We start from the raw sequence: 144179 nt of genomic DNA on the forward strand, positions 1-144179 counted from the left end.
TTGCCCTAGTCGCACACAAAAATATAAATTTTACATAACTGTCAGTTGTAAAAAGAAGATTGAGGTTATATAGAAACATTGCAAAAAATGCAAAATTATATTTTGATTAAATTAATGTTATGTTATCTTATTATAATAGAACTGCTTGTTTTTGAGAAAGTCTGAAGTGCCTATAGATAGTGCAATGTTGATTCGGAGAAAAAAGACGTTAATTCATAACAGAAACTAAATTAATCTGAACCAAATCATTGTAAACAAAATTCTGGTCTCATTATGGATGGGCTGCAGTGGAGCTTGCAATAATTGGTTTCACACTGATTGTGTAAAAATATCATTTGCTTCTTAAAAAGCTAAAACGGTATTGTGATAATTCTATAGAAAAGGTGAGAGTATGAGTTGAAGTCATTTAGGTTCGGATGTGTGGAAGATACTGGGAATAAGATAAGAAGCTGGTCAAAATAGTAAAGCAGAATACATAGCGTGGAAGGAGTTAGTATGGTTATTGTTAATGAAAAGTATAAGCATTTATCAGTTATTCTGCAGGTGGATTCTCCCAGGCATAAACTGTTGCTAGAAAAGGGGTAAGATCAGATGAGGATGCTGGAGCTAAACTGGTCTGTTACTTACAAGATTAGTTTTTGTGATAATTTGCAAAATGTGTTTAGGTGCCTCTTTTAATACTAGTGACATAACCAGTGTTTAAACATGGATTAAAAAATAGTGTGTGTACTTTTATGTATGTAAGTTATACTTACAGTAGACGCCCTCTTAACCGACCTCCCTTTAACCGACCGACCCTACACCTTTTTGGATGATACTATTTTTAGATTAGAGGTCGTTCAAGTTTCATAATTTGTCTTGTGAGTGATATTGTTAATTACATATGTATATACACATCGACATTCGTTTCACTTTATATTTTGACTTAATTTGTTTGAAAATGAATCGTGACCCATGGGAAAAGTTATAGTGGACGGACTATATGTACATACTACTTTTTTGTTTATAGATCATAAAATATATATATATTTTTAATAGAGTTACATATGTAATGTCTTTCTGAGGGTGGTTTTAAAGATTTTCGGTTTAACCAACTTCTTGATTATCCGACCTATGGGCAGCTCCCGTCATGGTCGGTTAAGAGAGGGTCTACTGTATATATGATTTCAACTATTTCAAGGAAATAAATAGATTCAAAACAAACAGTTTATTTGTAATTTATTTAAATATTAAATTAAATTTTAATACTTACTACTTTCCAAAAGATTTCATTAAAAGAATAGCACAAATTAAAAAATTATAAAACATATATTTACTAAAAACACCAGTATATTTTGTTCACACTTTATTTCCACCGATACGTAACTTGAAAGATTTAGCAACTAACTTTATATTGTCTGTGTGCACAATAGTGCATACTGTTAGTTTTATAAAAAACTCACAACATTTTTCCCAATCGCACCTAATAACTTCAAAAATAGAATCAAGCTAGAAACATAAACCATAAACGAACTTATAGGTGTTTAATTCAAAATGACAAAAAACATATAAACGTTTTTTGGACAGAAAAGTAATAGACCACTTGTGCGTTTAGATTTGTCAATTTTAATCAAAAGCTAAGTAATGACTGCTAGGTCTGTATGAATTTTTAAGTCTGTATTACTCATTATTCATCACGAATAGCTGGTAATGTATCCACTGGAAATGTATCAGAAATTTCAACACCTCTTCTTGGTTAATGTGGAAGAGACAGATAAAATTAATGGAACATTGCTGGAATAAAACTTATGTTAAGCGATAGTCCATATTCTCCACTTACTGTGGTCACTTTATTAAGTAAGCAGTATCTGTAGGTTTTCATGTGATTCAGCTAAAAGAACTGTATCATCAGCGTATCTCAGGTTATTTATGATCATGCCATTAATTCTAATGCCTATGTTTATTTCATCCATTGTCTCACTTAATATGTCTTCTGAGTACCTATATATTAAATAATATTGGTGAAAGTATACACCCTTGTCGAACACCTTTTTTTTCATTTCTATTTCTTCTGATGTTATGTCTTCTATTCTCACTACCGCTTTTTGGCCATAGTATAAGTATATAGCGAGCCTATAAGGGTCCGTTTTTCCTTTAGAAATATGGAAACCTAAAAACTGTTAATTGTAATAAAATGAATTATTCTATACCTATACAATATTGTGACAATCAATTGATATCGGCCCTGGACAGATAACGAAGTACAGGCATATTTGTGCTCTTCACAATTTGTTAGTTCTTGAGTGGTGAATCAATATCTATGAAAGATTTTTTAATTTTTGCATACTGGTAAACAAAAGTATGTTACATCTCCTACTGTAAGTAAAACTGTAAACAATTTAAAATGATTGATTTAACATGCAGTGTTACCACTTTAAATTCTTAACCTGTCCAAATCAACCGGAAACAAAAAGCTGACAAGTTTCTTTGCTAGTGACATGTGAGCGATTTTACTAATTTGATTTTTAGGCATTAATATTTATTTTGAATTGACTTTATTTATTTTTAAATAAGAACACTTATATTAATTTAAATACACAGACTTACTTCATATTATTTATTTACCACACTAACTTACAAGAACAATAAACACTTAATAGTATTTAATTTATTAGGAAATACTACACATTATCAAATCTAACTTATATTGTACTTTACAAAATTTATCTAATCAAAAATACCTCCAAATCGTACGCTCTAATACAGTATCTCGTCGTGGCTTTATTAGACTTCTCACTCATTCACAATCGTTGCCTTAAATACTATTTACAGTTTTTCTAGAACAAAAAGAATGATAGCGTCATTTATCTGTTAAAAGAGTCTCCCTTTGATTCTAGAATGAAAATAATATTTACATAAAATAAAGTAACATTTACATGTATCCAGAAACTGGTGCCAGTCTCACTGGAATGCCAGTGGCATGAAAAATAGACCACCTTTCTATTCAAGGCAGCACTGGCAGACAGCTCTGGACTGGCGCAAAAAAGTGTTTACACTTGAACAAAACCCTATACAAGATGACTCTGCCAGATCCTTGGTAGAGGAAGAAATTAGAATAATCACAAGAAACTTCCTTGATGGACAACGGATCATCCAAGTAACGAATCAAGACTGCTAAATACCTCTCCTGGATTTGAAAGGTGACTGAAGAAACCATGGCCAACAGACTTAATAAATTAACTATTTATGTGAACTAATATAAAATATATTATACAGGAGAGTTGCCACATGGCAGCTTCTCCCTCATGTGTTCAACATTCACACCATTTACTTATAGCTTCAAGATCAGATGGTAAATTAAATTGTGTATTAAATAAAAAAAAATGTCAAAATATTTTTTATACCTAAAGGTGGAGCAGGTGGAGAATTTCCTGAATTTCAGTTATACAATTTTGATCGCTTATGGAAGATGTTTGTTGTCCTTTATAATATACTTTCTTATTTTGTACACCAATCCTTTTTCTCGGCGATTCCAAATTCAATTCTTGTTCTGCATTACTTCCAATTATTGCAGGAAGTATTTGTATTGTACGATGACCTGATACTTAAGATATAGGAAAAGTCAAACAATGAGGAATGCACATAACTTTCCCCTTGTTGCCATATTCTAAATCTGAAAAAATATATAGAGAATAGTCAGATTTTTTTGATATGCCATTCCTCTTACAGCAAGCATTTCATTGGCTAGAATTAGTGACGAGTATAATATATGATGTCATGGTAACTGACGTCTGTCATAATATTGGAGGTTACATTTATAATGTCAAATTATTGTTTTCAATTTATATTTTATTTATTTAGTTTATATTTTAACAACAGTTTATTTTTTAAATAACTTTACTTTCCCTTCCGTATCCTTGATTGGTCGTTTAGGTTCGTAATGGTTTTCTTGTATGGTAGGTTTAGTTAGGCATTAGCTTTGTTCCAGCAGAATGTTGAACTGATGTTGAACTGATTCAGGATCGTATTGAGCGTGCGCTTTGCATAAAACGCGTACGGTTTTATGTAAAGCGCACGCTCAGTACGATTCTGAATCAGTTCAAAATTCTGCTGGAACAAAGCTATTAATTTTAAGAAATGTTGCTGGCTAAATGGGCACAGCTTCCAAAGGCCACAAAAGAAGAAGAAAAAATAAACAAACAAAAATCTTACATAACCTTCTATCTAAGCCTTCTATACTATAGGAAAACATGACTGACACTGGGTGCGTTCGGATGACCACAGCGGCTGGACAGCTGAGCCAGCAGTAGCTGTCAGACGTCACCGCTGGAAGTCAGCCTCTGAGAGATTTACTAAGCTTTCCCTATCACAGCTGGATACAACCACTCAGCCGATTTCTGCTGACAGTCAGCCGCTATGGTCGTCCAAACGCACCCACTTATACGCTCTGAGCTTCGCTGGTGTCGCTCCTAGTGGATTACTAATTCAACTTTCACCAGTAATTTTTAAATTTATTATTTAATTGTTATCGCTTAATATTTAAAACGCAAAAAGGTAATTAAATTGTAATCGATTTTTTAAAAATTTTGCTAACTGTTTTAACGTTCTCTTAATGAAATATTAATTTCTTACTTCAGATACATTCACAATTATCGTGTAGATGGCGCTTAGATGATTTATATCTAATTATAATTAGATATTACAAAATATTAAAAAACCTTAATTCAGTATTTAAACCATAAGTATACTTAAGATAAAAATATATACCACAGCTTTGACCAACTAATATTTTTTCTAATTAATGTTTTTAATTTCAATTTTAAATTATTCACTTTGACATTTATGTCAAATTTCCAGTAAAGGTTTACAGACTTGTCACTACTGGCTCTCGCGATTTTTTAATTATCCCCTCTACCTACGAGCTCAGCGTATATTACAGATACAGTTGGAAAAATGAAAGAATACCCATGAACGATCACATCAATCACTTAATTTATGTTTGTTGTCTTTTTCTATAAATAATAAACGTTTGTTATAGAAAAAGATAGGAAACACAAAATAAGTGATCAATGTGATAGTTCATGGGTATTCTTTATTTTTCCCACTGTAGTTATCTTTGTTTCACATTCTTAAAGACAAAGAGAAACAGTGTCACCTGTAGTTGCTGTGGTAAATACATACCGTCGAAAAAATGAAAGAATACCCATGAACGATCACATCAATCACATATTATTCATCTATCTCTCTCATTTATTATTTATGAAAAAAAAACAGCAAATACAAAATATGTGATTGATGTGATCGTTCATGGGTATTCTTTCATTTTTTCGACTGTATATGTTTTTATTTGGCAACAGCGCTTGTTTCCAAACTTAACGGTAGTGAAAAACTAATAAATGAGGAAAAATTTGTTGAATTTGCTTGCCGTCAAGTTTGTACGAGTACCAGTGGGTTATATTTCATTAAATATAATATGAAGTGCATGCCTAATTGTTTAACTTTTATTTTTATCATACTTTAACAATGAATTGGGTGGCTCTCTGATCCAATATAAGTACTGTTATTATTTCCACTAAAAATGGTTACAGGAACAATTTTTGAAATTTTTTGACTTGATTGATATGACACATTTTTAAAATTCTGATCAGTCTGACGTAGAGGACATTTTGTTTGAATAATAGGTTTGTTCTAGCAAACAGTCGAACTAGTCAGCAAACAGTTGGTCAGTGAGAGAACATAATACAGTTACGAGTGCTATCCCCTCTACTCGCGCTGGTCCACTATTCGCTAATGGTTTCAGACCGTTTGAAACTCGTGCTAGAACAAACCGATTGTCTGTAAGAAACAAATCACAATAACTGAATAAAACAGATTTTCCCACCTACCTCTATCCAAAGTATACATTTCCTGGCCTCATTGTAGAGAGCATAGTCATATTTTTTTCTCCCTAGGGAAACAAAGTACTTTTAATCCCTAGGGAGTAAAAGTAAAAGTGATGTTGACGTCATACTATGTCATAGCATAGATGAAATAACTTATTGACACCCTATACTATTACTCTATTTTCTATTAGGTAAGTATCCATACATTTTAAATTTTATTTATAGATGTTGCAAAATGGTAAAAACAGTAAATTGTTATTTTGATTTAAAAATTTTTCATTAATAATTTGATAGTTATACTGTACCTACTTGTTAGTGTTAGTTCTCTAATAAATTTTGTTAGTTCTATTGTTGATTGAATACACAAATTCCTGTATTCAATTATGATTCATGTATTCAATCAACAGTTATAAAATATTTTAAAAATGAAAAAAAGACTTATTTGAGGGAGGTGGAAAAATGTATAACATGGGAGAAGTGCCTTTTCCTCCCTTGAATGAGTACTGTAGTAAACTAGTAAACTTTATTCTTGGGAGGAAAAGGTGCACTTCGCTCTCTTGTTATACAAATATCTATAGGTGTTAAATTGGTGAATAAACAAAAAACCAATATAAATAATTAAATACTTTCGCTTTCTTCTCTAAATATTGTTGGTACAGCAATGCATTTTAATTTTCTGCTGCCATCTTGTCTAACTTTTTTCCACATGTCAGAAGTAGTGTTCCTAAACATTCAAAAATTGAATACAATATTTTTTAATGATATAAATATTATAAAGAGAATGCATCAAATGCAAATACTCAATTAATTTTACTTGAAGAACTTACTTCACAAACAACAGCATATTTGTTTGGATCTTGTTTTAACCCTATATTTTTAATCCACACTTTCCGTCGTTCAGATTCTTTTGGGAAAGAATTCATTTTCACATTATTTTTCCCCAATCGACTTCGCAACCTTTTACCTTACAGGAAGGCATTAATAGTAATTTAAAATTTCTCGATCTATCTAGTTAAGTGAGGTTAAACCAGAGTAAACGAAAAATAAACAACTGATCATCTGTTTACCCCTTCCATATTAATCCGGAAATCTGAGCAAAAGATGGCGGAGCCAATCAGCTTTTAGCGTATACGATGGCAACACTCTTCCAAGACGCACACTGGAATTGACATGAAATTTGGCATACACATAAATAATAACATGTCAAAGAAGAGAAGTGAATTTTGCCGATTTGTGCTTTTGCCCTGGAGATGAGTTTCACCCCTACTCGGGTGTGAAAAAATAAGTTCAAAATAAGTCCGGAAATGGGTAAACTGACGAATTCTAAGCAACTTTTGTTCTATAGCATTTTTTCACGAAGTTAATACTTATGTAGTGTTATTATTTTAGTTGTTCATCATCATCAGTAGCTCGACAATCATTTTTGGTCCTGGCTTGTTCTAGGATTTTCCGCCATTCTGTTTTGTTCCTTGCTTTGTTTTTTCAGTTGGTAATCTTAAGTGTTTACAGATCTTGTTCCACTTGTTCCAGGTATCTAAGTTTGGGTCTTCCCTTTGACCTTCTCTCTACTGGTGTCTGCCTCATTATATGTTTTGGTGTTTCAGTCTTCAACATCCGTTCAACATGGCCCATCCAGTCCAGACGTCTGATCTTTATGGATGTTATGACTGTTAAAGTTGGTACATTTAAATACAAGCGGTACGATATTAGTAATTTATTAATTTTCTTCTGTCACCTTGGTAACACTGTTTTGACACATGATCCAATATGTCTGACTTGACTGATCTTTTTAATGTAATAATGGTTGTCATTTTTTGTTAAGCTTTGTTTAATTTAATGTATAATAAATATCTTTCATACTAATAAAGTTGTACGCTAAAATATACTGTGTATAAGAAGAATATTTGGAATCCTCTGATTTAACATGGTAGAAGAGTGTAGGTTGTAAAGTGATAAACCTAATTTTTGTCATTCAGTTCCTACAAGCACACAGATATTTTTTATTAACTTGTTTTTGTTAATCAATATGACAACTCCAAGTAATTCAAATAATTCCACAACAATGGTAACTTCAGTTTCTTCAAACGTACCAAACATTGATAAACTTGAAGGACAGGTAAACTATGGTAGCTGGAAATTTGCCATGAGAATGAGTTTAATCTTGGAAGATATTTATGGGTATGCTGATGGTTCATTACCAATTGTATCAGATATTGACAAAGCAAGAGATCAAAGAGCATTAGCAAAAATATGTCTTTGCATCCAACCAAGTTGTTATGTTCATGTTCACAATGCTAAATGTAGCAAAGAAGCATGGGATAATCTTAAAAAAGCCTTTGAAGGTAATAGTATGGCGACGAAATATGAACTCACACGAAAATTCTTCAATATGCGCCAAAATTCATGTTCCTCAATGGAAGAATATTTAAACAATATTTTAGTAACAGTACAAAAGTTGGCAGACATAGGTGAGGCCATAGAAGATAAATGGATATCTTTTGTTATGAGGAACGGAGTGTCTGAGGAGTTCGAAAGTTTTATTGCTGCACTAAATCAGCAATTAAGTGACAAATCAACATCTGAAGATGTGAAAAATGCTTTACTTGGTGAAAGTGAGAGACGAAGAGTTAAGGAAGAATTACCACAAACGACAGCTCTTCTATTGCAAAATAAAACTTTTAAGAAGAAATATAATAAGCATAAAGTAACCAAGAAATTTGCATGTTATGAGTGTGGTGACCCTAATCATAAAAAATCTGATTGCCCAAAATTGTGTCAAGGTTCTACTTCAAATTTTTACCAAAAGAAGAAGGAAGAAAATAAAGACAGTTCAAACAAAAGTGTAAAGAATACTACTCTTTTAACTAGAGCAATGATGACATCAGTTTCCCCTTCATCTTGGATAATTGACAGTGGTGCTACTTCCCATATGGCCTGTGATGAGACTGTTTTCCATAATTTGAATTCCAGTACAACTACTTCTATTTGTGTTGCTGATAATTCTGAAGTCAAGTCAAAAGGTATTGGTGAGGCTGTCATTCAGTTTGAACAAGGTAACAATTTAATTAAAACCGCTACTAATGTTTTATATGTACCTAACTTGTCAGCTAACTTGTTGTCTGTTGGAAGAATGACAGAAAAAGGTTATGCTGTTGTTTTTGATAAAGATGCATGCACAGTATATGCTAGTTCTGATTTTTCAGTTAGGGGTGAAGTAGAATTTTCATGTAATAAAAAAGACGGTTTGTATGGTATTCATAATTTGAAACAAGAATCAATGATGGTAGTAAAAGAGGGATTTTTATCAGACCAAGAATTATGGCATAAAAGACTTGGTCACTTGAATCGTAAAGGGTTAAGATTGCTAAAAAATACAGCAGGTGGGATTAATTTTGTTGACGAACCAAACCAGGTATGTGTTACTTGTCTTGAAGGCAAGCAAACTGTGAAACCTTTTCCGAAAAGGGGTAAACGGGCAAAGGATCTTTTAGGTATCGTTCACAGTGACCTGCAAGGACCTTTTGAAGTGTTATCATGGGGAGGTGCTGCATATTGTCTTATATTTGTTGATGATTATTCTAGGAAGGTTTTTGGGTACATGCTAAAATATAAGAGTGAAGTTTTTTCAACATTTCGCTTATTTAAAAGTATGGTGGAAAATCAAACCGGGAAAACTATAAAATGTCTTAGGACAGATGGTGGTGGTGAGTATACTTCTAGGGAAATGGAAAATTTTCTTAAGGAAAATGGCATTATTCACCAGTTAACAGTATCCTATACACCTCAACAAAATGGGGTGGCAGAAAGGACTAATAGAACTATAACTGAAAAGACACGTTGTCTATTATTTGATTCTAATTTAGATAAGCGCTTTTGGGCGGAAGCTATGAATACAGCGATTTATCTCAAAAATCATTCACCAACAGCAGCTTTGCAGGGAGGTATTCCTGAAGAAGTATGGCGGAAAGAAAAAATAGATCTGTCGCATTTACGTATTTTTGGTTGCAAAGCACAGATACATGTTCCTGATGTAAAAAGACATAAACTTGATAAAAAATCCTCTACAATGATTTTTGTAGGCTATAGTGAAGAAACAAAAGGGTATAGGTTTGTATCTGAAAGCAATCCAAAACATGTAACTATTGCACGCAATGTAGTATTTCTTGAAAATGAAATTAAAAGTAACTTTTCTCCAAAATTATTAAATATTGATAGTAAAAATATTAATATTCATGAAAGTTGTAAAGATAATCCACATCGATCTGAAACTTTGGACCATTCAGATGGCCAAGGTTGTATATTATCTGAAATAAGTGGTCAAAAAGAGGAAAACGAAATATTTCCTGATTATACGAATGGTGATGTTAGTGAGGGTGAAGATTTAATCTCAGTCCATGATGTCAGTGAGGGTGAAGATTCAGTCACAGTCCATGATGTCAGTGAGGGTGAACAGATAGCTCCCACATTTGGTGGTCGGTATCCTAATAGGATTAGAACAGCTAGAAGGGATGAAGATTTTGAGTATTCATTTCTTTCTGTTGGGCCTAATGACCCAAAGACCTATGCTGAAATCTGTGAAAGGTCAGATAAATCCTTATGGGAAAATGCTATGGCTGAGGAAATAGAATCTTTAAGTGAAAATAATACATGGGAACTTGTCGATAGACCAATAAATAGAAACGTTGTCAAGTGCAAGTGGGTATATAAATTGAAAAATGCAATAGATGGGTCTAAACGTTATAAGGCAAGGCTTGTAGCCAAAGGTTTTTCACAAATCCCTGGAAAAGACTATGATCAAACATTCGCACCAGTAGTGAGATTGTCCTCATTAAGAATGTTGTTTGCGTTGAGTGCGATAAATGATTACGAAATAGATCATGTAGATATAACTACTGCATTTTTGAATGGGGAATTAACAGAAACTATTTACATGGAGCAACCCGAAGGGTTCATAAAGGAAAATGAAAAAGTATGCAAATTGAAGAGGGCGTTGTATGGTCTTAAGCAATCTGCTAAGTCATGGAATGACAAAATTCATACATTTTTATTAGAAATAGGATTTGTAAGATCAAAAATGGATCCTTGTGTATATATAAAAGAGGATAATGGTATTTTCATAGTTATAGGTTTGCATGTTGATGATTTTTACATTTTTTCAAACTCTAAACATGAAATTAAAATTCTAAAAGGGAAATTATCAAGCTCTTTTAAAATTAAAGATTTAGGGGCAGTTAAGGAATGTCTTGGAATGAAAATTACTAGGGATAGAAAAAATAATTTTTTAAAAATGGATCAAGAGAACTATGCTTTAGACATAATAAAAAGATTTGGATTGGAGAATTGTAACTCAGTTTCAACTCCATTAGAATCAGGTATTAAACTTCAAAAACCTGAAAATAATGAAATGAACCCAGATTATCAAAAGCTCATAGGAGCATTAATGTATTTGGCAGTTGGGACTAGACCTGATATATGTTTCGCTGTTAGTTATCTCAGCCAATTTAACAATTCGAATAGCAAGGAGCATTTCAGTGCAGCTAAACGGGTTGTTAGGTACCTTAAAGGTACAGCCAGTTTAGGTATCACATATTCAAAGAAAGACAAAAATTTGGTTGGTTATGCCGATGCAGATTATGGTAGTTGTGTTGTAGATAGGCGATCATTTACTGGTTATGTTTTCATGCTAGGTGGAGGAGCCATTAGTTGGAAAGCTAGAAAGCAAACATCTGTAACAATAGCAGATAGTACTACGTTTGCAGAGTATGTGGCAATAAGCGAATGTGGAAAGGAATGCATGTTTCTTAAACAGCTGATGAAAGAACTGAAGTCACCTACAGGAACTGTCACTATTTATAATGACAATAGTAGTGCAAATCAACTTTGCAACAGTCATACGTCACATGCCAGGAGTAAACACATAGATGTTAAATATCACCAGATAAAGGAGTGGGTTAAAAGGGGTGAGATCGAAGTTAGTTACTTACCAGGTGAAGAAATGATAGCTGATTTCTTGACTAAAGTGCTGTCAAAGAAGAAACATTGGGCATGCGCAGTAGGATTGGGTTTAAAAAATTAATGAATTAAGTGAGGGTGTTAAAGTTGGTACATTTAAATACAAGCGGTACAATATTAGTAATTTATTAATTTTCTTCTGTCACCTTGGTAACACTGTTTTGACACATGATCCAATATGTCTGACTTGACTGATCTTTTTAATGTAATAATGGTTGTCATTTTTTGTTAAGCTTTGTTTAATTTAATGTATAATAAATATCTTTCATACTAATAAAGTTGTACGCTAAAATATACTGTGTATAAGAAGAATATTTGGAATCCTCTGATTTAACAATGACGTCGGGTTCGTTGTATGCTGCGTATTAAGGCCTATTGAGCTTAATACATAAATAAATAAAATTCCAATTATGAAAAAAAATTTAAACCAATTTCACACTTTAAGATTTTTCTTCGCTGTGGAATTTCAGATGTTCTCAGAGTACCTGCTTGAGAAAACTGCTTAAAACAAATTTCGCACCTGAAGGGTTTTTCTCCAGTGTGTGTTCTGTTATGTAGCTTCAAACAAGTTGCCGTAGTAAACTGCTTCAAATAAATTTCGCATCTGTAAGGTTTTTCTCCAGTGTACATTTTCAAATGTCTTTTCAAGTTACCTGCTTCTGGAAATTGCTTTAAACAATATTCACACTTGCATCGTTTCTCTCCAGTGTGAATTTTTATATGTTCATTTAAATAACATTGTGCACTTATAAGGTTTTTCCTTGGTGTGAACTCACATGTGTTTGGTTAAAGATAATTTACGAACAAACAAATTTCAAACTTATAAGGGTTTTTTTCTCCAGTTTGAACTCTTATGTGTTCGTTTACCACGTTGACGGATAGTGCGTCAAATGTATAAGCAAGTGTTTGACACTATATTATGTATTTCACAAAGTAGAATAGGGAAAATGCAACGTGTATAGACGTTGTCACATTATATCAACCGAAATTAGACGTCTATAGACGTTCTGTTCGTCAACGTGTTAAAGAAACTTTGCGAATGAACTGCTTGAAACAGATGTCACACTTGTTTTTCTTCAGTGTGAACATTTGTATGTCCTTTCAAAGACCAGTTCTGTCAGTTAAATTAGAAAACTTGCATCCTACTTGAAAATGTTTTGGTTTATTACATCATTTGCATATTTTACCATAAGTTGGGCAACTTCTTGGACTATGTCGTCTCCCACATTTTAAACAATTGTAATCTTGATTGTTAGAGCTATTATCATTATCTTCACCTACATTCCTTATAGTACCATTTGTAAAGCTATTATTTCCTCTGCTTCTTAAACTGTTAACTTCCATTTCTTTTCTAAGGTCTTTCAATTGAAACTTACTTGCTTCCGTTGTTCTACAGTGAGTCTCGGCTTGACTCAACGTCAAATTTGGAACTCTTAATATTCTTCTTGTATTGTTTGGTCTCTAATGCTACTAACTATTTTATCACGAACCAGTGAATCTTCTAGTATTCTAAAATTGCACAGGTTTGCTAACATTTTAATGTCTGTCAGGAACCTATCCAATTGTTCTTCTTCACCTTGACTTCTGTTGAAGAACTTATATCTATCATATGTTTCGTTTTTAAGTGGCTTGCAATACACCCCAAACGCATGTATTACTATATCATAGTTTTATTCCTCGTCACCAGCAAACTTTAACGTACTTAAATCTTTTGAGCGTCATCTTTATTACACAGGCCAGTTGACGTTAGATAAATAGAGAAACTATTCATAACTTCTCATAATTTTGACTGATATGCTGATCGAACACAATGCTTTTTGGTGCCTTGTTAGACTCCATTGTATAGGTACCTTACAACTGAATTCTTATTTAGGGTTCTTATAGATCTGACACCAGGTATTATTATGTTTATTATGGACATGTAAAGACACACACATTAGCTTTTATATTTTATTAAGTATCTTTACAAGTTCATCTTATAATCTCCATCTATATCAAGCGGTCTAACTGTGTATACTTTTACATGCATTTCATCTGGGACGGAACTGACGTCACATACTGTTTACAATTTCTGACGTGAAGTTGGTGTTGACAGGTGTTTATGTGTTTAATAAATAATAAATATTTTATTTGGTGACATATTTTAATGTAAAACACATTGTAAAACACGTAACATGATGTATTAAGCAAGTATTAAATCAATAATTTAATGTGTTCCTGTTTTTAAATCAAAAAATTATTCCGAAAACCAAGACTCGGCCATTGTTATGTCAAGTTAGCGGCTTCTTTGGACGCAACAATTTTGCTCATAGGTTCTATCCTGTGTATTTTTATATCAATGATCTCTACTTAGTGACATTAGAAGTGTTACACCCAAAAGGAATTATTTCTGGAACTTAATTTTTTGGCAGCAGGTTACATTTTCATTAAGAATGTAACGATAACATCGGCAAGAATTCTTATTGACATATAATCAAAAAGAAAATGAATAATGTGTTTTGCGACCCCCTAGCTGAATACATTCCTGTACACGTTTAGGAATTCACAAAATGAGATGATCGATGTCTGCTTGTGGCACATCGTTCCAAGCAACTTGAATATCATGGATTAACTGTGCCAGAGTCTGTGGAGGATGGCGCAAAGTGGACAGTCTCCTCCCCATCATATCCCACACATGTTCGATAGGATTTAAACCCAGTCATCGGGGTAGCCACGGCAAAAAATTAACGCCAGCTTCTTGGAGAAACATAGTTCGACGAGCAATATAGAGACGCGCCTTGTCTTCCTGAAAAAGGTCGTTTCAATGGCCGTCTAGATAAGGCAGTTAAGTGGTTTGTAAGATGTCATCAACATAACGCGCATCTGTCATACCACCTCGAATAAACAAAAGTGATGATCAGCTACCATAGGCAATAACCCCCCAAACCATTACTGCAACTGTCCTGTGTAGATGCCTCTCAACAGCAAACCCGATATCTCGTCGCTCTCCACGGCGGAGTCTTATCATCTTACGACCATCATGCATACCTACACAAAATCGCGATTCATTGCTGAATACTATATTATGCCATTCTGCCACCCAATTATACTGCCGTTCGCTGCACCAATTCAAACGTTGATCACAGTGATCCGCAGTCAAAGGAAGTACTCGTCGTGGGCGGAATAAAACCAGTCCAAAGGCTCGAATGCTTCGGTATAGAGTACGTATAGTAGCGAAACGGTCTCGCAGAGCCAGGAGTCTAAAGCGAATATCTTGACGCCTTGTGGTAGGCCTCGGTTGACCGGTTGGTCTTCTTCGTGTTGCCTACCTTCGTTTGTCTACACACAACATACTCGCATAACTGTCATTGCCGTACAATTAACACGACGGCCAATTTCGCGATACGACAAGCCCCTATCTCTATAGGCAATAATTCTAGCCCTATAAAAATCGTTAAAATGGTGGTAATTTTGGTTTCTTCAAACTCGAGGCATATTCTTGCATTGAATACAATTAGACTGAGGAATAATAACTAAAAATTTCGGTACCAACCGGTCCTCATAAATTGATCTTTTCACAAAAAAATTTAAAGATAAAACTTTATTTTTATAAAAACTATAAAAGATAAAACATTAATATTGTTATCAGAACATGCTTTAAATATAGCCATTGTGCTGCCAAAAAATTAAGTTCAAGAAATGATTCCTTCTGGTTGTACCACTTCTAATGTCACTGAGTATTAGTGAGTATATATTTTAACCTAACCTAGTCAACTTGTTGACATCTAGGACATCCCTGCCTTCACACCTGGTGCCGCCAACCAACCTAAACTATACAGGGTGAGGCAGATAAAAGTCCTATTAGAAATATCTCGAGAACTAAAGGAAACAGAATCATGAAAATTGGAATAAAGGGGCTTTGAAGAGTGATCTCTTTAATGAAAATATTTTCATCGATTTGCTACTTCCGGTTATACCGGAAGTGGCTTATAACTTCGTTTTTTTAAATGGAACATCCTGTATATTTTTACATTTTTGAATTGTTCTGGATGTCTTCTTTCTTAAAATATGAGGTTTTGTTATGTTATACAGGGTATTTTAAGAGATAACTACGTTTTTTTCTCTTAATTTACTAGCAACATCCACACCCTGTAGAATTATAGTAGTTTGACATCAAAAACTCTATTTATGTTCAAATGATTTTTAATATAGTCTACTATGGTTAAAAATTGTTAGTATAGATAATGTTGAATTGTACTATACAGGGTTGGTCGAAACTCGGAAAGAGTATTTTCTGAGTTTTCTTAAATGGAACACCCTATATTTTATTATTGTAATGAAATGATATTTTATGCTACTTTTTTATTTCTTAAGCATTCCCTATACCTAACTGCTTTAATTTGTGAGTTATTGGTGATTCAAGCCAAACATTAATTTCAACAAAAAATACGTGAAATTTTATTAGGTTGGCCGTGAAAATATTCAATCACAAATAATTTTTCGGAAATAAATACATATTAATCTAGACTGATCTTTAAAATTGCCAATAATGGTTGAGCTATCAGAATACCTACGTAGTTAACATTCTTGACGCGATTAACAATTAAGCACAAATTAAAGCATTTAGGTATAGGGAATGCTTAAGAAATAAAAAAGTACCATAAACTGTCTTTTCATTGCAATACTAAAATACAGGGTGTTCCATTTAAGAAAATTCAGAAAATCCTCATTCCGAGTTTCGACCAACCCTGTATACTAAAATTTAACATTTAGCTATACTAATAATTTTTAATAATAGTAGACTATATTAAAAATCATTTTAACATAAATAAAGTGTTTAATATCCAACTACTACAATTCTACAGGGTGTGAAAGTTGCTACGAAATTAATAAAAAAACGTAATTAGCTTTTAAACTACCCTGTATAACATTACAAAACCGCATATTTGAAGAAAGAACACATCGAGTAGAATCTAAAAATGTAAAAATATACAGGGTGTCCCATTTAAAAAAACGAAATTTTAAGCAACTTCCGGTATAACCGGAAGTGGCAAATTGATGAAAATATTTTCATTAAATAGATCACCCTTCAAAACCCCTTCATTCCAATTTTCATGATTCTGTTGCCTTTAGTTCTCTAAATATTTCTAATAGGCCAGTTATCTGCCTCACCCTATATATGAATATTGAGTCAAATTATGGTACACTGTGGACGTTCACACTATGTGTTCTCAGATTACCAGCTTGAGAAAATTGCTTAAAACAAATTTCGCACTTAAAGGGCAGTATGTCAGTATGTGATCTGTTATGTAGCTTTAGCCAAGTTGCTGTAGTGAACTGCTTAGAACAAACTTCGCACTTATAAGGCTTTTCTCCATTGTGTATTCTCAAATGTCTTTTCAAGTTATCTGCTTCTGGAAATTGCTTTAAACAATATTCACACTTGTAACGTTTTTCCCCAATGTGTATTCTTATATGTTCATTTAAATAACATTTGCGAGCAAATTGTTTAAAACAAGTTGCGCACTTGTAAGGTTTTTCCTTGGAGTGAACTCGCATGTGTTCGGTTAAACGTAATTTACGAACGAACTGCTTCAGACAAATTTCACACTTATAAGGTGTTTCTTCAGTGTGAACTCTTATCTGTTCGTTTAAAGAATCTTTGCGCATGAACTGCTTGAACTTGAAACAGATGTCACACTTATGTCTATCTTCAGTGTGAACTTTTGTATGTCCTTTCAAAAAACTGTCCTTATTAAATTGTTTTAAACAAATTTCTCATGTGTAACTTTTCTCCAGATATTACCATTATCTGCACCTACATTTCTTATAGTACCATTTGTAAAGCTATTATTTCCTCTGCTTCTTAAACTGTTAACTTTTATTTCTTTTCTAAGGTCTTTCAATTGAAACTTACTTGCTTCCGTTGTTCTACAGCGAGTCTCGGCTTGACTCAACGTCAAATTTGGAACTTAATAATCTTCTTGCATTGTTTGGTCTCTAATGCTACTAACTATTTTATCACGAATTAGTGAATCTTCTAGTATTCCAAAATTGTACAGGTTTGCTAACATTTTAATATCTCTCATGAACCTATCAAAGTCTTCATCTTCACCTTGATTCTGTTGAAGAACTTATATCTCTCATATGTTTCGTTCCGAAGTGGCTTGCAATACTCCTCAAACGCCTGTATTACTTTATCATAGTTTTTTCCCTCGTCACCAACAAATTTTAATGTTCTGAAAGTGTCTTGAGCGTCTTCACCAGCTAAATTTAAGAATATTGCAATTTTGGTTTCGTCATCTTTATTACACAGGCCAGTTGCCGTTAGACAAATAGAGAAACTATTCATAAGCTTCTCATAATTTTTGACTGGTATGCTGATCGAACACAATGCTTTTTAGTGCTTTGGCAGACTCCGTTTTATAGGGTTCCTTACAACTGGATTCTTATTTACGGTTCTTATAGACCTGACACCATGTATTATTATGTTTATTATGGACATGTAAAGACACGCACATTAGCTTTTATATTTTATTAAGTATCTTTACAATCAGCCGAACACAGTTTGGTTTTCGAAATGCAGTGGGTACAAGAGAGGCTCTATTTAGTATACAAGTGCTATTTCAACGATGTAGAGACGTGAATTGCGATATTTATGCATGTTTCATTGATTACCATAAAGCGTTCGATACAGTAAAGCACGACAAGCTGATGGAGATATTAACCAATATTGGAATAAACACCTGTGATTTAAGGATTATCAGCAATCTGTACTGGAATCAAACATCATCTATCCGGACAGAGGCAGGAGAATCCGACGATATCAAAATCAAACGTGGGGTCCGTCAGGGATGTATACTATCCCCACTGCTGTTTAACATCTACTCTGAGGAAATCTTTCAAGAAGCATTGGATGATGTTGAAGCCGGAATTAGAATTAACGGAGAATGTATCAATAACATAAGATACGCAGACGACACTGTGGTATTCGCTGACAGTTCTGAAGCCCTACAGGAGTTAATGAGCAGAATCGCAGAAGTCAGTCAGAGATACGGACTTTCACTAAACACTAAGAAAACCAAATGTATGATGATCTCTAAGAATGAACAGCAATTTGGACGAATCAGTGTGAATGGTCAACAAATAGAAAGAGTAAAAACATACACCTACCTTGGTACGAACGTCAATGAAAATTGGGACCATTCTATAGAAATCAAATGTAGGATAGAGAAAGCAAGATCTGCATTTCAAAAAATGGCAAAGTTGTTCAAATGTCATGATTTGTCGATACCCATAAAAGTCAGATTACTACGATGTTATATATTTCCTATACTGTTGTACGGAGTTGAGTCGTGGACTCTCACAGACGCCACCTGCAAGAAAATTGAGGCTTTTGAGATGTGGCTTTATCGTCGAATCCTGAAGATATCTTATACCGACCACATTACTAATGAGGGTGTTTTGCTGAGAATGAAAAAAGAAAAAGAGCTGTTAATCAAAATAAAAACAGCCAAAATCGAATACCTCGGTCACATCATGAGGAACAGTGAGAGATATGGACTGCTGCAACTGGTCTTGCAGGGAAAAGTAGAGGGAAAGCGAGGACCAGGAAGGCGAAGGATTTCCTGGCTGAAAAATCTACGAACGTGGTTCAACACAACCACTACAAATCTTTTCAGAGCAGCAGTGTGCAAAGTGCAGATTGCCATGATGGTCGCCAACATCCGAAACGGATAGGCACTACAAGAAGAAGATCTTTACAACGTGTTCATCTTGTAACCTCTATCTATATTCTAAGCTAACCTAGTCAACCTGTTGACAGCTGATCTATGACATCCCTGCCTTCACACCTAGTGCTGCCAACCAACCTAAGCTATATCATACAAACAATATCGTATTAAGTATTTAATCTTTTTTTAAAAGGATTTTTATAATTATCTGAATATTGAGTTAAATTATGGCACACTGTGGACGTTCACACTATGTGTTCTCAGATTACCTGCTTGAGAAAATTGCTTAAAACAAATTTCGCACCTGAAGGGTTTTTGTCCAGTGTGTGATCTGTTATGTAGCTTCAAACAAGTTGCTGTAGTAAACCGCTTCAAACAAACTTCGCGTTTATAAGGCTTTTCTCCAGTGTCTTTTCAAGTTACTTGCTTCTGGAAATTGCTGTAAACAATATTCACACTTGTTACGTTTTTCTTCAGTGCCAATTCTTATATCTTCATTTAAATAACATTGGCAAGCGAATTGTTTAAAACAAGTTGCGCACATGTAAGGTTTTTCCTTGGTGTGAACTCACATGTGTACCGTTAAAGATAATTTACGAACGAACTGCTTGAAACAAATTTTACACTTATAAGGTTTTTGTCCATTGTGAATTCTTTAGTATTCGTTAAAAGAATCTTTGCGAGTGAACTGCTTGAAACAAAAATGTCACACTTATGTTTTTCTTCAGTGTGAACTTTTGTATGCCCCTTCAAAGAACTGTCCTTATTAAATTGTTTAAAACAAATTTCGCATGTGTAAGGCTTTTCTCCAGTGTGAACTCTCAAATGTGTTTTCAATATACAGTGGAACCTCGATAACTCGGATTAATCGGGACCACGACCGATCCGGGTTATCGAAAATCCGAGATAGCCGGAGAATATGGTAAAAATTAATAAAATACGGTATACTTACAGATAAACTCCGTTAGAATTGAAATAACATGAAATATTTTTATAAATATGCACAGTACATATTACCTACTCATTACAATTCTAAAAAAAACACCAAACCCAAACAATACAAGACACACAATACTAAAGACCATTGTTTATAAAAGAATTTTTTAAATAGTCTTTCCTAAACAATGCTGACAGTTTGAAATAAAAATGAATAGATACTACAGACAGCTGGCTGTTGTTTCTGCGGCGTGTACTATGAGTAATTTTTAATCTCGTGTTCAAATTACACACATAAGTACACGACACAGAGAGTCTAGACACATTATCTCTCAAATATAATATTACATACACTTTTATTGTTGAAAGGATTGTCTGATAATTAACTATTTTGATTGGAAATAAGCCACAATTAAATTGAAAAATACAAAATATTGAAAATCAAAATGTTTATCTGATGAAAATCGGTCCGGGTTAGCCGGACTTCCGGGTTATCGGGGGCCGACTTATCGGGGTTCCACTGTACTTGCTTTTGTTATGATTTTTATTCGACTTTTCTGTTGTATTATTTATGTTTTAGGGCACTAATTTTTATTTAAATAAAGGATGATTTACTTTATATTATTGTATTCACAACACTTAACATTTAACAACAATATCTAATTTATTTTAAACAAGCTTATTTAATTTATTTAAAATTTACAAATATGATTTTTCTACTCATTAAAATGTTTTTTTATTTATTTAAAAATAAAAAAATATATATACCCATAATAATTACAACAATTTTACATTTCAAAACCGGCCGCGACGTTACAATTCACGCGTCGATAAAATATTAACTAAATACGTCCCCACGCAAAACGTGAATTTATATCCATTATTGTCTCAGCCTCCTTGATAATTTCCGTATACCGGCGAAGCTTAGAGACGGTGATCTCACGCCTTGTTGATTGACTGCTTGGCGGGTCAGGGCTGGACTCAGTTCGAAATGCGGAACACTTTACTAAACCGTTTTTCTCCAGTGTGCAGTCTCGAATGTGTTTTCAATCTAAACACTTCTCTAAACAGTTTAAAACAAGTTTCATAGTTTACACAGTTATTCTACAGCGTGTATCTTCAAATGTTGATTCAAATTACCTGCTTGAGAAAACTGATTCTGGAATTACCTGTATTAAGTATTTAATCTTTTTTAAAAGGATTTTTAGAATTATCTGAATATTGAGTTAAATTATGGTACACTGTGGACGTTCACACTATGTGTTCTCAGATTACCTGCTTGAGAAAATTGCTTAAAACAAATTTCGCACTTAAAGGGTTTTTCTCCAGTGTGTGATCTGTTATGTAGCTTCAAACAAGTTGCTGTAGTAAACTGCTTAGAACAAACTTCACACTGGTAAGGCTTTTCTCCAGTGTGTATTCTCAAATGTCTTTTCAAGTTACCCGCTTCTAGAAATTGCTTTAAACAATATTCACACTGGTAACGTTTTTCTCCAGTGTGTATTCTTATATGTTCATTTAAATAACACTTGCGAGCAAATTGTTTAAAACAAATTGTGCACTTATAAGGTTTTTCCTTGGAGTGAACTCGCATGTGTTCGGTTAAAGATAATTTACGAACAAACTGCTTCAGACAAATTTCACACTTATAAGGTGTTTCTCCAGTGTGAACTCTTATGTGTTCGATTAAAGAATCTTTGCGGATGAACTGCTTGAAGCAGATGCCACACGTATGTCTTTCTTCGGTGTGAACTTTTGTATGTGCCTTCAAAGAACTGTCCTGATTAAATTGTTTTAAACAAATTTCGCATGTGTAAGGCTTTTCTCCAGTGTGCACTCTCAAATGTATTTTCAAATGATATGCTCGATAAAACTGCTTAAAACACGTTTCACACTTGTATGGTTTTTCCCCAGTGTGAATTTTCATGTGTTTATTTAATGAACTTTTATGGGCGAGTTGCTTACGACATATTTTACATTTTACTTTTTTTTCTTTAAAACGCAGACCCATACTCTGGATTTTCTCTTGTGGAAGTCCTAAAATAAAAACCAAAATATAAATTTTTAATTTTATAAGCAAATACACTACTCCAAGAAATTAACGCACCACCTTAAAAAGGGGCCATTTTTGATGTACAGACAGGTAAATTATCATTGTATACCGGGTGTACCAATCAAACTGTGTTTGTTTTCTCAAAGTTCACCACACCCTGAGGAATATTCTAGCATATACAAAATACTGAAATTAAAACCCAACTATAGCCTCAAGTATGACAACTATGAATCAACATGAGAATCTGAAAGTAGACAACCATACCTACGAATATGCCTCCACTTTTCCCTAGCTAGGCTCAATAATAAATGACAACAACGACTATTAGTCAAGAAATAGAAGCACGGATTCTTAGCGGTAGCATTGAATATAAATATTCCTCTAGATAGCTCACCTCTTGGTAACCGAAAGACGTATCAACAACTAGATGGCGCTACTCGAAAACCGTATCGAGATTTCTCATTCCCTCTCTGACTTGCGAGGAGGTAGGAGTAGTGTCAGGGCCGAACTTACCCTATTATCTGTGACAAGTGTTGTGACAAGTTATAGCAAAATTAAAAAAAAGACTCACATTTTAGATAAAATGGCCTCTGTAACGCATAAGTGTGTTTACGCGGGATGTTTTGAAAGAAACGATGGAACAAATAATAATATATCTTTCTTTAAATTTCCCCTGAAAGACGTATAGTCCATTCTTTCACGGTTTTTGGTCTAAATTTTAAAGAGCCGCTTGGATTGACATGGAATTTGGCATACGTATAGCTTACATGTCAAAGAGAAAAAGTGATATTGTGCCGTTGTGTGCTTTTTCCCTGGGGGTGACTTTCACCCCCTCTTTTGGGTGAAAAAATATATGTCTAAAATAAGTCCGGAAATGGGTAGACTAATTTTAAGTATTTTTTGTTCTATAGAGCTTTATTATTCTATTAGTTCTATTAGAGAATTATGACAGGTGATAAATAGCAGTCTGATTTTTGCATGAGAGTTTAATCTCTGTTCGGAGAGTTTAAGTCTGTTCTGTCGGACAAAATAAATGTGCCGTTTTCGTGGTCTGACCGTTCCAACTTTTTAAGCTGTTCCACAATTAAAACTGCCCCTGTTCCAGTGTTCCCATATATCAAAGTTTGTCCGACTAGACACCCTTAAGCTATTAACAAATTTTCAGCTTGCTATTAATCAAATTTTTTCTCATACGCGGGATCCAGGCCTATAAGTATTTTGTCGAAAAAAACGTTCTTAGCAAAAATATAGCCTATAAAAAAGTAAAAAAAAATGTTGTACGCGTTAGGTCTCTGGATCTCGTAGAACCAGAGTTATAGCCAATGAAAAATAGATTTATATTCACCAAATTTCAAATAGAATATTTCGACGAGAAATATCCAAAAAATTAAGCACTTTTTGGGGAAAACCCATTTTAACTTTTTTAAAGTGTTTAAAAAAAGCTTTATTTTTGTTTTTACAAAAAGTTTCTAACATTAAATTTAAGCAAGTTACGATCAAAATAAAGTTGGTCCCTTGTGTTTTTGCAAAAAAAATCGGGAGGACCACCCCCTAATTAGCAACTTAAATGAAATTAATCGTCACCGCTCCAAAAATTATTTTACTTATGTTGTGTTTATATGATCTGTAAAGTAAAATTTTTAAAAATTTAAATTTTGAAAAATACGCTTTTTTTCAAAATAACTTAAAAATTGTTAGAGATACCAAAAATCTCGAAAAACAAAAATAGTCAGATTTGCTTTTCTGAATATCATGTATTTTTTTGTTTTTCTGTTAGACACAAATTGATTAAGATTTGGTGTTTCTAAATTTGCATACATTCGTGATCAGTGACTCGTTCAACCCCTACAGCCCTTTCAATAATAAGGACTTTGAACCGATGAAACTTACAGATCATATAAACAATATATACAGAAGTCAAGAAACTTGTGAAGTCGTAACGATTAAGTTCATTTAAGATGCTAATTAGGGGGTGATTTTCTCGATTTTTTTACCAAAACCAAAAGGGACTAACTTTATTTTGAGCGTAACTTGTTTAATTTTGATGCTAGAATTTTTTTTTATAAAACAAAAATGAAGATTTTTAAACACTTTAAATAAGTTGTAATGAGTTTTCCCCGAAATGTGCTTCATTTTTGATTATTTCACGTTAAAATATTCCATTTGGAATTTGACGCATATGAACCTATTTTTCATTAGCTATAACTCTGCTTCTACTAGGTGTAGAGACGTGATATATACACCATTTTTTAAAATTTTTTACAGGCTATATTTTTGCTAAGAATGTTTTTTCGACAAAATACTTACTATTTGAGTTATTTGCGAAAACCGTCTAAAAGCGTGGTTATTTTGTTGAAAAAATGAACACAGTCACTGCCAAATAACTCGAAAAGTATTGACTTAGTGAAAAAACTCTATAGAACAAAAGGTACTTAAAATTAGCCAGTTTATCCATTTCCTGACTTTCTTTGGACGAATATTTTTTCACCCATAAGAGGGGGTGAAAACCACCCCCAGGGCAAAAGCACATATCGGCACAATATCACTTTTTTCTTTGATTTGTTAGCTATGTGTATGCCAAATTTCATGTCAATCCAAGCGGTTCTTTAAAATTTAGAGGTTTTGCAATATTTTACTGTTAAAGAATGGACTAGTAGACCGCACAAAAATTTGGCAAAAAAACTGCGGAAATATTGATATTATATTGATGGATATCAGTGACCTGAAACAGAGGGTAATTTGCCAGGATCATTATGCAGTGGAACAGATTTACCAAAGTGGCCAAACAAAGTTATTAAGGAAAAATGCTGTTCCTCTAAAATTTGCACAGTTAGCAACTGATTTAGATGAGTACTCATCTTTGGAAATATTTTTATGTTTGCCTAATGCGCCTTGTCAATGAGAATAATACTATTAAAATATATTTTATATAAAATCAGTTGATATTGAGTGATTTATATATTTTTTATACAATTAAATCAAAAGAGATTTTTTTTAAATATGAATGCGTTGTTAGTATCACTCCAAAAATAACGGAGATGCTTGTTTTGTTTTAATTAAAATTATTACACATACATTTCAATGATTACCTATTTTAGGTGATACCCCACCAGTATTATGCTCTACATACGTTTATTGCGGTACGAAACGTAAAAAATCTACAAGTGGCGATTGTATGGTTAGGTCAACTCCATCGCCTAAGAGATCAAGTAGTAGTCTCAGTGATATTTCCAGTTTTGATATTAATTTGCCCACAAAACTTGAAACTGAATTGACGGAGAAGGTGAAAAAATTGGAGTATCAAGTAAATGCTTTAAAGAAGAAGTGCCGTCAGAAGAACAGTCAGCGTTGTAGGAGAACAACAAAAAACAGAAAATCGGCAACCAAATTTAGGTGCTTTAGGAAGAACAGAACAAACAAAAATTGCCAACACAGGTCTGATTTTCATGATGCGCAGCTTGCTACATAAGGCTACGCGGCTTGCTACGGGTGGTCCAATACATAGCGACAACTTTAAAAACATTGTAGTCAGCGGCGGCCGGCCAGGTGAAGTAGGTGAAGGTGATCTTCACCAAAAAATATAATCAAATTAAGACAAAAAAAAAAATAAAAAAATATAAGTAGCATTATTATATCTAAATACTGAAATTAATTATAAAACTATTTTTTTTAATTAATCCAAAAATTAAAAAAGAATTTTAATATGTAATCCAAAAATTAAAAAAGAATTTCAATATGTAATACAAAAAATAAAACTGTAGGTCCTTGACGGTCAGATACTGACCTGTGTCATTTGACTTCTATGACTCGAGCAGATGAAATTTCGGTTTAGATGAAGACGCAGATGAAATTTTAGTTCCCGGCTGCACAAGCGTCAACGGTTGTCATGGCAACGTGACGTCATCATATCGGCACTGGTAGTACCAAAATTAGCAAGTGCAGATGAATTTAAAAATAAGTCCACCGTATTCACCTAGTAAAATTTTAGTTGGATGGGTGCTATGATGGGCAGTATTCGTTTTTTTTTTCGGAAGATGGAAGACCGCAAATCAGTTCAGCTGGCTAAAGGCTTTTTATGAGATTTAAATGATTTTGAGTTTACATTTTTAGCAGTTTTTATCGACATTTTTCATATTATAACAGATATTTTATATGACGTTCTTAAAAAAAAAGTCCCTAGATATTCATTTTTGTTTAAACTAGATATAAAGGACTCGTCAATTAATACGTGATAAAAGAAGCGAATAATTTTTTAATTCTGTTTTTGACAAAGCAAGCACAATGACCGTTATTAATACTTTGAAAAGATCTATAGGTGTGATGATGGTATGAGCACGAATGCAAATTCTACCCAATTTTTCTATTTAATATATTATATATTTTAATGGAAATGGATGTACATTTCCAGGATTGTGATGAATTAAAATTCTTTGTGAATTGTGATTGTGATGAATAAGCTTAGCAGATACAACAAAGTTTAGGTTATACAGTTTGATCTCTGAAAGAGAGCTCTGCCTTTTTATGCTGACGGAAATTTAAAAAATGGTAATTTGCAAGAAATGGTTATAAAATTACAACCAATTAAAGACATTGTTACAGAAGCCTATAATTTGTTTTGTTTAAAAATTCTGACAATTCCATCGAATACCGTATCTGTAGAAAGAGAAGTTTTTCGTGCTTAAAAAGGCTAAAAACTTTTAGTTTGACTGTTATCGCACTCATAGAGAACTATTATATAAACTTTGCACAAGCATCCTTTCTACGAAGATATCATTGATAGATTTGCTTCCATAAATGATCAAAGACTCGACTTGATTTATAAAAATTAATTAAGTCAGTTTTATTAATCTATCTAATACATACTGCTTTTTTGTTTAAGTATTTCTCCATCCTCGTCTCTAATATAAGTGCCATAAAAAATTTTCAAGTTGTTAGGGCCCTAAACTCTAAACATTTTTTAAAGCATTTTTAATGAGATTTGCGCGCATCATAGGTATAAGTATACCGAAATTTCTTTTGAGTCCGGCAGACTTTCCTCATCTTCACCACTTTTTTAGGCCACGAGCCGCCGCTGATTGTAGTTGAAGTTGTTTCAAAATTACAAAATATTGGGTATATACCAAAAGTGTTGTGTGATCAAGCATCTAATAATAGAGCTTTATTTAAGCTGTTAGGCGCATGTAAGGATCAGCCTGCAATAGAAATAGGAAATCAGAGGATTTTCACTGTGTTCGATACACCCCACTTATTAAAAAGTCTAAGAAATAATTTTCTTAACAAAAAGTTGACGTTTTTTGCCGATTCTAAACAAATATCGTGGCAAGATATTGAATACACATACAACATCGATAGAACCAGTGTGAGAGCACGATGCATGGTGAAAATGACAAACGTTCATATAAACCCTAATAATTTTCAAAAAATGCGTGTAAAATTAGCAGCACAAATTTTTTCCAACTCAATTGCCTCAGCAATATCAACAGCAATGTCTGTAGGGCAGTTACACACCAAAACGGCTTCTCTTACTGCCGAATTTTTGAAAATTATAAATAATATTTTTGATGGTCTTAACAGCAAATATTGCAGTGATAGTAATCCAAACACAAAGCCAATGTCAACTTTAAGCAAGTCAACTGAAAACTTAAAAGCAGGTTTAGAATATTTTAAAAAAATTAAAGTTTTTGAAAATAAAAAGAGAGAAATAATATTCACTGTCTACACGGCTTTCAGTGGACCATTTTGTCAGTTTTATGTTTGTGGGAGGAACTTCAAAAATAATATAATGTGTCATATCTTTTAACATCTTTTCTGAACCAAAATCCTCTAGAAAATTTTTTCTCTATTGTGCGCAATAGAGTTAGTCTAGTGCGTTCATAAAAAAACATGTGTTTTTACTTAATAACAGGCGGTAGCTGGTTTGTCTTTAAATTCATGCGTGGAAGAGAATGATGCTAGATCAAAAGTATGTGTTTTATCTCGTCAGGTATTAATGACGCACGGGTAAATAATCGTGGACTCAACTGAATGTTAAACTACACTATTAGCTTTAGTTTATATATACAGTAGATATTAACAAGTATTTTATAATATCAGGAAAACAATATCAGTATGTCTTAAAAACTTGGAATCATATGGAAACTTTTTTATTCAGTTTAGGGAAAAATTTATTATTGATAAAAACTTGCACGTCCTAAAACTCAAAATGAAAGAATCAGATGTCACATATTATGAGTCGTATACCAAGTTTGTTAAAAAATATTAATTCTTCTCAAGAGTTATATACCTTAATTTTTAAAGTACTTTCATATAAACATGAATGTGGTTTTTAATTATTGTTCTCGACTTTTAATAATAAAATGTTTCGATATTGTCAATAATGAAAGTACTTCTTGAGAACAAGAAATAATAAATATCTTTTTTTCCTAAAATTTTAATTTTACTATCTTAGTTTGAAAAGAATTAACATTCAAATATACTTATTTACTTTGTTTTGAAATATGATCTAATTAGTGATGTTTTAAACTTTCTAATCCTGTCCGTTTATCAGCTTTTACCTATTGTTCCTAGGCAGATGGCTCTCAACTATTTATATGTTGGAAATTCCCTGTCATTTTGTTTGTTTTGCAATATTTTACCTGGGGTGAATGGGTATATCAACTTCAAATAGTTTATTTCGCATTAGTTCTGAAAATATCATTCTTTTACAAATTGCAAAAAATAATTTACATGTGAATTATCACTGCTAATTTTATTATGTATTTTCTATTTTGTTTTTTTTGTAGTGTATTAATAATTAAATAATTTTTAAAAAACCTCTTCACTATTTTTATTAATCAATTTTTAGCGTTTTATCTGAAGTAAAATCGGAATTCCAAAATACAGATTACAATCGCGTTAAAATTATTTGGCAAAATGCTGAATACTACCCTTATATCGTTATCTATTACGCCAGCCAAGCGACTCAAATTTATTTTTCAATCTTGGCAAAAATTTCAATAAATGTCGCCACCGTCCAGCCAGTTAGTACCTACTTAGACTTGAGGGGCAAAGAGGTGTAAGTGGGCGGAGTTTAACACTGAATTCGATTTTTCCTAAAGGTGAGGTATCTATGTAGTTATTAATCAATGGCGGTAGTAAGTGCTTTTATGCATATAAAGATTTTAAACCGGTGGTCACATAATATGGATGTGAAACGTGGACCCTCTGAACCACTGATGAAAATCAACTGAGAATATTTGAGCGCAAACTACTAATAGTATGAGATCCGAATATAGGTCGAATATTTCTAGCATGGGTTGCCTACCAAAATCGTGTCATAGCTATCCTTAGTGGAGGCCGTAGGGTTGAAATCAATAAGTATTTCAATCACATTTTTTCTTGAAAACTATGGTAGAAAACGGTGGCAAATTTTTAAAGACACCTCAAAAAACAATAGATTTTGCGGTGGACATATCAGAACTCATCATTGGATCATGGTAAACAAAACATTCAAAAAGATTTTACTAGCTTATGAGTTTCTCTAGGTAACGCTGTCGAGTTTTTTAGTTTTGTCGATTTTTGACTTTTTGGAATCACTCAGAAATCAAAACAACGATCTTTTTTGCAAAAAGGGTGAAAATCAAACTATTTATTATTGTTAAACAAAAATAAGCATAAAACAAAAAACATCTCGACAGCGTTACCTAAAGGAACATCTACAGGAAATATATACAAAATTCCAGGTCGGTTGGTCAAATAGTTTTTGAGTTATAATGTCTACAGCCTTTGAAAAAGCAGTTTTGAGAAACACGCGTTTAAAGTATTGTCAACTTTTATTTTCAATTTCTTTTTTGTCTGTCAAATCGTAAAGTGATGCACACCGGAATATGTTCTTGAATCGCGGAGTAATTTACAAAAGAAAATGAGAACAGCTGTTGACCGTTTCTCACTACGCACAAGCGCGAACTTTCTGCAAAGCGAGTCAAAGGTAGGGAGATAGTGTTGAATATCCCTACCTTCTACTCGCTTTGCGGCAGGTTCGCGCCAGCACGCTTGAACGTAGTGAACATCGGTCAACATCTGTTCTTATTTACTTTTGTAAATTACTCCGCGATTCAGCAAGATATTCCGGTGTGCATCATTTTTTACGATTTGACAGACAAAAAAGAAATTGAAAATAAAAGTTGACAATACTTTAAACGCTTTTTCCTCAAAACTGCCTTTTTCAAAAGCTGTAGACATTGTAACTCAAAAACTACTTGACCGACCCACCTGGAATTTGGTATGTTTTCTTTAGACATTCCTTGAAGTTACGCTGTCAAGATGTTTTTGTTTTATGCTTATTTTTGTTTAACAATAATAAATAGGTTGATTTTCACCTTTTTTGCAAAAAATTCGTTGTTTTGATTTCTGTGATATCAAAAAGTCAAAAATCGATAAAACTATAATAACTCGACAGCGTTACCTTGAGAAACTTATAAGCTAGTAAAATCTTTTTGAATTTTTTGTTTACCATGATCCGATGATAAGTTCTGATGAGACCACCGTAAAATCCATTGTATTTTGAGGTGTCTTTAAAAATTTGCCACCGTTGGTTTTTCAATATTTTTCCTTGAATATAATCTATGAATTGTACTGAATATGCCTATTTGATTTAAAAATAAAGTAATTCTACCATAATTTAAAAAAATGGGATTGAAATATTGATTTCAACTTCTATGGACTGCCCAAGGATAGCTATGACACGATTTTGATAGGCAACCCATGCTAGAAATAATATTTGTCTATGTATGAAATTTCATCAAAAAATTTTTCATCCGGCATGCAGATGGGTACAGACCGACCTATATGTTAAGTACATTCGCTGTGCCAATTATTATACAAGTGCGTTTTACTGAAGATTGCCGAACGAAGTGACTCAATTCATTCGCCAGGGTTACTGGGTGACACAAAGACTAAACTGGCTTGGTCACCTAGAAAGAATGCCAGATAGTTGAGCTGTAAAAGTAATCCAGAGATGGAAGCCCCAAGGAAATAGAACAATAGGAAGGCCCCGTAAAAGAAGGGAATCTTAAAACCATGAACATAATTTTTCATCCGGCATGCAGATGGGTACAGACCGACCTATATGTTAAGTACATTGACTTTGAAATTTATTAGACTCTGCCAATTATTGTACAAGTGTGTTTTACTGAAGATTGCCGAACGAAGTGACTCAATTCATTCGCCAGGGTTACTGGGTGAAACAAAGACTAAACTGGCTTGGTCACCTAGAAAGAATGCCAGATAGTCGAGCTGTAATAGTAATCCAGAGATGGAAGCCCCAAGGAAATAGAACAATAGGAAGGCCCCGTAAAAGAAGGGGAATCTTAAAACCATGAACATCAGGCAGTGGCGAAGAAAAGTATCCGACTGGGCTGAATGGAAGAACATTGTTAAGCAGGCCAAGACTCGCAAAGGTTTGTAGCGCCATTAGAAGAAGAAGATAGCCTCGTTTTCTTAACATTCTGTTTTTTGATTCATTCGCTTATGTTTAAAAATAAAAAAAGTTAGGTACTTTAACAACTAGCCATGTTCATCTTCAATACAGAGTGTTTCTAAATACGTGCGATATACTTTAAGGGGTAATTCTCCCTGAACAAATGACAGTTTGCTATATAAACATAATGTCGACAAATGCTTCGTTTACGAGATACGGGATTTTGAAATTTTTCTTACAAACTGACGATTTATTCATTGCTCTGAAACCGGTCGAGAAATGCAAATGAAATTTGGTAGGTTTTAAGAAGTAGTTATTGCGCATTTTTTTTTTCATAAAATTAAGAATTTTATATTCTCCATTTTTCATCGCATTTGCATATTACCCGTATGCACGCCAATGGTGATTATAAAATTCCTAACTGTACGTCAAAAAATGCGCAATAACTACCTCCTAAAACCCACCAAATACCATTTACATATCTCAACCGGTTTTAGAGCAATTAATAAATCGTCCGTTTGTAAGAAAAATTTCAATACCCCGTATCTCGAATATGAAGCACTTGCGGACATACATTTATGCAAACTGTCATTTCTTTTTCATGCAGAATTACCCCTTAAAATTCATCGCACACCCTGTATTGATGAAAAATATGGTTAGTTGTTAAAGTATCTAACCGTGTTATTATCCAACATAAACAATTGAATCAAAAAACAGAATGTTAAGAAAACCTGAGGCTATGGTTGGGTTTAAATTTCAGTATTTCATAAATGCTAAAATATTCTACAGGGTGTGGTGCACTCCATACATATACAATGACAAGTTACCTGTCTAGCAATAATATTATTACAGCGACATTGTTAAAGAATAGGGCTTTTCATCGATTGTCATTTGTTTCGAGCTTCTATTATATTTTGTATAATCTGTGTATCATATTAATATACACGGATTATAAGTAGAGACTGGAAAATATGCACTAAAAAATGTCTAAAATATGCATGCAATATGCATTTTAAAACAAGCTGAATATGCACAATTAACATGCAAATATGCATTTATATATGCACTTATTTTTATATGAATAATTTTATGGTTTACGTTAAATACATAAATAAATAAAAAATAATAAAAATAAATAAATAGGTTTGAATTTAAACCAAATTGTATTATTATTTCTTAATATATTTTTTTAACTTCAGGTTTTGTGACAAATAAAACGGCAAAATATTTTATTTTGACCACAAGATAAATAAGAGTACAATAAAATAAATGTACATATTTTTATTGTTACAATATTGATTCATATTTTCTAAACTAATATTATAAAAAGAGTACAATAAAACAAATTTACATATTTTTATTGTTACAATAAATAATCATATATTGATTCATATTTTCTAAACTAATATTATGTCTTCTATCTGTTAATATTTGTTTATAGGCAGAAAAAGATCTCTCAACGTCACAAGATGTAATTGGGGCATATTTAAACTTTGCTATTAGAGACGGATCCATATTAATATTTTCATCGAAGTTTCCAAAATTGATTATATTATTTATTGAACGCAATAAAGTGAAACCCTCATTTTTGTTTAAAACGTCATCAAGTTTATCTTTAATTTTTACTCCAATTTCCCCATTCAGATTTGTTATTTTCTGTTTAACCGAATCAACAATAGACATACTATTGTGAAGACATAAATTTTGAGCCTCTAATTTTGTAATTGAACTTTCAATGATATCGAAATTCGATTTTATATACAACAATTGATTTTTAATAGACTTTTCTTTAAAAATATTTTGACAGTTATCAATAGCGGTACAAGTCGGATCAAAACTTGAAATAACGCTTTTGATGTCGTCGTAGTGTTCAGATAAAAATATAGCACTTTTAAGCCAAGTTCCCCATCTGGTTAATACTGGTTCTGGTGGTAAAGGAATATCGGGAAGCATCTCCCTATATACCTGTACACGTAGTGGTGCTTTCAGAAATACTTTTTTTACATTATTTATTAAGGTGTTTACATTGGGAAATTCAATTCTAACTTTCTCTGCAACTCTGTTTAGGCCGTGCGCCAAACATGTACAGTGAATTAAATTAGGGAAAAAGATTTTAAGATTGGATGCAGCTTTCATCATATATGAGGCGGCATCACTAAGCATTAATAATATTTTTTCAAATGGTACTTGATCAGGTAAAAAAAAATTTGTTAGGGATTCGTTAACAAATCTAGCTATTGTAGCATAGTTTGTTTTTTCCAAACATTTTACACTAATTAAGTATGAGTTTTTAAAATCGCCAGAGTCGTTAAGAACTCCAACAATTAGATTCGCAATTTGTCGACCCTTTGTATCCGTTGTTTCGTCGACGGAAATCCAAAGATAATCGGCTTTTAACTGATTTTTAATACTCGTCATCACATCTTTGTAACATGCACTGACATATTTTTTCCGAAGAGTTGAAGAACTTGGTATTTGAGCTGGTTTATCTTTAATCTTGCAATAAGTTTTTAAAAAGTTTTGACACGATTTATGTTCTAACTTGTGCAGAGGGATATTGCAGTTCAAAAAAAAATGGCATAAATCCTTTGCAAAGGTTTCTTGCCCAACTGACGTATTCTGAATCTGCAAACTGTTCTGTAGAATCTGCTGGCGAGGTTTATTATCATTTTTTGATAGCTTAGTTTGGTGAAGTGAAGTTTTTATGTGTTGAACTACTTGGAATTTCTTTTGACATGGAATCTGGAATATAATGATAATGATGTTTTAGATGTTTTCGTAAATAGATACCTACATTAAAATGATCAAACTTTTTAAACCTCCCCCAATTTTTTTTTATTTCTCAAAGTGAAATTGAAATCGTCAAACAATAAAGTACAGTCAGTGTACCGTAGTATACAGGGTGGGCCACTCTCAACACCTCGCTCTGTATAAGCCAAACCGTTGCGAACTTTAAAAAACAGTTTTTGAAGAAATGGGACGGTTTGTCATTTTAGAATAGACAGACACATAGATGTGCAAAGAAGTTTGATAAGTTTAAAAATCTATTGAAGTGGAGAACTTACCTTTTTATCACAAATGGTGCAAAACATACTTTCACTGTCGATAACTTTTAGATGATTGTTACTTCCAATCCAACTTCTGAGAAGACTTGATTTTTCCCTTGCTACTTTAGGCATTTTCACAATAATAATAAAATGATTTTTTTACACAGTATAGTCAATAACTTGCAATCACAAAAGTTGAATAATCGGCGATTGATTTAAGACTAACCATTCATAAAATAAAATAATCTATCCTACCCTTAAAACAGTGTTGCCAACTCGACCAATATAGTATTTGCCAAACCTCACAAGAATGATGGAATGATCAGTTCAACAGTAGGTATTCCATTATCAACTAATAAAAAATCCCTATAGCAAGCATAACCCAGTACAGATAAATTATTTGTTTTAAAAAATGCTGAAACATGATCCTGTAGTTAATAGTAATCTCATGGTCCACAGACATAAGTACTAATATAAACATTATTGAAGGCGAAGGGATTTGCTGATGTAGGTGTGTATGTGTGAATGGTTAAACATTTTTTGTTAGGAATCAGATTTGACTCACTGATATCAGTTTCAAGTTCCTGTGAGAGAGTTCCTAAGTTGTTTTAGTAATTGTAAGGCCAACATAAAAATTTGTTCTGAATTAGAAGATTTTCGATTTTTACTAAATAATTTTTATATTATTTAATATGCTAGAAAATATGCTATATGCTAAACAAGAAATAAATAAGCTAAACAACACAAAAATATGCCAAATCTAGCATAAAATAAGCTAAATTGGCAACGCTGCCTTAAAATTTCGTTTTGGTTGGTTTTCCCAGAATAATTCATAGTTGGCCGACACCAGCAGAAAGTACAGGTAATATTTGTAATGTTATTCAAAATATAATCGGTATTTACTTAGGTAATTTGTAAATTCTGAGAAGTCTATAAATCTTAAATATCCGGATAATGATACCTGCAGCTATAAATAACGCCCATTATGTTTATGGGTACAACAACAAAGGAGCTTAACAGCAAAATATTTACTTTCACATTTTATTTTAATGGATGTTGATGTTACTAATATATACCTTATTTTTAAATGGGGTAGAGTAAATTCCCATCAAAATATGCATTTATATGCTCTTAAATCTCCAAATATGCAAGGCATATGCATTTATGAAAAACATGAGAAGTATGCAGCATATATATGCATATGCATTTTGCATATAATCCAGTCTTTAATTATAAGACATGTGACAGAAGCTCGAAACAAATGACTGTGAATGAAAAGCCATATAAAGCTATAACATATTAAAAAATCACTTAAATCAGACAGGTGTAGAAAATTGAGACATTAAAAATAACCCATTTTTAAGGTGGTGCGCTAATTTCTTGGATTAGTGTATATTAGACATTGAATGTCTAATATAAACAGTAATTAAGCAACTTTCAATAAATATTTTTTTTAGTCAATAGGTTTTAATTTTATAAGCAAATATACTAAGGTTGTTCAATTGAAACGTATCTTTGATTCAGAAAAATTATCGGTAAGCATATATCTACAAATAATTAGATACTACTATATTTTAGGCATATTATATTCCATTGTTCCACCACCATATTCACACCATGTTTAAAGAATTTTTGTAGCTGTAGGTCGAAGAATTCTTTAAAGGCATTTCTTCGTCGATTTAAAAACGGTTAACTTTTAACGCCATTTTCAGTGGCCTAAAGATGTGAAAATCGTAGAGTGATGAATCGGAACTCTAGCGTGGTGACTCTAATATCCTCTATTTCTTTCGTTGTAGATATTTTCACTTCATAAAATTTTCATATTTTTCACTTTTCATTTTCACATTGAAAATTCATAAAGCGAATATTCCACTTAGACCCATTTGTAGTACCATCAATTCTCCTTGTAGTGAACTATCAAAATTTTTATTAAATATTATAAAACCATTTGCAAATAATAATGACACATTTATAAAAAATACACAACATTTTTTAAGCAAATTATCAAATATTGAATTTAATTCAAATAATATTTTAGTAAGTTTTGACATAAACAGTTTATTTAAAAATGTGCCATTAGATAAAACTTTAAACATAATCAAAACGAAATTAGAGAATGATAATATATTGACAACTAGGACAAGACTAAATGTATCAGCTGTAATGGAGTTATTGACATTATGTAGTAATAATACCTATTTTCAACTAAATAATGAATTCTATAAACAAAATTTTGGTCTAGCAATGGGCTCTTCTTTATCTCCATTATTGGCTAATATATTTATGGAGGATTTAGAAACTAATATAATTTCTAAACAAAATTTAAAACCCACAGTATGGTGGAGATATGTAGATGATGTGTTTTCAATACTGCCTCATAGATCAGAATTGTTGAATATGTACATTCATAAATATTATAAACGATCAAGAAGAGACAATAAAATTTACAATGGAAAAGGAATATAATAACACTCTACCTTTCCTCGATGTTTTAGTCTCAAAGAAGGATACTGGATATGAAACTCAAGTGTATAGAAAACCAACACACACCAACATATATCTCAATTACAAACCAAATTACAACATCAACGTTAAAAAGGGAATCATTAAATCATTATATGATAGAGCCAAATTACTTGTTCTAACAAAAATTCATTTTTAGAAGAAACATTTGTTAACATCTGTTTTGTTAAAAAATTATTATCCTTTATCGTTTATAAATAAGGAATTGCCAAGATTGGATCGAATGGAACAGAACAACGTAGAACGGGATCCTATAACATCCACAAGAAATAATACGAGGAAAATATCAATACCATATATAAAAGGACTATCCGAGAAACTTAAAACAATAGGAAATAACTTCAACATTCAAAACAACAAACACATTGAGATCTATTCTATCTAAAACTAAACCTAACAATGAACAAAAAATAACAAAGAATTGTATTTATAAAATACCTTGTGAATGCGAACAATTTTATTTAGGTGAAACATCAAGACCATTAGACGTTAGAATAAGTGAACATCAATCTTTAAAAATATTAAAAATAGACAATTTGATAGATCTCAAATATGTCAACATGCATGGGATAATGAACATAGAGTTCAGTGGAGAGATTCAAGTATAGTCCTAAAAGAAACAGATAGCAAAAAGAGAAAAATCAAAGAAGCGGCACTAATTATGCTAAATGAAAACAATTGTGTCGCAAATTCCTCGGTAGAATGCAGTAGGATGTGGTTACCCATACTAAAAGAGGAAGTCAATAGAAAGAAAATACCACGATTAGTAAGTCATTAACATATCGAGTTAGTACATATTTTATATTTTAGTATTATTTATATAATATCTATAAATTATTAATATTATTTATAATTTAAAATAGCATATATACATTAAAGTCAGAATTCGGTATTAGTTTTGAGGGTAAACTAAATATAAGCCCAAATACTTACGATGTCGGGATAGTATCACGAGGTTTTTTTCCTGTTTTTCCCTCGTGATTTACTATGGAATCTCTATCGCGAGAATTTTACTGCCATCGTTGCATTTGGTTGTCTTTTTAAAGACAGATCACATTCTATGATTTTTTGTGGCGGATATTCTTGAGTTGGGGTTGATTTCATGTAATCGAATGAACAATTGGCGCGTTCACCAGATGCAAACGTTGGCAATCAGTTTGCGCTTTATGGTTCTGAACGACTTGCTAACGTCAAACATGTTTGGAAAGCGGTCGCCATTTTTGCAAACATAAGATATTTAAGTTGAACTTTGCAAACGTGTTGAAATATGGCGGGAATTTAAATTGTATATATTGTAAAATATATTGATAAGGGTTTTATATATAAAATAAAGGCTACTGAAGACATTCTGCTACGTTATTATCTATTAAATAAATTTTCTTTTTTCCTTTAATAAAAAAATAAATTCAAAAACGTATTTATTGAGAAAATTTATTTTAGGTTACGTTCAAACCAAGCAAGCAAAATGTCAAATTTTAACCTAAACAACCAACCGTTTAGTTCGCTGTCAACAAGTTTAGAATCAAAGCGCAAACATTTGTGAATGTGTTTGCATCTGGTGAACGCAGTCAATCTTTTAGTAAAGTCGTCCCAGGAACGCAACTCATCAATATTGGCAATATCATTTTAAAGTCTTCTACTTTAAAATGTATAATACATGCCTGAATTGCCGATATAAATGAGTCAGATTAAATAAATTATTAGAAGAATTTTTTACTAAGCAACAACATTTTTGTTTATTTATTGTATTTTGCCAACGACACCCGACTTGGGCATCGAAACTTTAATAAATTCATTTTTTTGGTAAAATTGTGGCTTATTTCCCATCGAAAATACTTAATTATGAAAAATGCCACAAGGAAATAGCTTCAGAACATTTTCACTTCTTCGGCGACATAAAGCAAAGCATTGTCGTGCAGACGAATGACACGCTTTTCTGGACATTTTGGTCAAACTGCTTGATAAATCTTGTTTTAAGAAAGTTGAAATTGGTATGGGCCCACGCTGATTATATTTGGACGGACGCACTATACTTAGTAATAGTCAAATAGGAACTGATCAGTGTGACGTGTGCAAACACAACTAACATTTCAGAACGTTAGTTGAGTGATTACAATTGTTTCCAAGGCTAACCCGACCAATGATGTTTCAATTTAAAAAGTTTATTTTAGACATTGCATATCTAATATAAACAGTAATTAAGCAACTTTTAATATAATTCCGTCAATAGGATTGTCTAAACTTAATGTATTGTTACGCTAGCTCCCTGCCTATCGAACATTAGCGGATCGTTCAATGATCTACCACTTTTTAGAAGATGCGAGTAAAAGCAGGTGTTCACCGACGTTGCTGGACCTATCGGGTCTCGTCGCTGGACCCCACTTTTACCATTTATTCCTAAAAAGCTAATTTTTCGTGAGTAGCTTCATTTTGACGAGACACCCAGCTTTTATCCTTACAACAATTTTTGTTTGTGATAGCTAACAACGGTGAAATATGTTGATTTGACAATTCTCAAAAATTTATTACTAACTGGGTTTTTTGGTAATTCTCAAGATAATTATCTCAATTAGCCGAAAAAATATTTATCCTACAAAATGCAAGGTTTACCAAAGAGTCCCCCATTCCAACATGTATTAATAATTTGGCCATGAAAAATAATTACTCACCATCTGATTTAAAATCAATTTACAATAAATCAAGTACGCATGCGGACAGCGTTTTTTTTTACAGTGTGTTAGCAACTAATATAGACGAATAGGCCTTTTCATCACATTTTTGTGCGCTTGTTGGGTGAGGTTAGTACAGGGTGTAACGAAAATACAGGTCCTAAATTAAATCACATATTCTGGGACCAAAAATAGTTCGATTGAACCTAACTTACCTTAGTACTAATATGCACATAAAAAAAGTTACAGCCCTTTGAAGTTATAAAATGAAAATCGATTTTTTCGAATACTTATATCGAAAACTATTAGATTTTTTATTGAAAATGGACATGTGGCATTCTTATGGCAGGAACATCTTAAAAAAGAATTATAGTGAAATTTGTGCACCCTATAAAAATGTTATAGGGGTTTTGTTCCCTTAAACCCCCCCAAACTTTTTTGTACGTTCCAATTAAATTATTATTGTGGTACCATTAGTTAAACTAAATATTTTTAAAACTTTTTTGCCTCCTAGTATTTTTTCGATAAGGCAGTTTTTATCGAGTCACCGCTTCTTTTTTAATATGTTTACATAACATTTTTATGGGGGTTTTGTTCCCTTAAACCACCCAAATGTTTGTGTATGTTCCAATTAAACTATTACTGCGGTACCATTAGTTAAACACAGTGTTTTTAAAACTTTTTTGCCTCTTTGTATTTTTTCGTTAAGGCACCTTTTATCGAGATGTGGTTTCTTTTTTAATATGGTTCAAAACATACCTAAAAATGTAAATCATAAATAAATTTTCTTATTATTACCAAGTCTCCAAGATCGTACTTAGCCATATACAAATATGTGGTGGATTTGACAAATATTCAAAATATCTCAATAAAAGCTGACTTTTCGAAAAAGTACGAGTAAGAGGCAAAAAAGTTTTTGAAATATTGTGTTTAACTAATGTTACTACAATAATAATTAAATTGGAACGTACACAAAAGTTTGGGGGGGTTTAAAGGAACAAAACCCCCATAAAATTTTTATAGGGTGTATAAATTTCAGTATAATTTTTTCTTAAGTTGCTACTATCATAAGAATGCCATATGTCTATTTTCAATAAAAGATCTCTAATAGTTTTCGATATATTGTAAAAAATCGATTTTCATTTTGTAACTTCAAAGGGCTGTAACTTTTTTTATGTGCACATTTGTACTGAGGTAAATTAGGTTCAATCGAATTATTTTTGGTCCCAGAATATGTGTTTAAATTTATGACCTGTATTTTTGTTACACCCTGTATAAATAAAAATAAAGCAATTATGATAAAAAACACTAGTATAGTTATTGAAAAAATGAAATACGAAAATAAAAAAAGTGCCTCAATTGGCAAATGTATTTTTTAAATCGATTATTATTATGATATAAATATGTACGAAAAAGAACAACGAAGCAGTGTCGTTATGGAGTATGTGAGAATGATACATGCTATAGTAGTTCCATTTTATCTTTTCCCATGTGGCACGATTCATTTTCAAACAAATTAAATCAAAACATAAAGTGAAACGTACGCCAATGTGTGTAGTATACAGTATACAAAATGTATATACACATCAACGTTCGTTTCATTTTATGTTTCGAGTTAATTTGTTTGAAAATGAATCGTGACGCATGGGAAAAGTTGACTAACAATATAAGTGACACTACACTAACTCAAACTGACAGAGGAGAGGCAAACATAAATGTTATTCTATCAGTTCTTTGTGTTTTAGTTGCGTTTCTTTGTAATTTTGTTTTGCACAAGGATTAATTTAACACTTTTACTTTAAGAATCGATAATATGCTTCATTTCTATTGTGTTTTGAGGTGTGGAATGCGAAGTAATCGTGATAAAGTTCAGTTTTATCGTTTACCATCAGTACTACATTGTAAGCATAAAACCAACTGAACTAAATAAGTTATGATCTGAGAGACAAAGACAATGGTTAAATATATTAAATAAAGCTATGAAATGTCCTATAAAAATGCTAAATAACTAACTACTGTAGCTACTAGAAACATCTGTATTGTCTACCAACAACTTTCGAAAATATTTACTCATCATAATTTATTCACTGCTTAAAACTAAATAAAGTCGTCCAAGTACTTCTACAACTAAAAACTACACAAAATCAACAACAATATATTCGCAAAATATAACTAAAAAACTATTAAAGGGATAAAAATTTTTAAGAAACACAATGTCAAAAAAATAAACAAATAAAATATGTTCGTTCGCTGACCGTCACGGACTTCTAGTCATCCACGTGTCGACTAGTCCCTGACTGTCAGCGGTGACATAAACGTCAAAGTCTTGAAATGCCCTATTATTTATAAAGAGTAACCGTTTACTACTACGTCTATATTCGTTGGTACATAATAGGTATTCCACGTTGGTGCCGACAATAAAATTTCAATAAATACGTTAGTAGTTATTCTGCACCATTCGTGGTACAAATTGGGTAAAAAAACCGGTTATTCAGATTCCGGTCAAGGCCGGGCAAGTTTAAGGTCACAGAAAGGTTACCTGTGTACAAATCAGGGTACAAAGGTTATTCTGGTTCCAGTACAGTTCAGACAAGTTTAAGATAACGGGAAAGTTACCTGAAGGTCGAGTTCAAGGTAACCTTAAAGATACTTTACAGATGTAATTAGACTAATGCCAGTCAAGGTCGGACAAGTTCAAGATCATGGGAAAGTTACGATAAGGTCACTTGAACATCACCTGAAGGTTGAGTTCAAGGTAATCTCAAATTTACTGTACAGTTATTCCGGTTAGACCATTCATTCCAGGTACACACGTGCGTTAACACGCTTGGTACCCATCTTGAACAAACACCATTTGGCTGGTACTACGTACTTAATGGTTCAGTTAGTAACGCAGACACTCGAATATCGTGTTGAAACCCTTGATGAAACCCTGATGAAACTAAACAAGTTAATTTAATACCAGGTATTCTAATCTGTGACGATCCTATGTCACCTTATATAATCTGAAAATATATAAATATACCTCAATCATTTTTCAATTTAGTTCCTTCTGCATTATTTTAAATAACGAAAATTTTAATTATAATATCTGTTTTATCTCGAAATCAATACATATTCATATCGAGATCAAAAATTGCAATCATATTTTAACTTTTTTCAAATTTTGTATTAAGATATCACCTTGTATAATCTGAGAATATACAAATTATACCTCAAACATTTTTCACTTTAATTCCAATTTTTTTTAAATAACGTGATTATAACTGCCAAATAGCACCGCTACTGATAAGCCGCTCGTAAGCTAATTAATACCTGTTTCTTTAACAACATTGCATTCTAATTAAGTCTACAACGTTGCATAATTATTTCTTCCTAATTAATAAAAAAAGGTAAAACATAAAAATAAATTTATTTAAAATTGTATATTTTCATCATATCATTATAAATTACAGTAAATTGAAAGTTTAAGTTTTCTTTTCTGTAGCTGTTTGGCCTCCAGCTCGAGTTCCTTTTGTATTTTATTAATTTCTTTTTCTCTGGCCTCAATTTTTTTTATCGTCTTCCACTGCAGCTATCTTGTCATATAGTAATGACCAGGATTGATGGATGGAATACATTTGGTTGTCTCTTTCGGTCATCTGCTGATTATACACTACTAATGGCTGCATTGTTGATGCCGTTGTTGCACTGGTTGAGTTAGAGGAGGAGGAGGAGGAAGTTGACGGCATATCAAATGGTCCTAAGATTTTCCGTATTAAATCTTGTGAATACATACCGGTCAAATCGATCTAAAATAATAAGTAGGTACATAAGAATATTAGAATTTCTAAATATTAAGATAAGACAGGATGTAAAAAAATTCCTAAACAGACTTAAATTAAATAAATCAAAACGGGAACTGGTGTATCTTTTCAAAGACTGATAGTGTGTAAATAAATTTATTAAAATCAGCTAAGTAGTACTTTCAGAATTTTTAATGCCATCATCAAAGCTATCGTCTTATAATTGTAACTACCTCAAATGAAGAGAAAACTTTGAACAAACACATTCTAATATTAAAAATTAACCCAGGGATCTAACCACTGGTCAGGGTAAAACCCTTAAATGTATAAAATAATCACATTTAATTTGTTTTAAAAAATGGCTACCATTTTTTACAATCAACAGCTGTTACTGACAATATGCAAAGACGACATTTTTTAAAACACATTAAATGTGATTATTTTATACATTTCAGGGTTTTTACCCTGACCAGTGGTTAGATCCCTGGGTTAATTTTTAATATTAGAATGTGTTTGTTCAAAGTTTTCTCTTCATTTAAGGTAGTTATAATTATAAGACGATAGCTCTGATGATGACATTAAAAATGCTGAAAGTACTTAGCCGATGTTAATAAATTTATTTAAACACTATCAGTCTTTGAAAACATACACCAGTTCCCGTTTTGATTTATATAGAAGTGTGTACAAGTCAAACAGTCTGTTTCTATTTATTTAAATTAAATAGTTAGAGAACAAAGAAAAACAAATACAATAAAATGAAAAAACAAAATATTACTATATGCTGAAACTTGTGGCATGTTTAATTTAGTATTATGTTTATATGGGATTGAGTCACAATTATTATAGTGGTATACTGAATTCGCTCTGCTGAGATTCACTTTGACCCATGCGGAATAGAAAACACACAACACAGAAATTCCTACCTCAAAAAGAATTATTAGAAATAGTGGGAGTGTATACTAATCTCATAAAATTTTGTGAAGTTTATTTTTACAAAATATTTTTATTTTGTACAATAAATAATTTTCTCATATTTGTTATCAATACATTATAATGTATGGTGTAAATAACTAATTATTGGTAGGCGTAAGGTTTATGTTATTTATATCTGTTTACTATTAATAATATTGGCTAATAGAAGATATGTTTGGTTTTGTAGTAATTTCCAGGCACATCTAGCAACTGAATTTCCCAAAAAATAAATTACTAACGTCACTAGACAGTTGTGTCTCAGAAAAGCGAATCGACTTATAAGTATCAAAACGTAATGTGAATGGAAACATCCAAACCAAACAAAATACAACAATAAAACAGAATGTTCTCAAAATAATTTAATAAAGTACCCCGAAAATTAGAAAAAACAATAAATCTTACACACTTTATAAATAATAAATTCTTACAGAACCCTTTGACGGCTTCCTTAGAAGCTGTTCTAGTTCCGACACTGCGTTTTCAATTTTGGACTTTTTAACTTCTACATTTCAATGCATTTTATTCTTAGGCATCTTATTTGCAGACTTTATTCACAGACTGATATTGGTAGGGGAACCCAAGCGGGCCTTTTTGCAGTTACTCGGGCGCGTCAGATTATCACACGGAGAGAAAACTTGTACTCTGTAAATGTACTCTTATCATATATTGGATCTCAATAGAGGGTAGTTCGTGAAGGGGGCCCAAAAAATCTATCCTTAGATAAACTCAAAATCGTCAGATTAAGATAATGTAAGTTAAGTACATGCATAACAGTGTACAGTGGGTGATCATATTATTAGAGCCACCTCAGAAAATTTTACTTTTGTTTAATAATGGTATGTACGTTTTTTCTTTATACGGTCCACGTTGCTTTTGAAACTTTAGAAATGGATGCTATGTTTCTGTTGGAGTGATTAGTATTGAATATTAAAGTTTTTATTTCTGCTATTTTCCTTAGTGAGATGTCTTTGGATTTCCCATGATGTTCTGTGGTACAACTACTGTAACGAACGCGCAATTTTTACTAAATTCACAAAATAGTCCTGTCGCCAGTGGAGGGTACAACGGCCTCCTTAATTCAAATGGACTTACCCAAGTGTTTTTTATGTATTTTGACCCGTAGAATACGAACTTTTTGGATAACAGTTGATCCGGATGTCGATAAGACTGTTATAAACAAAGAACTTGAGGAATCACATAACAGCGATTTTTTGCAAAACGAAACATTTTTTTGGTCATTCTAAGCAAAAAATTTTCTTACAAGTTTTTTCGCATGTTTTTGTATTTTTTGGGTCATTCTAAGCAAAAAATGTTTTTAAAAGTTTTTTCGTAGGATGCATAGTTTTCGACATAAACGCGGTTAAACTTTCAAAAAATCGAAAAATTGCAATTTTTGAACCCGAATAACTTTTGACTGAAAAATAAAATAGCAATTCTGCTTACCGCATTTGAAAGTTCAAGTCAAATTCTATCGGCTTTGATTATTTTCATTGCTAAAAATTATTTTTTTTATTATTAAACAAAGCTATAAACACATAGTGATTGAATGTTTTCAATGCATTTCTCATTAGAAGTAGGCGCGCATCAGGACAATTTCTACGTAGATTACGTACATTAAAACGCATGCATTGGGCACGGGAAATACTATTTATAGTATTACTATATAGCTACTATACTATATAGCTACTGTTTATAGCTTTGTTTAACAATAAAAAAATTAATTTTTAGCAATGCAAATAATCAAAACCAATAGAATTTGACTTGAACTTTCAACTGCAGTAAGCAGAATTACTATTTTATTTTTTAATCAAAAGTTATTCGGAATCAAAAATTGCACTTTTTCTTTTTTTTTGAAAGTTTAACCGCGTTTATCTCGAAAACTATGCATCCCACGAAAAAACTTGTAGGAACATTTATTGCTGAGAATCACCCAAAAAATACAAAAAATGTTGTATTTTGCGAAAAATCACTGTTATTTAATTCCTCAAGTTCTTTGTTTATAACAATCTTATCGACATCCGGATCAAGTGTTACCCAAAAAATTCCTGTTCTATGGGTCAAAATACATAAAAAAAACTTGGGTAAGTCCATCTGAATTAAAGAGGCCGTTGTACCCCCCCCCCTGGCGACAGGACTAAAACATAGTATAGGACTGTCAGAATATCACTAGGGAGCAATGGAAACTCACAAAGTTTATTATAACTCTAAACACCAAGAATACAAAATAATAGGCACACGAGTTGCAAGCTAGGCTGGGCAGCACTGACAAGCAATGGCATCTGAGTCACGCATTGCGACACATGCATGTTGCCACTATTGTCAGACTATTTATTGCACTTTCATAAAGTGTAACAAGACAGCAAAATGGAAACAAATTAATTAATATATGATACAGCTCAATTATTCAATTATACAAGGTGAGTCATGAGGAACTGTACATACTCGTACCTCTTATAGACCCAAACGAACTAATTTTTTAAAGCCGGACCTGATTTTTTTCTAGTTTGAATAAATCAGTTGATTAGGTGGTAATAGTGTAACGATTGACCAAAATAAGAGACACATCGATCTGACCGTTCAAAAATTATGACGAATACAAATTTCTGTCAAAATGCGAAACTCGCCCTGTATATTAAAAAACAATGGGAGCAGACACTTTTTAATGGTCATTTGTTATTCCCCATAGGAGCCTCTATACAAGGTAGGAGTATGTACAGTTCCTCATGTACCCTTCCTCTAAACTAAAACATTGAAATTTATTAGGTGGCTCTAATAATATGATCACCCACTGTATATTTCAAAAATGTAACGGTTTGAGCTGGGCGTAAGGAAAATGGTTAGTCACAAAGTTTCACAAGAAATAAGCGAATATTTCGAGAAATAAACGTCAGATCGAAAAACTAAAAAGTATGTGTTCAATATTTTTCAAAAATCTATCGAATGATACTAAACACGACCCCCACGGAGAGGGGTAGGGGGTAAATTTAATATTTTAAATAGGAACCCCGCGATATTTCGCGAAATGAACATCAGATCGAAAAACTGCAAAACACACGTATTTAACATTTTTAAAAAATCTATCGAATGACATCAAACACGACCCCCCACGGAGTTGGGGTGGGGGGACTTTAAAATCTTAAATAGGAGCCCCCACTTTTTATTGCAGATTTGGATTCCTTATGTAAAAATCGTCGATCAGATAGCTCAGTGCGACTAGCGGCTGACCCGCACTTCACTTCGCCGTGAGGTACGAGAGTTCAAGCCCAGCCCAGGTCATCGGAAAACAAAAAGGCTAACGCGTCAGTATAAAATTCTAAATATGAATCTGGCGCTTAGACCTGAATATGCGGGCATCTGATCGACCTATGAGGGAGCAGTACGGCAAAGGATAAGGGCTTGCGGCTCGGTGAAACTCCCCCGTAGATCCCTACCGAAGGGCGTTGACGCCTAAGAACGGTGTATATACCTACATGTAAAAATAGGAAACTTTTATTCGAGACATTTTTTCGAATTATGGATAGGGGGCGCTATAATCGGAAAAAACGATTGTTGGAAATGGAAAATTAAATTTAAAAATGGGAAGTCCCAACTTAAATGGACAATTTTACTTAACTTTTTTGGTTTTAGGACCTAATCTTCACAACCAAATAGCTTGAATAACTGCAAATTTAGCATAGTTTCCTTCCCCTACTATAGTATAAAAGTACATTTCGACCGTTATACCAAACTACAACTAGTTTTTTAAAATAAAAATATATCTGGAATGTTACTTCCTAATCTACCTTAAGATGGTATGACAGACGTATGCATAATCACCGTGAACTGCATCAATGACCTGTAACAAAGACCAGTACCTTGATCGGAAAATGGTATATTAAACGTTACAAATTATAGTCCAAGAAATGAAGCTTAAAATAGGACAAAACCTCGCAATTTTTACAGAATGGACCGATTTGCATGAAAATTTGGAAATAAGTTCACCTTACCCTCTACTTTAAAATCTATATTGTACAGACTTGCGTTTTTTTTTTTTTAGGGGTGAAAGCTACTCCTTATTGCCAAGATCTATAAAAAAAAAGCTTAAAAGGAGTGAAATTTATTCAGATCCATTAAATAAATTATTATTTAATACTCTAACTATAATTATTGACTATTTAAACCCTTTAAAAACCCATTTTTACGGGTAAAAACTACCCCTACTTTCTCAAACGTGCTCAAAAAACTGAAGGAGGATAAAATTTTTATCAAATGATTTAGAGGTAAGAATGGTTTGATATTCTTAGTATTTCTCGCCTTCGGCTCGTGAAATTAAAACTGTCAAAGTGTCACTCGGGAAAAATTCAATAATTTTAGAGCTCTTGTGCAATTACTACTGATAATTTTTTTTGTATGTATTCTACTATGTATTCAGTGATTGTAATAATTTATATGTACAACAAAAACTAATACTCAATCGAGAAAAGAGGGAAAGTGTTAAGGGATTTTTTAATAATATATTGTTACTATGGAACGCTTAAAATTTTGAACATCTTTAACAACAAAATACTTGGATTAATTATTTATATGGGAAATAAAGCCACAATTAAAATGAGAAAATAATTTTATTAACGTTTCAACGCCCAAATCGGGTGCCGTTGTATAATAGAAAGAAAATACCAAGATTAGTAAGTCAATAATATCGAGCTAGTACATATTTTATATTTTAGTATTACTTATATATCTAGTATTATTAATATTATTTATAATTTAAACATGTTACAAGTCAGAATTTGGTATTATTTTTTGAGAGTAAATTAAATGTAAGACCAAATACTTACGATGTCGGGATAGTATCACAGGGTTTTTCCTGGTTTTCCCTTGTGATTTACTATGAAGTCTCTAACGCGAGAATTTTACTGTCGTTGCATTTGGTTGTCTTTTTAAAGACAGATCACATGCTATAATTTTTTTGTGACGGATATTCTTGAGTTGGGGTTGATTTCATGTAATCGAATGAACTATCTTTCAGTAAGTCGTCCCAGGAACGCAACTCATAAATATTGGCAATATCATTTTAAAGTCTTCTACTTTAAAATATAATATATGTCTGAATTGCCAATATAAATGAGTCAGATTAAATAAATTATTAGAAGAATTTTTACTTAGCAACAATATTTTTGTTTATTTTAGTAATATTTTGTATTTTGACAACGGCACCCGATTTGGGCGTCGAAACGTTAATAAAACTATTTTTTCATTTTAGTTGTGGCTTATTTCCCACATAAATAATTAATCATAAAAATGCCACAAGGAAATAGCTTCAGAACAACATTAAAATACTTGGATCACAGAATATATTATCCTGATGTATTCTCAGCTTGGATCTTCCACAAATAATACACAATAAATAACTTTTTATTAAGTTCACGTCTTAAATCAATTATTTATCAAATGCACTATGTATATATCAATATTATTTAATCAACAACTCAAAATATTCCCGATGCCATGTCAAAAATTTAAAATTGTCACTGATTGTCAATGTCTGACTGACAATATTCTATTCGACTGAGTGCGTTGTAAGACAAAGATAGATTTGGAAAATATTACCACGGACATGGTGTCCATTTTTTTCGAATCCTGAAAAAACTAATATACAGGGTGAGGCAGATAAAGGGCCTATTAGAAATATCTCGAGAACTAAAGGTAAGAGAATCATGAAAATTGGAATACGGGGGTTTTGAGGTATCAATGAACTATTTAATGAAAATATGTTGACCTCTTTGCTACTTCCGGTTATATCGGAAGTTGGTAACTTGTTTTTTTTTAAACGGAACACCCTGTATATTGTTACATTTTTGGATTCTGCTCGATGTCTTCTTTCTTAAAATATGAGGTTTTGTAATATTATACAGGGTAGTTTAAAAGATAATTACGGTTTTTTTTTATAAATTTTGTAGCAAACTTCACACCCTGTAGAATTGTACTGATTTGATATCAAAAACTCCATTTATGTTCAAATGAGTTTTAATATACATAGTCTATTAATATTAAAAATTAATAATATAGCGAAATGTTTAATTTTAGTGTACAGGGTTGGTCGAAACTCGGTATTTTCTAAGTTTTCTTAAATGGAACACCCTGTATTTTTGTACTGTAATGAAATGATATTTTATACTAGTTTTTTATTTCTTAAGCATTCCCTATACCTAACTGCTTTAATTTGTAAGTTATTCGTAGTTCTTTAAGCCAAACATTAATCGCAACAAAAATTACGTGAAATTTTATTAGGTTTGCCATGAAAATATTCAATCATAAATAATTTTTCGAAAATAAACACATATTAATCTCGACTGACCCTTTATTTATTAATACTGGTTGATATATCAAAATACTTACGTAGTTAAGATTGTTGGTGTGTTTAATATTCATAAAAAACATACAATATTCTATCTAGTTGGCTATGACAGCCAATTTATCCTCAGCAATTCCATGATAGATGACAACCAAAAAGAGAAACTTTTCAAAATTTACTAGAGCGGTTTCAACGAACTGGACATTTAGTTTACGAGAAATCTGATCGAACAAAAACTATTGTAAATATTTTATGCTCCAACAATAACAACGTAGGCATTTTCGTATATTTTCCATTATTAACGATTAATGTAAACTTACGTGCATAGAAATCGGCCCACCTAAAAATTTGGTCATTTTTGAAGTCTCGTATTTCCTAAACCTGTTGGCCGATTTAAGTGATTTTTTCAATATGTTATAGCCTTATTCTTCAACAATATCGCTGTAATATTATTGCTACACAGGTAAGTGTTATTTTATACCGGGTGTAACAATGATAGTGTGTTTTTTCCTCAAAGTTCGGAACACCCTGTGGAATATTCTAGCGTATATAAAATATTGAAATTAAAATTCAACTGTAGCCTTAGGCTTTCTTAACATTTTGCTTTTTGATTCATTCGCTTATGTTGGATAATAAAAAAGTTAGATATTTTAACAACTAGCAAGGTTCTTTATCAATACAGGGTGTTTCTAAATAAGTGCGACAAACTTTAAGGGAAAATTCTGCATGAAAAATAATGACCGTTTCATCTATAAACATATGTCCGCCACCACATCAACGACCACATCAAAGGTCATCGACGGGAGATTGTTTTTTGATAACTGGTCCTCATAAGGCACTCAACTCTCACTTATGGCTCCACGTGCCACATCCCGGGCAACTGCATTGGTCTGCAGGTTAAACTAAGTGAGGGTAGCCAGACATCGTGATAGGTTGGACAGTGGCAGCTGGCTGTTACAAAACTGACCATGCGGCGAGAATGATAGCCAAAGAAACGGCACATATACAGCGGTGCAGAAGGCAAAGGGAAACCACTGCCAATTTTCCCAAGAGAATTTCTTCCCATAACGATGACAATTTCAGTAAGTGAAGATGGAATGTGTAGCGACCCGACTCACGCTCGGCGCCATCTCGGTTCCGGGTCGGATGGTGTGAAATTTGCTACCGGCTGCCAAGGTGTGAGGGACCAGGCATCTGGCAGAAATTGTGCGACTGAATCCAAATTTTCATTTAATTTAAGAAAATGTCAGCGAATTGGTACATGGAACGTCCAGGGACTGATCCAAAACCCTGGAAAGTTACGCATAATTGAAAAAGAAATGGCAGACCACAATCTTTCGGTACTGGGACTCTCAGAAACTCAATGGAGAGGAAAAGGCCCAGACAACAAAAGTACAAATGGAGTCGCAATAATTGTACCCTCTACACTCAACGACTGCGTAATTGGATATAATACTATTGATGACAGGATAATATCCCTTAAAATGAGAATATCCACCAATACCCTGCACCTTGTCCAGGTATACGCTCCTACAACAGCTGCACAAGAAGAAGACATCAACAGGTTCTATGGTTGTCTAGAAGAAACTGTTCGCGCTATTCCGAATCGTGAACTCGTCATAATTTTAGGAGATTTTAACGCCAAAGTGGGGTCATCTAATGAAAATATTGAAGGAGTGCTGGGCAAAAATGGACTGGGACAGAGAAATGAGAATGGCGACCGTCTAGTGGAGTTCTGTGTAGAACAACATCTTACAATTACAAACACATTATATCAACATCATCCACGGAGATTATACACATGGCGCAGCCCAGATGGACGAACAAGGAATCAAATAGACTACATCCTAATAAGATCAAGATGGAAGTCGTCGTCCATCAACTGTAAAACATATCCTGGCGCAGACTGTGGAAGCGATCATCAACTCCTGGTATTGAACGGTCGACTTCGTTTTAAAGTCCCCAGAGAAGAAGACCCCAGAGAAAAGTAATGTGTCTCTAAATCCATCAAAAATCAATGACTTCCAACAAAACCTAGAAGAAGCTCTTTCTTTAGACCAAGTAGATAGTGACCCTGAGAACACTTGGATATATCTCAAAGATAAGGTAATCGAGGCTGCAAAAGACTGTGAGGCAGCGATTTCCACTGGCCGTAAGCCATGGATATCCGATAATACGTGGACTGTGATTCAACGCAAAAAAAGAACATAAAACTAGATAAGGAACAAACGATGAATACAAACCGTTATCGAGAGAAATCAGAAAACAGTGCCGCAAAGATAAAGCTGATTACATCTCTCAAATATGCAGAGATAGAGGAACATGCCTGTCGAAATGAACCGAGGGACTTATTCCAGAAGATAAAACTCCTTACCAGAGAATTTAAACCTCAAACGTGGTCTGTAATAGATAAGGAAGGTAATTTAAAGACCGATACTGATGAAATATTGGAAACATGGCGAAACTACTGTGGCGAGCTATATAAAAATAACGAGGTATCAGCAGAAAATCAGTGGCCTTCTGACTACCCTAGAGAACCTACTGTCTTACTCGCTGAAGTCAAAGATGCAATTAAATCACTAAAGAGAAATAAATCCCCAGGCATTGATTCAATACCATGTGAAATACTACAGCATGTAACTAGGTGACAAAGGATTACATATCATCCATTCCATCTGTGTCGCTGTTTGGAATTCAGGAAAATGGCCATCTGATTGGTGTACCTCAATTTATATCCCACTACACAAAAAAGGAACTACTACCAGATGTGAAAACTACCGCACACTGTCACTAATAACACATGCTAGTAAAATCTTGTTGCATATCATCAAAAATAGATTAAAAACCTATCTACATTACCAAATACCTCAGGAACAAGCGGAGTTTGTAAAGGGTAAAGGTACAAGTGAAAGGTACAAGGGAACAAATCCTGAACCTGAGACAACTCATTGAAAAGTCTAGAGAATTTCAAGTACCTATGATTATATGCTTCGTTGACTACCCAAAGGCATTTGATTGTCTGTGGTCAATTTTAATAGAAATGGGCGCACCAATGCACCTGGTGACACTTATTAAAAATCTGTGCCAGTCTAATATAGCGACAGTACGACTAGATCAGAAGTTCTCAAACCAATTCAAGACCGAGAGAGGTGTTAGACAAGGATGCGTGTTGTCACCTGACTTATTTAACATTTATGGTGAACATGTCATGAGGATGGTTTTAGAAGGATGGGCCGGTGGAGTAACAGTACCTGGTAGGAAAATCTCCAATTGAAGATTTGCTGATGACACTACACTTATAGCAGCAAATAAGCAAGAAATATTTTATCTTCTGCGAAGAGTTGAGTACGAAAGCAATAAAGCTGGTCTGAAAATCAATAAAGCTAAGACAAAAATAATGGTGGTCGACAGATTCGACACTATTCAATTGACTAACAAGTTACAGGAATACGAGATGGTAAACACTTTTGTCTATCTCGGGTCTACTATAACTAACGATGTAACTGTGAAGCAGAAGTTCGGAGACGTATTGGTATGGCAAAAAATGCGATGAGTCGCCTAACTAAAGTTTGGAAAGACAGATCTATCTCTCAAAATATGAAGATGAGACTGGTGAATGCCCTTGTATTCTCAATATTTCTATACGGAGCAGAGACTTGAACTCTTCGCTCATGCGAGCGCCAAAAAATTTATGCTTTTGAGATGTAGTGCTGGAGAAGAATGCTGTGCATACCTTGGACAGCTCATAGGACAAACGTTTCCATTCTAAACCAACTCAATATTAAAAAAAGGTTGTTCATAATATGTCTGCAACGAATTCTGCAATTCTTTTGTCACGTGGTTCGCAGAGGTGACGACAGTTTGGAGATTAATTGTTTCTGGAAACGTTCCGGGGAGAAAATCAAGAGGACGATCACCAACTAGATGGTCCGACCAAATAAAGAATTCAGCTGGAAACTCATTCTGCGAAGCTCTTACAGCAGCTGAAGATAGAGACCAATGGAGAAACATTGTTAGGAATATTGGAAGAAGAAATCACGATCCTCAGTAATGGGGAAACGACAAGAGAGAGAGATAACCTATTTAAAAATGAAGTTAGAACCTTCTTATTACACGGAGTGTTGACTTCTGGAGCTTAAATTAAACTGAAAATTTCAAAGCCATTGGTCAAATAGTTTAAAAGTTATTTAATTTGTTTATCCCAAATTGATTATTTTTGCAACAATATAAGTCAGAAAATGATAAAGTTACAGTAATACTACGGATATATTATGAAAGAAGAAGATTTATACTATTAATTTTATTAAAAAAAATTACAAAAAATAATTGTAAATATTCCAAAATAATTATTTTGCAAAAACATGTTGATTTTTTGCTTATAAACAATTGGCAACTTTTTAACCATTACCTGCAGAAAAATTATTTTTTCCACCTACCTCTACTGAAAGTATACTTTTCCGGACCTGATTGTAGGGAGCAAAGTTGTACTTTTCCTCCCTAGGGAGGAAAATATTTTTCTTCCCTAGGGAGGAAAGTAAAAGTGACGTCATGGTATTTCATTCATGAAATGTAACTTATTGACGCCCTGTACAATATCTATTTTCTATTACGTAAGTTTCTATACATTTTAACGTTTATTTATAAAACACTCTGTATTTTGCAGAATGGTAAAAAACAGTAAATTGTTATTTTGATTTAACAAAATTTACATTATTAACTTGACTTATATTTGACAGTTGACAGTTATATTGTACGTACTTGTTAGTTTTAGTTCTAATAAATTTTGTTGGTTAGTTACATAAATAAATTAAGTAAAAATGAAAAAATGACTTGTTATTTGAGGAAGGTGGAAAAACCATATGTATAACATGGGAGTAAAGTGCCTTTTCCTCCCTTGAATGATTACTGCCCTCCGCTACGCGTCGGGCAGTAAACTTCATTCTCGGGAGGAAAAGTAGCACTTTCCTCCCTTGTTATACAAATAGCTATTACATATGTAGAAAGAATGATTTTTTTTATAAATTTAAAAAGAGGACAATTAGGGACGAAGTTGGTCCCTCTTTTTATTTTTTAATTCATAGTAGCTTTCTTTATATCAACTAAGAAATCAAATTATATTACATTTGAAAGAACATTCTTCAAAGTTTTAATGTGCCAAATATAATAAGATCTCCTTTTAAGGGAATCGCCCACAAAACTTCAAAATGTGGTCCTAAAAATCGGCCAGCCTTGAAACTTGAGAGAGCGATGGGCTTTTTTCAATTTTTTTAAAAATATTTGAGGCAACTTTTATTGTGTAAAACATACATATTTATATTTAATATATAATAATCCTATTCAATTATTTCTAAAACTAGCATTGGTCTATAATATTCCTTTGAAAATAAGAAATCTCACAGGTTTTATTTCCTGATACATAAACATATCCTACATAAAACAAATAAAATACTTTATTGAAATACAAAAATATGGACTTTGTGCAAAATTTACCAAAATATTCAGTGTATTAATTTAATTACACTTATTACAAGCACGGGCGCCCATATAACAATTTTTGCAGACGTGAAGATGTTGCACATTATATTTTGTATACTTTGAATAACCATATATGATTTAAAGCACCTGAAAAGTCAGGGGGGCCACGGCCCCCCCCCCTGCCCATGGGTGTGGGCGCCCATGATTACAAGTAATTACAAGTATTAATTAGCTTATGCGTGGCTTGTCCGTAGCGGCGCTATCTGGCAGTTATAATCACGTTATTTAAAAAAATTCAGAAGGAATTTGAAGTTTGAGATATAATTAAATAATTAACTCCTTCAATGCACACGACGACAGTGAATCGTCATGAGGGTTTCATCAAGGGTGATGACGACACACGAGTGTCGGTGGTAGTACTGCGTTACTAAATGAACCATTAAGTACATGGTACCAGCCAAGTAGTGTTTGTTCAAGATGGGTACCGAACGTGTTAAACGCACATGTGTAACTGGAATAAATAGTCTAACCGCAATAACTGTAAAATAACTTTGAAGTTACCTTGCACTCAACGTTCAGGTGACCTTATCGTGACGTTCAGTGACCTTATGGTAACCTTCAGGTAAATTTCCCATGAACTTGAACTTGTCCAACCTTGACTGGAACCAAAATAACCTGTCTTTCCCACCCTATTTTGCACCAGCTTTGGTACAGAGCATGTACTTCTATGTTAATGATGACAATGTCATTATCAACTAATGTTTATATCCCCTGCAGGTTTGATACCAGTGAGAATTTTACTACACATAATTTGCCGCGTAAAGAAAGAAAAATTAGGGATAGTCGTAAAACACTTGCGCTTACCCTCTTAAATCTCCACACAATGCCGAGACGTCTTCTCTAAACATATCTTGATTTCTTCTGCGTAATTCCTCATAAACCGATTTTATCATTTGTTTTTCTCTCACAGATGATCACCTTCTTTTATTCTGTTTATCAACAAATGTACTGCACATTGGTTTTGATATCATATTACCCATTTGTTGTCTCATGAAATAATACCAACCACCTAATTTGAATGGGTATAACCATATACATGATGGCTTTGTTCGTGGAGACAGCCCATGACTGTTTTCTGACTCTTTCGCATGCGCAGTTCCGTTTTCAAGCGCTTAAAAACTCAGTCAGAAACCAGTCATGGACTATTCACGAACAAAGCTAATAAGAACAGACAAGGCATACTGAGCAAAATAGCGTAACGCGCGGGCAGTCGATCGGTGTATCTCTTTTAACGAAGCGATTCGGCATATGTAACAAACAAAGACGGCTAGGCCACTCAAAGTGAATATTGGCCAATGAAATCCTTGATATCGGCGTTACACCTCGATGCACAGAGCGGCCCATACCTTACCTAGTATATTATTATTATTATGTCTATGGTTATAACACTAGGTCTGTTCGCACAGGCATCAGCAACTGCATGAAGCGTTTCATAATAAACGTTCGCACGACAACAAGAAACTGTCAGTGATTTCCGGAAATGGATAAACTGACTATTATTAAGCAACTTTTGCTCTATAGAGTTTTTTCATTAAAATACTTTTCGAGTTATTTTCGAGCGAATGTGTTCATTTTTCAGCAAAATAACCACGTTTTTAGACGGTTTTCTTTAAAAAAAAAAACTCAAAAATAAGTATTTTGTCGGAAAAAAACATTCTAAACAACAATATAGCCCGTAAAAAAGTGAAAAATGGTGTATATATTAGGTCTCTACACCTAAAAGAAGCAGAGTTATAGCTAATGAAAAATAGGTTCATATTCGTCAAATTCCAAATCGAATATTTTAACGAGCACTAATAAAAAAATAAAGCACTTTTTGGGGAAAACTCATTACAGCTTTTTAAAGTGTTAAAACAAAGCTTTATTTTTGTTTTATAAAAAAAATCTAGCATCAAAAGTAAACAAGTAACGCTTAAAATAAAGTTAAGTCCCCCTTTTTTTTGGTAAAGAAATCGGGAAAATCACCCCATAATCAGCATCTTAAATTAACTTAATCGCTACCACTTCACAAGTTGGTTTACTCGTGTATGTATTGTTTATATGATCTGTAAGTTTCTTCGGTTCAAAGTCCTTATTTTTAAAAGAGCTGTAGTTGAAAGGGCTTCAGGGAGTCACTAATCACGAGTGTATGAACGTTTTGGACAGCCATATCTTAACCAATTTTTGGCTTACAGAAAAACAAAAAAAATACAAAATATTCAGAAAAGCAAATGTGACTTTTTTTACTATTTGAATTTTTTTTTATTATTTGGTATTTCGAATAATTTTTAAGTTATTTTGAAGAAAAGCATTTTTTTCAAAATAAAAAATTTTACTTTAAAACCAAATATTTTCAAAAATAAGCCCTTTGAATCGATAAAACTTACAGATCATATAAACGCAACATAAGTAAAGCAACTTGTGAAACGGTAACTTATAATTTCGTTTTAGTTGCTAATTAGGGAGTGATTTTCCCGATTTTTTTTTGCCAAAAGAAAAGGGACCAACTTTAGTTTGAACGTAATTTTTAATGCTAGAAACTTTTTTTATAAAAACAGAAATAGAGCTTTTTTTAAGCACTTTAAAAAAGTTATAACGAGTTTGCTCCAAAAAGGGCTTAATTTTCTGGATATTTCAAGTTGAAATATTCTATTTCAAATTTGGCGAATATGAACCAATTTTTCATTAGCTATAGCTCTGCTTCTACTAGGTCTAGAGACATCATGTATACACTATTTTTTTCTCTTTTTTACAGGCTATATTTTGTTTAAGAATGTTTTTTTTTTTCGACAAAATACTCTGAGTTATTTGCGAAAAACCGTGGTTATTTTGTTGAAAATGAACATATTCACTCGCAAATAACTCGAAAAATATTGACTTAATGAAAAAACTCTATAGAACAAAACTTGCTTAAAATTAGTCAGTTTATCAATTTCCTAACTTATTTTGGATATATTTTTTCACCACCGAGAAGGGGTGAAACTTACCCCCAGGGTAAAAGCACACATCGGCACAATATCACTTTATTTCTTTGACATGTTAACTATGCGTATGCCAAATTTCATGTCAATCCAAGTGGTTCTTTAAAATTTACAGCAAAAACCGTGAAACAATGTACTAAAATTATCTGTTCGTAGAGCAAAAATTTGAAGTTGGCAACAATCATAAGAATTTGCAGATTTTCTGCTTATTTTGAATCAGAGACTTGTGCAGTTCGAATTGGTTGAATCAAATCCTAACCCTAACTATATTTTGTAGTTAAAGGTTATAATATTGTTGTTGGACTTTTTAACATGAATAAATAAACAGTACAATATGAAATAAGTACATGCCTATTTAAAAGGTATAATTTGTACATTTTTATTATTATTTTTATATTGAAATAATAAAACCACGTTCGTACACATGTCCGTCATTTTTGGTATTTTTTGTTTTTAAGAGCGCAAGAGCAAATATTTTACGGCTATCCCCACTTTTTCTTTCTTTACACGGCAAATTACGTGTATATAGTAAAATGCTGACTGGTATGGATACGTACATAAACATCACTTGACAATGACATTGTCACCATTAACTTAGAGATGACTTTTGAATGTTCTTGGATAACTGTTACTTGTATAAACGCTTAAATATTTAATTCAGTTAATTAATATAATTTTCAGTGATTATAATAATTTATTTACTACCTATGCAATAGAAACTAATACTTAATCGAGAAAAGAAGAAAAGTGAAAGGGATTTTTTTAGTAATAATATATTGTTACTATGGAATGCTTAGATAAATTTTGAACATCTTTCACAACAAAATACTTGGATCACAGAATATATCCTGGTGTATTATCTGCTTGGAATCTTCCATAAATAATAAACAACAAATAACTTCTTATTAATTTCATGTCTTAAATTAATTATTTATCAAATACACGATCAATATTATTTAATAAACAACTCAAAATATTCCTGAAGCCTTGTCAAGTATCTAAAATTGTCACCGTCTTGTCAGCACATTCTGTTCAACTTAGCGCGTTGTATGACAAAGATAGCAAATGTTAGATTTGGAAAATATTACCACAGACATATTTGAATCCTGAAAAAAGTAATAAATATTTTTGAAAAATTTAAATGCAGAATGACAGACTAAATTATTACCGAGGGCCGTAAGTCCCTTAGAATAACTAAAAAGTTTCTTTTTATTTATTTGAATAGATATTTGAAATTAATAATCACACTAAATTTTCTCCTAGTTTTTCACCACTAACTTATTAAAATAAACATTATAGAAGTTTTCAAGGACTTTCAGCCCTCACTAATACCGTAAGTAATGTTTTTCTGAAGCTATTTCCTTGTGTCATTTTTATAATGAACTATTTTAAATGGGAAATAAGCCACAATTTTACCAAAAAAATGAATTTATTAACGTTTCGACGCCCAAGTCGGGTGTCGTTGTCAAAATACAAAATAATACTAAATAAACAAAAATGTTGTTGCTTAGTAAAAAATTCTTCTAATAATTTATTTAATCTGACTCATTTATATCGGCAATTCAGGCATGTATTATACATTTTAAAGTAGAAGACTTCAAAAAGGTTTTGACTTTTTCAAAAATGATATTGCCAATATTGATGAGTTGCGTTCCTGGGACGACTTTACTAAAATATTTCATGTAATCGAATGAACTATCTTTTAGTACAGTCGTCCCAGGAACGCAACTCATCAATATTAGCAATATCATTTTAAAGTCTTCTACTTTAAAATGTATAATACATGCCTGAATTGCCGATATAAATGAGTCAGATTAAATAAATTATTAGAAGAATTTTTTACTAAGCAACAACATTTTTGTTTATTTAGTATTATTTTGTATTTTGACAATGACACCCGACTTGGGCGTCGAAACGTTAATAAATTCATTTTTTTGGTAAAATTGTGGCTTATTTCCCATTTAAAATAGTTCACCGTAAGTATTCTTTCATTCTGCATTTAAATTTTTCAAAAATACTTATTAGTTTTCTCATGATTCCAAAAAAAAAGAATCCCATTTAAATAGCATTATAGCAGAAAGTTTGCGCCTATCCCCTTAACAAATTTCTTCTGGATTATTCAAACAAGCTTTAAAACTAACAAGCCTGTAAATGTGAGTTAAAAGTAAGATGTATTTTTTAGGTATTCGAGCAGAAAGAACTTGGTTCTTTAAGTGATGAAGAATTGGAAATACCTAATATTGAATCTTTGTATTAAGGAAATGGGCACATATTTTCAGCTGCAATGGTATTTAAATGGGGGATTCATTTTTTTCGAATCCTGAGAAAACTAATACGTATTTTTGAAAAATTTAAACGCAGAATGAAAGATTACGTTCTTACCGAGGGCCGAAAGTCCCGGAAAGCTTCTATAATGTTTATTTAAATAAGTTACAGGGGTGAAAAACTAAGAGAAAATGTAGTGTGATTTTTAATTTCAAATATATCATTCAAAATAAACTTTTTATTCATTCTAAGGGACTTTTGGCCCTCGGTAATAAAGTATTCTTTTATTCTGCGTTTAAATTTTTCAAAAATACTGATTAGTTTTCTCAGGATTCGAAAAAAATGATACATTTAAAATACATTAAAAATTTTGACAGGTGTCAAAATGTTCGTTTCCTCTTAAGCACAAAAATGAAAACTATTTAACCTCAATTAAACATTTGAAATATTGAATTATTAGTTTATTAACAAGAAAATAAAAAAAGGCATTTTTAGCATCTTCATTCTCAGAATAAATTCCCTTCAATCTACCACTGGTAATCGTGGTCTGTACGAAAAATTATAAACTGTTGGACATCGTCCATTTTTTTAAAATATATAAGTAACAAATACTTTGTATTTTGTTTAATAATATTCTTATATTGACAATCGACATTTGTCGAATAGTGTTATGCTTCTGACAATTTTGATAGAAACTGACAGACCAAATTATCTGTTCGCAGATCATCAAAATTTGCAACTAGTTTCTTACAGTATCCAATCACACCTGCGCAGTGAAGAATTGTCTACTGGTTTAGGGTGACCAAACGTCCCGTAACAACGGGATTGTCCCATTTTTTAACGATTTGTCCTGGTATCCTGAAAAAGTCTCTCGGGCACCTAAATGTTCCGTATTTGCGTTGGGTTGATTTTATGTATCTGACTATATTTTCTCTCTTTAATTCTTCTTCAATGTAGGCATTCGTTTTCATTCTTATTTCTCCCTCTCTCGTTACATTGTGACCCAGTATTGTTCTCATTATTTTTCTTTCAAATTTCAGAAGGCTATCTTCCTCTTTCTTGTTAATCGTCGTTGTTTCCATACCATATGTAACAACAGGTCTTATATAGGTTCATATTATCCTTAGAGTCTTAATTCTCAGCAGATTTATATTCATTCCATATGTTTTACTGTCTTTCAGAATTCTTTCCTCTGCTCTCTCTTTTCCGGTTTTCCCTATTGTTAATCTCAAGTAGCTAGAGGTGGATACAGTTTCAAATTTATGGTTCTGTGTTATTACATATTTCTGAGTTGTTATGTCATCCTTCCCCATCGTCATGTGTTTGTTTTGTGATGATTTATCTCTAGCCCTATTCTCTTCGCTTCCTTATCTAATTTTCCAAGTGCTTTTATAAGTGTCATCTTCGTCTTCGCTATGATGACTAGACATCTACATATCTACTAGTTAAAGTTGATCTCTAATAATGTTTTTGTTTGCAAAGTTTGTCCTTCTTATGATTACATTCAATATCAGATTAGAAGTGGTTTCATTAAAGCTGATGCTTTCTCTGGTGTTCTTTAGGCTCACTGTTAGCATAATATGTCTTAATTTTTCTGGGATTCCAACATTCTCTAGCTCTTCCATCATTTTCGTCTGATTGATTGTATCAAATGTTAGGTGCAGTTCTCTGTTGTATTCTCTTGATTTTTGAATTATTTGCTACACTGTATGTATAGAATTAATTGTCGATCTTCCCGCTCTGATCCCGTTATGGTATTCTCCTAATATTCATTCAGCGCATGATATGTCTCATGTATAGTACGTTTGCTAGATTGTTATATGTGGCGTTTAATAAAGTTTCTCCCGATCTCCTTTTTTAATACAGGTACTATAATATACTACATTCGCTCTCGCGAGATTTTTTTTGACACTGACGTTAGTAATTTCTTTTTTGAAAAATTCAGTTGTCAGAAGTGACTGGAAATTACTACAAAACCAACGCACCTGCTCATATCCAATATTATTAATAGTAAACAGACATAAAAATAACATAAACCTTACGCCAATCAATATTCATTTATTTAAACCATTATAATGTATTGATAGCAAATAAGAAAATTATTTATTGTACAAAATAAAAATATTTTGTAGAAATAAACTTCACAAAATTTTATGAGATTAGTAGACACTCCCACTATTTCTAATAATTCTTCTTTTTTTAATGAAAGATTAAGTTGATTTGAGTTGATTTTAGCAGTTAATAGTGTGAGGTAGGAATTTTTGTGTTGTAGGTTTCCTATTCCGAATGTCTCAAAAAAAATCTCGCGAGAGCGAATGTAGTATACCTGTGTTCCAATCGTCTGGTAGTCTGTTCGTAGTAGCTGGTATAATATGTTTTTATGTAATTCTCTTCCTCCATATTTTATTAATTCCACTGCTATCTCATCTTCGGCTGCTGCTTTTCCGTTTCCTAGGTTTTTAATATAATATATTTCTGTACTTCTTTTTCTGTGAAAATTTCTACTTCGTCATTGTCTTATACAACCTTACTTCTTCATCGTAGTGTGTTTTCTTCATAGTGAATAGCACTTTTTCGTAATATTCTTCCCATATTCTGCTGATCTGTTTGTCTTCAAATACGGTTTCTCCTTTTTGGTTTTCTAGTCCTCTTGTTTTATGGCTAGGCATATTTTTTTTGCTCTCTCTTTTTTGTAAAATTGTTTTAGTTTACTGTTTTCTCTGACTTTTTCAATATGCTCCAGCAAAACCAGTCATTTTTCTTCTTTTTATTTGTTGAGTCGGCTTTGTTTCTCGCTGTTTTGTATTCTTCCCTGTTTTGTTCTGACGGGTTGTTGATACCTATCATACTGGCAGAGTGTTTTAGTGTTCTGTCTGTTTTGCAGTTTTTGATCATACGTAAACTGCATATTCAAAGGTAAATTGAAAAAGATTTATAGGTCCCAAATTAGCTAAAAGACCAGTTTCAATTGCCCCTACCTGTTTGGGTATCGCCCCAAACCCTCATTGGCATATGAAAAATATATAAAGAATAGTAGGACAATGTAACTTGTCTTTCAGAAACAATACAAAAAAAATTTCGGTGTCCATACCCCCCAGAGAAAAATTGTAGGTGCGCTAGTGCTCCTTGAATGTGTCCCGTTTCTTCAAGTTAATGATTTGGTCACCCTATACTGGTTGGAAATTTGTCTGTACGAACAAAGCTACTATTTGGTGGCAAGTTTTCACAATATTGCTGTATTGCAATAAGAATATTACTTTCAAAAAAGATGTGTCTGCCTGCCCCTTTCTTGGCATTCAGATATACCTCAACGGCACTGATGAATTTGTGTGCTAATAAATAGATAAGTATATATAGCCCCTTACCATAGAAGCCCCTTACCATTTATGAACTACAAAATGTCTGTCCTGACAATCCTATTGAATTTTAAGAGTAGTTTAAGGGTTAAACTATCAATACGTAGATATCAAATAAGTGTAAAAAAATTATAATCAAAAATTATTTTACAAAATTACTGTTATTTTTAATGTATAAACAATTAGAATAGCTTTTAAGCTATTAAGCAGAGATGAAATATTTTTTAATATTTAAAACCTGACAGCGTTACACAAAGTTATTAAGAAGGATTAGGTAAAAAGTAGCAAACATGCAATTTGTTGAAACAGTTAAAAAAAATATATTTTTACCAAAAAAAAACAATTTTTTATTATATTATATGGTCAGTCAGGGTAATTGGAAACACATTTATTTAAAAATATACTGTTTTATATTATAATAAAATAAAAGCTTCTGGCTATTATACAATAAGTCTAGAGTAGAATGCCTTAAAAATGAGTAAGAAAAGTCAGAAAAAAAAATAAGATATTCAAAGTTTCCATTTACCCCAGAAATTTTAAGAAAAAAACTACAAAATGGGGTAAAAGTAAACAACAATTTCAGGCTTTTAAACATGTAATATTATCGTCTTCAATTTTGGCTGACCATGTAGTAGACACACTAGTTTCATCTTATCAGTTGGTATGTTTCTACCCTTTATGCAGTTGTAAATAACACAATGTGGAATACTGTAGTAAGCAGCAGCCTCCCTAAATGTTATTTTTTTATTTTAACGTCTGACACCTCATTTTTAAATCATTCAAAGAGTATTTCATTGGTTCTCTCTTCCATAACTTCTTCCTCAATATTTTAAAAATGGCAAGGCCTGTAACCTTAACATAAAAAATTGATTTCCATTTACCTCACATTGTTTCCATTTATCCCTAACAGGTGTTTTCATTTACCTCATGCTCAATATTTAAGGAGGTAATGTGAACACTTACTGTACTTACTTCTTGTAGTAAATAACATTCAAATTAACATTGTAGGCAATAAATTCTTCTAGCAGCTATAACTTATATAATCACTATACATACCTAGTACAGAGAGATAAAATTTGTAAAATATTAGCACTGTTCTAAATTGATTTATGTGTTCAAAAACAATCAAATTTAAGTTGCACAGAATGGACTTCACTTGGCTTGTAAACAAATAAATAACATACCACAGAATAAGCAAAGATGGAATTGTAATTCTGTGTATGTGATATTCTTGCAATATTTCATTTCTAGCGGTAGGGAGTACTGTTTCCAATTACCCTTAAGGCTCATTCAAATGGATCGGCTTTAGTTGATCAATTTTAGTAGATCAACTAAAATCGGTCAAGTTTTTGTTCACACATTTCAAACAAAATTGAAGCAATTAGTTTTAATAAAATGGTGCCAAGTGTAGTTATACGCAAAAGTATAAATATAATAATTACTACTTTACTGATTCAGCACGTCACAAAAAAAATTATGTCAAGACTGAATAAAGAACATAAGATCGTTTCTGGATATGAAACTGGATTAAAAGGAGGAATGAATGTTGTGTTCCAGAAACTCTGTTAACCCTGGAAGCTCACACTTGGGTGTGAGATACCCATCGCAACACTTAACTGCATGTAGCTTGCGCAGCTGCATTTCAATGGTAATGCTGCTTTATGTAAATTCAGTCTCTAGTCTGCCAAGGACGGGTGTGTAGTTGCGGTCTCATTTGAGCAATATTTCCAATCACGAGAATTTATTGAATACAGGCTAGGGTATGTAGCACCCATGTGTGAGGTTTGCGATCAAGTGTGCGTTCAAGTTAATGACCTAACAACACAACATCCCACAAATTTACTAAAGAAAACTAGGTGTTATTTCTGCAAAGGCAAAGATGGAAAAGCTAAGCGTGCATGCTCGGCTTGCTATAAAACATAATGCATGGAGCATAGAGCCACACTGTCTTATGAGTGTAGGTACTAAAATGAGTGAAACTGAAATACCTGGCTAAGAATGAATATGAGTTCTATAATCAAAAGGTGTTATATTTTAGTTAGAAAGACCATTTTGTTGTTAAATTAAATTAAAATATTTTGAAATATGTTTCCGGTTTTTTAGAAAATGTTTTTTAATTATTTTTAGGTATTTTTAATATTTTGTTCTTTTGTGTTACTACAATTAAGAGAGAGAAAATAAATTTATTGATTTAATTATTCGTATGTATTCAATAGTGATTAGAGAGTCTCTGGAAATCATAAAATATTTACTTTTTTTTATTTCTTCACAAAAATCATTGGGTATCTGACACCCATGTGTGAGGTTTATGTAAAAAAAAATAGGTGTGATCTTCCAGGGTTAAGAGAACTTGCTATGGAGGATACATAAGGATCTAAACATCTGAACATAACACTCTCTGACCACTTTAAATTCATTTCGTTAATTTAAACGATAACAATTTACGCAGACAAGAGTGATTCAAGTCGACCAACAAATGTTCATATGCTTCAAATATTCAATTCTTCTGAAAAATGTCAAGTTGAACAATAAAGTTTGAGGGATTAAAATTGAAACATATGTTCTCACAGCTATTATCATTCGATTTTAGTTGATCCTCTAAAGTTGATCAACTAAAATCGAACCGTGAGAATGCGCCTTTACTGACCCTAATTAATTGTCTACTGTATAATAAAACTTCTTCATCTTTAAAATATACCAATTATTTTTTAAATTATTATAACATAATTTGTCGTCATGCTATTTTACTTACTTTCTTCATTTGTTGTTTGATTTTCTTCAAATGGTGTAAATTTATGTTCATCTTGTTCTACTTCAGTTTTTAGGAACACCACATTTTTTGAGTCTAAATAATCAAAATTGTCGTATTCACTTTCAGTCTTAGGTTCTTCCTTAATTTCCATTTTGAAGACATCCAAAGGACCGTCATAGTTTTCATTATCTGTTTTTATTTTACTACAAGTATTCTCAATCCCACCAGCTTCTTGTTTTGTTTCCATTTTATTATTAAAATGTGGGACAAAAATCGATAACTGAAACTGATAACCGTTCCGATGAAGATAGCTACAAACGATGACCACAGAAGGAATAAACAAAGACAGTTTGCCGTGCCGCTCAAACGTCAAAGTCTTGGACTGCCCTATAAATTGGCGGGAAACATGTGACGTATAACCATAACAACGTGACCACAACAATGAACTGTCAAACACCGATGGAATGGGCAAGAAGTGAATTTAATGACGCCAGGATGAGATAGCGCTAGTCAGGGAAGGAGGGAAGATAATGGCCATCTTTCCTAAACAAAAAATTTATTGTGGTAGTCAGCGTTGCCAGCTTGGGGTATTTTTCCATAATTTTGGAGTAATTTGAAAGCGTCTAGAGGAATTTTTCTAAGCAGAAATGGTTGTGGAGGGACAATTATGAGATATTTTAAGGGGTCATAGTAAATTAAATTTGCGTATATACGTAGAACTGTATAATTATACTCTCATATAATCGAAGACGATAGGACCTATGAATTATTTCCAAGGCCCTCTGTTGATAAATAGTATAATTTTGGTTTACTGTTCTCTACATTTGACTACTAATTTATTAAAATGCGTCAAAAATTTAAATTTAAGGGGTTTGAGCTTCAATTAGGCAATCCAAACCACGTGATTTTTAATGACAGGACGTATGGCAGGCAATTCAGCGTTGCCAGAGTTGTTAAAATTGTACCAATTTGATACAATTAACAACCAAACTTTTGATACTAAAGTCTCCTAAAGTAAAAACCTAAAATTTTGTGACATAAGAAATTTGCTTCAAATAATATTAAACGACGTTTTTTAAGTTTTTGTACAAAATGTGTTGGTTTAGTACTTTGTGTCACTATTCCAGTCATTCCGGTGCATTTACAAAAATTTCTCAGGCAACACTGCACACAAGCGATTTTATTGGATACTTTATTTAAATTAAAATTTCAAATTTAAGATACAATGTGGTATTACTAAGTACCTAAAATAATAAAATATATATTACCCCGATGATTTTACCTAAAATCTATTTTAGGGATACTCAATATTATTTTTTATTAAACTTATAAAACATAAAATTTGTTAACCTAGCTTTCTTCAATCTTCCAAATTACTTAGTTAAAACTTTTTAACTACTTATTAAAGTTTATTGACGTAAGCAATATTTGTTACTATGTCACAGAAGTATTTAGCAATACTTACATGGACATAAAATACGAAAATTACTTTAAAATACTAAAATAACACTATACTATCATATGCCTTCAATGTATTGCATGCCAATCGCCAGACATATTGGAATAGTTTGACAGATCGTTGGATTCCCTAATTTGAGGGAATTTCAGTTTCTAAGTGGGGGATTTATAAAACCACATCTGGCAACTCTGGTCATTATGATAATATCCAACCAATGAAGAAGTCAAATTTTCCCTGACAAGCTCTGTCTCTCTCTAGGACCTCTCACTTGTATGTTGGCCGCAATGTCGCTTCACTGTTTAAATGGGATGGGGCCATTCCATCCGTTTTTCATTGGACCACAACCACCATAACGACATAACACATAACCAGTGTTGCCAATGTCCGGATAATTATCCGATTTTCGGATAATCTCATGGACCATCGGATAATTTTCGGATTGAACAATTTTTTGGATAATTTCGGATAATTCAAGGTATTATTCGTTATGCTTTTTATTTCAATAAATATATTTCTATTAACCAAAGAACATACAAGTTTTCTTGCCATTGCCATTATTTGTCATCTACACAGTGATATGGGAGAGAGGGGATATGACATACGGTTAAGTAGATGGGCATCGGCTCGATTCCACTGACAAAAACGCACTATCCAATATGGCGGGACAACTCTTTTGTAGTATATTCTGTTCCATATAGAATATATAATTATAAAGTTATATTGTATTAATATATGAATAATTAATAATTTTAATAGTTAATTAATAACATAATATTCCATAATAAAAGATAAAAACCTGCCCGTCGCCATATTGGATACGACATTGTGTCAAGTCAGGGTCATCTACCAATGTACACATGTCAAATGTCAATGTCAATTACGCCATTTAATTAGATTCGGATAATTTCGGATATTTGGCTCACAACATTCGGATAATTTTTATTTTTGCATTGGCAACACTGCACATAACGTATAACGTCCATAACCAATATTTGAGGCTTTTCGCTTTTATGAGAATAATTGAGAATTGAATATTGAATTGAGATTGATGATTGAGACTATTGAGAGCGTGACCAGAGCAGAAGCAGAGAGAGAGCATAGATAAAGAATGTGATAGTGATAGGATGTATGATGTCTCCCATACATATCATATCACTGGAATAAACCTAACCCATTTGAAGAAAACAAATAAATTGAAAAAGGTTAGTAGTTAGTATTATAACAATAATTTAATTGCTATATGTTAAGGGAATATAAAACACAATTACAAATTAAGTAAGTACTTAGTTAAATGATACTTTACTTTGATAACAAAAGAAATATGAACCACAGGAAAAGACATATCTAATTTACAGTCATTATTCTCTTTGCCTTTATCCTTATGTGGGGCCCTACTTATCCTCGAATTAGGTACAGTTTTCTGTAAACTATCTTGGGTCATATCAATCTCCTATACTGTCATGTCCTGACTAAGCGATTCTCCAGATCTCCTTTGGTCTTCCTCTCCTACTTCTGCCAGGAACCCGCAGATCAGTAAATTCTTTGTATCTAATGCTTAACTCCTTGACATTAAACATGACCAAACCATCTTAACCTGCACTCTCTAAATTTGGCTTTAATTGGTGCCACCCCTAGACTTTCCCTAATATACTTACTCTTAATATCACTCCAAGCATTCTCATTTCCTCCACCTGCATTTGTTTCCCTCTTTCTTTTTAACTGCCCAGCATTAAATTCTGTACATCATAGCTGGTCATATCATAGCTGTTTAATATAATTTTCCCTTCAGCTTCATTTGAATTTTTCTGTCACACAACACACCACTGGCTTCTTTCCACTCCAGCCATCAACCTTAATTCTAATTCTACTGCATGCATCTTCATCTATAGCGCTTTTCATTGATTGTTATCTTTTTTGAGCTTCTGTCATTTTCTGTATAATTGTATAAGGGAGCGTTCAAGTATTACGTAACGCAATTTTTGAAGATTTTTGACACCCCTCCCCCATGTAACGCACCGTAACGTTTTTCTGTACCCCCTCCCCCTACCTAAACGTTACGTAACACCCAAGTGGCCATTTGAACCTAAATGGAAAACAAAGTTGCGAAAAGTACCGGAAACTCGGTAAAAGAACTTTGTTATTATTTTAATCGCATTTGAGGTAATAATAAAAACTTACAATCATCATCATAGGCATCAACATAGGCCTCCTCCCCTCGTTTCCAACCACGTCTATCCTGCACCGCTCTCATCCAGTTTTTATTTAGCTTTCTTAAGTTGTCAGTCCATCTTGTAGGCAGTCAACCGACGTTTCTCTTGTCTTCTCTTGACCTCCATTCCAATAACTTTTTTGTCCATCGCCCATCTGTCATTCTGGCTATGTGTCCTGCCCATCTCCACTTCAACCTGGCTAGCCTTTCGATGACGTCAGTTACCTTTGTTCTTCTCCTGATTTCTTCGTTTTTGATTTTGTCTTGCAGTTATTCCTAACATTGACCGCTCCATTCTTCTCTGCGTTACTCTTAGTTTGGTAGCCGAGGCTTTAGTTAAGGTAAGTGTTTCTGATCGGTACGTCAAGACTGGGAGGACGCACTGATCCAATACCTTTCTCTTTAGGCATCTGGGCAAATCACTTTTAAAAGTTTCTCTCAGTTTTCCAAATGCTGCCCACCCAAGAACGATTCTTCTATTCAGTTCATGTGTCTGGTTATCCCTGCCAATCATAATTTCATGTCCCATGACATGAAATATGTTCAAAACTTACAATAATAAACTTTTATTATTAATTTTACATTTACATTTACATTTTCCCTACTTGGCACCATCCTTACATACATTTTTGGCTTCATTCTTTATTGTTCTTCTCATGCATTCTTCTATTTTATCTTTTTTAATAAAAGCTTAAAACAAAATAACATATTTATTATTTCAACATTTTATTTTGCTTTCATTCCCGTTATATAAGCTTGAATACTTAGATTTGAGTACTCGTCGAAGAAAATATACATTCAATTACCCATAACTCACTTTGAAATAACATTAGTTTAGTTCTTTAAGTAGGGTGTGTATTAAATTTTTTATTATCTTTAATTTTGGAAATAATAGCTTTTTTAGAAAAGCATATAGTTTTTGAGTAATATGTGAAAAACAGCTTTAAAACATGCATTTTTTTAAGAAAAAATAAAATCTGTGATATTTAATAACTCAAAAAGTATTGATTTATGTTAATAACTTTATATAACAAATTTTGCCTAGAAGTTGCCCCTCTATCGATTTCTGGTATTATTTTTAATAAAAAAAATTTCACCCCCGAGAAGGGGTGGCAACCACCCCCAGGGTAAAAGCGCAAGTTGGCATCATGTCACCTTTGTTCCTTGAAGTATCTTCTAACTACTCACAAATTTTCATGAAAATCGATGAAGGTTCAACGAAATCGGAGGTGAAAACCTTCAGTGACTCCACTAATAGTTTACCGTTAGTGAATGGACTAAATGTATTATTTAACATTTGATAATAATTTAATGTATAAATATTAAAAATAAATATATTAATAATAAATATTAATATTAATTGTAGGTGTATGTTTTTTTTTTAATTTTATGGAAAAATTGAAAACAATTTCATAATATATTATTGTTTTCTGGGGCTCGTATTGAATGCGTTGAGATAGGTACACATTAAAAGACAGAGAAAAACTCAGAGTTCTAAAACATATTTATATAATTTAGATTGACTACACTTAGCAGTTTTGCATTTCATTAACCTTTAAGAGCGTAGGCGCAAATATTTTACGGCTATCTATTCTTTTTCTTTCTTTAAACGGCAAATTACGTGTAGTAAAATTCTCACTGGTATGGAAGCAGCAGGAGATATAAACATTCGTTGACAATTACATTGTCATCATTAACATAGAGATGGCTACTTCGATCAGTTTTTGAACCTTTTTGGATAACCGTTACTTGTATAATCGCTTAAATTATTAATTGATTTAATCAATAGGATTATTATGTCACTAACTATGGATTCAGTGATTACAATCATTTATATTGGTTCTGTGCGTGGCCATGGTGGGGATACACGAAACTATGCCAGCATCCGTAGCGGTGAAATATGACATTTTTGGCGAATTTTTGAAATGTCAGTGTCATTTTGTTGCTTCACTCATCCTGTCGGTGATTTTTAGTCCACGACAACGTATGCGCACTTTAATTCCATATTATACTTATTTAATATAAAATATCACTAATTTGGTAAATATGCCCGTACATTAATAAATAATTATTAATAATAATAATTAATAGTAAATAATATACCTTGTATATTTATCTATCAACGGTACTATTTATATTATTTTAAAGTGCGCATACTCCACTTATCGTGGACTAGTCTCTGACTGTCTCCGCGAACACACTTATTGTTTGTATAACAAATTTTATCAAAAATGGTAAATGAATATTACATATTAACGTCAAATATGTCATGTGTATCATATGTTTAACATCAAATTGTGGTCGCCAAAAACGCCAGACTACACTAGGTGTCACACCAGGCATGCACGGAGCGAATACTATACAATAAAAACTAATAATGAAGAAAAGAGAAAAGTGATAAAGTGATTTTAATAATGTACTTTTACTATGATAACTCTTAGATAAATTTTGAACTTCTTTAATAACAAAATACTTCGGATCATACACTCGGGTGCAAAAAATCGATCCACTGAAAATTTGGTCATTTTTGATGTCTCCAATTTCCTAAACCTGTTATCCGATTTAAGTGATTTTTTTACCATGTTTTAGTCTTATTCATTAATAATATCGCTGTGATAATATTGTTGCTAGACAGGTATACTGTCATTGTATACCGGGTATACGAATCAAACTGTTTTTTTCTCAAAATTCGCATCACCCTGTGGACTATTCTAGCGTTTATAAAATACTGAAATTAAAAACCAACTCTAGCCTCAGGTTTTCTTAACATTCTGTTTTTAGAATCATTCGCTTATGTTGGATAATAAAAAGTTGGTACTTTAACAACTAGTCATGCTCATCATCTGTACAGGGTGTTTCTAAATAAGTGCGGCAAACTTTAAGGGGTAATTTTACATGAGAAAATAATGACAGTTTGCTTTATAATCATATGTCCGCAAACGCTTCGTTTCCGAGATACGGGATATTCAATTTTTTTACAAACTGACGATTTATATATTGCTTTAAAACCAGTTGAGATATGCAAATCAAATTTGGTGGGTTTTAAAACGTAGTTATTGCACATTTTTTGGCATACAATTAAGAATTTAATATTCAACATTAACGCGCAAACGGGTATTATGACCGATCATATTACCCATATTCAACATATCGTATCTCGGAAACGAAGCGTTTGAGGACATATGATTATAAAGCAAACTGTCATTATTTTCTCATGGAAAATTACCCCTTAAAGTTTGTCGCACTTATTTAGATGATGCTGTTCTGATGACGAACATGGCCAGTTGTTAAAGTACCTAAATTTTTTATTATCCAACATAAGCGAATAAATCTAAAAACAGAATGTTAAGAAAACCTGAGGCTATAGTTGGGTTTTAATTTCAGTATTTTATAAATGCTAGAATAGCCATATGGTGGCTCCTGTCTTCTGAGCCACCCTGGATACTTAGGGGTGGTTACCCCGACTATGAGGGTTGATGTAGTAAATATCGTTCGTTGTTAATACATTTATTTACACGTTAAATATATCACCGAAAGTAACTGGTGGTATAGTATTTACTTGAAATCGATGTTACCCCCTGGAATCTCAACTGCTAATTGATTTATCTGTTCTCGTAAAAATATAATTAAAGTCGATTATTGTTTATTTACTGTTTTGGTAAGCCAAGGTGAACGTGATTCAAAAGTGCTGACTGTTAATAAACACCCACTGAATATTATTGCAACTCGACCTTGTATCAAATACTAGCATGCATCGATGCAAAAACTAGGTTAATCGCATTTATTAAAAACAAACATTACCACGGGCATTTAATTATTAAAAGGTTTATTTTTAATATGATGTTTACTGAGATGCTGTGTATCCCAATTCAGCCACAGGGTGATGCGAACTTTGAGAAAAAAACACAGTTTGATTCGTACACTCGGTATACAATGACAGTTTACCTGTCTAGCAACAATATTATTACAGCGATATTGTTAATGAATAAGACTATAATAGACTAATAGCCGCTATAGGTTAAATTTGTTAATCATTTTAGGCACGATGGGACCCTATAACTTAAATAGTAGAACCTAAAAGAAAAGGTTTGAACATTGTGCCGTCACTTTTCAGTGGCACATGCGTCGACAGTAGCGCATCAAACTTTCCACTTATGGACGGGATACATAAATTAAAAAATACCCTCCCTTACTACCAGAATTCAATTTTTTTCATTTATTTAAGTTCTATGTGATTAAGACATAAGATTCATCGTAATTTTAACCTACCACCTCCTTCCCCCTGCCCCCACCATCAAAAAATTTATTTTTCGATTTTATTTTTTTTGGTGGGATGCAATCAATTTTAAAATTTCAAAAAGTTCACACGCATAGTTAGGCTTTTATAAAACACGTCTATTTTTTATAGACCTGTAGGTTGAGTGTACATAACCTCAAAAATTTTTTTTTATTTTTTTTGGAAAAAAGTATATAATATAACTTTTTTGGGGATAGCTGCAGATCTAATTTTTTCGTAATCTTGTGTGTTTTATCAAACACTATATTTCTAATTTTTTTCAGATTTTTCTGTAACGTTGGTCACCTTCAAAAATCCAAAAAACTGTTTTTTAAGGGGGTTTTTGGGGGGTTTGAACGTGTTTCTCCCATTTTTAAATATTCTAAAGGACTCAGTTATTTTAAGTTACATATAACCTATAAAATCGAAATTGATTTGTTATATTATGAAGTCTATAAAATAGGGAAAATCCCCAAAACCCTCCCAAAAACTACGGAAAAGGAAGAAAAATTTTCTAATAGTACCATTAATTACTTGCTGCGTTTTACGACGTACAATATATACATTTTTCCTATAAATACTAATTAAATACAAAAAAAAAATAAAAGTGAAAATGTTCGTTATCTACACTGTTCCCGTTTCACTTGTCACTCACGGTGTTCTCGGATTGTAAGCATATAATCTATTCTTATGTATTTCCTTGATTTTATTGTTTTCCGATCTGATCTTACAATTAACATTATTTACCTCTGTTATTGTGAAAGGGCCTACATAAAGACTATCAAACTTACCATTCTCTTCCCTTTTTACCAGGACTAGGTCTCCTATTTTAAAGTGTTGTGGTGTTGCTTTGAGCTTATTCTTTTCTTGTCGCTCTTTTTTGTGCTTTAGTAAGAAGGTTCTAGCTCTCTCGTGTGCGCTTTGTAGTTTGTAACGTAACTCATTGTAGTAAGCATCTATATTGTAACATGGTTGAATCTCCTGTGTAAGGTCTTCTGGTAGGTTAACCTTCCTGCCATATAACAGTTCAAACAGTGTGTAACCATGATACGCGTTAGGGGTTGTATTGTAGCAGTATGTGAACATCCTGCAACACACATCCCAATTTTCTCTGTCTTCATCTATGAATGCTCTTACGTACTCGTTTAATGTTCTGTGTAGTTTTTCGCAACTTCCAATGGACTGTGGATGGTATGCCGTTGAGAAGTTGTGCTCTATTTTTAGTAGCTTTGTTAGTTCCTGCATTACTTCATTTTTATATTCTGTGCCTTGGTCTGTTCTTATTTGCTTCATGAGTCCGTATGTTGGTATGAAATGATCAAAAATTCCTCGGGCTATTGTATCTGCTTCTTTATTGCACACGGGTATGCTGACCGCGTATTTAGTAAGTTCACATAACATTGTTATACAGTATCTATTACCTTCGTTACTTTTAGTGAATGGACCTATCGTATCTATGTATACTATGTCCCATGGTTTGGAAGAAGTGTCCGATATCACGAATTCTTCGACATGTGTTCTTTTCGGTTTGTTAATTTGACATTTATGACATTGTTTAACGTATTTTCTTACGTCTTTTTCCAAATTTTTCCATCTAAATCTTGCTTTTAGCTTCTTTATTAGTCTGTTATTTCCTACGTGTCCTCCAAACATCGGATGATTGTGATATTCTTCTATTAGCCTGTGTTTTTCTTTGTCTTCTTCTATTGTTTCTGGTACTTCACATATGTATATTTCAACATTCTTTAATATTTTGTTTCCTTGTTTAATAAATTCCTCAATTGTGCACACTTTAAAAATAATATCGTTTACGTATATTTTTACTTTACGTACTGCATTCTCTACCGCCAGCTTATCAAGCTGTGCCAACGTTTGGTTTAAATCGAAATGATTGAATCCTGTGGCTATGCTCTTGCTGCACTTTATTTTGTTTTTGACCCTAATGCTCAGCCTTGGTGAGATTAGTTCTGCTCCAAAAGACAAAATTGGTAGTCTATGCGCCTCTAAATTGTTTAGTACCTTTCTTACTGTTTGTTTGTGGGCTTCTGGCTGTAGTGCGAGTTCACTTTCTGCCTTCGTTTGCCTTGCTTCCTTCTTTTTTTCTCTTGCTTGAGCTCGTGTTATAGCTAATATATGGGTATTGTCTATGTATAGGTTCTTTAGTTGATGTAATGTTATTCTTGAAAGACTATCTGCATAGTTATTTTTCCCTGTTATGTATTCTATTTCGAAATCGTATTCCTCTAAATCTAATCTGATTCTTGTAAGTTTCGAAGTTGGTTCTTTCATTGCAAATAAATGTGTTAGTGGTTTATGATCCGTTTTGACTAAAAATGTTGGTGCTCCATATAAATAACATTTGAAATGATTAATTCCCCAATGAATCGCTAGTAATTCCTTAACGATTATAGGTTTATTACATTCTCCTTTATTGAAACTTCTTGATGCGTATGCTATTGGTAGGTCTATTCCGTTATAATCTTGACTTAAAATTGCTGAACAACTCTCGTTGGATGCGTCTGTTGTTAGGATGAATTGTTTATTGAAATCTGGATATTTTAGGATCGGTGGCTTCATCAGAGATGATTTAAGCTTATTGAATGCCTTTTCACATTCTTCTGACCAAAAAGTTCTACTCCTTTTCTTGATAATCTGTTGAGTGGTCTGCATATTTCAGCAAAATTTTGAATAAAACGTCTATAATAGTTACAAAATGCTACGAATCTTTTTGTTTCTTCCGCTGTCTTAGGTGTCGGATATTGTTCAATCGTTGCATATTTCGCTTTGTCTGGTGATACTCCTTCCTGAGAAAGATCATGTCCTAAATTATGTTACTTCTCTTCTAAAAAATTGACATTTTCCTGGGTTAAGTTTCAAATTGAATTTTCGACATGTCTCGAATGTCTTTTTAAGGTTGTCTAGGTGATGTTTTTCGGATATTCCTATCACTACTATATCGTCCATGTAAAGAAATGCTTTGTCCGGTGTTAATCCCGAAAATGCTATTGACATCATCCTTGAAAAACTATTTGGGCTTACATTTAATCCAAAAGGTAATCTGGTAAATTGAAATGCTCCATTTTCTGTGCTAAACGATGTGTATTTTCTCGATGATTTTTCTAATGGTATCTGATGAAAACCTGACATTAAGTCTATAACTGAAAACCATTTTGCTCTTCCTAGTTGATCTAATATCGCGTCTGTTCTTGGTAAAGGAAATTTGTCTGTGACTATTTTCTTGTTCAGTTGTCTAAAATCTATGCATAATCTCCATGCTTTATTTCCATCTATCGCCTTTTTCGGTACCAGTACTACTGGGCTGTTGTATTCTGATGTAGACGGTTCTATTATCCCTTGGTCTCTCAGCTTTTGTACTTGCCGGTTTAATTCCTCTGTTTGTGCATGAGGTGTCCTATAGTTTTTAATGTATACCGGAGTTTGGTCTTTAACTCTCAGTTTCTGCTCGTAGAAGTTGTTACATGTTATCATGTCATGCCTTAGGGCGAATATGTCTGAATAATCTTCACATAAAGATACTAACTTATCGCGTATGTATTCTGGAATGTCTAACTTCAATGATTCCCGTAATTCCTTTTTCCTATCCTTGCTGTCGTTGATCAGTCTATATATGTTGAATAATTTAATGTCTAATGTTTTGATTTCGTTTGTCTCTACTTTTACTGTTTCGTAGGTTGTGTTAAAAATTTTGATGTACGGATTATTACTTGAAATAATTGCTCTCGCTATGAATATTCCTGGTTGTATTTCTTGTTGTTCCACTATCCTGTCGTTCTTCAGCGTTTGAAAAATTTTTACAACTCTGTAAATTTCACATCTAGGCGGTATTATTATCGTGCCATTATCTATATTATCCAAAATGTTTGTACTAATGTAACAATCGTTGTCCTCTTTAATGTGCATTTTAAGGTTAGCGTAGTCTAGTATGCATTGAAAATTTGAAATAAAGTCTCTCCCAATGATTCCGTCGGTTGGAATAGGAAAGCTAGGTTCCACTAACTGAAAGATATGCTCAAATCGAGATCCTCTTACTTCTAGCGTTGTTTCAACTTCTCCCATTGTTTGTAATTCTCCTTTAGTTACTCCTTTTATTTTCGCTTTTGTGTTTGGTTTCACATGTTCCTTCATAAAATCTTGTGAACACTTCAGTATTGAAATATCAGCTCCTGTGTCTATGATAAAGGTATTTGTGTTTTCTAGGATTCCTGTTTTCATTTGTACAAAATTCGTTAGGTTTAAGTCGAAGTTGTAAATATTATATTCCACTTCTGACTGTGTACTTTCCTTGTTTCGTTCATTCAAAACCCCAACTGCTGGTTTTCTGTTTCCTCTTGTCTGTCTTCTAACTCAAGTAGCCTTACGTTTCTGTTTCGTCCTCCTCTCTGGTTTCCTCTGTATGTTTGGTTGTTGAATTGTCTATATCCTCTGTTGGAATAATTCCGTTGGTTTCCTGTTTCTTCTCCTTCGTTCCGTTGTCCGAAGTTATTTCTTCTTCCTCTGTCGTATTTGTTATGGTATCCTTTTCGATATTGCTGTTGTCCTCTCCTATTTTCATAATTCGTCCTATAATTGAACACTCTTCCTTGTGTGTTCTCCTCTGTCGTATCAATCGATAAAAATTTAGATACTACTTCCTGCGGTGTTGTGAAATTACCTGCCTCCAGTATTAACTTTGCTCTATCCGTATTAACGTTTCGCTTCATTGTTGCTACAACTGTTTCCGTTGTGTATTTTTTCGCTAGCTCCAATGGCATTCCTTCCGCTATGTATGCTACCTTCAACTGTTCCGCTAATTCCTCTACTTCGGATGCGTACACTGCTGCATCTTTGTTTCCTTGCCTTTTCTTTGCTAACTTGTCTATTATCGTTTTCGGATTGTCGCCTCTTAATTCCTTCTTCAGTGCCGCTGCTATAAGTGGGATCGTATCCTCTGTGGTTATCAGGTTTCTAGTCTTATTAGTCAATCTTGTTTTTATTAATGTTATTGCTGTTTCTTCATGTCCTTCTGCTATTTTTCCAAGTAACTCTAATGCTCTAAAAATGGTTGTAGTTTCCCTGCGTTTCCATCAAACTCGTTGGGTAATACCTTGCTTGCAATATTCAAAAATTCGTTGATTGTCAGAGCCATGTTTAATATTTTTATATCTTGTTTTATGTCGCTTTTTCCCTCTTTTATTTCCTCGTCAATTTTTTCCTCTATCTCCTCGTCACTTTTTTCCTCTTCTACTTCTTCGTCGCTTTGTTCTTCCTCTATTTCCTTGTCGATTGGTTGGTGTATTGAACTTGGAACTACTGTTCTTAAGTTTACAGCTTGGAATGAGCGTATAACTTTGTCTCTTATTTTTCCGAAATATTTGTTGCACGCTTCTCTTTGTTTGTCCGATAGCGCTTCCCAATTTTTCTTCGTTAAATGTGTGAATTTGTTATACAATTTAATTAACTGTGTCGTTACTTCTTCTTGTATATCCTTAGATTTAGGTACTTTCTTCTTCAAGACCCTTTTGCTTTGCGTTGCTACTTCTTGCGTAATCTCCTCAACTATTTTGACGAAGTCTTCCCAAGTAACTTTGTTGCTACTCATTTATTCATAATTTTCTTATTCTTGTACCCGTAACGAACGCATAAATTTGAGAGTCTTACGAGGTATAGTAAATATATATGAAAAATATTATGTCAAAAATAGTAAAAAATATAGTAAATTGCCATAAAAAATCAGTATATCACTCAATATAAATCACCATTAAAAGCAGTAGACCAATAAAAATGTAATAAAAATCAGTAGTCCAATAATAAATGGATAAGAATCAGCAAAGATAAAATATGTTGGTAAATATATAAAAAAATCATATAAAAATCAGTGTCAAATAAAAATGTATCATTACGTCCTATAGTAACTAATATCAGGGTTAAAAAAAATTCTGTATATTTTGGTAAATATTGGTATCATAAGGAAATTAAAATAGAATAATTAAGTAAAAATACGTAAAACTTAAAAGGTAATGTGCGTCTTAAATTATAATTACGTTAATATTACTTTATACTTTATACGAATCAGGAAATACCATAAAAATAGCTAATATGGACTTACCACTTTAAACGTCTTTGTTCGTATCACCCAAAAGTTCTCGCTGCACGTTCCATAGCATTGTCCCACGATGTTCCATATGGTAGTTCCGTCTCCATTCCATTCCATTCAGCTCCGCGTCGGCCTGATGTCTTCCATTATTTCCATGTAGGTACCACACTGTTGTCTAGGGTGGTCGAGGTGCCGGAACATTGACGTTTTTCTCCATTTCTATACTCGTCCTAGACTGCTAGTTCTGAGTTCTCGCCTGGTCTTGGATCGCCATATGGTGGCTCCTGTCTTCTGAGCCACCCTGGATACTTAGGGGTGGTTACCCCGACTATGAGGGTTGATGTAGTAAATATCGTTCGTTGTTAATACATTTATTTACACGTTAAATATATCACAGAAAGTAACTGGTGGTATAGTATTTACTTGAAATCGATGTTACCCCCTGGAATCTCAACTGCTAATTGATTTATCTGTTCTCGTAAAAATATAATTAAAGTCGATTATTGTTTATTTACTGTTTTGGTAAGCCAAGGTGAACGTGATTCAAAAGTGCTGACTGTTAATAAACACCCACTGAATATTATTGCAACTCGACCTTGTATCACATACTAGCATGCATCGATGCAAAAACTAGGTTAATCGTATTTATTAAAAACAAACATTACCACGGGCATTTAATTATTAAAAGGTTTATTTTTAATATGATGTTTACTGAGATGCTGTGTATCCCAATTCAGCCACAGGGTGATGCGAACTTTGAGAAAAAAACAGTTTGATTCGTACACTCGGTATACAATGACAGTTTACCTGTCTAGCAACAATATTATTACAGCGATATTGTTAATGAATAAGACTATAATAGACTAATAGCCGCTATAGGTGAAATTTGTTAATCATTTTAGGCACGATGGGACCCTATAACTTAAATAGTAGAACCTAAAAGAAAAGGTTTGAACATTGTGCCGTCACTTATCAGTGGCACATGCGTCGACAGTAGCGCATCAAACTTTCCACTTATGGACGGGATACATAAATTAAAAAATACCCTCCCTTACTACCAGAATTCAATTTTTTTCATTTATTTAAGTTCTATGTGATTAAGACATAAGATTCATCGTAATTTTAACCTACCACCTCCTTCCCCCTGCCCCCACCATCAAAAAATTTATTTTTCGATTTTATTTTTTTGGTGGGATGCAATCAATTTTAAAATTTCAAAAAGTTCACACGCATAGTTAGGCTTTTATAAAACACGTCTATTTTTATAGACCTGTAGGTTGAGTGTACATAACCTCAAAAAAAAAATTTTATTTTTTTTTTTGGAAAAAAGTATATAATATAACTTTTTTGGGGATAGCTGCAGATCTAATTTTTTCGTAATCTTGTGTGTTTTGTCAAACACTATATTTCTAATTTTTTTCAGATTTTTCTGTAACGTTGGTCACCTTCAAAAATCCAAAAAACTGTTTTTTAAGGGGGTTTTTGGGGGGTTTAAACGTGTTTCTCCCATTTTTAAATATTCTAAAGGACTCAGTTACTTTAAGTTACATATAACCTATAAAATCGAAATTGATTTGTTATATTATGAAGTCTATAAAATAGGGAAAATCCCCAAAACCCCCCAAAAAACAGTTTTTAGGATTCTTGAAGGGGGCGAGCCTTACGGAAAAATCTGAAAAAAATTATAAATATAGTGTTTGACAAAACACACAAGATTAAAAAAAATTAGACCTGCAGCTATTCTCCAAAAAAAGTTTACGCTTTTTTGAAAAAATTTCTTTTTTAGATTTTTTGAGGTTATGTACACTCTACCTACGGGTCTATAAAAAATAGACATGTTTTATAAAAGCCTTAGCTATACGTGTGAATTTTTTGAAATTTTAAAATTGATTGCATCCCAGCAAAAAAAATAAAAACGAAAAATTAAGTTTTTGATGTTGGGGGCAGGGGGAAGGGGGTGGTGGGTTAAAATTACGCTGAATCTTATGTGGTGATCACATAGAACTTAAAAAAATAAAAAAAATTAAATTGTGTTAGTAAGGGAGGGTAACTTTTAATTTATTTATCCCGTCCATAAGTGGAAAGTTTGATGCGCCACTGTCGACGCATGTGCCACTGAAAAGTGACGGCACAGTATTCAAACCTTTTCTTTTAGGTTCTACTATTTAAGTTATAGAGTCCCATCGTGCCTAAAATGATTAAGAAATTTCACCTATAGCGGCTCTTACTCTATAATATGGTAAAAAATCACTTAAATCGGACAACAGGTTTAGGAAATTCAAGACATCAAAAATGACCAATTTTTCAGTGGATCGATTTTTTTGCACCCCAGTGTAGAATATACCATGATGTATTGTGTGCTTGGATCTTCCATAAATAATAAACAAATAACTTTTTACTAATTTCATGTCTTAGTCAATTAATTATCAAATACACTATCAATATTATTTAATAAACAACTCAAAATATTCCTGAAGTCTTGTCAAATATTTAGTAGCTCTGTCAACACATTCTGTTTGACTAAGTGCGTGATATGACAAAGATAATTTCACCACGGACATGGTGTTCATTTCTTTCGAATCCTGAAAACACTAATAAATATTTTTGAAAATTCTAAACGCAGAATAAAAGATTAAATCATTACCGAGGGTAGAAAGTCCCTTAGAATAAACAAAAAGTTTCTTTTGAATAAGATATTATTAAAAATTAAAAATCACACTCAATTTTCTCTTCTTATTAACCCCTGTAACTTGTTAAAATGAACATTATAGAATTTTTCAGGGACTTTCTACTCTCGGTAATGATGTAATCTTTCATTTTACATTTAAATTTTTCAAAAATACCTATTAGTTTTCTAAGGATTCGAAAAAAAATTAGGGCACTCGTGGGAGTGCCGACAGAAGTGAAAACTTCTTACGAAGCAAGCCCCTTCGGGTACACTCTCTATCCCTCCTCCAACCATTATAACTTCGGTCGAACTTATACGCAATTCAACCTATAGTATATAAATTACTAATATCTGCCGTGTCGATAACGATCGCGAGTTCAATGATTTTTCCCCATCCAAAGAGAAGTGATATACCTAAATTATGTATGGGCCATTCCACGAACATACGCCTGTTTTGGATTACTTCGACAACGAATATTTTACTGTGCAACATAAGAAGTACGAAAGTAAATGGCGCTAATAATTATTCCAATAAACAACAATGTAATTTGCAATTTACTTTCGTTCTTCTTATTTTGCACAGTAAAATATTCGTTGTCGAAGTAATCCAAAACAGGCGTATGTTCGTGGAATAGGGTATACCCATTGGGTGCATCCTATACTATTTATATATACATACACATAATACATAAACGAACAGAATTTATTTCGGCAAAGCGACGACGGTCACGAATTCAATGCTTTTTCCCCATCCAGAAAGTGCACAAAATCGCTACAGAAGTTTTCACTTCAAAAATACTTTAAACACTAATCACTTATAATGATTGGAGTAGGGACCGTGTGGCCCCTTATGCGCTTGCTTCGCAAGCTCCTTCGGGTACACACTCTACCCCTCCTCCAACCATTATAACTTCGTTCGAACTTATACACACGCAATTCAACCTATATTATAGTATATAAATTACTAATATCTCGCCGTAGCGATAACGGTTGCCTTTTCTAATTGCCTAATTCAATGCCTTTTCTCAATCCAAAAGAAGTTCTATACCTATATTATATACGCGTTGCGTGCGTCCTATACTATTTATATATACATACACCTAATATGTAGGTACCACAAACGCGAAAATTTCAAACTAATAAGCATGTTGCCACATCCGTACAGAATGCTTACCAAAATAATTACTAACAGGCTATCAAATAAATTCGATAGTTACCAGCCTGTTATACATAGTACCATAGAACACCTACAGACAATAACGACACTATCGAAAAGTGCAACGAATACAATGAACCTCAATGAACGATTTGGCATTTGTGGATTACAATAAGGCATTCGATTCCATGGAACTCTGGTCCGTATTAGAAGGAATGAATAACGCAAGGATTGATCCTAGATATAGAATACTCCTCAAATACATATATCACAATGCAACTATGCAAATAAATGTATCAGTAGGTCTAACAACAAGCAAAATAAGAACGGAGAGAGAAGTTAGACAGAGGACAAAAACAAATAAAACAAAAGTGATGACTAATCAATATATCACAATCGACTTAGATGGAAGTGATATCGAAAGTGTCGAAAAGTATATGTACCTAGGTCATTCGATCAAACAAGGCAAGCATAATCAAACGGCAGAAATAACTAGAAGAATCCGAATGACTTGGGCAGCAGTAGCAAGACTCAGTGATGTGTTGAAGAACAAAAAGATACCAATAAATCTAAAGAAAATGGTATTCAACAGTTGTATTCTACCAATTATGACCTACAGAATGGAGACGATGACACTTACAGAGGTATCAGCCAATAGATTGAAAACGACACAGAGGGCGATCAAACGAGCTATGTTAGGGGTATCTCTGAGAGAACATACTACAAAATGAGGACGAGCGAAGCAGGACGAAAGTGGAATATGTAACTGGAAGAATTGAAATGCAAATGAAACGGACCTGGGTAGGACACGTGTCACGACAAAACATCGAAACGTACGCGAGAAACATTGTACATTGGAGACCACGCGAGCACAGTCGTAGTATAAGAAGACCACAAAAACGATGGCTAGACGACATCAAAGCAAAAATAGGGAGAAAATGGCACCAAATGGCACAAAACAGGGAAGAATGCAGAACTCATGGGAAGACCTTTGTCCAGGAGTGGATGCAAACAGGCTGAATAAAAAGATAATATTTATACATACAAAATTATTTCGATTAAACGATGACGGTCGTAAAATCAATTCTTTATCCCCATCCAAAAATAGGTGTTATACTAACATTATATACGCGTTGCGCGCCTTCTACACTATTTATATATACATACAAATAATAATATACATATACGTACAAAATTTATTTCGCCCAAGCAATGACGGTCGCAATGACGGTCGCGAATTCAATGCTGTTTTCCCATTTATAAAGTGCATAACGTCCTTAAAGAAGTTTTCACTTCAACAATATTACTATTACTATACGTACAAAATTTATTTCGTCGAAGCTATGGCGGTCGCGATTAAGTCGCGAAATCAATCCTTTCTCCCCATCCTAAAATAGATTTTACATTTCTTTTAAATTTAAATACTTCTACACAATTTATATACAGAGAGAGTCTGTAATTTGGAATATATTCAATAATTAAAATACTAACTGTTTTTTTGAAAAATGCTCAGACCCGTCGATTAGTATATCAAATTGTCCTTTTTGACATATAATAATAATGTATACAGGGTGTCCCAATTTAGAGATATGACGTCATCGTTGATTTTCTTAAATGGCAACACTATCATTTTGATAGCTATTTTGATAGCGTGTGTAAAGTTATACACATCTGAAAAATTTCAAAATTTTATTCCCTACCATTTACAAGATAATAAAAAATAACAAAGTTATGAAGAACAAGAAGTAATCAAATAATAATTGAATTTATTTATTTCAATTAAGCAAATGCTCATAACGTTGCCCATTGACAATTTGACAATAATTGAGGGCAACATTATGAGTTTTTGCTTAATTTATTGAAATAATTAAATTCAATTATTAGTTGATTACTTCTTTTTCATAACTATTTTTTATTATCATCTAAATGGTAGAGAATACAAATTTGAAATTTTGCAGTTGTGTATAACTTTACACACCCTATCAAAATAGCTATCAAAATGACAGTGTTGCCATTTAAGAAAATCAACGATGACGTCATATCTCTAAATTGGGACACCCTGTATACATTATTATTATATGTCAAAAAGGACAATTTGATATACTAATCGACGGGTCTGAGCATTTTTCAAAAAAACAGTTAGTATTTTAATTATTGAATATATTCCAAATTACAGATATAACTTTGTTATTTTCTATTATCTTGTAAATGGTAGAGAATAAAAATTTGATATTTTGCAGTTATGTATAACTTTACAAACCCTATCAAATTAGCTATCAAAATGACAGTGTTGCCATTTAAGAAAATCGACGATGACGTCATATCTCTAAATTGGGACACCCTGTATACATTATTATTGAATGTCAAAAAGGACAATTTGAAATACTAATCGACGGGTCTGAGCATTTTCCAAAAAAACAATTAGTATTTGAGCTATTGAATTTATTCCACTTTACAGACTCTCTCTGTATACATACACATAATAAATATACGTACAAAATTTATTTCGCCGAGGAAATGACGGTCGCGATGACGGTCGCCAAAAAAATTCTTTGTCGCCATCCAAAAATAGGTTTTACATTTATTTTAAATTTAAATATTTCTATACAATTTATATTCAGTGTGAGTTTTATATATGGAAACACTCAATTATCTCGAAAACGGCTTCCACGATTTTTATAGACTTTGGTAAGTAGGGGTTTTCTAATGCGGCCGATATTATAGTGCTAATTACATTGTTGTCATATTTTCCGTTTTTAGTCTTACGTTTTAAAGTCCTTAAGAGATACCGATTATTTTTTATGTTATATTCCCTCTATACCTAAATGCCATAGGTTTGAAGTTATTGCTACATTTATTTAAAAAAAAAAATGAAACAAATTATAAATATTAATTTTTATGGCCCGGGTAACTACTATTTTAGGTTGTTTGGATCATTGGGAACAAAAAAGATCTTTTGTAATTTTTCTCTAAAATTAATCGTTTCCGAGTTATAAACAATTTAAAACTGAAAAAAATCGAATAATGACGATTTTCAAGGTTCAAGAACACAAATTAACAATGTTATTTTTGAAACTGCGAAGTACCCAAATTCAAGCCCAAGGCTTATTTTATCAGCTACGGATAAGTAATTTGAGATTGTTTTATTTTAAAATATTGTTTTTTAGTTGTTAATGCAGCCCGATAGCCCGTCCTCTTATTTGCACTTCATTAAAAATTAAAAATCAATGATATAAAATAAAAGAAGGCAAAAAATCTTATGGCAAGCTATTAGAAGAAGAGTTGGGCTTGAATTTAGGTACTTTAAAATTTTAAAAATTATATTTTTCACTTGTGTTCTTGAACCTTGAAAATCGTCACTATTCGATTTTTTTCAATTTTAAATTGTTTATCACTCGGAAACGATTAATTTCAGAGAAAAATTACAAAAGATCTTTTTTGTTCCCAATGATCCAAACAACCTAAAATAGTGTTTACCCGGGCCAAAAAATTGATTGTTAAAATTTTTTTTTTAAATAAATGTAGTAAAAACTCCGAAATTATGGCATTAGGTATAGGGAATATAACATAAAAAATAATTAGTATTTCTTAAGGACTTCAAAACGCAAAAAATATACAGGGTGTTCTATTTGAAATAAGAAAGTTCATTAGATTTCCAGAAAAATGGAAAATATGACAACAATGTAATTAGCACTATAATATCGGCCGCATTAGAAAAGCCCTACCTACCAAAATATATAAAAATCGTCCAAGCCGTTTTCGAGATAATTGAGTGTTTCCATACATAAAACTCACTCTGTATACATACCTACACATAATATACATACGTACAAAAGTTATTTCGCCGAAGAAATGACGGTCGCGGTGAGGGTCGCCAAATAAATCCTTTTTCCCCATCCAAAAATACGGTTTACATTCATTTTAAATTTAAATACTTCTATACAATTTATACAGTGCTAGTCAAAAGTCCGTACCCTCCCTCGTGTCTTTGGATCGGTTATACCTATAATAGTGAAATTTGGAGGGAAGAAATAAACGGAGGTAAGCTTCTTAACTAGTCATGACAGGTGGCGTAATAGTGACAGATGACGTTACACAGCCACTGTGACCGATAATTTTAAATGGGACTTTATGGCAAGTGATACCTCATTTGAAAGGTATTCAAAATACCTATTCAGTTATACTAATTTTTTTGGGTTTAAGTTGATTTTGATTTTGGTAAAAAAATGCAATAAATATAATATTGTACTTTCGCATTTAATTAATAAAAATTGAAATGTCCGCCTATGGGGTTTTTTGTCAAAAAGATGACGTTTTTCAATTCTCTAGTAGTTTTTACGTCAACGTCAACCTTTTTGACAAGTAATCATAGGCGGAATTTTGATTTTTTTAATTAAACGCGAAACTACAATTTTATATTTATTTCATTTATTCATCAAAATTAGCTTAAACTCAAACAAAATTAGTATGACTGAATAGGTATTTTCAATACCTTTCAAAAGAGGTATCACTTGCCATAAGGTCCCATTTAAAATTATCTGTCACAGTGGCGCTGTAAAGTTATCTGTCACTGTTACGTCACCTGTCATGACTAGTTAAGAAGCTTACGTCCGTTTATTTCCTCCCTCCAAATTTCACTATTATAGCTATAACCGTTCAAAAGATACGAGGGGGGGTACGGACTTTTGACTAGCACTGTATATACATACACATAATGTATATACCTATATGTACCGGGTGTCGCAATAAGAACGGCGCTCGGCCATATCTCAGGAACCGTTTATAGTACAGCTTTGGGAAAAAAAAATTATAACAAAAGTTGCCTCGAGAAAAACCTGGAAATTATTTTCATAATTGTAAGTCCACCGCTAGAGGGCGTAATTGAATATCAAAAATTAAAAAATCGAAAATTTTACAAAATTTACCTAATGGAAGGGCACTGGAAATTGGATTATCGTATTCTTCATAAAATTCTGCGCATATTTTATTTCACAAGTTTAAGTCTACCTGTGCAAATACGAGGTGGGGATGAGTGGGAACCTTGTTATGAAAAAATTGCTGTAAGTCCGGTTCTGCTTAATCGATTTTTGCAAACTTGGTATTGTTGGAAACAGCTCTTTTTCCTCAATGTAATAGTTATAATTTGGAAACAGCCTATTACGTAATATGCCTGCTAGGAGGCGCTATTTATTTTCTTTTTAGAAATCTAGTTTTCTTTGGAAAATATTAAATACAAGTATGTATTTTTTTCACGTATTACAAAATTAGATCAAATTAGCAACAGAATACCGAAAACCGCATGTCTATACCTTTTTTCTATCTCGAGATATCTTAAGAAACGTGTAAATTTTAAACATAACTGTTGCTGTCATATAAGTGGGAAATATATAGAAGCAAGTAATGTGCTATGGAAAAAAAACAAAGAAACATTTTCCAGATGTCACCGTATGTAATAAATCAAAACAAAATATGAAAAACTCGGCTACTGGGGTGGCGTCTTTGGGGATATTTCATTGCATATATTCTAGCCGCAACAGTTGCATTTCTTATGCATTCAAAGAATGTGGCTATCATGTCAAATGCTTCTTAGTTTGCAAGAATCATCTTGAATTTCACTCTGTATAAATTTTATATAAAATTTAATAGAAACAAACCGCAACAAACTATCAATGAACAAATTTTTATGTTTTACTGATTTGACAAATAATTTGACACATGATAACTTTTTGAAGTTAATACTTCTAATAGTTCTATTTTTTCCATAGCACACTACTTGTTTCCACTTTGACTTTCTTAACTTAGTTTACCGGTGACAATAACAGTTATGTATTTATATTAGTTGGGAATAGGATAATTGATATTAAAATATAATGAAATAAAAATTAAAAATTTGTGTAGAAAATCTGACGTTTTTTACATTTTCTACGATTCATCGAGAGAAAAACAAATGCGCGGAGGCAACAATTCATAAAAATTTACATATTAACGCTATTTTTTTGGTATTATTTTAAGTATTAAAATTAGTGTAATATTTAAATAAAAATTAAATTAAACTGTTAAAAAATATATTTATTTCGTTAAAATCTTAATAATAGAAGTATAACTTCTTACTCGCGTACAAAGTACACACACTCTTTTTTGTTATATTTTATAGTGTTAATTGTCTTATTGTTGTTTTGATTCATTATATACGGTGACATCTGCACAATGTTCCTTTGTTTTTTCCATAGCACACTACGTGCTTCTATATATTTCCACTTATATGACAGCAACAGTTATGTTTAAAATTTACACGTTTCTTAAGATATCTCGAGATAGAAAAAAGGTATCGACATGCGGTTTTCGGTATTCTGTTGCTAATTTGGTCTAATTTTGTAATACAGGAAAAAAATACCTACTTGTATTTAATATTTTCCAAAGAAAACTAGATTTCTAAAAAAAATAAATAGCGCCTTCTAGCCAGCATATTACGTAATAGACTGTTTCCAAATTATAACTATTACATTGATGAAAAAGAGCTGTTTTCAACAAGGCCAAGTTTGTAAAAATCGATTAAGCAGAACCGGACTTACAGCGATTTTTTCATAACAAGGTTCCCACTCACCCCCACCTCTTATTTGCACAGGTAGACTTAAACTTGTGAAATAAAATATGCACATAATTGTATGAAGAATACGATGATTGGATTTCCAGTGCCCTTTCATTAGGCAAATTTTGTAAAATTTCGATTTTTTTAATTTTTGATATTCAATTACGCCCTCTAGCGGTGGACTTACAATTATGAAAATAATTTCCAGGCTTTTCTCGGGGCAACTTTTATTATAAATTTTTTTTTCCCAAAGCTGTAGTATAAACGGTTCCTGAGATATGGCCGAGAGCCATTCTTATTGGGACACCCGGTACAAAATTTATTTAGCCGAAGAGATAACGGTCGCGAAATAAATTATTTTTCCCCATCTTAAAATATGTTTTACATATATTTTAAATTTAAATACCTCTACACAATTTATATATACATACACATAATATATAGCATAAGCGATGACGATCGCGATGACGGTCGCGAATTCAATGCTTTTTCCCCTATCCAAAAAGTGCACAACGTCCCTAAAGAAGTTTTCACTTCAAAAATTATTGCATTTAAAAAGCATTGAGACGAAATTTTGCGCCTACGCTCTTAATTTTGATTATTACATTGTTTGTATTTACATCCATTTTCCCTTGTACTAAAAGTTGTATTATAGTCAGTTTCATTTTTAGATTATCACCGAGAGAACAATATGGAATTATGGAGGTACTAAATAAACATTCATCCCACGAAGACAATGACATGAATCCAATTGCCGAAGGAAAATTTGTGGACAAACATTTGAAAACACACACTGGAAAAAAGTCTCACAAGTGTGAAATTTGTTTTAAGCAGTTTAATCAAGCAAGTCATTTGAAAGTACATTTGAGAGTGCACACTGGAGAAAATCCTCACAAGTGTGAAATTTGTTTTAAGCAATTTAATCAAACAAGCCATTTAAAAAGACACTCGAGAGTGCATTCTGGAGAAAAGCCTTATAAGTGTGAAATTTGTTTTAAGCAGTTTATTCAAGCAAGTAATTTGAAATTACATTTGAGAGTGCACTCTGAAGAAAAACCGTATAAGTGTGAAATTTGTTTTAAACAATTTAGTCAAGCAGGATCTTTGAAAAAGCATTTAAGGGTACACACTGGCGAAAAATCTCACAAGTGTGAAATTTGTTGTAAGCAGTTTAACCAAGACATTCATTTGAAAGTACATTTGAGAGTACACACTGGAGAAAAACCTCACAAGTGTGAAATTTGTTTTAAGCAATTTAATCAAACAAGCATTTTGAAAAGACACTTGAGAGTGCATTCTGGAGAAAAGCCTTATAAGTGTGAAATTTGTTTTAAGCAGTTTATTCAAGCAAGTAATTTGAAATTACATTTGAGAGTGCACTCTGAAGAAAAACCGTATAAGTGTGAAATTTGTTTTAAGCAATTTAATCAAACAAGTCATTTGAAATTACACTTGAGAGTGCACACTGGAGAAAAACCTCACAAGTGTGAAATTTGTTTTAAGCAATTTCCCCGAACAGATACTTTGAACAATCATTCGAAAGTACATACTGTGGAAAAACCTCTTAAGTGTGAAATTTGTTTTAAACAATTTAGTGAAGCATTTCATTTGAAAACACATTTGAGATCGCACACTGAAGAAAGATCTTATCAGTGTGACATTTGTTTTAAACAGTTTACTACATCAAGTAGTTTGAAAAAGCATTTGAAAGTGCACACTGGAGTACGACTTTACAAATGTGAGATTTGTTTTAAGCAATTTTTTCAAACAAGTACTTTAAAAAATCATTCGAAAACACACGCTAGAGAAAAACTTTACGAATGTGAAATTTGTTTGGAGGAATTTCGCGAACGACGTAATTTGAAAACACATTTGAGAGTGCACTCTAAATAAAGTCATGACGTTTGTTTTACCAGTGGTTTCCAAACTTTTTGTACCTGTGCCCCCTTTAAAAAAAATAAAATTGTTGCGCCCCCTTAATTTGTCATAAAACGATCTAATTTCACAAATACTCAACTCAATCTTTAAACATCTGCTTTAATGTGCTGTCACTAGATAAGTCAATTATCATTTCCTGCTCTCCTTTTGTAAGGCCAAATTATCATATTTTTCAATCACAAACGGGTTTCTATCCAGCAAACAGACCGACGTGTTAATAACCTGAATTTTGGGTACATTTGTCACCAATATACGTAAATTGCTTACGTGAATTTCACGTGAAAAATTGGTTGGAATGTCACATTGAAAATACGTCTTTAAATTACGTAATAACTCGTCTTCAATAGACGTGTTATTTACCTTAAATAGCAATAAAATGATTCGGGAAATTCACATTGCAAATACGTGTTGATTAACGTAGCTTTTGGGGAACGTATGTATTAGTTTTCACGTGAAAGATACGTCCTCGGTTCACGTAAATAATTCGACCTTAATTAACTTATGAATCACGTAATTATTATCCTCATATAATATAAATAAAACAAGCATATAAAGCATTAATAATGTATTTATTTAGTAGAATTTAGAGACTTTAAAACATTTGTCTTGTATAATTATTATGCAAGATAATGCACCAAAAATGGTACCGACCTAAAGACACATTAAACAATATGCCAATACAACACTGGTCACTTTTTATTTCGAACAGGACACTTTCTTGTTTTTTTTTTCTAATTGCACCATCGACACTTCAACCCTCGAGCAGTGAGGTAAACGTTAATACGAAAGACATTATTATAAATCAACCCGCCTAAAATGATTCGAGGGAAAGAAAGCTCAAAGCTCTTTACGTTTCACTTTTTGTTGTGAGAAAAGAGAAATGTAAGAAGCTGATATTAGAGGTTATGATCATCGATTATAAAAATCGATTATTTTTAAAATACAGTTAAACTATTCTACTTTAAATTAGTATTACATATTTTCCTTTTGTTTTTAAACTTCTTCTACTATTAACTAATTGGTCTTACTAAAAATCCATTTCAATACCAGAATAATATAAAAAAAAAATCCTATCAAAACGTATCTATTATTCGATAAATCGATTAATTTAGTTTTCGAACCAACTATGTTAGTCACGTACTGTGATCACGTGATGGTATTTAAATGAGGAGAAAGGCTTGGTAGTACGTCATCACCGCGCGCCATTTGAAAATTAGACTCAACATCATTTTAGCTCCTGTGATATTTTTAAAGAAAAAAATAGCAAAAATAGCTTCAAATCAAGGTTGGATTGAAATATGTAGTTATGCTAAATGATTTTAAAAGCGAAATCATAAACTTTTTGATTGGTACTATTCAAGCAATCTATATAGTGTAATAGGTAAGATTTGTAGCTTTGGGTAGTTCTTCTTTAAGCTATGATAGGCCGACAGCTGGTTTTTTCTGGTAATTAAATATGTAGTTAAGAATATTTATTTATACTTAGGTAAATACCGTTAAAGCAGAACATAACATCGTATGTGTTAAAATTAATTTTATCAATTTTTTAATTACATTTAACCTCACAGGGACCCTCCCTCTTACCGCATGCTTGCATTAATAACTTATGTAGAATAGCTTTTATAATTAATCTTGTTATTGTTAGAATTATTGACACTAAAAGAACTTTATAAAAACACAGTTAGATCTAAAATTACTTTAGGCATACTTCAAAACTTTTAAAATTCAGCACAAAATGCAAGCATGTCCCCGTTCTTTTTTATTTATTAAAAATCCAAAATCTAAATTTTTTTTTAACCGAGTCTTTTCATTACTACACTTATGCTTGGAAAATGAATTGCACAACAACAACAATTAAAATACTGATACACTTAACTCATTTTCTCCTTCTTCCGTATTTTCTTCGTCACTATCATCGCCCAATTCAATAATAAATTTATTTCCACCATTAATGTGGAAGTGCCCAATCTTCTTATAATATTCTTCCACTTTGATCACTTTGGCGATTCTTTTCTGCCAGTCTACTTTGGTAATATTGGCTACTTGTTTTTTAATTATCTCAATTACCTTTTTGTCAAATTTAGGAAATGTATTTGAACGCCTTATACTTGGTTTGAATTGTCCCCAAATTAACTCAATAGGATTGAAAACACAAAAATAGGGGGAAGTCTCAATATAGTGTGTTCATGCTTTTTCGGCAATACTCTCTAGAGCGTATAATTTTCTAAATTTCTTCGTGTTTAGAACTTCAATAAGTTGTTTTTTTTGTGTAAAAATCTTCGAAATACAAATCATTTTCCATTAAAAAATTTTGCAGGTCAGCTTATTCTTTGAAGATGTATTTGGTACTTTGGTGAGCTGTCGGGAATGATAGGAAGCGTTGTCAAGCACTATTACGCTGTTTTTCTCCAAGTTTGGGATCAGCGAGTTTTCAAACCAATCTTCAAAAATGTCAGCTTCCATATTCTTGTGGTAGTCAACGTTACAATCTTCCATTTTCTTCCCACATAATATTAAAGCATTCGGAACCCATCCTTCACTTCCTCCGAAATGTACAATAATTGGCCGAGAGCCTTTATTTGCAGACATTTCTGGTATGCACATGCTTGAACCATCTGTCCATCCTTTCTTTACTGTATCGTGGGTATCATACCAAGTTTCATCTAAATAATAAATTCTCCTATTTTCTTGCCTATATTGAGTAATTTCTTCTAGGTACATATTACGTCTGTTGACTATTCTTTGGCTTTCCATAGTTATTGCTTGACGTTTATTTATTTTTTTTTTATTTCAAGCCCATTTTTTTTATCCAGTTTTAAAGAGTTTTCTCACAGCAGTTCATATTTCGACCGGTTGTTTCCAATTTCTTATTGTTTCTATTGTAGGTATTTCATTGCTTTTGTAGCAGTCGTATATTGTGGTTTTCAATAGTCTTACAAGTAACGGATTTAAAGGTTTTGAAAATTTGTAGTCACATCGTTTCTTGCGACGATACGGTTCATTTTTAACTATTTTATATACAGTAGAAAGTGAAATTTCTGTTAAACCAGAGGTGGCTTGTGCCAATAGTGTTTCATCGAAGCCGAATTTCGTACGTAGATTTTTGTATACATTCAAACATACTTGCTGTGTTTCAGCATTTAAATGCATTCGAATCTTCTTTACGGGCACTTTTTTTTAGTAATTACATTCACACTAGCACTGGCAATTTCTACAATATCAGCGTTATCGTACACTTCGCGTCATATAAAACTGGTACACTTTTTTTCCCAATGTAAACCTGTGTTCAGACTGACAATTATTGTTCGTGAATCACTTCGTTGTTGCCATCACAGATAACGGAATTGCACTAAATCTAAATACAAAAAATAACGTTTAAAATGTGTATTTCGAATTGTAATACATATATTTAAATTACACACTTGTTCACTGTAAAAATTATTAATTTTGTATTAATTTCAAATTAAATTTTTAATTTTTCCAGTGTGTTTTATTTATTCTACACAACTTAATGCAGTTTTGTCCTACAATTTACGAGAAACCAATCACACCTCTCGACTTGACATTAAACATAATAATTTAAAGTCATGTCAAGATTTATTATCTATAATTATTTTTGAATTGAAATATTTTCATAAATTATAATAAAACACGAATCAATGTATGGATACTTAATTGAGATGACGGAAAATTACAATTGTTTTAGTTTTTAGTAGGTATATTAAAAAATGCGATCTGTCGCACAGACCCGTTTTTACCTAGTTTGATATATTTTCGTTGAACTGGCAACGTTGCCCTAGAAATTGGAATGACACTTATGACAAGATCAACTTACACAACTTGAAAAACACGATTTTCGGTTATAAGAGTTGTACCAGTTTTTTTTTTGACGCGAAGTGTACGCGATATTTACATTATCCTACGGGCGCGACATCACTATTCACATAAATAAATTACAATAATCAACACTTTACACTCTCCAAACGAAATACTGAACCAATATTCAAAATAATTACAGCAAACAAAACACTCGAATCACTTAACACACGTACACTCCAGTACTAATACACTGCTAGCTACCGAACTAAAACTACTATCGTTTTGCACGAAACTTGTGTATAGATGGGAGGTCTGGGCGTAAAAACACAGATGGGTTCAAAGGGCCGCTTCTTAAACGTTTGACCTAATATCTTTATTTGAAGAATATCATATTTCACCGGCTTAAAGCTATTCCACAATATGTTTTACTTGGACAATATTATTTACATTACCTTTACGTGAAATTCATCTAATTTTTTGACGTCCATAAAATACAGTGAGTAAAATTCAAGCGATACATATTTAACCGTGGTAAAAATTTGTTTTTCAAAATATTTCTTAAAATTTAACCAAAGGATCAAAGGAAGTTATTTCTGTTTCGTGATTATTACGTGAAATAAACGTACCTTTGCGATGTAACCGACATTTACACCTATTATAGAAAACATGTAGTATATTCGTCATTATGATTTTATATTATTCTAATGTCAAACATGTATAAAGGAAGTACTAATATATAGGTGAATGATTTGGCACTGAAATACGTTTTTCCCCGTCATAAATCACCGAGTTACGTATTTGTTGTGCCGTAAATTTAACGTAATCATCACGAAACTGGGCTCAAGTTTGTTTGCTGCGGTACCGTTGTAAAAAAATGTTTCCAAAATATTTCTCAAGATTTAACCAAAGGAAGTTATTTCTGTTTCGTGATTATTACGTGAAATAAAAGTACCTTTGCGATGTAACCGTCATTCACACCTATTATAAAAAACATGTAGTATATTCATCATTATGATTTAATATTATTCTAATGTCAAACATGTATCAAGAAAGTACTAATATATAGGTGAATGATTTGGCACTGAAATACGTTTTTTCCCGTCATAAATCACCGAGTTACGTATTCGTTGAAATTTGCCGTAAATTTAACGTAATCATGACGTAACTGGGCTCAAGTCTGTTTGCTGGGTAATCTATTCATATGTGGACATGCCAAAATCTTTAAAGTAAAATGAGAATAGGAAACTTGGATAAAATTTTACATTCGAAAAAAATGTTATAAATCGCAACAGAACATAATTTATAACATGTATCAAAGATAAAAAAGTTGATTTTGTGTTCCGTTTAGTTCCGTAAAGACGATTCTAAATTCAAATTAAAGCAGCTAGCAGAAAACGCGTCGTGAAGTCATAAGGTTGATGTTTACATTCTGCACCAACAAAGTAAACAAAATTGTATATAATTTTAAATTAGACATTATAAACGTCAGTAGAAAATACAGTTATGTTACGTCTTAAGTGTTTTTGATCGTTTGAACAATTCATAGAAAACTTGTACTTTTACAAAATGGTTTTATTTTCCATAGTAAACCTTCTTTCCTTTCCTTCAAACACTGTATCAAACTCCAATCTCAACAAACTCTTATATATTATTTTAATGACATACGATAAATGCCATTAGAATATAAATATTTTTCCCTTATTCTGCGACGATGAGCTGGCCAAATACTCCGTGGGTGGAGGCCAATCAACTAAAGAAGGAGAAGAAGAATAGGTATACCTAAATATATATCCATAAACATAACCATATAGTAAAACTAAGTGACGTCACGGGTCGTCTGAACTATTTTAAATTTGTATTTGTAAACTATTTTAAATCGCAGAAGATTTTAAATTTGTATTTGTAAGTTTTTGAAGCGTGAAGTTTTGGAAATCTCATTTTTAAACAAAACTGAACATTATTATGTAATAAAAAAATGTGCAAGTTCCCTATTGCTTCCATAGACTGGTCAAATGATTATTAATAAGAAATTTACATTCTTCTATTTCATCATCAAGACAGGTAATTTTAAAATTGGGAAACATGTCAAAGTTATTATCTTTCAAACTTATTATCCACAGTACCAATTTTTTCATAAATGCAGTCATCTTGTCTTTCTGCGTAAAAGCATGAATTTGAGGCCCTTACATTGATTTATTTAGAGTACCGTCTTTAAAAAATGTCAACTAAATCCGCAAGTTTTACAAGAAATTTCGTGTCATAAAACAAGTTTGCTTCGTCACTATGAATATCAGCAAGAAATAGCGATCTCTTTTTTTAGCTCAAACGCCCTTTGAAGTACTTTGGCACGAGAAAGCCAACGTGCCTCGCAATAATATAGAAGTGTTCTATATTCTGAACCCATGTCATCACACAATTTTGCGAAAAGCCTTCTCCTAATTTTTGCCTAGTTTTAACAAAATTAACAACTCTTATAATAACTTCAAATACTGTTAGTAGACCTTTACCAATATCTCTTGAATCAAGTGGTTGTCTATGCGAATCATACATCCAAACTTCACGAGGAACTACATTTCGAACTAGTGCCTGTATCTCAGCATTTTTTCCTTCCATAGATGGAGCTCCATCTGTGCATGGTATAATCCAACACAGTTCTCCCAATGTTATTTTCATTAAAAAAATTATCAATAATATTAAAAACTTCACTTGCTGTAGTATTGCCCTCAATGGGTTTATAGAATAACATGTCTCTAACATCAGTTTCCACAGCATATGTTATCAAGTGTGTATCCTTAAAAAGGAGCTAGTTTTACTTTTACTACTAATTGATCGCAAGGATCTTCAGATATATCGGATATTCGTCTTCCCACCGTATTATCTGCAGGTGAAATGATTTTAAGTTGATCAGCATAATATGATCGCCGAGCATCGTAGCTATTATGTCAATAGCTGGAGGTAGCAATAGATAGCAGGTAGATTCTTTTTATGGGAATTATGGGAGTCATGCAAAGAAACATTGGAAAAAGTCGAAGAAGACCATCTAATGGAAAATCAGCGTAGGAGTAAGCAACAGTGGATGACAGAAGAGATATTGAATTTAATGGATACAAGAAGAAAATATAAGAATGCTAATCTGACAGAATACAAAAAGCTAAACAGTATGATTCGAAGAAAAATAAGTTTAGCTAAATCAGAGTGGCATAAACAACAATGTAAAGAAATTGAGAACTACGATCGTATCTATGACACATTCAATATGCACAAAAAACTGAAAGAAGTTGCAGGACTGAATAAAAAATGTAATCCTCCACTAATCGAAGATAAAAACAGAATATTACTTACTTACTTAAGCCGTCCTCTTGTACCTTACGGTGTCGAGGTAAGTGGAGAAATCAGACGTCTCCATGCCTTTGAATATATAAAGGAATTATTCGATGATGAAAGAAGCGAACTAGAAACGGTAAATGACATAAGCGGTCCTCCAATAACTAAGGAAGAAGTGCAATACGCTATAAAGAACGCAAAAATGGCAAGGCGATCGAACCAGGGGCCTGATTCTAATTCATTTCGACAGTCGCAATTTCATTTCGACACCGCCATGACAGCCGCAAAGTATAGCGATTCTTATTCATTTCGATATTAGTTACAACTGGGGATATTAACCTTATCATGTTGAGACTGCTCAGAATTTGGGTTGGCGCTCCGGTTTATTGGAATTTGTTAACGAGAATAGTCTGGGAAAATTACGAAAAAATGCCATTTTTGGGAAAAATTATTTACCAGCTATTTTATTGCTAAAATCGAATCTTAAGATTGCATATATTAGTAATATGGGGTATGACAAGTCCGCAGAAAGTGTGTTATTTTATTTATAAACAAATTAGCACTCCTAAATCTTCTTTTTTTTCAATTAGTGGTCTGTAACTCGTAAAATTTTTCCTTTGGGCCAAAAACGCTCAAATAAAAATTCACCCTAATTTAGTTCTGCACAAAGTTATTTTTTTTTTCGATTGCCTTCAAAAAAATTTTACTCAGAAAATCCGAGTTTTCCCAAAAAATCTGCAATTTTCAATTAAAATTTTAGGGAAGTACCTAATTATTTATCAATAATTAAATAATTGATGACATGAAAGATTTATTATAGTAGATTATACAGAGGGGCTAAATTATGGAATAAATTCATTTCTTTAAAACGGACGATTTTGGAGCAAAATCCCGAAAGGGGTCGATTTTTATTTTTAAATTACAATTTTTTGGCATATATTTCATACTAGTGACGTCATCCATCTGAGCGTGATGACGTAATCGATAATTTTGTTAATGGGAATAGGGGTCGTGTGGTAGGTCATTTGAAAGGGCGTTCAATTCTCTATTCAGTAATCTAAACATTAATATCATTAGGTATTTATACAGGGTTGCCAAAAAATTTTTTTGAATTAAATTAATTGGCGCAAAAAGAAGAATGTATGTAATTTATTTAACTCAAAATACATTGTACTGCTGTCAGAAAATAGAAAAAAAGGTTTATTTCACAAATAAACATTTCTTTTCGCTTAAATTAAATCACAAACAGCCTCCCTCCTATACCTATTGGCAGTTTGAACATTTAATTTAAGCTAAAAGCAATGTTTATTTGCAAAATAAACATTTTTTCTATTTTCTGACAGCAATAGAATGTATTTTGAGTTAAATAAATTACATGCATTCTTCTTCTTGCGTCAATTAATTTAATTCAAAACATTTTTTGGCCTCCCTGTATAAATAATGATATTAATGTTTATAATACTAAATAGAGAATTGAACGCATTTGTAAATGAGCTACAACACGAACCCCTATTCCTATTTAAAAAAATAATCGATTACGTCATCACGCTCGGATGGATGACGTCACTAGTTTGAAATATATGCCAAGAAATTTAATTTAAAAATAAAAATCGACCTGTTTCGGGATTTTTCTCTAAAATCGTCCATTTTAGAGAAAATGAATTTATTCCGTAACTTAGCCCCTCTCTGTATATCAGGAGACCGGCGACAATCTAACCAATAGTTTAGCAATAATTAAAATGTTAATTAAAAAATTTCGGTCGAAATAATAACCAGCAAGATTATGATACACCAGAATAACTATGATTTTCGTATAAAAAAGCACTATACCTATTCAACGTACCTTACAGGATTGAAATTGGACCATTTGAGCGGTCTCGGGAATGTTATAAAGAATCAATTTTTTGGCTTATAAACAAATAGAACCCCTCAGAAAATATTAGATTAAATTAAATTAAGTTAACGCTGTTGAAAAGGGCACGGCTTCTGTGTCCTTTTCGAAGAAAAACAAATTGAATTGCGAGGACTGATTCCAGGTATAGCCGGTCAAATTTGACCGGCATTTGCGACCGAGTTATAAACAACAGGATTTTAATCTTTGAACCATTAGATACCTTTTAATTCCGGTCCTCTTTGTACATTACAAATTTTCATATCTTCAAGACACTCATACAAAAAAGATTTATGTCACTATCACCAAATTATTTAATTATTGATAAATAATTACTTCCCTCAAATTTTAGTTGAAAATTAAAGATTTTGTTTGGAAAACCCGAATTTTCCGAGGAAAATTTCCGTCGATGGAAATTGGAATAAATTATCAATGTGCAGAATTAAATTACTGTCAATTTTTATGTGAGGTTTTAGGTTTAAAGTTAAAATTTTCGGAGTTATAGAGCAATAATATAAAAAAAGATTTCGGAGCGCTAATTTGTTTATAAACAAAATAGCACACTTTCTGTGGACTTTGCACAGCTATATTACTAATATAGGAAACCTTAAGATTTGATTTCAGCATGTCCAGCAATAAAATAGCTGGTAATTAATTTTCCTTGTTTTTTACTAATTTTCCCAGATTATTACCTTACATCTTTCATTGAGTTGATGATTCATGTTGTGGACATTCTCAATTATTATATTTCTAATTTAATACTATTCTATCTAATTCCTCAAAACAAGCAAATTTCAATTAAACCCAGCTATATTATAATACCTTTTGCTTTAGTTTTCCTTGCAAGAAATAAACAAAACACATCTAAACTAAACCTAACCTCGCTTTTGGCCATTCATTCATCTCCGTGTCAAATAATTTCGACAGTCGAAATTATAATATCAACACCCTGAACCTATTTAAAGTCGCTATTAATTTCGATAGTCGCTATTTCATGACGTAACTTCGTTAGTTCAACTAAAATCCACAAGGCTCGCACAATCGCATTTCAACCGTCGCCATATTGAAAGCGACGTGTTTTTGGTCGAAATTTGATTTAGAATCATGGCCCAGATGGGATTTACGTAGAAACACTAAAGCTTTTAGGTGCCGAGGGCATTCAGATACTTACGAAATTATTCAACTTAATCTACGAAAGGGGAAAAATTCCTAAAGATTGGCTTAAATCCTCATTTGTTGTACTACCAAAAAAACACAGAGCCACAAAATGCAGCGACTATCGCACCATCAGCCTAATGAGTCATGTATTGAAAACGTTTCTCAGAATAATTCATCAATGAACATATATACCCTATTCCACGAACATACGCCTGTTTTGGATTATTTCGACAACGAATATTTTACTGTGCAAAATAAGAAGAACGAAAGTAAATTGCAAATTACATTGTTGTTTATTGGAATAATTATTAGCGCAATTTACTTTCGTACTTCTTATGTTGCACAGTAAAATATTCGTTGTCAAATGTAATCCAAAACAGGCGTATGTTCGTGGAATGGCCCATAGAAAAATTGAGGAAAGAATCTCAAGTACTCAAGGAACGCGTGATGCACTATTCGCAACCCAAGTTTTAATTCAAAGATGCAGAGATGTAAATCATGACGTTTTCATATGCGCGATTGATTTTGAAAAGGCTTTTGATAAAGTTCGCCATGACAAAAAGCTACATATTCTCAAAACTACCGATCTGGACGGTAGGGACATTAGAATAATCGCAAATTTGTATTGGGGCCAGGCTGCATGTGTTAGGGTTGCGAATCAGTGCTCTGAAGAAGTAAAAATCAAGCGTGGAGTTCGACAAGGCTGTATATTGTCACCAATGTTGTTTAATCTTTACGCTGAAACAATCTTGAATGAAGTGTTGGAAAAGGCAAAAGAGGGAATACTCATTATGGTATGCTTATGAACAATATCAGATACGCAGATGACACCTTGTTGCTGACTGGATCAATTGAACATTTTCAAGCGTTATTGAACCGAATGGTGGCATTCTGCGCGATATATGGACTCAAACTCGACGCAAGAAAAACAAAGTTTATGGTTATTAGTAAACAGGCAGCCGTAAATAATAATAACTATAACGTAACAATCGCGGTATGACTCAATTGAACGAGTAAGTAATCTTGTATATCTGGGTACTCATATTAATGAAAGCTGGAACCCTAGTACAGAAATAAAAAGTAGAATTGCCAAAGCAAGAACAAGTTTTATGAAATTTAAGAAAATCCTGTTGTGCAGTCATGATCTAAATTTGGAACTTCGCATAAGAATGGTTCGATGTTATACAGTGTGTCAATTTTAAAACTTACAATGGCTATATCTCACGAACAAAAGCTGAAAACGAAAAATGCTTGAAACCGTTTCTAGGATAGTAAGGGGGAACTAAAATGACATGAAAGAAAACTCACCCCATCAACCTCCTATAATAGGCCCCACCCACCACAACCAAAAAAGTTTAAATTGCAAACCCCTACTTGTGATACATTATTGAAAAGGCTATAAAAAATGCTATCCAATGGTATAAATAATAATTATACAGGGTGAAGCAATAATTGTGAAACTTTGGCTTAAATGAAAAATTTAATGAGGTTTTGTTGAACTACAAATTTGATAAAAATGTCAATTAAGTAAATGTTCAAAGTGGGTTCCGTTGTTTTGTAAACAATAATACAGTCTATTTTCAAATTCTGGACGAAATTTGACAAATGTTTTTCTAGTAATAGGGCGACATGCTTGAGTAATTATTTCTCGCAATTTCCCAAGTGACGCAAGTTAAATTTTATAAACAACTGACTTAAGGCAAAAATGGCAAATTAAGTTTTAATTAACAAAAAAAAGTACGAGCGGACACTTACCATTTAAAATAATAGTCCGGGAGATAGCATTACAAAAACAAAAGTCCTAGTAAGCCAGCTGATATTAACACCCTGTATAATTATTATTTATACCATTGGATAGTACTTTTTATAGTAGGATAGTATATTACTTTTTTCTATGGGGTTACCCTAAATCAGTTGTTTATAAAACTCAACTTGCTTCACTTGAGGAATTACGAGAAAGAATTACTCAAGTATGTCGCCCTATTACTAGAACATTTGCTAAATTTCGTGCAGAATTTGAAAATAGGCTGTATTATTGTTTACCAAACAAGGGAATTCACATTAAGTATTTACTTAATTGACATTTTTAATAAATTTGTAATTCAACAAAACCTTATTAAATTTTTCATTTAAGCCAAAGTTTCACAATTATTGCTTCACCCTGTATAATTAATATTTATACTATTGAATAGCATTTTTTATAGCCTTTTCAATGATGTATCACCAGTAGGGGTTTGCAATTTAAACTTTTTTGGTTGTGATGGGTAGGGCCTAGGGGGTTGATGGGGGTGAGTTCTCTTTCATGTCATTTTAGTTCCCCCTTACTATCGATTTTTCGATAGCAGCTTTTGTTCGTGAGATATAGCCATTGTAAGTTTTAAAATTGACACACTGTATATTTCCAGTACTACTTTACGGGGTTGAAGCATGGACCCTGACAGAATCGCTTTTAAAAAACCTAGAAGCATTTGAGATGTGGGTCTACCGCCGTATTCTGAAGATCAGTTGGGTAGAAAGAGTCACAAACGAAAGGGTTTTGCAACGTTTGAATAAAAGTTGCGAAGTAGTGAACACGGTTAAAAGGCGCAAATTGGAATACTTTGGTCATATAATGCGTCGCCCAGAAAAATATGACATACTTCACCTTATCATGCAAGGTAAAATAATGGGAAAAAGAAGTGTGGGCCGCCGTACAACTTCTTGGCTTAAAAACCTACGCCAATGGTTTGGGAAAACTAGCACTGAACTATTTCGTGCGGCTGTAAATAAGACAATGATTGTTAATATGCTGGGCAACATGAGAGCCAACGATCGACAAGCGGTCTCGGCACCTTAAGAAGAAGAAGAGATTCTTTTTTGTGACACATATTCGACATTTTTGGTTTGTATTCGAAAATAATATTTTGGAAACAGCTGCATGCCACCTTGCAACAGTCTCGCGCCCCCCTAGGGGGTGCGACCCACAGGTTGGAAACCACTACTTTGAAAGTGCATACTTAGAAAAAGATCGTGTGACATTTATTGTAAACAGTGTACTACATCAAGTAGTTTGAAAAAGCATTTAAAAGTGCACACTGGAGTACGACTTTAACAATGTGACATTTGTTTTAAGCAAATTTTCTCAAACAAGTACTTTAAAAAATCATTCGAAAACACACGCTGGAGAAAAACTTTATGAATGTGAAATTTGTTTGGAGAAATTTCGTGAACGACGTAATTAGAAAACACATTTGAGAGTGCACTTTAAATAAAGTCTTGATGTTTGTTTTAATAGGGGAGTGCAATTAGAACGAAAAGATACAATGTTTCGGAAAAATCAAACAAGGTTATATTTTTCTAAAACTTTTTTTGTTAGTTTATAAATATGTTAAAGTAAAAAGTTCTACTCACAAATTTCGCCGCTAATTGTTAATTAATTGTTTAAACAATAACAATTGTTTTGTATAAATAATGTTAAGAATATGGCTGAATTCAACATTTTATTTTGATAAAAAATGTTTTAATTTTAGTTTTGATTAAGCTGAACCCGAATCTGACATTACAATTTGCAAATTCAAAATGACGGATTCAAAATGGCGGATTTTTTCCTAAAAATCCTTAAAAAGCAGTTGTAAAATCCAAATTTATTTTATAAAACGTGTTTGTTTACATATATGTGGATATTTTTGAGAGGTTGCTGAACCTGAATAAAATTTTGATAATTTAAATTATAAAATGGCAGATCCAAATGGCGGATAACTTAAAAAATATTTGTAAAATCATAATTTCTTTACAAAATGTATTTATTTCTACATATATTTATTTTTGAGAGCTTTGATAAACCTAACTTAAATGTTAACATTATAAACTGTAAAATGGCGGATCCAAAATGCGGATTTTCTAAAAAGAACAAAAAGAACATTTTTCTAAAACATTTATTGTCTTTATTTTAGTATTAAGTAGAATCCAATCAAACAAATATGGAATTTCATTCTTAAAAAAAGATAAATAATTTTCACAATAATATTAAAAATTAAAATGTATTAGAAAGAAAGAACAAATTATTCAAAATCTATCTCTTCAATATTCAAAAAATTGTTGCAATGGGATCATAAATAAAAAAGTTATTCTTAGTAAAAAGCTCTGCATATTCTAAAACTTTAAATGCAATCATAAAATATTGTGGCACAACAGCAATAAACCTTTATACCCAAACTAAAAAAAAAACTAAAAGGGGGAGTTAGACAAGGAGACAACATGTCACCAAAACTATTCAATGCCGTAATGCAGCATGCATTCCAGATGTTAGAATGGGAAAACAGAGGTTTGAATGTCGATGGCGAAAGGCTGAACCACCTACGATTTGCAGATGATATAGTTTTAATAACCGACGACTTGAAGGAAGCCCACGAAATGCTGCAAGAACTACAACGAGTTTCTCAAAAAGTAGGGTTGGAAATAAACTTTGGGAAAACTAAAATGATGACCAATTTAGTACGTAGCAGACCACTGACACTAGAAAATTGCCATATCGAAACAGTTCACAAATACATCTATCTGGGACACGAAATACAAATAAGTAGAGACAACCAAAAATGCGAATTATCTCGAAGAATAGCTTTAGGATGGGCAGCATATGGCAAACTAAGAGACGTGTTCAAGGAAAACATCCCAATAAAGCTAAAAAGAAAAGCATTTAACCAGTACGTACTTCCGGTGCTTACTTATGTAGCTGAAACACTGACATTGACTAAAACATCAATAAGAAAACTACAAGTAGCGCAACGAAAAATGGAAAGATCCATGCTTGGCCTAACTTTGAGAGACAGAATACGAAATGATGAGTTACGGCGAAGAACTGGAGTGGAAGACATCATAAAGCGCATTACGAAGTTGAAGTGGAAATGGTCAGGACACGTCGCAAGACAAAGAGACAACAGATGGACAAGGAAGATCTTAGAGTGGAGGCCAAGGGCGGACAAACGAAGTCGTGGAAGACCACCTACCAGATGGACCGACGAAATCAAGAGAATAGCGACAAACTGCTTGCAGCTGCCCAGGACAGAGAAGGGTGGAGACATCTTGAGGAGGCCTATGTCCGACAGTGGACAAATTTGGCTGTGTGATGATGATGATGATGCTAAAATATTGATTTTTATCAATATTGTAAAAGATATGTCAATAAATAAGAATTTCAGTTAGGAGTAAAATAGGTACCTTTATTTTTCATAATACTGAAAATTGTTATTATGGAAAGTTGTTCAGAAATAAAAACGATGTGTCAATATGCAATTACACTTTTATGCAATTTTTTTACATAATACCTCGTATAATATTGATAAAATATAATATTTTATATTTGCATATTAAGTGTTAGACCATGCACAGCTATTTATGACGAATAACTTCATAAAATTATTAATACATCAGTTATCATAAATAATAAGTGAAAATTTAATGTTTTAATTTTAATTTATGTTTGGTATAATTAATTTGAAACAATTTTTAAAAAAACAAATTTTTGATTAGAAGGATATAATTACGTATTGGAACATAGTTTTAAATTGCAAACAACTTTTCTTTATAAAAATTTTCGGTATTGTGAAATATAAAGGTACTTTATCTTGAGTGAAATTCATATTTTTTGACATACCTCGTACAAAATTAAGAAATTTGATATTTGATGGTTGCATCTTATGTTATATACGATGCAGAGTATTTTATAAAGAATAACTTTTTTTCGTAAAACTGATATTAAAAAAGTTATCAATAGGTTCCAAGTTACGCAGGCATACTGTATAAGAGCTAAAAAAAATTTTTTGTTGAACATTTATTATTGTTGAAGCTTATTATTAAATATATTTTATGTAAGTTTTACAGAAAAAAGTTTTGATCACTCTGTATATACATTTTTTCAGCTGGTAATTTTCGGTTTTTGTATTACATTTTTGTTATCTTTCTTAGTTTTCTCAAAAAGAAACTGTTTTCAAAAATTGCATTTTTTGAGACAGCGTATTATTTGAATTAAATTTTTGAGATTTTTTTTGAATGAAACATCGTTAAGTAAAATGATTGAGAGGCAAGTTGTGCAAATTTAAGAGCTTTATAAGTAAAATTGTATTAGTTACACATTTTTAAATCATTTTTAAACAAAATTCATGTTAGTCTCACTTTCCGTCCACACCGTACTTATGTCCATACATTTTATTTCTTTTTATTACAACCATAAGATAGCTTATTTTATCTTCTTTCATGTCCAATTTGTAAAATTTCTTTTGATCCATTAGTTACAGAATTACATTAAAAAAACTCAACCGTGCACTTCTTCCAACGCTAGTTTACAGTGCGCCAATGTGTGTGAGAAGGGTGACTTTAGCGTTATAAATAAAAAATTATAGTCGGAGAGATAGAAGCGGATTTTGTGCGTGATAAGTAATATGGAAAAACTATACGGGGATATGTTGAATTAGTTGTGTACAAGTCTTTCACCAATGGCCGGAAACCAGAGTTGGGGCCGAGGGTATTTATAAGGGGTCAAAGTCGCGGTTTTTATTATTTTTTTTGTGACCCTCATGATCGAGATAGTGCACCAAAATTTGGAAAAAAGTAGGTCATGACGTACCTAAGTAAAATCTCTAGGGGCGCAGCGCTGCGTGGCCGACAAAGGGGTGGGGGTAGGGGTGAATATAAAAAATATAAAGGGTTTTTTGTGACGTTCGTGATTGAGATAGTGGACCAAAATTTGGGAATAAGTAGACCATGACATTACTAAGTAAAATTCCCAGAGCCGGAAACCAGAGTGGGGGACAAGGGTCGTTATAAGGGGTCAAAGTCGCCGTATTTATTATTTTTTTTGTGACGCTCATGATCGAGATAGTGCACCAAAATTTGGGAATAAGTAGGTCATAACGTAACTAAGTAAAATCTCCACGGGTGGCACGCTGCGTGGCCGACAAAGGGGTGGGGCAGGGGTGAATGCAAAAAATATAAGGGGTTTTTTGCGACGTTCGTGATTGAGAGAGTGCACCAAAATTTGGGAATAAGTAGACCATGACAAAGCTAAGTAAAATCCTCAAAGCCGAAAACCAGAGATGGGGGACGAGGGTAGTTATAAGGGGTCAAAGTCGCCGTTTTTATAATTTTTTTTGTGACGCTCATGATCGAGATGAGGCACCAAAATTTGGGAATACGTAGGTCATGAGGTAACTAAGTATAATTTCCAGGGGTAGAACGCTGCGTGGCCGGTAAAGGGGTGGGGGTAGGTGTGAATATAAAAAATATAAGGGGTTTTTTGCGACGTTCTCGATTGAGATAGTGCACCAAAATTTGGGAATAAGTAGACCATGACTTAGCTAGGTAAAATCCCCAGAGCCGGAAACCAGAGTTAAAGATGAGGGCAGTTTTAAGGGGTCAAAATCGTAGAGTTTATTATTTTTTTGACCTGGCACAACATTTGTCGTCCACGCAGCGTTCCGCCCCTGGAGTTTTTGCTTAGTAATGTCATGATCTACTTATTCCCAAATTTTGGTGCACTATCTCGATCACGAACGGCAAAAAAAACCCATAGGGTAGGCAGGGGTAAAGACCCGCACGGGGTAAAGCCACGCATTAGCTTTTTGAATTTACCGGTCAATATTCTAGAGCCGGCCGTTAGGTGGGCGATCGGTAATGATATGGTTCAGTGTGTTATAAAATTTCGTGCAGACAGGAAGTGTATTACGTGACAAAATGAGGTTAGTAGATTTTTCGTAATTTTGATCTAATAATTGTATTTCTTTAGGGTAAATGTTGTTCATATAGCGATAAGAGCGAATTATCAGTCGTTATTGTGACTATTTATATGTGTTTTAATATCATTTCATTGTATTTTATATGCTGTATATTTATTGTAGAAGCAATTTATTGAAATAGTTCACTATGGGGCAAAGTCCCGCAGTTAAATAGAGGCAAAGCCCCGCATGCGGGGCTTTGCCCCATATTGCAATTTAAAGTTAGTTACATCTTATATTAGTGTATCTAATCATTTTTTTCTATTTCAGAAACTATAAAAGAAAAACCCAGTATGCAGCATTAACGGAAGACAAACTAGTTGAGGCTCGTGCGTTACTTGCAAGAGGTGTATCCATTAGACAGGCCGCTAAAGAAATAGGTTTTCACGAATCGACTCTGAGAGACCGACTGAAAAAAGGATGCGGGGACAAACTTGGGCGATTTCGAGCCACATTTTCCTCGTATCATGAAGCAGAAATAGTACGCCATTGCATTAATCTTGACAAACGATTTTTTGGCCTTACTTTGAAATCTCTAAGATTTCTTTTATACAAATATGCTGAGGAAAACAATATTCCTCATAAGTTTTCCCCTGAGACAGAGCTAGCAGGAAGAGATTTTACTCGTAGTTTTATGAAAAGAAATAGGCTTTCCCTGCGAGTCCCCCGAAAGACAAGTGTTGCCAGAACAATGGGATTTAAGAAGGATCAATTATCTCAATATTTTGATAATTTAGAGGCTGTTATGAAGAAATTTGGCTTTGGTCCAAGTCAGATTTTTAATATGGACGAGACGGGAGTTCAAACGATTCCGAATATCCTTCCAAAACATGTAGCTCCAACGGGAAAAAGAGAAGTCGCCAAGGCAGTGGCAGCAGAGCAAGGTCAAACAGTAACCGCTGTGTGTGCAGTCAATGCTTTGGGAAATTTTGTGCCTCCTTTTTTCATCTACTCACGAAAAAGAGAGAACAGGCTTTTAAGTAAGGGCGGTCCATTAGAATGCGACATGGCTGTAACCGACAAGGGATATATAAATACTCCGACATTTATGAAGTGGCTAAAACATTTTCAAAAATACACAAATGGAAGCAAAGAGAACCCAATTTTGCTAATTTTAGATAATCATGTATCACACACGAATCTACAGGTGGTAAATTTTGCAAAATCAAATAATATTGAGTTGCTTACTTTGCCGCCTCACAGCAGTCACAAAACCCAACCGCTAGATCGATGTATTTTCCGACCACTAAAGACTTATTACGATGCAGCTGTGGACTCCTGGAATGTCTCTCATCCAGGAGAAACATTTAGCGTTTATAATGTTGCAGAAACGTTTAAACTAGCATTTGAAAAAGCGAGTACTCTTGAAAATGCAGCTCAAGCCTTTCGAACTACTGGGATATATCCCTTCAACAAAAATACTTTCTCGGAAGTTGATTTTCTACCATCAGAGGTCACAGATCAACCACCGGATGAAGAGCCAAGTAATGATGATCGACTGTTAGTATTTAATAGTGACGAAAATCAGTTAGAAGATTTGCGTCCTGTTTCAGAAAATATTATTCATGGTCAACCGTCTACTTCAGGTTTAATTGCCCCTGGAGCAGACCACGATGTATTACAGGAGTCCCAAACTGAAATTACACCCTCTATGAAGGAAGACGATTCTCAATCTAAAATAGCAACTCCCAGAGATATAATTCCTCTAACTAAAATGAAAATTAAAAGAAAAAGGGCCAGAAAAGGATTGAAATCACAATTGCTGACTTCAACACCTACTAAAGAGCGTTTAGAAAAGGAAGAAGCTGAGAAGGAGAAACAATTTGCTGAAAAGGCAGCACGAGTTTTGGAAAGACAAAAACGCCTGAAACAAAAAGTAACACAACAACTTTTTCCCACTATGGTTGCGAAAAAGAAAAAGAAGGAGCCCAAAGAACAATCATCTTCGGAATCCGATGCTGATTATTCCATTCACGATAGCAGTTCTGAGTATGATTTTCTATCCGAGGAGGAGGCTAATGTCCAAGAAGAAGAGATTGGTAACTCACTGCAGGGCAATGAATCAACAATGATGCCAAATGACTATGCAGTAGTTAAAGTTCAAGGAAAAACAAAAAATTATTTCCGTCATTACGTAGTGAAGATTATTTCTGTCTATCAAGGAGGCTGTGATGCAGTATTTTACAGGCGTTTAACAAATACTTATAAGTTCACAGAAACAAATGAAGAGTCTTTTATTGCTGAGGCGGATATAGTTTTAAGATTATCGAGGCCTACTGAGATGAATTCTTCAAGGTTTCATAATGCTATTGTTTTCTCCGAAGATCTGACTTGTTATAATATATACTAAAACAGTTGCTATGTACTTTATAAGAAATTATTTTTTATTTTTGTAAGCCAAGAATGTTATTATAGATTAATAAAAGCGTTTTCATTTAATTATTTATGCATCTATGAACTTTTATCACGATAAGGGAAAAAGCCCCGCACCGCGGGGATTTGCCCCATTTCATGGGGCAAATCCCCGCAAATACATTTTTGAATAAATGTATACTATTGTGGTTAACTAGTAGCCAGATAAAGCCCATACTTAGACACTATGTTAAATAAGAAATTAGCCAAATATTTTCATATTAATTTTTAAAAAATACTTATCCGACATTTCACTACATCGATAATAGTAGATATTGCGGGTCTTTGCCCCCACCTACCCTATATTTTTATACTCACCCCTGCCTACCACCTCTTTGTACCCCAAGCAGCGTTCCGCCCCTGGAGATTTTACTTAGTTACGTCATGACCTACTTACTCGCAAATTTTGGTGCACTATCTCCATCGTCAGCGTCACAAAAATAATAATAAAAACTGCGAATTTTACCCCTTATAACTACCCTCGTCCGCTACTCTGGTTTCCGCCTCTGGGGATATTACTTAGTTATGTCATGGTCTACTTATTCCCAAATTTTGGTGCACTATCTCAATCACGAACGTCGCAAAAAACCCCTTACATTTTTTTATATTCACCCCTGCCCCACCCTTTTGTCGGCCACGCAGCGTTCCAATCCTGGAGATTTTACTTAGTTACGTCATGACCTACTTATTCCCAAATTTTGGTGCACTCTTTCGATCATGAGCGTCACAAAAAAAAATAATAAAAAACGGGAATTTGACCCCTTATAACTACCTTCCTTCCCCACTCTGGTTTCCGTGTCTGGGGATTTTACTTACTTATGTCATGGTCTACTTATATCCAAATTTTGGTGTACTATCTCAATCACGAACGTCGCAAAAAGAACCTTATATTTTTTATATTCACCCCTACCCCCACCCCTTTGTCGGCCACGCAGCGCTGCGGCCCTAGAGATTTTACTTAGGTACGTCATGACCTACTTTTTTCCAAATTTTGGTGCACTATCTCGATCATGAGCGTCACAAAAAAAATAATAATAACCGCGAGTTTGACCCCTTATAACTACCCTCGGCCCCAACTCTGGTTTCCGGCCATTGGTGAAAGACTTGTACATAACTAATTCAACATATCTCCGTATAGTTTTTCCATATTACTTATCACGCACAAAATCCGCTCCCAGCTCTTAGACTATTACAGAAGCTAGAGATTTAATTTTAGAAAAATTTTTACGTATAGGTATAAGGTTTTTTTTGTAATATTTTCTGAATTTTTCAATGGTCACGTCAGTTTTTTTCTAAAAATTATATTTTCGGATTTATTTAAAAAAAACATCTAACTTCGCTGTTCATTTGTTTAATAAAAAATGAAGCACCCACTTCTCGAGTAGAACTTTTTGATATAAACATTTCTTAATGAAAATATAAAAAGTTTTATCTTGTTTGACTTTTTCCGAAGTGAAAATCTAAATGCACTCCCCTGTAGCAGTTTATAGTATGAGATCCGAATCTAGGTCGACCTTCACCCATCTGTTGACTAGATGAAACATTTTTTTTTTATTAAGAGCCTACCGTAGCGCGTCATCAATGTAACTTCGGGAGATAGTATCATACCTTTTTTCGAAACTTCTGCGAAACTTTGGCAACAGTGGAAATATTTGACATTATCTAAGATCAATATTTTAAGAATATACTCATAGGCACGATAAATGGAAGTAACAAAACAATATTAGTATTAGTAAACAGATATTCATAAAAATAAACCAAAATGGGTGACAATTTTATGTTAACAGGTATTTGCACGAAATAATAATAAAACAATAATAAACAATCATTTCGTTCTGAAGCGAAACAAGAGCCGTCTTATTTTATTTAGTTCAAAGATGGCCAAAAGCACTCTAACCCTTTTCAACCCTTTTTTAAATAGAACTTTAGATTACTTTTTTTTTAAACTATTGATAATATTTTTAGTAAACGGTAAAGCCCCAGGTCCAGATGAAATACCAACGGAAAACCTTAAACTGATAGAAGAAGACTCGATCCACATTTTAGTTGAACTTTTCAATAGCATTTATACGTCAGGAAAAATACCACAAGAATGGCTTTTATCCACCTTTGTTATTATACCAAAAAAGATGAATGCCAAACAATGTAGTGATTACCGTACAATCAGTTTGATGAGCCTTGTACTGAAAATATTCCTGAAAATTATACACACTAGAGTACACAGAAAACTGGAAATGGACATCAATGATACCCAGTTTGGATTCCGAAATGGACTCGGAACAAGAGAGACGTTGTTTGCACTGAACGTTATGTCTCAAAGATGTCTTAACATAAATCAAGATGTATTAATTGTGTTTCATAGATTATAACAAGGCCTTTGATAAAGTGCGGCATGATCATCTAATCAGACTCCTGGCAGAAAAGAATTTATATAAACGAGACATCCGACTAATAACAAATATGTGCTACAATCAGAAAGCAGTAGTGAGAGTAGAGAATAATACCACTGAAGAAATTGAAATAAAGCGAGGTGTGAGACAAGGGTGTATACTGTCACCAACCCTGTTTAATCTCTATTTCGAAGACGTAATGAATAGAACACTCTCTGAACAATCCATAGGTATTAATAAGATAGCAGACTGCAGCGAAGAATATGGGCTATCTTTAAACATAAAGAAAACTAAAATGGTAATATCGAAATGTCCAAAATTTATATTTACACAATGAAATTATCGATCGAATACAAATATTTAGGCACTTTTATAAATGAAGACAACGATATCTCAGCAGAAATCAAAATAAGAATAGAAAAAGCCAGATCCATATTCACTAAAATGAAGAGAGTGTTCTGTGGAAGAGATTTGAGCCTTGAAATGAAACTTCGCCTGATGAGATGTTACGTACTTTCTGTGCTGTTCTACGGAATGGAGTCATGGACGCTGAAAAATTTTGATACCAAAAAATTCGAGGCATTTGAACTGTGGATGTATCGCAGAATCTTGAGAATATCATGGACGGAGAGAGTCACAAACGTCGAGGTCTTGAGAAGAATGAATAAAGAAAAGAAAGTCATATTTACGATCAAAAAACGAAAACTGCAATACTTGGGACACATTACAAGAGGCGAAAGATATGAACTGCTTCGAATAATTATGCAAGGGAAAATAGCAGGAAAAAGGTCCATAGGAAGAAGACGAACTCCTGGCTAAAGAATCTACGGGAATGGTATAGCTGTAGCAACAACGAATTGTTTCGGTCAGCAGTTTCGAAAATACGTATAGCCCTGATGATCGCCAACCTTCGGAACGAAGATGGCACTTGAAGAAGAAGAATATTTTTAGAATAAAAAATATTTCTAAATCTTTATACAGTGCGTCCATAAAGTAACGCATAAATTCATTATTTCGTAAACCGGCGTCTTTCAGGAAAAATCCCGAAACAGGTCGATTTTTATTTTTAATTTTCGATTTTTTGGCATATTTATCATACTCGTGACGTCATCCATTTGGGCGTGATGACGTAATCGATGATTTCTTTAAATAAGAATAGGGGTCATGTGATAGCTCATTTCAAAGGGTATTCAATTCTCTATACACTAATGTAAACATTAACATAATTATTTATACAGGGTGTTCAAAAAAACATTTTTTTAATTAAAATAATTGAGACAAAAAGAAGAATGTATGTAATTTATTTAATTCAAAATTCGTTTTACTACGGTCAGAAAACAGAAAAAAAAAATTTATTTGACAAATAAACAATGATTTTCGCTTAAACGAAATGTTCCAACTATCAAGAGGCATGTGGGTGGCACCTTTAACAATGAATTTAAGCGGAAACCAATATTTATTTGTCAAATAAACATTTTTTTCCTGTTTTCTGACAACAATAAAACGTATTTTGAATTAGATAAATTACATACATTCTTATTTTTGTCTCAATTATTTTAATTATAATATTTACACTTCAACTGTTAATGAGTTTGGTTTTTGTATCGCCAGAATAATTACTCGCTGATAATAAACTCGAAATAGATGTTCACTGCTTGAACGCTAGAATGATAATTTCAGCAGCAGTTCACGATTTCACAAATCTGATGCAAAACGCTGCCTGGAAAGCAACACCTGTACATCATAAGAGAAAGACAGATGATGTTCCCAGATATATTAAGGAGTTGGTAACCGAGAAGCGTAGGGCACGCAGAATCTGGCAGCACACAAGGAACCCAGCGGACAAAACCATTGTCTCAATTATTTTAATTATAATATTTACACTTCAACTGTTAATGAGTTTGGTTTTTGTATCGCCAGAATAATTACTCGCTGATAATAAACTCGAAATAGATGTTCACTGCTTGAACGCTAGAATGATAATTTCAGCAGCAGTTCACGATTTCACAAATCTGATGCAAAACGCTGCCTGGAAAGCAACACCTGTACATCATAAGAGAAAGACAGATGATGTTCCCAGATATATTAAGGAGTTGGTAACCGAGAAGCGTAGGGCACGCAGAATCTGGCAGCACACAAGGAACCCAGCGGACAAAACCAATCTCAATAGACTGACTCACAGACTACATTCAGCACTTCAAGAATCCAGAAATACATCTTTTGAATATTTCATCAAAAACCTGACTCCCAGTGATCACTCATTGTGGAGAGCGACCCAAAAAATAAAAAGACCTGTCGTAACAGCTTCTCCATTAAGACAGAACGATAATGCATGGGCTAGATCAAATGAGGAAAAAGCAAGTGTTTTTGTAGAACACCTTGAAAAAGTGTTTGCACCAGTAGATTTATTCGAAGATGAAGAAATAAATAGCTATTTAGATGCTCCCTGTCAACTATCACCACCTGCTAGATCAATTACTCCATCAGAAATTATGGAAGAGATAAAGAAAATCAACTCCCATAAAGCTCCAGGTTATGATCTAATAGTGGGAGAAATTCTCAAACATTTACCAAGAAGAGCTATCGTGTTTCTCACTACTTTATACAACCGAATTCTTCATCTTTCCTACTATCCAACGCAATGGAAATTTGCTGAAATTATCATGATCGCCAAACCTGGAAAGTCACCAACAGAAGCTGCCTCTTACAGACCTATAAGCCTGCTGCCTATACTTTCTAAAATATTTGAGCGACTACTGCAAAGTAGAATAAATAGTATAACCTCTATAAATAATTTAATACCAAATCATCAATTTGGCTTTAGGGAAAAACACACCACAACTCAGCAATGCCATAGGATAGTAAATTTAATCAGAGACGGTTTAGAAAACAAGAACATTTGCACTGCAGCATTTCTAGATATTCAGCAAGCCTTTGATAAGGTTTGGCACCAAGGGCTGTTATACAAATTAAAAACAAACATGCCGAGTCAGATTTACTTACTTCTAAAATCATACCTTTCCGACAGACATTTCGATGTCAAAATTGAAAAAGATAACAGAAGATACCAACTCATAAGGGCAGGAGTACCCCAAGGCAGTGTTTTGGGACCATTTTTGTACTTATTATACACCGCTGATATACCAACTACCAACGAAACAACTATCGCCACGTTTGCCGATGATACAGCAATAATTGCGCTTGACCATGATCCAGTAGTGGCCTCTAATAAGCTTCTTCTTCTTAAAGTTCCCTCTCCTATCGGAGGTTGGATATCATAATGGCTATGGTCACTTTGTTGGCTGCTGCTCTGAATAGTTGTAATGAACTACAGTTAAACCATTCTCTAAGGTTCCTCAGCCAGGAGATGCGTCTTCTTCCTATGCCTCTTCTTCCTTGGATCCTTCCTTGCATAATAATTCTCAGCAACTCATATTTTTCTCCTCTGGTAATGTGACCCAAATATTCCAGTTTTCTAGTTTTTATACTTTTCATAATTTCTAACTCCTTATTTAAACGTCGTAGCACTTCAACATTGGTAATCCTTTGAACCCACTGAATTTTCAATATTCTTCTGTAACACCACATTTCGAACGCTTCTATTCTTCTTATGTGTTGTCTCTTCAATGTCCAAGCTTCCATTCCGTATAGCAATATAGAAAATATGTAGCATCTTAGAGCCCTCAATCTGAGAGGCAACTGAAGGTCTTTGTTTGTAAGCAGTGTCTTCATTTTTATAAATGCTTGCCTTGCAGTTTCAATTCGGACTTTAATTTCTTTGCTTTGGTCATTTTTGTCATCAACCCAGGTTCCCAGATATTTGTATGTCTTAACTTTTTCTATTTGGGTTTGCTCTATCATTAACCTTTCATTTCCATGTTCTGTTTTTGAGACAATCATAAATTTAGTTTTTTTCTTGTTTATTTTTAGTCCGTATCGAATGCAATAATCGTTAATTCTATTTAGCAATTCTTGTAGTGATTCCAGGGTATCTGCCATTATAACGGTGTCATCAGCGAATCTTATGTTATTTACTATTGTTCCGTTTATAGAGATTCCATCACTTAGCTCCGCTATAGCTTCCTGAAATATGGCTTCACTGTACAGGTTAAACAGTAGCGGCGACAGAACACAACCCTGTCTTACTCCTCTCTTTATATCAATATTCTCGGACTCCTGTTCTTCTATCTTTATATTGGCCTTTTGATTCCAATACAGATTGATGATAATTCGTAAATCTCGTCTGTCTATATCTCTGTTTTTCAATAATTCTATTAGTTTTTCATGTCGGACCCTGTCGAACGCTTTTTCGAAGTCGATGAAACAGGAGTAAATATCCAGGTTCATATCTAAGCATCTTTGAGAGAGGACATTAAACGCAAACAATGCCTCTCTTGTTCCAAGTCCTTTGCGGAACCCAAATTGGGTATCATCCATATCATATTCTAGCTTTCTGTATAATCTTCCATGAATCACCTTTAGAAATATTTTGAGGGTATGGCTTATTAGTGATATTGTCCTGTAGTCCGAACAATCTTTGGCGTATATTGTTTTTGGTATTGTTACAAAGGTGGACACCAACCATTTCTGAGGGATTTTTCCGGTTTTATATACTTCATTAAACAGATCCAGTAGTACCGGTAGAGTTTCATCGTCTAGACATTTCAGTAATTCCGCAGGTATTTCGTCTGGACCTACAGTTTTTCCGTTTTTTGCGTTTCGTATTGCTTGTTCGATTTCCTCCATTATAATCTCTGGTCCCGTTTCGCTGTCGATTTCTTCCGGTTCTTGTCTATTATCCTCAAACAGATCTGTTATGTATGTCTTCCACTTTTTTAATTTCTCTTTGACTTCTATAATAATTTTTCCATTTATATCTTTAAGAAGGCCATCTCTCTTTTTTCGCTGTGTATTTGTGATTTCCTTAATTTTCTTGTGCATGTTAAAGCTATCATACTTTTTAGAATATTCTTCTATTTCACTACATTGATTTGCCAGCCAGGTGGATTTGGCCTCTTTTATTTTCTTTCTTATTAATCTCTGGATTTCCTTGTATTTTGCCTTACTCCTGCCTTTATGTTTCCTTCTTTCCTCCATTAGCTCTAGGATTTCTGAAGTCATCCATCTCTGTTTTTTTATTATTTTTGTGGATAATATCTTCTTTCCTGCCTCTACTAACGTTTCTTGTATTACGTTCCATTTGTCATTTACATCTGTTGTCTTTATCACTTCTTGTTTGATTTTCTTTAAGTTATCATTTATTTCTGCTTTTAGCCTCTGACGTACAGGTTCTTCTTTTATATTTGAGACATCAAATCGTTGTATATTTGTTTGTTTTTGGATCTTTTTCAGTTTTATCTTCATTACGCCTACTAATGGATTATGATCTGAATTTATGTCAGCTCCGGGGTATGTTCTCACAGACTTTATAGTGTTTTTATATCTGGATTTGATTAAAATGTAATCTATCTGGTTCCTTACAATGTGATCTTCCGAATCCGCCGGTGATATCCAGGTATAAAGTCTTCTTTTAGGTAATTTAAATAAGGTATTCATTACTACCATCTCCTCGCTTTGGCAGAATTCGACAAGTCTGTCCCCCCTTTCATTTCTTTCACCCAAGCCAAATTCTCCCACACATCCATCCACTTTTCCTTTTCCAATCTTGGCGTTGAAATCTCCCATCACCAACAATATGTCATCTTTTTTTGTGGATCTTATGATTTCGTTCAATTGCATGTAGAACCTTTCTATCTCGACCTCATCTTTGTCGGCAGTAGGTGCATATATTTGGACAACGTTTATCTTTTTAGAGAATGTTTGTAACTGAATCATCATCAATCTTTCTGAGTAGGGGGTAAAACCAACGACAGATTTATTTGTCTCTTTGTCTACAAGTATGGCAACTCCATATCGATGTCTTGGATCATTGTTACCAACATAATACATTATACCGTTGTTTGTGGTTAGTTTTCCTGAATCGGGCCATTGAACGTCGCTGATACCGAGTATATTTATCTTAAGGCGATCCATTTCAGCTGTTAGGTTATCGAGCTTACCTGGTTGATACAAACTCTTCACGTTCCATGTGGCCAGTCTTAGGGTTCTTCCTTTTTCTATTTTTTCTGAACCAATGGTTTTCTTGGTTTCCTTCTGATTATGAGGGTTTCGTTTGCTGACGACCTGAGAGGCCTCATATTCTTCAAGTGTACCTCTCCTGCCGGATCTTGGTTTCCGACTTCCATGATCAGTAAGGTGTCTTTGGGCTTTCTCAAATGCCATTATGATTGTCTAGGAATGCCATTTTAGACCTTTAATACAGTGGTTTTCCGTTCCCTTCCGTATCCTTATGCCGTTGACCACTTCATTGGTTCATCCGCCTTTAGGGCCAATTTCTTGACCCTAGGACAAAAGAGTGCCCTACCACTTACCAACTCATCCGCCCGAAGCCGTTGGTCAGTAAGTGGGGGATTGCTTATACCGGCAATCATTCGGTGATATAATAATCTAATATCTATATATAATCTAATAAGCTACAAACACATTTAGATCGATTACAAAACTGGCTCCAAAAATGGAAAATCAAAGTCAACCACGAAAAATCGGCTCACATAACATTTACGAACAGACATGTAAATTGTCCACATGTTACAATAAACCACCAAGTTATCCCAGTGAAGGCTGAAGTCAAATATTTAGGTATTCACCTTGATCAGAAACTAACATGGAAAGCGCACATTAAAGCTAAAAAACAACAACTCCAAATAAAAACCAGACAAATGAATTGGCTTCTTGGTAGATCACAATTATCCATAGAAAACAAACTGGCAATATACAAAATAATACTAAAACCTATATGGACCTACGGGATTGAACTATGGGGATGTACGAAACCATCAAACACCAAAATTCTGCAGACATACCAATCAAAAACTTTAAGAATCATTGCAAATGCACCCTGGTATATTTCAAACCAAACATTACATGAGGACTTAAAAATACCATTCATAAAGGATGTAATAGGACTGCATGCGACCAAACATAGAAAAAGGAGTATCAATCACAACAACGAGCTGATTTCCACGCTTTCCAATCGTCCATTACCAGTTAGGAGACTCAAGAGACAGTGGCCAGAAGACTTGTGTGAGTGACATTTGTGTTAGTGAATACAGTGGTGAATAAGGTGAACCGGCACTGGCCGGCAACACCTACAAAACATTACATAATTATCAGTTTTACTTAATACTCTTTTGTACAGAGTAGATTGTAAATGTGCAAGTTTTCAAATAAAAAAAAAATTATTTTAATTAAAAAAATGTTTTTTTGAACATCCTGTATAAATAATTATGTTAATGTTTACATTAGTGTATAGAGAATGGAATACCCTTTCAAATGAGCTATCACATGACCCCTATTCTCATTTAAAAAAATCATCGATTACGTCATCACGCCCAGATGGATGACGTCACTAGTATGATATATATGCCAAAAAATCAGAAATTAAAAATAAAAATCGACCTGTTTCGGGATTTTTCTTTAAAGTCGCCGGTTTACGAAATAATGAATTTATGCGTTACTTTATGGACACACTGTATAGATATCTACTTGCATTAGAATTCGAACTATTTTTACGAAAATGTACTTACCTATAAGTAAAAATCACAATTAACATTAATCTATTTTTCCAAATAGTCCAACAACTTAGTTCTATTACATAAAAATATAATAAATTAATTATAAAATAAACACTACTTCCCTATGGATCAACACTAACGAATTCTTAAAATAATACACTATTTCAGTGAAGAGATATCGATACAGATAACATAACAGATAAGAGAATCGTGCTATTACACTTAGAAAACCGATGCAGGTTTGTCAAAATGACAGTGACTTTCTCTTATTTATTTTATTTTATTTAGCGTGTGGCTTAAGTACATCACAGAATATATTTAGATTTATGCATTATACAATGCATCAGAAACAGATGTCCAGTTTTTTTTATATATTCGGTTGACCCTTCGGTTGCCATTACAAAGTCTATAAGGTCGCCTGTGTATGCTCTGCGTGGGCAGTCCTGAACAATGTGACTGATCGTCTGTCTTGCAGCGCCGCAGGCACAAGAAGGCGAGGGGAATTTACCCCATCTGTAGAGGGAGTCGGCGCATCTTCCACAGTTTGTTCGAATTCGATTAAGGGCTGCTCAAATCTTACAGGGACGTTCAAATTCGCCAGGTTTTCCTATGATGTCCGGTAGACTATGGTAATGCGGATCTATCTTACTTTCCCAATCTTCTCTCCATCGGGTATTTAAGTCAATGTTGGATTGCTGCAGCGCTTGAGCAGATTGTAGAGGGGGTAAACTGGATCAGAGACGGTTTCCAAGAATATCGGGGATGTCGTTGTGGACTAGAAGCTGACGACTGTCCATTATTTTGTTATATTATTTAGCCAATGCATGTTCGCGGCGTAGGTTGGGTGGTGCTATTGTAGTTGGGTGGTGCTATTGCAAAAAGCAACGGTGCAGTAGTTCATGTATGTCGGTATTTTCAGGCTGTTGCCACTCAATAGGCATCTAAGGTTGCCGCACTATATTACTAAGGGTAGGTAGCCACATTGTAGGGGTGGGCTTAATGGTGCCTGTTATCATACGCATAGCACGGTTTAGTTGGGTGTCTACCAGGTGGGTATGCCTGCTATTTAGCCACACTGGTGCACAGTATTCTGCCACCGGATATATCAGGCCAAGAGCAGAGGATCTTAAAGTTGATGCTGTGGACCCCCATGTAGTGCCACAGAGTTTCTGTATTATATTGTTTCGTGTTTTTAATTTTGCTGCTGTTTTCGTCAGGTGTTGTTCTCTGAATGTGAGCGTTCTGTCTAGAGTAACCCCAAGGTATTTCGGGTATTTATTGTGTTTCAACAGCGTGTTATTAAAATACACTCGCTATTCTCTGTTTGCCAGCTTGTTGTTGAGATCACAGTATATAGGTTTATACAACAATCAGTATAGTCACTTGCCGTGAAGTACGTGATGAAAAAATGTTCCATTTTTCCCACTGCGCATCGAGACCTTGCAGCCGGACGCAAGCGCATAACAGCGTGTATTATACTACAAATTCTAAATAGATTTTGCGAAATAAGGAATACTTGTCTACAATTAACGTTTACGAAACTCTTGGCAATTTATCGATAGTTTCCTAAATAATTACTATTGTTGTTCTGAAGGCTAAATGTATCAGCTTTAATGGATTTATTGAGATTATGTACCTACTATTTTCAAGTAAATAATTATTTCTATAAATAAAATTTTGGTCTAACAATGGGCTCTACTTTATCTTCATTGGTCTTCTTCTTATAGTGTCTACTCCACTAATGAAGGTTGGCTATAAGCACTGCAAATTAGTTTCTTCATTCATCATCATCAGGGCTTTTCATTCCAGGTGGAATGTTTGCCGCTCTTACTTAGAGCTCTCAGATTCGCTTATTGCGGTGAATCACTCCGCATTCCACTTGTATGTTGTCAAAGTTTGTTATATGACTTGGCTTTCGTTACTATTTTCTTCCACTCATTTCGATATGTGCATAGTTCCCTCCAGTTTCTCACTTCCAGAATTTTGATATCTCTCATGACCTGGTCCTCCCATCTCTCTCTGGGTCTTCCTCTTGTTCTTTCAGTTGCCGGTTTCCATTTGGTGATCTTCTTAATCAGTCGGTCGTTTTTCCTTCTTTCTATGTGTCCCAGCCATCCTAGCCTCTGTGATTTAATAAATCTAACTATATCTTCTCCCTTCATTATGTCTCTTAGTCCATGGTTCATTCTTCTTCTCATTTCTCCGTTGTCCATTCTTATCGGGCCCATAATGCGTCTGAGGATTTTCCTTTCGAATATTCTCAATTTTTCTTCATCTTTTTCCGTGAGGCACATTGTCTCAGTTGCGTACGTAACTACTGGTCTGATTGCAACTCTGTATATTTTCAGTTTTGTATTTCTGGATAAGTTCTTGTCCTTCATAAGCCTATGATATCTCCAGTATGTTTTGTTGCCTGTTAGTATTCGTTCCGTTACTTCTTCACTTCTCTTGTTTTGGCCATTCACTGTTACTCCCAAATATTTAAATTGTTGGACTCTTTCAAAAGTGTAGTTTTCTATTTTGATTTCTCTTATCCTGTTATCTTCTCTTCTAGAGCAGAGTAGATATTTTGTTTTTCCTTCGTTAATTTCTAGACCTCTTTTCCGTGCTTCTTTTGCCAGGATTGTTACTGCTTCTTTTAATCTTTCCTTGTCTCTTCCCATAAGAACTAAATCATCTGCATATGCAACTATTTGTGTTGAGGAGTGGGCTATAGTTCCTTTAATTTTGCTGGCCTTGACTGTTCCTTCTAGTGCTATGTTGAATAATGTGGTTGACAGGGAGTCGCCTTGTCGCACTCCTGTTTCTATTGCAATTGATTTTGTGCTACCTTCTTCTGTTGTTGCTTTGGCTCGAGCTCCATCCATGGTCATTTTTGTTAATCTGATTAATTTTGCTGGTATATCTTGATTTTTCATTTCAATAAATAATTTGTTTCTTCCAATACAGTCAAAGGCTTGTCTGAAGTCTACGAAGAGGATGTGGAGTTCTATGTTGTGTTCGTGGCATTTTTCGATTGTTTGTGTAACTATGTGGATCGCATCTGTAGTGGATCTGCCTTCTCTGAATCCTTGCTGGTAGTCCCCAATTTTTTTCTCTGTGAATTTATTAAGTTTTTGTTTGATGAGGGCTGTTAGAATTTTATATGTTGTACTCAGTAGATATATTGCTCTATAATTGTTACAGTTTGTTACTTCTCCTTTCTTAAATATTGGTATAATTCTGCCTTCTTTCCAATCCTCGGGCATTTCTTCTGCTTCCCATATTCTAACTATTAGGTTATAGATGCTTGTTAATAACTTTTCCCCTCCGTTTTTAATTAGTTCATTGGGAATTTCATCTGGGCCTGGTGTTCTTTTCTGTTTCATTTTTTGAATGATGGCTAAATATTCATCATGTGTTGGCATCCCTATTTCATTATCTCTAATGTCTTCCATTGCGCCTACCTCCTCTTCCGGGCTTTCTTTGCATCTATATAGTTCTGTGAAGTGTGTTTCCCATGATCTATTGTCAATTTTAACTACTGATCTGCCTTTTCTTTGTTGAGCTTTTAGGTATCCAAATAGTTTGACGCTGTCTTTACTATTCATTTCTAGTTCCTTTAACAGCTCTTCGATCCATAGTTTTTTTTTGTTCTTGCAACAATTATCGGCTGCTTTCTTTTTTTCTTTATATTCGTTTCGATGATGCACTTCTTTAGTTGATATCCATTTATCTCTTGCTTGGTTTTTCTGTTTGATTTTGTTTTCGCATTCTGCATCAAACCACTCTTTCCTTCTTTTTATTTCCCTCTGACGTAGCACCTCTTCAGCTGAATTCAAAATGGATTCTTTTATATTTTTTCATATGTCCTCTGTGTTATTTGCTTGTGTTAGGTTTTCCTTTAGGGTTGTCTCATATTGTTGTCTTAGTTCCTGTACTTTTAACTTCTCCAGATTCCATCTTCTTTTGTTTTGTCTTGTTCTCTCTGCTTTAATTATCTTCATTTTGATTTCTCTTATTACTAGAAAATGGTCTGTGTCCGCGTTTGCTCCTCTATATGATCTGACATCGTGCATTATTGCTTTCCATTTTTTGGATATTAGTATGTGATCTATCTGATTGCCATCTGTTGTGCCAGGTATCAACCATGTTACTTTATGCTCTCTTCTGTGCATGAAGTTTGTACTTATAATGTAACTGTTTGTTATTGCTGCTAGTTGGCATAATTTTCTTCCGTTATCGTTTGTCTCGTCATGAATAGTTTCTTTCCCTGCTACTTCCTTATACTGGTTTTCTTTGCCTACTTTTGCATTGAAGTCACCAACCATTAGTACTATATCATTTCTGGGTAATCTTTCATATAATTCTTCCAGTTGTTCATACAATTCAATTTTATCATTTTCTGGTGCATTTTCTGTGGGTGCATATATGTTTATGATTGTCATATTGGCTTGTTTGTTTTCTACTTTTATATACGACATTCGTCCATTTATCGCTTTAAATTCTATAACTTTGTCCCTAATCTTACTGTTAACCATGAATGCTGTACCGTTTTTTCCTTGCTTGTTTTCTCCCGAGTAGTATATTGTGTAGTTTTTCTTTTTGATATTTCCTTCTCCCTTCCATCGTACTTCTTGTAGTGCTAGTATGTCTATTCTGTATCTTTGCATTTCTCTTGCTACCTCTTCCATTTTTCCTGGTCTCAATAATGTTTGAACGTTCCAGGTTCCTACTTTTACTCTATTTTTCTTCTTGGTTTTTCTTTTTCTATCTCTTTTTCTTATGTTTGATTCGTTGTTCTTTTTCCGTGCTAGTTTCGTTTTCAGGTTTTCATTCATTTTCTTTACAGTCACTTTACATTCCATAAATGCGTTTTCCATATTCGTTTGCCGGTATGTTTTAGTGATACTAGTCGTTTGTTCTTTACTATATGCTACTTTTACATACAATCTCAGTTTTTTGGCTTTGTGCCGGAATTATGTGCAGTCTTGGTTATTTTCGCCATATTTTCTGATTCATTTTCGTCATCTCCTGGTGATCTTTCCGTATATGTTCTTCCTCTGGGTTTTCCTTGAGGTGTTTTAGTATTCATCATTTCGCTTTGTGTCCTCTTGTATCCTAAGCTTTCCACAGTATATGTTTTGTCGTTTATTTTTAGCTTATTATAATTTAGCGATGCCTTCTGACCCCTTTCTCTTGCTTCCTTTAAGTGTTGTTTCAGTATTTTTCTCTGGTCTTGTATCTCCTTGGAATAATCTTCACTTAGGTAAATGTCTGTTCCTTTTAGTCTTTTCGATTGGTTCAATATTTCAGTTCTTTTGGAACCGCTTTTAAGTTCCAGTAGTATAGGTCTCGGTAACTGTCTTAGGGGATCTCTTTGTATACCAACGCGTTTTATGTCTATTTTGTCTGTGTGTTCATTTAGTGGAACTTGAATTTTAATTGCCATATTTTGTATACTTTTTATCATATCATTTTCTTGTTCACCTTCTTTCTCTGTTATACCGTATACTATAATATTTTCTATTCTTTTTTCGTGTACTTTATTTTTTGATTTTAATGCTATATTTTCAGCTTTTAATTCTGCGATTTCCAGTTTCATGAGCTGTAAATCATTTTGCACTTCATTTAGTTTTTGTTCTATTCTTATGCCTCTATTATCGATACAATCTAATTTTTCACTCATCTTTTTCATCATTTCCTCCATCTTTTTTTCGACTATGGATTATTTTTCTAAATCTCTAGGCTAGCGTTAGAATCTTTCTCACTTCGACGGTTAATAAGATTTTGCTTTTATCCAATCTCAGAGATTAGAATTTTACTATTTTGTTACGTAGCGTAAAATGAGCCACACCCGTTTCAACCACGCGGAGGTGTGTCCACTTATCCACGCACCAAAAATATTCTTATTTTTCGAAAGTATTCTTATTTTTATTTACTGTAGATTGTTCTTTTTATTTTAAATCCGGCAACACTGCTTAAAATTCAAGCAGAACTTCACCTCTGGTATACTGGTTTTCTTATCTGCTTGACCGCTTAGCTTTTTGTAGTGTTCCAATGTTTATTATTTATCATTATCACCCACAATCGTTACCTTATAAAAAAACGCTGTTCTGTTTATGTTTGTCTATTTCCACTTTTTTTGTCCCAATAGAACGTCTTCACTTTTATAATTTACGTATCGCACTTGCTTTGTATTTAAATTTCACTACACCACGCGATATTCGGGGAAAATGCAGGAGTAAATTTAAACACTTTATTTGCGTTCCAATGCCACGTTGCCAAGTCCAGTTTCTTCATTATTAGCGAATATATTTATGGATTTCTAAAGAAATATTGTTTTCGCCCAATTTTGAAAAAAAATATGAAAGCGTTGAATTATATACGTCCGTCTGTCCGTAAACACAACTCCTCAGTCATTATACCAGGTAGAATGGCAAATGAGGTGTCGGATGAAAGCTTATAATCCAAGGATGATACTAAAGGTGAGAGGTATTTGGCATAGGACTTCCAGTTTTAAAAATGCAATCGGAAATACGGTTTTAAAGTCTCCGGGATAGTATACAAGCGATATATTAGTCGACGCGCCTTAACAAGAGGAGAATAAATATATCTATATTTTTGGTTTCATGACTGTCTGTCCGCGAATATAACTCTTCCATTATTAATACAGATTGAATGACAATGAGGTGTCGAATGAAAGCTTATAATCTTCTTCTTCTTCCTTCTTGTAGGTAGACTTTAAAGCATGTTTCTTCTTCAACATTAGCCTCCTAAATTGTTTAAATTATTGCGCCATCTTTTTCTTAGTCTGCAAATACTTCTTCGTCCATTTAGTGACTTATCTCGTGCTATTCGTACTATCCTATCCTCTGCCATTCTACTAATGTGTTCGTTCCACACCAGTTTCCGTTTTGTCACCCATCCATGTATGTCTTCTACATTGCATGATCTTACGTTTTCGCATCTCTCTCTATCCAACAGACTTTTCCCTGATATTCGTTGAAGTATTTTCATCTCGGTTGTTTCTAGTAGTCGTCTCGTTTTAGATGTGTCAGGTCTTGTCTCCGCCGTGTTTGTCAATATAGGTCTAATTGCTGCTTTATAGACTTTTGTGTCTTGTCTTAGGTGTTCGTTCTTCCAGATTGTGTCATTAAGAGATCCCACCGCTTTACTTGCTTTTAAGCTTTGTTGTCATACGTCCTCTTCAACATCTCCGTAACTGGGTATATCTATTCCCAGATATCTAACTCTTGCTTCCTGCGTTAATATTTTCCCATCAATTTCGATTTTACATCGTAGTGGGTATTTAGATGTTGTCATACATGTGTTTTTTTCTGCTGATATTATCATATTGTATTTCTTGGCTGTTGTATTGAAGATGTGTGTTAATCTTTGGAGATTGTCTTCTGTCTCGGCGATTAATGCGGCGTCGTTTGCATAACATAAAGGCAGGTTTACATGTATCCAGTAACTGGCGCCAGTCACACTGGAACGACAGTGCTGGCATGGTAGTGGCATCATGTAAACGCTTTTTTGCTCCAGTCCAGCGCTGTCTCAAATAGAAAGCTGGTATATTTTTCATACCAGTGGCCCTCGTCCGCGTCCCCTTTAACCCCGTGCCGTGCCAGTGGTTGTAGACACGTGTAATTACAGCGTTCCAGTCGCTGGCCCTGTCGCACCTGTGGTTTCAGTGGCAGTATTAGGATTTTTAATAAGAGTAACAGTTGCTGAATACGTGTAAACGAACCTATCCAGCGCTGTCTTAATCAAGCACTCGCATGCCAGTGAGACTGGCGGCAGTTACTGGATACGTGTAAACGTGCCATAGGAGTTGTTTTTTCCCCATTCGGTAACCATGACCTTTACATACTGCTTCTATTATTTCGTCCATTATTATATTAAAGAGAAGTGGGCTTAACGGGTCACCTTGTCTGACTCCGCTTTGTACTGGTACGAACTGTATTAGATTTCCATTTATCTTTGCCCGTATTCGATTATGGAAGTAGATGGTTCGTATAATATTGATTGGTATGTCTCTTCTATACATAAGTGTAAGACGTCTTCGACTTGGATGCGATCGAAAGCCTTTGTCAGGTTTATAAAACATAGATATGCTGGTTTATTGTACTCGATGGCCTTTTCTGTGATTTGTCTTAGTACAAAAATAAATATGTAGTACCGGTGCCTGTACCGGTACATGTAGTACAATACTGGCGTCTACGCAACAACCGCATTCAATATGCTAAAGAAAATGTGGTCTTCACGTCAGATGACAATTAAAACCAAGATAAGACTATTCAACAGCAATGTGAAGACTGTGTTAGTATATGGAGCCGAAACTTGGAAAGTGTCAAGAAAATGTATTGCACAGATGCAGGTATTCATAAATATTATTATCATAAATATATATTATTGTAATTGGGCTTGCCCGTTGATAAATAAATGCCTAAGGAAGATTCTTAACATTTACTGGCCAAACCGTATATCAAACCAATAGCTATGGACAAGAACTAACCAGTAACCTATGTATATCTAAGATAATATGCAAAAGGCAATGGAGTTGGATGGGGCACACACTAAGGAGACCTGACACAGACATAGCGAGGCAAGCCCTAGACTAGAATATACACCACATGGAAAGGGAAGACCAGGTAGACCCGTAGAAACGTGGAAAAGAAGTGTTGAAAAGAAATTAATTCTATTGGGAAAACCTGGGCAGAAATAAAGATCAGTGCAAAGGATAAGACAGAATGGAGGCAGACAGTTGACGCCCTATGCTCCGCATGGAGTGAAGAGGAATAAGTAGTTCAGTGGCGTAGCGTGAGTGTCGGCTGCCCGGGGCGGAAGGCAATTTTGCCGCCCTCTTATTTAGATATGTTAATTTAATGTATATACCCTATTCCACGAATATACGACTGTTTTGGATTATCGTGACAACAAATATTTTACTGTGCAAAATATGAAGAACGAAAATAAATTGTAAATTACATTGTTGTTTTTTTGGAATAATTATTAGAGCAATCTACTTTCGTACTTCTTATGTTGCACACTGAGATATTCGTTGTCGCGATAATCCAAAACAGTCGTATGCTCGTGAAATAGACTTTACTGTATACATACATTAATTATAGAGAACTTTTCGGCGAGAACAGTCATCATTATTTTACATTATACAGGTTAGATTTTTTTTAGATAACGATAACGAACCACCAACACCTGAAGTGACAACAAATAAATATTGAAGAAGCAGAGGTAACGGAAGCATTAAGGAAATTAAAAAATAGAAAATCACCAGGAGAGGATATAATATCGAATGAACTCCTAAAGTATGGAGGACAAGACCTGACCAAACAATTATTAAAACTAATCCAAAAAATAATAGAACAAAACAGAATACCACAAGAATGGAGATCAAACATCGTAATACCTCTCTTCAAAAAGGGAGAAAAATCGGACCCGGAGAATTACAGAGGAATTAATTTATTAAACACAACACTACAATTAACGACCAAAGTGATAACAAACTGAATAAAATTATAACACTAGCAGAAGAACAACAAGGTTTTAGGTCGGGAAGATCATGCACCGACGCTATATTTATAATGAGGCAGATTCAAGAAAAATCGTTAGAATACAACAAACCGGCATACTTATGTTTCGTGGACCTTAAGAAGGCATTTGACAGGGTCAAATTAAAGGACGTTATCCATTTATTGTACGCAAGAGAGGTACCTCTAAGAATAATTAAAACGATCGAAAATATCTACCAGAACAACACAATAAAAGTAAAAGTAGATGAAGACCTAACTGACGCAATTGAAGCTGGCAATGGGATAAGACAGGGAGATTCCCTGAGTCCTCTGTTGTTCAACCTGATCATGGACGAAATAATAAAAAAGTAAGAACAAAAAAAGGATACCAAATGGGAGAAAAACAACTTAAGATAATCTGCTATGCAGACGACGCAATACTAATCTCTCAAAGTGAAGATGATTTACAACGTATGCTGCACGAATTTAATATAACCGCTAGAAAATTTAACATGTTAATTTCCCCAAAAAAGACTAAATGCATGGTTATAACAGCAGATCTAATAAGGTGTAAATTAGAGCTGGAGGGTCAAATAATAGAACAAGTCATGGAGTTTAAATATCTAGGCATCACACTATGTAGCTACGGAAAGCTCGAAACAGAAGTGGAAGATCAGGTGAATAAAGCAAACAGAGCAGCAGGTTGCCTGAATGAAACAATATGGAGAAATAAAAACATCGGAAAAGAAGTGAAAGGCAGAATTTACAAAACAGTCATCAGACCAATAATGACATACGCGGCAGAAACACGACCTGATACAGAAAGGACAAAAAGAATGCTAGAAACAGCAGAGATAAAAACATTGCGAAAAATCGATGGTAAGACGCTGTGGGATAGAGCTAGAAGTGCAGATATACGAAGGAGATGCAAGGTGGACAACATTAATAACTGGGCGAAAAGCAGAAGAGTAGAATGGAACGACCACATAAGCCGAATGACAACAAATAGAGTAGTAAGAACGGCGAGAGACGGTTCCCCAATAGGAAGACGATCAGTGGGAAGGCCATGAAAAAGAAAAAGATGGAATGACAACTTACTGGAGGCACATTGAAAAACAGACAGAGTAATGTCTATATAAAAAGAAGAAGAAGAAGAGAAGAGGTTAGATTTTAAATAAAAAAGTTTATCTAAGTTTTACAATCACGTTTATTAATAGGGCTTTTCATCGATTGTCATTTGTTTCGAGCTTCTGTCATGTGTCACATAATATTAATATATCTACGTCATACGTCTTTGGTTTGTATCATTGGTATATGCCATTAACGTATGACGTAGATATATTAATATTATGTGACACATGACAGAAGCTCGAAACAAATGACTGTGAATGAAAAGCCCTATACAAAAATTCTTTTACTTTAACCAATTAGATACATTGATATAACTTAGGTACCTGTCATGTAAGATTAAGTACACCTTGACGATTGACAAGATTAAATAAAATCTATTTTTAATTAGAACTAGAACGAGACTATAAGGTTATATTTTTATTTTTATTGAAAAGTAATATGAGTATTTGTTAGAACTAAAAACAAAACTTCCAGCTTCAATTAAAAATGTATACGTCTACTTTTTTTAAGAGCAATTTGTTTTATTGCATCGTTAATGTTTATCGCATTACACACCTCTTTCTCGATAGACAAAATAGCCAAATTAGTTAATCTAAGAGTACCCACCCATTGTCGATCTTAAATCATTTTTAATCAATTTCAATTTTGAAAATCTTCTCTCGCAGCTGGCATTGCTTCTAGCAACTGTGAAAAATATTCGGAACATTATTAAAATATTGGGCAGAGTATCTTCTAGCTTGGACTTAACAACAAATTTAAATAATTCAAGTGAGGCTGCATTAATCAATTTACTTTCGTTGTCTGTAGCAGCAACGTAAGTCCGCAGTCGAAGTCTTTCCAGCTTGAAAGCGAAGAAAGCAGCTTTCGTCTCAACTCATTTTCACAAGCAAGTTAGCATCTCTAGTTCCGTCATCAAAAATATGCTTTCTTGTTATGCGCCTCCGAGGTTTTATGGAAATTCCAAGTTCTTCACACATATTTTTTTTGCATAACCTACAGCGCCATTTGCCCGTTCCTCTCTTTTCTCTGTCAATATCATCTGCAAAGCATTTACTTTCTTAGCGCACACTCTTATGTCAAGTCCCCTTGTTTGTAAATATTTTTGTGCATCATTCACTTCATGTAGCACCACAGGCCCAAAAAACAAAGAAAGGAAAATAACTGCATCGAAACTAGTAAAGCACCTGCATCTGTCCTAGTGTTTAAGCTTCCAGCTGCCTCTGTCAGTTTTTCCAAAGTGACGAGAATGTCTTTGTAATGATGCCATGTCACATTTACGCCTCTTGCACTCCACCGCGTGTCTTAAACCCTTTTTGCCTGTAGCTGCTATCAGAACTTCTCAACGATGTGTAGATGAGGAAAAAAAAAAAGAATAGCAACGTTCTAAAGTGCCGAAATAAGTTACTGAATCCACCTCAACTGAGGCAGTGTGTAAACAAACTAGGTTTAACGAATGATTTGAGCAAGGTACGAATTCAGCTTTATGGTTTATTTCTTGAATTCTTTGCTGAATTTCTAAATACTTTCCAGCCATAACAGCAGCATTATCATATGCTTGGCCTCTATAGTTGCTTATATCTAGGCCATCAGCTTGAATCTTGTCTTAAATCATCTTTGAAATTTCTTCAGCAGTTTTGTCTGTAGTTTCAATGAAATCTATAAAAGATTCCATTACTTTTACTTCCTGATTTTCAATTACTACGTATCTTAATATCTGATCTGTTTGATCTTTATGAGAAAGATCTGGAGTGTTTTCTTTGTTACACACACTGAATAACGTATAGGGTAGGAAAATAATTGCCGATGTATGTAATAGAAGTCATTTTCGCTGATTGTTAGTAATAAACGGGGAATTCCCACAAGTCAGTATAAACGTTTTTGCCAGTCGCTACAAAATATCATTCAAAGAAAAGGAATTCCCCGAATTCGTCACAAAATAAGTAATGAAACATTCCTGCTCCTTTCAATCGATCCGAATTTGTAGTTGCGATAAAAATATAAAATTGTTCAAATATTTCCAAAATATTTTTATTATTTATTATTAAATTTTGCCGCCCCCTAAAAAGTGCCGCCCGGGGCGGACCGCCCCTGCCGCCCACACTACGCTACGCCACTGAAGTAGTTAAGTAAGTACTGGCGTCTACGCAGAATCTTCCGGATCTGAATCCTTGTGAGAAATCTAAAAAACGAAGTACTGATGTCTTGTCAAAAGAGCTAATGAGGAAACTAATAAGAGGACTTTTCTATAGAGGAAAAAAATAATAATACATTCAAATTATAAATTATATTTTGAGGATTTCAATTTTGCAATACCAATTTTATTTTTACAGATATATTCCCTACAAGCATTTCAAATTCATCCTTAAAATAAAGTTTAACACGTTGACGGACAGAACGTCTATAGACGTCTAAATTCCATTGATGTAATATGACACAACGTTTATAGACGTCATTTTTAAAATAACGAGTCGTAACAAAAAATGTCACATTACATCTACAGATGCATATTAAATGTGGCACGATGTCCATGGTCGTCGTCCACTTGTTTACAAAAAATGTTAAAAAACTCAACTCAAAAAATTCAACAATTTCCCTACTCTACTTTGCAAAATACAAAATAGTGTCACAACACTTGCTTATACATTTGATGCACTGTCCGTCAAAGTGTTAATAGGTACATAAAATGAACTCATAAATTTATATTTTGAAAGGGTAGTAGATGCTCATCTATACCTACTAAGCATCATATTGAGAAATCACAGAATCGTAAACATACAGTGATGAGCACGCTAATAACCGGCAAAATAATGCAGAAGATGGAAAACATATTAGCTTGTGAGATAAAAAGAGATGAAACTGGTAGAAGTGGAAATTTATCGTTATAAACGAATAAATTAACATAAGTCGGATAAGAGTTTTAACCTGCTAACTCCATTTTTCACTTTGAGTGATATTGGGCTGGTTTCTGGGTCTGTGTACTTTCATACACCACCCCACAAATCCGCTGACACCAATGTAGTTTAGAAATAACTATCTCTAAACTACAGTGGAACCAGCGGGCTTGTGGGACAGTGTATGAAGGTACACAGACCTAGAAACTACCCTAATATCACTCACAGTGAAAAATGGAGTTAGCAGGTTAACACTCTTAGCCGACAATAACATTACATAGTTTCCCACCTTTAGACGTCTGTGACAGGAGTATTTTATAAAATTCTCCTGTCACAATGACAGTTGTCATACTCATCTGATACATCTAAAGGTGGGAAACTATGTAATGTAATGTTAATTTATATGTTTATATCGATAATTTCCACCTATAACAGTTTCATCTCTTTTTACTTCAGAATGCATCCCATGTTTCCCATCTTTGGACTCATCATCATCATCACTCTCATCAGCACACTCATCACTGCATATTGGACTTTTTACACATAGTATCTTAGAATCCCTTGGAAGTAAATAATAAATCATATACCTAGTTTTATTTTCATCAATAAATTCACGAAAGTATGACTGATGTTGAAAATTCATATGGCATACTGGCAAATAATTGTAATTCCTTCAGATGAGATGTCCCTAGAAAGAATAACATATGTTTTATATTAAAATCATATTGATTAGCAGAATAAATAGAGTTTTTACGTTTAATTCTTCTCATTCACATAATTTAATACCAGATAATGTCACCCTACTACTTCCATATGCTGATGACCTAGTTTTTTTTTATACAGGGTGTCCAGAAACTCTACCGACAAACGAACACAGAAGATTCTTCAGATAAATTTAAGATATTTTAGCCTAATTCTTCTAGTCCGAAAATGCTTCCTACGGGAGCTAGAGCTCTTTGAAAATGGCGTCTTGTAATTAGTTTTTCTTAAATAACTCCAGAACGCTTTCATTTAGAAAAATGGAAATTGGTACGCATATTTATCTTCCAGAGATAAATCGATTACATTTATTGAGAATTTCTAGTACCCGTCATAGGCGCCCGTTTTGGGTAGGTAACGGTTATTTTATCGCATAACTTTTATGTCTTTAACTTTCAAGCATTTTTGACACTGGATTATTAAATTATGAGGTATGATAGTACTAAAAGGTACTCTTGCTTTAAGTGGGTAGAATACACCGTGTTCTAGAAAAATCGATTTGAAAATTTTTCGTTTATTGAATTTCCAAAAAAAAAAATTAAAAAAAAACCATTTAAAAAAAACGAAAACTGGTACGTTTATTTATATTCCAGAGATGAATCGATTTCATTAATTGCGAATTTCTAGTACTGGTCATATGCGTCCGTTTTGGGTAGGTCAAGGGTTATTTTATCGCATATCTTTTTTGTGTTTAATTCTTAAAATTTTTTTACATTAGATTATTAAATTATGAGGTATTCTAGTACTAAAAGTTAGTCTTGCTTTAAGTTGGTAAAATACACCGTTTTTTCTGAAAATTTTTTAAAATTTTTCTTCAAATTCAGGAAACGAAAAATTTTCAAATCGATTTTTCTAGAAAACGGTGTGTCCTACCGACTTAAAGCAAGAGTACCTTTTAGTACTAAAATACCTCACAATTCAATAATCTAGTATCAAAAATGCTTAAAAGTTAAAGACAAAAAAGTTATGCGATAAAACAGCCGTTGCACCATCCAAAACGGGCGCCTATGACTGGTACTAGAAATTCGCAATGGATGGAATCGATTTATCTCTGGAATATAAATATGTGTACCACTTTTCGTTTTTCTAACTAGAAGCGTTCTGGAGGTACTTAAGAAAAACTAATTACAAGACGCCATCTTCAAAGAGCTCTAGCTCCCTTAGGAAGCAATTTCGGACTAGCTAAATTTGGTTAAAATATCTTAAAATTATCTGAGAAATCTCCTGTCTTCGTTTGTCGGTAGAGTTTCTGGACACCCTGTATAACAGCCTAAACCCCATTTTGGACCCCATTCACATTAACCAATATTAGACCAATATTATCAGATATTCATAAATAGTGCCACCACAACCTTCAAATTTAACAACATACTATTCTTTCATAGATCTGGTCGTTATCACAATATAATCCCATATCGACAGCGGAAAGGCAGGACATCGTAACTAAAAAATTTGTATAAAATAAGTAACTTCAGTTTTCGCTTTAGAATAAGTGTATCAGTACCTATTAAACAGCGGTTACAGCTGGGAAAGCCTTCCGGAAATTTTCCCAGCTATGACTGCTGTTTAATAGGTGCCGATACACTTATTCTAAAGCGAAAACCGAAGTAACTCATTTTATACGAATTTTTCAGTTACGAGGTCCTGCCTTTCCGCCGTCGATGTATACCTAAAAATTCATGCTGGAAATTGTAAAGTCAATGCAAAGGATAGGAAGGAGTGGAAGCTGATTCTGGAACAGGCCCAGACCCACCATGGGCTGTGGAACCAATTCTGATACCTAAAAATAAACTCAAATATTTAGTGGGCTTTTTATCCCACAATCTTAACTAGAATAAGCATATTGAAAATATAATTGGAAAAGCTATTAAAGGCATGGCTGTGCGGCCTAGTAAGACCCATATAGATTTTTGAAGCATCTTTATGAACCCAGCATATAAACAATTATAGAGGTAACCGTCTATATTTGTTATCAATGGTTTCTAATTAGAAACATGGTTTTTCAAAACAGGTGTCAATGGTTTTTAGAGTTTAGATAAAGACAGTTATGTACCAAATTCATGGCCAAAATTTACACTTTCTCAGAATCATCCGGCAATAGGGAACTTGCACATTTTTTTATTACATAATAATGTTCAATTTTGTATAAAAATGAGATTTCCAAAATTTCACGCTTCAAAAATTCATAATAACTTAGAAGTACAAATTTAAAGTCTTCTGTATTTTAAAATAGTTCAAACGACCCGTGACGTCACATAGTTTAACTATATGGTTCCATTTATGCTTATATTTAGAAAAATGAATAACCATTTTCAATTTCGTTGCAAAACGAAAATACAGCCAAACCATATTCTAGTCCAATCAGAGAGTGCTGCAAGCACCTCTACCGGTTTCGAAACTTATTAGTCTCTCATCAGGAGGCACATATGCTGCTCTCCCCGATCCAACCAAAACAAGTCCCAGCGTGCAGTCCCGGATTGCAACGAACGAAATGGCATGGATGCCCTAGCGGCAACTGCTAGCAAAAAGACTAAGTTTTCACTCTAATGGCATATAAAACAACATAATGCTATTCTACATCCCACCAGAATGAAAACAATGGGAACCTTCTCTGGTTACACCTCCGAGGCTTCTACAATTTGCAAGCCATACGGATGCTGAGACTAAGGAAGATGAGGGAATTCTACAATTTGCAATTCACGTCACATCTGCTCAGCGCGGTAAAGTTCCAACGAGAATGGTTCCCTTCATACTCCACACAGAGTAAATGTAAATGAAAAATGAATATATATATATAAATCCCGTTCACAGCGTAATACGCCTTTGGGTTCCCGTTCGCCAAGCCTGTCTATTCTGCCAGTCTTCTTCAGATAGATTTCTTGCTGACATTGCTTTTGAGATTCCTTGGATCCATGTTGTTGGTGGTCGTCCTCGTTTTCTTTTCTCTGGTGGTACCCATTCTAATATCTTTTTGGGTAGTCTTTCTTCCCCCATACGTCTAACATGTCCGTACCATATTAGTTGTTGTTTTTCGATGTCTTCTATAATTGATCTTTGTACTTTCATTTGTCTCCTGATGTCCTCATTTTTCACATGTTCTAATCTAGACTTTCCCGCTGCTCTCCTCCAAAAATCCATTTCAACTGCCAATAGGTTACCTTTAAGTTTTTGTGATAACTGCCACACTTCTGAGCCATAGACGATTACTGGTTTTAATATGGTATTATATATTCGTTTTTTCGTTTCCGGTCTTATATTTTTTTGCCATAATACTGAATTCAACGCACCTATAACTTGTTTTCCTTTGGTTATTCTGTCTTTTATGGCTTCATCACTTCGTCCTGTCTTTGTCAGTTTTACCCCCAAATATGTACATTGGTCACATTTCTTAATAGTTTCATCTTCTAAGTCGAGGTCATCTGGATTATTTTCTCCTCCTACGCAAAGATATTGTGTTTTTTGGACATTTACTTCGAGGCCCCATTTTTTGTACTCTTCCATTAGTTTTCTAGCCATATACTCCAGGTCTTCTTTGTCTTGGGCAATAACTACCTGGTCATCTGCATAGTGCAACGTATATAACGTTTCATCCCCAATAGATAGCCCCATCCCTTTACACTTCTTCTTCCAGTGCCTGAGTGCTTCATCGATATATATGTTGAACAGTATGGGAGATAAACAACAACCTTGCTTAAGTCCTTTTGTTACCTGAAAACCATTAGACACCTCTTTTCCTATTTTAACTTTTGCTATTGTGTTCTTATAAAGCTCTTTAATAGCATCGATTAGTGTAACGCTGATACTGGTTTTCTCCAATACTTTCCACAACTTCGCAACAGGCACGGTGTCATATGCTTTTGTTAAATCGACTAAGAGTAAATGCACTTCTCGAGATCTCAGTGTTCTTTTCTCAAGTATTTGGGATAAGCAGAAAATACTATCTATTGTGGATCGTCCTGCTCTGAATCCGTTTTGTTCTTCTGACTCAAAAGGGCGGTATTCTTCGCATATGCGTTCTTTTATAATTCTTCCATATAATCTGCTAAGCGTACTCGTAACAGTTATACCCCGATAGTTATTGCAATCTTCCTTATTTCCTTTCTTATGGATAGATGTAATCCATCCTTCTTTCCAACTTTGTGGCACTGGTTCTCCATGCAAGTGCCTATTGAAAACTTCTGTTAGAATCTCGAATAGTTTGTTGGTTCCATTTTTTATTAACTCTGCATATATCCCCTCTGGACCAGGAGCACGTCCATTTTTCAGCAGTGATACAGCTTTTTTAGTGTCTTCTACGTTGATTGCTAATGGCTCCCCTTGAATCAGGACTTCATGTTGTTCTATGTTTTTGTATTCCGGTCTTTCTTCTACTAACAGTGTTTTATAGTGTTTTTTCCATTTTTCAGGTTCTATGGAGTGTATGGCTATTTGTTCTGTTTTGTTGGATCTGATGTTTTTTATAAACCTCCAGGATTCTCTTGATTTGCGGCCGCCGATGTACGTATCTAATTCCTGACATTTTCTTTCCCAGCTTTGATTTTTTGACTCTATTACCGTTGATTTAAATTTATTTACCATTTCTCTATATTCTCTTTTATGTTCTTGATCTTTTGTTCCCAGCCATCTGTGATATAATTTTTGCTTTTGTTCTTTCATTTCCTGTAGTTCATCATTCCACCAATTATTTGTCTGAGAAAATAAAAATGAATAACCATTTTCAATTTCGTTGCAAAACGAAAATACAGCCGAACCATATTCTAGTCCAATCAGAGAGTGCTGCAAGCACCTCTACCGGTTTCGAAACTTATTAGTCTCTCATCAGGAGGCACATATGCTGCTCTCCCCGATCCAACCAAAACAAGCCCCAGCGTGCAGTCCCGGATTGCAAC

General features: G+C 33.4%; 3 protein-coding genes and 1 long non-coding RNA gene across 4 annotated transcripts in view; 2 read left to right on the forward strand and 2 right to left on the reverse strand.

Annotated features, from left to right (window-relative positions):
- Nucleotides 1–585, forward strand: part of LOC126882645 (uncharacterized) — a 6213-nt gene extending 5628 nt beyond the window's left edge. The window contains exon 4 of the mRNA XM_050647620.1: nt 544–585. Within this exon, the coding sequence (XP_050503577.1) occupies nt 544–585 (42 nt within the window). The remainder of the gene's footprint in view (nt 1–543) is intronic.
- A 1996-nt stretch (nt 586–2581) lies between these two features.
- LOC126881429 (uncharacterized) lies at nt 2582–6924 on the reverse strand. Its single transcript, XR_007696847.1, has 2 exons — nt 6689–6924; nt 2582–2816 (listed from the first exon to the last, which is right to left on the reverse strand). It is a non-coding gene; the product is annotated as an uncharacterized LOC126881429 (long non-coding RNA).
- Nucleotides 6925–21162: 14238 nt separating this feature from the next.
- Nucleotides 21163–68881, reverse strand: LOC126881430 (zinc finger protein 570-like). Its single transcript, XM_050645704.1, has 2 exons — nt 68230–68881; nt 21163–22558 (listed from the first exon to the last, which is right to left on the reverse strand). The coding sequence occupies exons 1-2, from the start codon at nt 68474–68476 to the stop codon at nt 21753–21755; spliced, it is 1053 nt and encodes a 350-aa protein (XP_050501661.1). The 5' UTR covers nt 68477–68881; the 3' UTR covers nt 21163–21752.
- Nucleotides 68882–70632: 1751 nt separating this feature from the next.
- On the forward strand, nt 70633–100004 carry LOC126881431 (zinc finger protein 678-like). Its single transcript, XM_050645705.1, has 2 exons — nt 70633–70890; nt 93352–100004. Exon 2 carries the CDS (start codon nt 93380–93382, stop codon nt 94571–94573), a length of 1194 nt encoding a protein of 397 aa, XP_050501662.1. The 5' UTR covers nt 70633–70890; nt 93352–93379; the 3' UTR covers nt 94574–100004.
- The last annotated feature ends 44175 nt before the right edge of the window (nt 100005–144179 follow it).

Source organism: Diabrotica virgifera, chromosome 3, assembly GCF_917563875.1.
Source record: "Diabrotica virgifera virgifera chromosome 3, PGI_DIABVI_V3a".
NCBI lineage: Eukaryota > Metazoa > Arthropoda > Insecta > Coleoptera > Chrysomelidae > Diabrotica > Diabrotica virgifera.

Coding starts and splice junctions, on each gene's coding strand:
- LOC126881430 (XM_050645704.1), bottom strand. CDS start 68,476: ATGGAAACAAAACAAGAAGCTGGTGGGATTGAGAATACTTGTAGTAAA. Junction 22,559..68,229: donor TCAAACAACAAATGAAGAAA/GTAAGTAAAATA, acceptor TTTTTATTTTAG/GACTTCCACAAGAGAAAATC.
- LOC126881431 (XM_050645705.1), top strand. CDS start 93,380: ATGGAGGTACTAAATAAACATTCATCCCACGAAGACAATGACATGAAT.